Source organism: Diuraphis noxia, unplaced genomic scaffold (assembly GCF_037042655.1).
Source record: "Diuraphis noxia isolate RWA-SAM2 unplaced genomic scaffold, SU_Dnox_SAM2 contig0001, whole genome shotgun sequence".
Classification (NCBI taxonomy): Eukaryota; Metazoa; Arthropoda; class Insecta; order Hemiptera; family Aphididae; genus Diuraphis; species Diuraphis noxia.
The window spans coordinates 82,990,181-83,113,472 of NW_028301711.1; the positions used below are offsets into that span (position 1 = coordinate 82,990,181).

The 123,292-nt window shown below is 29.5% G+C and overlaps 3 protein-coding genes and 4 pseudogenes across 3 annotated transcripts; 5 read left to right on the forward strand and 2 right to left on the reverse strand.

Annotated features, from left to right (window-relative positions):
* Positions 1-4,641: 4,641 nt before the first annotated feature.
* Positions 4,642-5,667, reverse strand: LOC149062105 (uncharacterized; annotated as a pseudogene).
* Positions 5,668-10,873: 5,206 nt separating this feature from the next.
* LOC149062106 (uncharacterized) lies at positions 10,874-11,674 on the forward strand (annotated as a pseudogene).
* A 21,188-nt stretch (positions 11,675-32,862) lies between these two features.
* Positions 32,863-39,213, reverse strand: LOC149062107 (zinc finger MYM-type protein 1-like). The gene is made up of 5 exons (XM_089215210.1): positions 38,776-39,213; positions 38,487-38,703; positions 35,855-35,929; positions 33,472-35,731; positions 32,863-33,184 (listed from the first exon to the last, which is right to left on the reverse strand). The coding sequence occupies exons 1-5, from the start codon at positions 39,211-39,213 to the stop codon at positions 33,067-33,069; spliced, it is 3,108 nt and encodes a 1,035-aa protein (XP_089071336.1). The 3' UTR covers positions 32,863-33,066.
* A 30,400-nt stretch (positions 39,214-69,613) lies between these two features.
* On the forward strand, positions 69,614-73,549 carry LOC149062108 (uncharacterized; annotated as a pseudogene).
* Positions 73,550-74,290: 741 nt separating this feature from the next.
* On the forward strand, positions 74,291-77,262 carry LOC149062109 (uncharacterized). The gene is made up of 3 exons (XM_089215211.1): positions 74,291-74,640; positions 76,265-77,208; positions 77,255-77,262. The coding sequence occupies exons 1-3, from the start codon at positions 74,291-74,293 to the stop codon at positions 77,260-77,262; spliced, it is 1,302 nt and encodes a 433-aa protein (XP_089071337.1).
* A 185-nt stretch (positions 77,263-77,447) lies between these two features.
* Positions 77,448-78,386, forward strand: LOC149062110 (uncharacterized). The gene has a single exon (XM_089215212.1). It carries the CDS (start codon positions 77,448-77,450, stop codon positions 78,384-78,386), a length of 939 nt encoding a protein of 312 aa, XP_089071338.1.
* A 36,478-nt stretch (positions 78,387-114,864) lies between these two features.
* Positions 114,865-116,757, forward strand: LOC149062111 (uncharacterized; annotated as a pseudogene).
* Positions 116,758-123,292: the final 6,535 nt, after the last annotated feature.

Below are 123,292 nucleotides of genomic sequence, written 5' to 3' on the forward strand. Positions count from 1 at the left end.
TTTTAAACGTCCAAATTGTTTGAAAACTCATTAATTTAAAAAGTAATACTTAACTTTTTATAAAAATATTAAGATTTTATCAAATACTCGTTCAAAAATGATCTTAAAATATGTTAAAAAGCACGAGTTATTGAATATCAAAATTCAATATAATGTATAATAACTGAAAATGTTTACATTGACAACTGATAATGTCTGTAATCTGTATACAGCTTATAAGCTATCCTAAAAAAATATTTAGCATTTGAAACAAAATCGTAACATAATAATTACTCTGTATAGGAATTCTAAGAAGGTATCTTTATGTTTTTAATACAGATAATATAATAATAACAAAAATAATAACTATCTAATACATAAAATGATATATTAATCTTTTTTTAATTTTTAATAATAACACAGTTTTAATACAAATCGTTTCGATTAAATACATAGTAGACTAGTTAATGAATTCAAAATAGAAATCAACAGAATATAATAATAAATTACACAAGTACAGTTTCTAAATAACACGTATTTTTCGACAAGCTTAACATAATGTCGAAACAGTATTTTCACCGCCATCTACCGCGGAAAAGAGGCAATTCTGATCGTCGCTGACAACTGTGTAATATACGTTAAAATTAGAGTTTTTAAACACAACGTATGTGCATTTAATATTTCGATGAGCTTTTTCGACTGGCACGTTTAAATCTCTAAATATTCATCATACAATCCCTGAAATTTCATTATATAAAAATGTTTATATTTATATGAAAAGAACGTCTTATTTTAAAAGGGGTTTAAAATAGGCAATTTTAATAACATTATAACTGCAAGTACCTTAAAATATAAAAACCAACAATATAACGTGTCACTACTATTGTTGGTTTTTATGTACCTAATTAAACGCATTAATAGATACATATCGATGTACATCATCAGCTTAGTGCTACTTAATACTTATTGACGAAAACTACATATTTATGTTTAATTATATGCTACATCGATATTATACAAAATATTGACATGAATATTATTAAATTAAATGGTAAAATGTTTAATGTTTTGAATACAAGAAAAAAATCCATTATTAGTTGGTCACATTCACATAATTCAGCTATAAAATAAAATTTGGATTCTGAGGGGAATCTGTATTTGTTTATTCATTTGAATTACATATATCAGATCATAAACCTGAGAGCGTTTTTTCTATTGAACTATTAAAATAATTTTATTCTGTGAAAAATATTTTTTCTTAATCTTACTTCTGAAATGGGTTATTGTTTGATGAGCTATTAAAAACATCATCCTTAAAAATATTTTCTTGAAATTTTCAAAAAGGTAGTTGTTTTTTTTTTATTTATGATATTTGTTATTAAGGGGATTGAAAGTAGACCGTTTTTAAGGGGTTGAGTAGCCTATGTTAATATGTTATATTCATTGGAAATTGCTGTGTGAATTGTTGAACGAATGATTCATAAACCTATTAGAGTGGTGAGTACAGTGGATCTGATTGGCCCATATTTGTATGGCGGTAAATTAAAAACTATAAAATCAAATAATATTGTATTCATGTGTATTATTATTATGTATTTTGTGAATTTGTGATTTATTTATTATACATATATATTATATTTATATTTAATATTTATGTTACCAATAATATATTATAATATTATAACACACTTTAAAAAATGTCAAAAAATGCAATAAAATATGCACTTAAAATGCAAAAATTACAGAATAAAATGCACTTAAAAAGGTTTTTAATTTAATTTTTATATTTATATCGACATTATAAGATATTATACATTAGTACATTACATTTTACATGTATAAAAATGTGTATTAAAAAAAAAAAAATTAAAATATTGATTTTGATTTGAATTTCACATGAAACATTTTTTTAAATTGTGTAATACTTACAAAGCTATGTTTCACAATCACCAGAAAAAAAATGCACTTTCCTACAAATTCACAGCCCTAATAATAATATTTAGATATTAAAAAAGCTTAAGAGGTGATTATTATAAAAAAAAATGTGGTACTCATTTTCCTTTGTACTCTTATATCCACCTATTTAGATTCCTTTTTCTAGTTCTGTTTAGTTTTATAATACATTATTATTCACTATTCTTTATTCAGTAATCTTGTATCTTAACATTTAATAAGCGTTTAATTTTTTTTTCTAGTTGTAGCCAGATATATTTATTACATGTTGTTAACCATATTTAATAAATTGTATATTATATTATTAAGAAGCAAATGTAAACACATAATATTTATTCATTATGATTAGTAATTTCAAAATTCAAAAGTATTTACATTTAATGAAAGCCAAATAGGTAATTATTACTATCAGAAATTTAATTAAAATTATACTATAAATAAAATAACCATTGATAACCATTAACCATGATTTTCAATTTAATATGCATGTTTACCTTAATAAAAAGCATGGCTAAATACATAGTATTAATAATTATTAATACTAAGTATTTAGCCATGGTAAAAAGTAGGTAAGATGTTTCAATATATTTTATTTATTAATTATATAATATAAGCAAAAAATAAAACTTAAAAGATTAACTATTGTGAGATTAATGTTGCTTTGCTAAATTTATATTTTGATTGATACAATATTCAATTGAATGAGGTGCCTTTTTTTTATCCATTGGTATGTTGTCAATATATAATGGTAATTTTCTTTTATTATAGCCATGCTCATGTACTCTGCTTTCTTTTGTTGATCTTCCTGCTGTCTGTACCTTTCGTCCTCCGAGGTATACTTTTCTTTTGGAAATTGTTGTAGGTTGTACTCCAATTACCTTGGATTCTTGTAGATTTTTTCTTGGTTTAATCCGTGGAATTCCAACACCATTGTATATTTTCCAAAAGTACGTAGTGCGCTTATAAGACCAGAGTCAGTTTTTATATTATTAAATTAAGTAATGAATTTGGTTATAGGCTCTTGGAACAATTATCTATCCAATAGTTAATTTATTTTCTAAAAAATTAAATATTAGTTTCAAATTATCTACAACCCAAACTAGGTACAGATTCATCAAATGGTTGTGATGTTGTATTTTATTTTTCGTAATTTGATTCAGTACATTGTTCTGTAACATTTTCTTCATATGCAGTAGGTTCTTCAGTAGGTTCTTGTTCTATTACTTTGTTTGTCTTCTAATTAGATAAATCATCACACCACGTTTTTTCATCTATATGTTTTCCAGTTGCGATAAAATATAATTTATTTTTCATTAAATTATCATGTATAGGAAAAAATTGTTCAGATGTTAAATTAAATTTTTTTACAACAGCATATTGATGTTTACCAATTATACAAGTACAATTTCCAATTTTATAATCCACATAATATTCTTTACAGTTTGAGTCAACTTTATATTCTTGATTATTAATTTTAGTAATAACTAACTTTTTTATTTTATTTTCATCGATGAAAGACTTCATTTTTGTGTATCCTTCAAATCTATTATTAACTATATCAATTAATTTTCATTCATAAAAGCTATCAAATATAACGATATTCTCTTTAATATAATATAAATCGATAAACTTTATCGGATAAGCCCGATAAGCGTATTCTTATTTCACAATTATGTGTTTTTACCTTAGTTTCGTGAGTTCCTTCGGTTTATTCACGAGTGTCATACGCGTTGTTTGCATCAAGTGTATTTTATATTAAAATTTTATATTTTTATGTAGTTTTTTTGATATAAAATTAAGTAAAATGAAAAGATTTTTAGAAAGCGAAAGCGCAAATACTAAAAAACAGAAAACACAGGTGAATCGCAAATATGACGATACTTACTTACAATTTGGATTCGTTGTAAAATTTGGTTCTGAAAATTCTACTCCGTTACCTCAATGTGTAATTTGTCAAGAAACACTTTCAAATAAAAGCATGAAGCCATCGCTACTTAAGCGCCACCAATCGAAGCATGCAGAAACAGAAAATAAACCCATTGAATTTTTTCAGGTAAAATTAACTGCATTCTGAAAGGAATCGAAATGCATGTCTAGTTTTACAAACTTTAATGAAAATATCGTTAAAACATCTTATTTAGCGAGTTTAATTATTGCTAAAGATGGAAAACCACACACAATTGGGGAAACACTAGTGTTGCCAGCAGCAAAAGAAATCGTGCGATGTGTTCTTGGAGACAAGGCTGCAGTGGCGCCGAACCCTATATACAGGTGGGGCGAACGCCCCACCTTTAAAAGTGGGTGGGTGGGTCGTATGTTCCAGGTGGTTAGGGTGGTCGTGGGTGTGGATGAGAGATGTTGTGATACATAAAACGCTTTCACTACCTATAGTAAGTTATAAGTATAAAGTTAGAAAAAGTTTATGACCTTTTACGTTGCGAAAGAGTAAGTAGTGGGGCCATCTGGGTGCAGGGGTAGGTCGTGGGTATTAATTTTTGTACTTTGCCCCACCTATAAAAATTGAGTTCGGCGCCACTGCAAGGCTGCAAAAGAGATTGAAAAAGTGTCACTTTCAAACGATACTGTCAAAAGAAGAATTGATGACATGTCGTCAAATATAAAAACAATTGTTTGTATTATATTATATTGCTACATAAATACACCTTTATATTTTAGTTAGAGCTTCTTTGTCGGTATACCGGACCTTTATTATCTATCAAATCTTGGGTTAATGATTTCAGGCAGTAACGATTCCATGTAAAATCATGATAAATTAAATAAATTTAATTTATCATGTGTAAAATGATGTGACAAATGGTTCAATTTTTGATGTCTGAAATTTGACATATTTGGATATCTTGTCTACTATAAAACCTAAAATAAATACGTTTAAAATCGAACGTATAAATAATAATATTTTTGATTCTACGAAAACAATTGTCATTATACTATTACCTTTTGGAATACACACAACAAAATAACAGTAGTTCCTTTCTGTAATGTCGAGTCGTGCTTGAACTTGATAATAATAATTATCAGTTTTTTTTAAGTAAATTTTCACCATCGGATATTATGTACTTTATTTTTTTTTTTTTATGTACTGACTCTTCTGGAGATCTGGAGTAGGTATATTCTTTTATGCTCGGAGGACACTTTATCTCCAAGATACAGTCTTTACCTATTGACCCGTCAGGACTTGTTGCGAGAAAGGGTTTATTCTTATGAATAAACAATCCTGCTGGTTCGATTATCTTCTTTATGGTTTTTTGGAACACATTTCGGGCTATTGATTCGTTTTCAATACCATACCTTAGTAAAACATTTTATAAAGATTACTATATACCTAAACAATTACTATTGTAAAATAAATAAAATATAAATAGACCACAAACCTAGTTGAAGAACTTCCTTGGAAAATATCATATAAAATATATTTTATGGTATTCGATCGCGAAGTGGTGTTTCTTTACAAACTTTTCCAAAATTAGATGCCGTAAGTAGTTTTCTTTAAAATTTTTTTCAATCGTCATTCTCTTTTCGTCATACGGTATTACTTTCTATTTTTATTATTTCATCAACGGATAATTCAATATTTTTTAAAAATGCAATTTTTTTGGCATCATATTCTTCAGGTGACATATCAATTAAACCTATTCCAATGTCTACAGCTCCATAATCTTCATCTGGTCCAGTAATATTTTGTTTTTTCTCAAATTTTCTATTATTAAATAACATAACAGTAGATTTTTAAAATCGTATTTTAGACGTACTGGCGTACCTACTGTTAATTAAAGTGTGTTATGTTATTCCTATGGGGTATTATATTTATTATTACACTCTATATTATTAGGTATATAGGTACATAGTTGGTTAAATTAAATAATTTATACCTGGATTTATCAAAATTTAAACGTCGACCAACTCTGCTATGCTAGTTTTTATCAATCTTGCATATACATTTTTTAGTGTATATTCCAGGACTTACATTTGTAATTTTTTTATTAAAACTATTTAAATATTTTGGACCAAAATTAAATTATGAAACTGTAGCATTAGTGCATTACATCTTGCACTGTATGATCCTAAAATACAAATTAATTTCATATGATATTATTTAGATATGTATAAATATCTTTTACTCAAAATTTAAACTTTTCCCCCGTAAAGAAAAATTAACCCTTTTTCCACCAACAAATGTGGCTACTACGCTATCAAACCCTTCAACAGCATTATTGTTAAGATTGTAAATTAAGCTTTGAGCATGATGGGCAACAATATTTTTGGCTCCTGATATATCTGCCATAAGCCACAAGATTCCATTTGAGGAACTAAATCAATTTCGTTGTCTTTTTGACCAGTGCAATAATAAATAAATAAAAATAACTGTAATAATCATAAAATAATAAGTGATAATGTTGGTTATAAAATAATTTACCTTGAGTATTCAGAATGGCTATCAAATACATGAAACTGACTATTTAAAATATCTTTTTTTAGAAGAATCACTTTTTCACTATGCAACAAAGGCATTTCTTTTCTATGCAATATTGCCTTTGTAACAACGCATCTAAAATATTAATTAATACCTAACTGTTAGGTTCTAACATATTAATTTTCTCAAAATGAAATATAATAACAAAACAATATACAATTAATTTTTTTTATTATTACTTATGTATAATTATACATATTCTCAATATACCTTAATTTAAGCCTTCTATCTTATAATGTTTTCCTTAAACCCTGGGACTATAGTTCCAGAAGAACTTTTACGACGAGCTGACATGTCAACAATTCTATTGCAATAGTTTCTTAAAATATGGTTCATAAATTCTATTTTTTTACATCTATGTCGTAATCAGCGTAAGGTTTAGAAAGTGTTAACTTCTTCATTACACTTGAATCTCCATCTCCAATTATTTTATTATATATTAAATCATGCATAGTCACACTTTGACAGAATCCCTCGACAATTATATCGGATTCCATGGCAGTAGAAGTCCCATTTCAATTTTTAAAACACTGATGAGAATGATGAGATGGTGATTCATTTTCACTATTTTCATTTTTTTTGGCAAACTGAACAGTGTTTACTACGTTCACCCATAAAAAGAACTTTTTTGGTCCTATACCCAATGATAGGCGCCTAAATAATAAATTAAGCATCAACGTAAAAAGTGTCTAGTAAAAACAAAATAAATAACTATAGATGACCTAAATATATTTTTAGAAAATCTGACAGAATACTCATTACACCAGGCAAAGGGTTATAGCCACTTTTATAAGATCTCTTTGACCATGCGCCATTAGCTATCACTGTAATCAATGGAATTCCTTTTTCATTGACATTATTTTCCATTACAGCTAACGCAGCTTCTTTGCCAGCATCAATCATCGCATCAAAAGCCAAATCTTGTGTGTGCTTTTTTACGTCATTGTAATATTTTTGATAACTTGAATTGGACATATTCGGCATATTTAAAACTGATGTAAAAGTGTCCAATTGGGAAAATCCTTGTCCAGTATTTACAACTGCTGTAACCACTGCTGTATTTATGCACACCTACGAAGAATTATTACATTCAGTTGTTATGACTTCTAATTTGTTGCACATCGTACACTTAAAAATAAATTCGGAATAAAAACCATTTTTTTTTTCATTTACCAAAGTAAGATCTTTAAACGAGCAGCCAAAAAGTTGATTTTCTGAATCGAATCAAATAAATGATTTATATCAACAATACGTCTACTGCCACAAATGAACCTAGTGAAAAGAAATTAGAAAATTATATTATATGATATGCTAAAATTGTAGATATTTATAACTAAGGTTTGAAAATATGGTATAAGGTAGTCCATATATTTTTTTTAAATATCTGTAAACACAATTCGTCAAAAACCAAGACTATTGGCAAAATATTTAGCAGTCCAAAATTGAATACAAGGTAGTTCATAAGTTATGCTTACAATGATTATAAAAAAAATCGAGCGTAAGTCAATTAAAAGAATGTTGAGCATAAATCTACAATATTTTTGTATTACAGTTTAATTCAAGTATTTCGACAAGTCTTTAAAATCACGAAGATTTGAAAATTATTTTGTGTTAGGAATTCATAAAAATGTTCAATTTGAAAAATTGAAATTGAAATTTAAATGTTTAATAATTGTTCAGCTATTATAATATAATTATGTTTCCATTTCAAAAATATTACCTGTTATCGTCGTGTTCATCATAATATGTCGCGGGCTGAGAATGAAAAGGTTCTATTTCCACTTTTTACAAAAATAGTTCTTTTGCTTACATTTATTTAATTTTCATTTGTGCATATTTTGATTCAAAAACGATGTTTCTACATACAATACTTAGGTGAGATACAGAAAATGAAAAGGTTCTATGTCATGAAAAATTACATAATCATAATTATAGTTGTAGTTCGATAGAATTTCTTTATTCTGACAAGTTATATAAGTATGATAAGGTTCTATCGGCATCACGATTATAAAGAACAGGTTGCCGACGCCCGTCGGTAATATGATTTCTACACGACTGTCCGGTCACAACTAGTTAGTAGTTACGGTTCTCGTAGTTGTAATAACATCCACTAGGTCGGCGCTGCTAGTCAAACGGGCTATCTCATAATTAGAGCCGTTATTCTGGCTTCAAGAATTAGCTCGATGGCTTCATCCATTGTATATGATCTAAGGTCCAAGGACTGACAAGTTGTTACCTACTGATATGAATTTACGGCAATTTCATGATTTCATCCATCGGCCATATTATTGATAATATTTTATCATTGCTGATTTTTACCGCCTTAATTTAAATTTAAGATAAATTATTTTTCATTAAATTTAACCGGATATATTCCTCAGTGGATAATCCCACAGATAAGAATATATAGTCTGTTCTATTATATTTGAGTGTTGTGTCAATCATATTTAACCAGATATTATATTCCTCAGTGGATAGTCTCACAGATAACTGCCAAGTCATCGTTTATTATTCTATTTTCAAGACATTATAGACATATAGTTTGTTGGATGTTCTATCCTATTTTTTTTCCTGTTGAGTATTGATAACTGACTGACCAATAAGACGTTTTTAACTTTTTCAATTATTTTGTTTTTTGTAATCATTAAATATTAATTATAATATTATTAAGTACCTTAAATTCAATTGTTTAAATAATTTATTATGGACAAATTTATTATTTAAGTAGGAAAAAGTAGTGCTAAGCCATAAAATATTATTGATCAAGAAGTAAGTTATTTTTTTATGTTAATTATTATGTTCTCTATTTCTTAATTCTCAATCTGCTTAAGGTTATAACTCGATCTTTTTATTAAATAATAGCCTATTTCAGCTAGTATTTTATATAATTAATTATTAATTATTTTTAAGGATAATGAAAATGTTTATAAATGTAAACCCAAAGCTAGTTCTCTGTCTACACAAAGTCCTCCAGTAAGTATTTGACACTAATGATACACATTTTAATATATTTTAGGCATTTCACCTAGTTTCTAGTTCACTCATACTACAGAATTTGTAATTTATTTAATTATTGCGTTCCTATTTTTAGTAAAATTATATCGATAATAATTAATAGGTACATGACTTTTGTTCTGGATTGGATTCTGAAAGACGTTGCCGTACACCAGAATATAAACGGATCAAACGAGGTGACAGTAAACCGCTGAAGCACAGAAGACAGGTGTACAGTAAATCCTGGGAACAAAACCCAACATTTAGTAAATGGTTAAGACCTGATGAAAAATCTAATATTAGTGCTAAATGTATAATTTGTAACACAACTTTGGCTACAGAAACGGCATATTTAAACAGTCATCTAAACAGCAAAATACATATGAGTATGTCAAAAACTGTATCGACAACTCCTTCTCTAAATTATTCTTTTAAACCAAGAAATATTCCTTTACAAGAAAAAGTTAAATCAGCTGAAATAAAACTTACCACTTTTGTGGCTGAGCATAATATTTCTTTTAATACAATGGACCACTTAACTGACTTAATTAAGAGTCTTGATCCAAGGTCTGAAGTTTTTGCAAAATTTAAACATGCACAGAACTAAAACCACTGCAGTTATGAAACATGTGATTGGCAAGTCTCATAAAGAATATCTGGTTGATTGTCTAAAACACACAAAATTTAGTAGTTTAACTGATGAGTCAACGGATATAAGCTGTGTGAAACAAGCATGTATTGTGGTTAGGTACTTTAATCGAGACATGGGCAGGATTGTAAGTCATTTTTTTAAGTTGCCTAATGTATTTGAACTTTGAACCCAAAGATTATAAAAAGGCTCAAGAAGGAGCAACAGGCAAAAATGTATATGATTGTTTGTTTAAATGATTCGCTGATAATAGTATACCATTTTAAAATGTCATAGGTTTTGGGTCGGATGGGTGTAATTCTATGATGGGTGTCCATAATTCTGTTGCTAGTAGAATGATTGAAAGCTGTCCAGGTATTAGTATCTGCCAGATCTGGACTTGTATATGGCATTCTTTGCACCTTTGTGCAAGTGAAGCTTGCAAAATCCTTCCCAAACGCTGTGAAGATTTAGAACGTAGTGTTTATTCTTTTTTTTCAATGAGTTCTAAAAGAAGTGCTCAGTTTATGCAATTTCAGGAATTTTGTTCCACTCCAGTACATAAACTTGTACATCCAAGTGAGACTAGGTGGTTGTCTTTGCAATTAGTTGCATCAAGACTAATTGAACAATGGAATCCATTGTTTTTATATTTCCAAGATAAACATTCAACTGAACGTCTCACAATAGCAGAAACTATTTACAGTGCACTAACAGATCCTCTCATAAAACTAATATTTTTATTTTTAGATTGGATCTTGCCCAAATTTACCTCTCTTAATTTGTTTTTCCAAAGTTCTGTGGTTATAACTCAGTTACATGATAAAATGGTTTCCACTTACAAAGATTTATTGTTAAATTTCATGAAACAAAATTATGTAAACAAAACGCCTTTACATTTAATTAATCCTGAAAATGTTGAACAATATATACCAAATACACAAATATACCTTGGTATAAAAGTATTGAAGGAAATTGAAAAACCTAGTGTTAATAGTAATAATGTTAAAGGACTTTTATTTGAGGGCACAACAATTATTAAAAATAGCATGTTTACAAATTAAATAAAAGTATGATTTTAGTAATCCCTTAATGTCAAAAATAAAGTTAGTCGATCCTAAAGTTGCTATATCAAAAACAAGAGAAAATAACAGTACTATTTTTCCTCTTTTAAAACTATTACCTCGAATAACCGAATCAAATGATGAATTATTACAAAATATTGACGATGAATGGAGATTATTGAATAACTTTAATATTCCGACTGATGTTCTTAATCATTTAGAAGAACCAGATGTCTTTTGGTTTAAGCTGTCCAACTTGCAGATAGGTAATCAAGAGTATCCATTATTTCATTTATCCAATTTTGCTCTTTGGGCATTATCTCTCCCACACTCAAATGCTGTTTGTGAGCGAATCTTTAGTAAAGTAAATTTAATTAAAGTTAAAACAAGGAACCGATTAAATACTGATACAATTCAAGGATGATGTTGGCCTCACAAGAAATAAAAAAAGAAAATGATACATGTATTGGTTTTAAGCACTCAAAAAAAAATGATAGATTCTATGACTACAAGTAACCTGTAGACAAAAATAGTAATTACGAGTTTTGTTTTGAAGGAGTATAAAATATGTATTTTGATTAAGTATTTAATGATATTATTGTTTGAGTTTATATTTAAAAACTATTTACTGTGTTATTGATTTCAATTTCCGCCAATTTATACTTATTACTTTGTTTAATGTTTTGTTAAGACGTTTATGTGATAAAGTGACATTCTTACTTAATACTCCAATTATTTAGTTATTAGTAATGAAGTATGTTAGAAAAAAGTTCTATGTTCTTTAGTTTGAAGAATGAAAAGGTTCTATACAGAGTCACAGAGAATTTTTTTCTTATTATGCACTTTTTTTTCCAATTTTTTTGTTTTTGTAAAATCTGAGGATGTCCAATACTTAATACTCATAATATATCGAACAATATTTGAAATTATTTATTTATTAAAATTATGGTTATATTCATAAGATAACATGAAAAAAAGATATTGGTAACCAAGGTTAATACCTAATCGCGCTATTGAACAATTGGATATTTTGACATAGAACCTTTTCATTCTCAGCCCGCGATGTCTCATTACTATGATTTGATGTGTTTATACTCTATAAATATTATATATATACGTAAAAATGCCACTGAGATTTAAAGTTATTATAATATCGCATTATTAAACAACTTTTTACCTGATTAGCAGGGCTGTGAATTTAATGCATTTGCATATTTTTTTTTGCTATACTTCATAAAATAATGGATTCGGCCAAAATTTGTTTTGACTTATTTGTAGGTCATATACTAAATTTAATTTTGCGTATTTTTGCACATTTCATGGGTTAGGGCATATAAATGCATGTTTCAATAATTTTTTTGTTTAAAATCTTTTTTTCGTAATATTACATTTTTTCGGTCAATCGGCCTCATATGACGATGGCAGCGTGCCATTTGGCAGGTGATACATTAAAAGTGTTGTATACAAAAATGGTTCATGTAACTTGTACTTCATATTCTTGATTGCATAGAACTGCCAAACAAATCCTCATTCAATTTTCAAAAGTCGATAAACTGGTCGCATATGTCAAAAGAATATTTAAAAAATAAGCGCATTATCGTGTTCAAAAATTTCATACTGATGCACCACATGGTATACATTACCTCCCGAACTTATTTTAACACGTAACACGTTGGGGCACGTGGATTTCTGCCGCAATATATTATAGCGAAAACTTCGAAACTGTAAAACAAATTGTCGAATGTTTTGATGAAAATTATGCACTTTCTATCAAAAATATTCTAAAGCTAACCAAATGAAAGTAAATTTGGCTTACATACATTTAAATTTCTCATGTCTTCCTATAGCTATAACGCGTTTACAAAAACAAGGTATTCTCTTATCTGAAGCTGTTGAAATTGTACAAGATATTTCGACAAAGTTTAGTCAATTAACAGGTATACGACGAAGACCAAGACTAGTCAAGATCAATAACTCATATACTCATACCAAGAAGTAACAGTACTAATATTTAAACTAAAGTTAATAAAAAAATTATACTTAATGAAAAAATAAAAATAAAAGTTAAATTTTTGTAGTTGTTTTTGCATATTTTAAGAATTTTTAGAGCATATTTTTATGCATATTTTGTAAGATTTTAGTGCATATATGCATAATATGCAGAATTATATATTGAATTATTATTGTGAATTAAATACATAAAAAATACTTAACATTCTTAAAAAGTCAAAAATATTAGCTCTATTTAAACATGGAAAGCCTTGTACGGAGGCATAAAGTTATCGACCAGTATCACTGCTTAGTGTATCATACAAGTTATTAGAGAGATTAATATTAAACTGAATAAAATCAACCCTGGATAAGCACATACCAATAGAACAAGCAGGTTTCAAAAATAACTGTGGGTGTGTGGAATAGGTCTTAGCCCTCACTACCATGATCTAAACAGGATCTCAGAGAAAAGTGAAGACGAATGTTACATTTATTGATTTATCTGCTGTGTACGATATTGTGTGGAGAGAAGGGCTAATGCAGAAGTTTAAAAACATATTACCTTGCAAGAAAATGGATAAATTATAAAACAACATGCTAGTCAAACGCATGTTTCAAGTGTTTATGGATGGAAAGAAAAATAGGTGGCGCTCGGTGAATAACGGACTACCACAGGTATCAGTACTAGCCCTTCTGCTATTCAACTTATACATGCATGGTTTACTGATAACCACTGGCCAAAATTTCAGTTTGCAGACGACATTGCCATAGTACATACGTGTAAAGATATGAAAGGAGGTGAAAATACCTTAACAAATGACTTAAGCATCTTGGAAAGATACTTTCACAAATGGAAATTAAGACCAAATCCAGACTAGACAGAAGTATGAGGATTTTAAATTAATGATAAAGAAGCAAAAAGGAACTTAATGTCAAGTTGAAGGGAGTAAAAGTAAACCATAACTTTGCAACAAAATATTTGGGAGTAACATTGGATCGATTGTTGACATTTAGGAACCATATTGAGAGGCTACAGAAAAAATTAAAAACGAGAGTGAACCTAGTGTAGAAACTAGCTTGAACTAGATAGGGTACAGATTCTACTACTCTGAGAATAGCAACATTCGTGTTAGTGTATTCTAGAGCGGAGTATGGAGCTCCAGTTTGGTCGAATTGCGCACACTCAGGAAAATTGAACACGCTTTTTAATAGTGCAATGCGGTTTACGCATTAATCGAAAATTAACGTCGATATCATGGTTCCTAGTTCATTTAAATATGGCACCACTAGAAATCAGAAAGAATGAAACATTAGTGAAACTATTTATTAAGATCGATGCTTACAAACACTCAATCCTCAACGAATATTTATAAAATGTGCCTAATATAAGACCAAGTCAAGAAAACCACCATGAGTCAAGGTCCGAGAACTAATCCAGTCGCAGTTCTGCAGTGCTAAAAAATGGCTGGGCAATACGATATTACATAAAAATTTAATAAAGGACCCCACAAGGGTTCGAACCTCCATAGCGAGAATGGGCAATTCTTAACCGATTAAGATCTGATCTGTGTCCAGTGTGATGTGGACATATGGTGTTAAGGTGGAAATTAAAGAACAGTCCAGAATGTGATTGTGAAAATGACAGATGAAATGTTACTATGTTATTGTTGCCGTACGAATAAAAAAAAATATATATAAATAAAAACAAATGATAACTATAGATTATTATTTAGCCAATATAATTTTGTTCATACAAAGTCAAATTGACACTCATATGTACTCTTGGATATATTGAACTATTGAAATACAACACCGATAAAAAAAAATTAATATTTATGCATTTCAATTTAATACATAAAGCCACAAAAGCACACATTAAATTTGTTACCAAAAAATTTGTATAAGTATAAAGATCCTAAAATTTCTACTACCCATAAAATTATTAAGATACTATTTATAATATTTTTAAATTCAAACAAATATCACAAATCCGCAACATTCCATCCATTCATTCATTCAAATTATTTTTATTGCTAATTTCATAATTTTTTGACCCAGATCTTAATCCTTCACATGGCGTTCAAGGTATCAAACATATTATTCATAATTAGAGAGAAATTAATTGTGACATCACTATTTTCTAACCAAAGAACTTTATACTTCTGATAAAATCTTAGTCCATCAGCCATAGACTTACTGAATATCTTGATACAAAAATAAAATGTTTAGATATGGTATAAATATAAATGTCTAAAAAGTTTGTAGATTATTGTAAAGTATTACTTACGTGGCTATATGGACACGCATCTTTAAACAAGAATTCAATAATTTCATATTTTCATATGATTGTCTGAAATGTTTGGACACACTCTGAGTTGGCTATCACATATATTTTTGTCGTGTTCGTGCATTAAAACATAGTTTTTCCATTTCACCAAATCTTCAGTTGAATTTACCTATTATAAAAAGTATGCTATTATGAAAATGTTTAACTATAGTTTTAATTATTTAAAATTACCAATAATTTTTTGTAAATGTATAGATGATTGCATACATTTTTAATCAGAAGTGGAGAATCTGAAAATACGAACAATTTCTTAACACTGTCAACGAAGTGTTCTACAGGGCTTTGGCATCCATTCAGATTCCCACGAATTCCTAACTCGTTCTACACTTTTCTATTTGTTTGTGCACTATCAGACACTAACCCATGAACTTTTGCTCCAGCATTTTCCAGCTCCTGCTTTTATAATTAACTGAGTTAATGTTAAACCTGTTACTGGATCTTTTGACGCAAACACAAAAATTCGCTGAGAGTAAGCCAAAGGTTAAAACATGAGTCATTCTCATTACGCCATGACTCACTCAAGTAATTTTTCCTTTGGTAAATGTTCACTCCCAATCAGTCCGGAATATGTTAGAATCTTGGTGTTAACAGTAATACTCTGGCATAAGGATATTTCATCAAAATTTAGTAAATCGTGTTTTTGATATTCTTCTTTTCCTTCTAGGTGTTTTGCAAATAGTTGTAAAAATTGTTCGTCAGTACCACAAGATGTTTTAATTAATTGGATATCATTTCTAATGAACCTGATATGGAGCATCATACACCACATTATCCAATCCTCAGTATATCTATTTCCATTAGAACTCTGTTTTTGTACTGCAGTAAATATTTCTTTTATTAACAACAAGTGATTTGGAGGAGAGTTGTTTTTAATTCCTTAAACTCAATGAGTATTTTAGATAATTTGTTTTGAATTTTTTTTTTACTCTGTATTAAGTTAATTGCGTTTATGAAGTGCTATTAATTTTAAATTTGTGCTAGGAGTAACTTGGATATGTATTTGTTTAAACTTTGGTGATCAAGATTTTTTTTTTTTATCAAATTTAATATTTTTTTGCAAAATATACAATTTCTTGTTTTTTATTTTTGTTTATTGCTTTAAGATCAATTGGATTTGATACTATCTTATCTAAAATTAATAATCAATTTAAGTGTCTGAAACTATACGATGCATCTTTGTAAGTTGTCTTTATTAAGGGGATTCCACACTATCGCTTTTTAGAGTAAAATAGACCTATATGCTTTCCAACGTACTAACTATAATTGTAATCCTATAATAAATTTGAAAACATATTTGAATTTGTTATGAAGTCTATTTTGAATCCTTCGAAACAGAATATTAAAAAAAAGTGTTTTTCAACTATTTATGCTCATTTAAATTTTTAAGAATACAAGATTTTTTTCTAAATTTCAAGTGAGGTTTTTTCTTTTTAAGAATAACAAATCAAAAACGTGGCTCAAAGGATCCAAAGATGATTGACAACAAAATAAAATTTGTTTTCAAAATTATTATTGGTGTAAGACTCAAGTCGGTATGTTGGAATACGTTTAGGTCTATGATTTACAATATTTCACCATGAAAAAGATTTGTTGTTAGCCTAATGTGACATGACGACATGTGTATGTGAGTGCGCAACGTCTGTCTAGCTCACCGTCAGATAATCGTGACGTCGCTAACGAATTATCGGAAATCTAAATATAATATGCTCATGTAAAAATAATATTACCGATAATGATCGAAGATAATTATTTCCGTCGTCGCCGACACGTGTACATGGCGCTCGCGCATTAAGGCTCAAATATAATGATTACTTTATGTTATAATAATATATGGGTCTGCCGTCAAGTCAATTATCAGATCTTTATTCTTTAGTGCACCCTATTTTTTAGTAGCATTTAGTTGTGCAGTTATATAGTTACAGTTGCACTTAGTTATTGTAAGTTCGGAAATTTACAAAAATTTTTAAAAATGGGAAAATTTAAAAATAAGTGTTTATGAAACGCAAAAAAATGAAAGGCAATATACTTAATTTCCAAAAGAAAATAGCGGAGATATCAAACGACGACTTAGTTGATTTGTAAGTTAATTTGTATTGATTTATTTATTTTAAGTTCTGAGTGAAGCAAATGTATGTGTTTATGTCCTAAAAATCCTGTAATACTTTTCCAAAAGTAAATTTAAAAAACGTAGTAAAGTGCGTAACGTGTATTAAATTTGAATTCCAATCATAGATATCATTGTTTACGAAAAACGATTCTGAACGGAGTTGACTTGACAGCCTAGGATATATTTTCCAGTGGTGAAAAAGGTGGTTTATGTTTTAATGGTCTGAATACACAAAATTTTATGTTCTTTTATAATTAATGTAAGCCAACTTATAGAAAATTTTGTATTAAATTTTCAACTCTAAGCTACTTTTACAAAAAATTTTATGAATTACACCTACAAAATAATTTGTACAGACATTAATGTCGTTTAGAGTAATACCTTTTATTAAGTTTAAAATCTTATTCTTACTTGTTTCGGATGGCGTTACGTTATTAGCATCATCAAACCCATTGGTTTCGCTCATCATGGTTGTCAAAAGTGCAATAAGTATTTCTCTAAATTGGTTGATGTCATTTGATGTAATTTATAATCGTATTCCTCTAATATAAAATTGTTTCAACTGTTTATTTTTAATACCCGACAAATGCTTATTTCGGCAAAATATTTTAATCAAATGTGCTATGTCAATACGGACATAGCATTGAGGCAATTTTTCTGGATGCCCCGTTATAATTTTGTAACACTTTTCTGTATAACATCGTAAAGTTAAACCACAACAAAATGCTCTTGTTATAGCTCCTAAAAGAGCTGTAGAATAATCACAAACTGTTTCGTCGGGAATTTTGATACCTGATTTCAACCATCGAGCAAGCCAATTATGTATGGAAAGTGTATCCTGTCTCTCAGAAATCATTTGGCTAACAGGAATCTGACCATAACCTGTATTTACAACTGCTTCATATAAAAATATATGACTAGAAGTTAAGTTTAAAGATGAACGTTTAAATCTTTTTATTAATCCACCAGTTGCATCGATTGATAGCCTACAATAAGATTTGGTAAGGTCTTTATAAATTGTCAGTTGATGTGTACTCCAATAATGAACCAGGACCGGATCGATGCCTATTGAATTAATAGAACCAGAAAATTGGGAATTATTCTTAAATTCAACCAATGATTTAATTGGACATTTTTCAGTGATACCCAAACTTTTATCTTTGATTTGTTGTTTTGTTTTCCGTAAAACTTCATTATTGTACAAATTAGGAGGAGAAATTTGCCCAAATTGCATACCATTTACGTTGTTTCACCTCCAGTTACATGCTAAATCGGTTGATAGTTGTTTACCCACTGTCTCTCGTTTGGCCCCTTTAAGAGGCCTTTTAGTAACGTGTTGTAACTCTTGGCCTCGAGTATCATTTGTTAAAATATTAATTAATAGCGGTTGCCCTGGTGGAGGTTGCTTATCAACTGATCCAAAAACTTGCAACCTTTATCTTTACATGTAGCATAGAATTTGATGAAGTATTTACTTCGTGTTGTGTCAGAGCTCACTACAGACCGTTTGTATATAAAATTGCAAGGAAGCTTATATTTTTCCAAAAACGCGTCATTTACTATATCCGTCCATGTATTTTGTTTCAACATGTTATATACTCGAAATCTGTCTTTTCTTTTATAGGGAACGGTTATTGGTTCAAATTCGAGATACTTTTTATACGGAATAGACAAATTAAATTGTGTTTTCTTATTTTCGTTCTCATCTTTTTCACTATTAGTTTCATCTTCTGAACTTTTATCTGAACTTTTTTCAGAACTGTTTTCAAAAGAAATGTTGTTTGTTGAAAAAATATTCAATGACTTTTTGAGTTTTGATTGATAATCATGACGATCTTGGAATACAGAAATATACAATGTTTTGGGAATGATTTTGTTGCCTAGTTGTTCACAAATAGTAGTCCACACATGATCTGTATAAAGCTTCAAAATTCCATCTTCAAAAAGGTTCAATTTATTATTTTCTAAAATGTTATATATATGATTATGGTCTAATACTGGCTTTCGACCTCTATTATTATTAACCTAAAAACAATAATTATATTTAAAATCAATGTTTCAGTAATATAATAAAATATATTATTTCTATGTTTGATTTCAAATGTTTTTTTTATAAATTTATTACTAATAATCTCAGATAATATATATGAAATTTCTAACATTTTCAATAAATTCGTTACTAATGTAGAAGCTGATATTGCTAATAGTAGCAGGTAGGTATTAATATGAATAACTTTAAACTAGGAGAATGGAACTCCACAATAACTGTTATATAACTAACTCCATTTTTGTAAGCCAATTGAAACTGATAAAATAAGTTGCCTTCTCAGTGAATGTAAAGAACACTCCTTCTTTATAAAGAATCGTCGACTAACCAGTTATTAAAAAAATAGCTAACAATATATCACTACCGTTATCTATTATATTCAATAAGTGTTTATTTGTGTGAGAATTCCCAACGATTTACAAGAAATTAATTGATATATCAATACTCCAATCCTAAAAAACTCCATCATTATAATATTAAAGTGTAAAAACTATATATACCATACACCTTAACCGACCTTTACCAAGATAGTACACATTTTATTTTGATAAAAGTAGAAAAACGTATAAGGAATTTTATATACAATTTGCAAATATAATTCTTGTTGGATAGGTAATAAATCTATACAGTTTAATTTTGATAAGTCCTCTTTTTTACACTTTAAAATAAATAATAACCATTATATGTATAGAATTCAATAAATTAAAACTACATAAATACATTATAACTCTTGTACACTTGATACTAATCATTGTTGTTGCTCTGTGATTAAAAAGACAAACTCAGTCAAATATTTAGGTTTGTATCTTGATATCTACGACCGTTTAATGTGCAATATACATATCAAAAACAAATATATAACTTCTTAACTATACATAAATTCTTCTATATTTTTAAGACTCTAAAAAATGTTTTGAATGATAAACTTTTTTAGTTACAATATACAATCCATAGTCTCATATGGCATTGCCATCTGGGGTTCTACTTATAGAACACATACCTACTATTCAATTAGAGACATAATATTAAATTCATTTTTAAAGTAGGATTAAATATAATTGCCACTGGTCTTGAAATATATGTATAGGTAATTTTTAAATTGAGATTTATTGGATAATTTGTTTTCATAAAAATAACAATGTTCCTTAATTTTAAGTATAGACTTTACAATTTTATCACATTTATAGGAGTAAAATATTTAAATACATATATTTTCATATACTTACATTACATATTTTATTTAAATTCTGACAATTTTCTTTAAATAATTTTTCTATTTAAAATATTATCAGAGATATTCATCTACACTGTGGAAAAGAAATCATAAAAAATATTAGGAATAATAATTGTACTATCAATTATCTAAGTTCCCTCATTGTTAACGAATGTACTGTATTTTTAGAATTGATTAAAGCTTGGCTCTAATAAGTTAGTTTTGATTCATATTAACTTTTTAACTTAACTAGTTGAATGAAATGTGTAAAATAATCTTATCTGACTCGTTAAAAATAGGAAATAGTTTTTTTTTTCATTTACCTATTGAATTTTTCAATTTCTTATTTTGTTAAACTTTCTATAATATTCTAAAAACTGATATTCCAAGAAATTAAGGTTATTACCTACCTTTTTGATGAAATTATCAGTTTACAGCTTCTCAATTTCATTGTTCATTCATCAGTAATGATTCAAGTTACCTACCTAGCTACTTAATAGATAATTTATTTATTTATATAATACATTACCTACTTCTACCGAAGTAGAACATTTGGTAAATTTCAATATTTCATATACTAACTTTTATTCTAACTTTGTTACTTTTTATATTAAAGTAACTTAACTTAAACTAGTTAAAAAAAAGTGGCTATAACTTCCTCAGCTTTGATATTATTACCATCGGGTAATAGCTACTATAAGTAGGTACTTACTACAAAGGATCGCCTACATTTAAGTTAATAAACACAATTGGACTAAAATAATCTGGGATTGAAGAAAGAAAAATATATGAAAGAATATTAAAATGGTTGGTAAAATTATTTAGCGAACAAATTATCTGTGAATGAAGCAGAAGTATTTGATGGTCACGTTGGTCATTATTTTATGTAATGCATGAATAAAACCCAAAACCAGCAAACATATTTACATAGGTAATTAATAGCTTTTAGATTAGGAATTGCTTTTTAAGATATTAATATTGAAATCACCACAAATAATATGATTCTTAAAATCAGAAATCTGTGTCAAATAATTATTGAAAGAAGATAAAAAAGAATCAATATTATAAGTAGTAGATTGTATCTATAACAAAAAGTTAAAATATTGTATATAGTACATTAGTACTATTAATATGATAAAATACTTCAATGTAATTAACATAAGATATGAAGTTAGTGCAAGCATGTTTATCTTGATACCTATTTTTAACGAAAAGAGTACCTACACTAACTTGCTTATTATTTACAGTTTACACCAATAGAATTAAAGGGTTTATAACTTTGGTTTCCCAAACAATTGACTTCTATACTTGTTAAGACTTACATTACATAAAATGAGAAGGTCTAAATAATAATAAATAATAGGTATAAATAATTTATATACATTTATGGAAAATGTTCTGTTAACCGTCTCAGTTCTAGTTTCAACAGTAATGGTTAATTTGGTTTCTACTGAAGTGTATAATTATGTTTCAATGCTATTATCATATTCGTGTTATTGAAATTTGATTCAATTCAACCTACCATAGAACATTGGTACATTAACACCACAATATAAATTGTTTAACAAATTAAATAGGTAATTGTTGGCTCGCGTTTAGCCTTCTATAATTTTAATAGGGAAGACTGTCACGGCTCAGGAGATAGGCAATTTAATATGGCCTATTGATGCTGTTGAGTTACTTAAATGTTATTACTAATAAAAAACTTGGGTTGATTAACTAAGAAATTGTATTGTACAACATAATGATAAATATAGATTTATAACATAATATAAAAAATGTATCGCCTATGTGGCAGAAAAATACAAATAATAATATACACAATATGCCTATGCGGTTAATGCAAAATATATGCCAACTGGCAGAATACTTATAACAATACAATGCAGCCTATATGGCTAAATAATACAAATAATAAATATACAGTATGCTAAATACAACTATAAAGAATAATAATACTAATAATAATATAATTAACCTTTTAAGGCCCGTCGGCCATTATAATAAATATACAAACTCACTGGTGATAGGTCAAGTAGCTGATTTCATCCACGTGACCGTGCCGGGGACGTACAATAATAAATATAAGGTAATACAACCCGCACACGTGCGACTACTTGATCTTATCACAACGCAGACAACTTAGAACCAAACATACACATGACGCCTGCAGTAGCATAAAATGTGACAACGGGAAAAATTGAGAAGATGCCAATAACAAATACGAATGAGCGAATACAACCTATAACGAGGAAATAATTAAATACGAGAAACTAAATTGTCTTTTGAACGATACTCACTAGAGATATGATGATGGGTAAAAGAAAAACGCGGTTCATAGCAGGAACAAGACAAGAAGACGACCATTTGACACCTTAGACTTTATATAATACGACAAATACGAGAACGGAGAACATGACAATGCAAAATCAGAAAAGGAAAAGAACGACAAAAAACGGCGATTTATACGAATGAGACTTAAAATACGAAGAATGCCAGTGTCGCCAACACTGGGAACACAACAATATTAGGTGACAAAACCATTGAATAATAGAATTTATCAGGGGCTGGTACAGATTTCCCGATTTTGATAACAGCAGATATCATAAAAATCAAAATTCGAGAGATCAGTTTAGCCAACATTGGAAAAATAAAATTCCCGCATAAGATATTGCTTTTTTTTACCCGACCAATTTCGCCAACATAAAAATACTAAAATCCTTTTTATTCGCCTTTAAAATATCTAAAAACCTAACTACCGCTTATCAATTATAACTAATGGTTATCAATATACTAACTACAAATTACAAAATAAATGGTATAATAAGGCACAGTAGCGCAACCAGAAATATCCCTTGGGGGGGGGGGGGTCCAAAATTTTATTACAACAGATATAAACATAAATAATTGTGTTAATAATAAATGTATTTTTTATTTGTGTTACCATATTAATAATAAAATGTATATACTTATAAAAAAAAATATAATGAAAATATATCAAATAAAATTATAAAATAAAGTCTAAACGACGCTTTAAATTCGATAAACGCTGTATTACTTCTTCGGACTTGACGTCAATATCATAGTGAATATTGAGAGCAGCTAGTCCATTCAATCTCGATTCGGACGTAGAGTTTCTTAAGTAAGTTTTAATGCGTTTGAGTGTAGAAAATGATCTTTCAGCTTCGCAAGATGTGACAGGAAGTGTGACCAGTATTTGCAAAAGCTTAAAAACATTTGGAAATAAATCTGAATTGCAACTATTCAATATGTTGATGGCATTTTTTGTTTTAATGTTACTATCATCTAGATAACGATTCCATAGTAAAATTTCTGACTTCACAAGATCAAAACTATTAATGTCATTACTGTAAAATTCAACAAGTTCTTTAAGTCTTTCTTCATTGAATGTTGAACTGTTCATTAACATTTGGAATCCACTAATAATGTTTTTATGATTTATAAAACGATCATTCAGTTGTTGAATGTACGAATCAAGAAAAGGAATAAATAAAGCTATTTTGAAATATTCTTCAGGATCATTTGTTGAAATATTTATGCGGTGTTTTTGGCGCTTAGCTAATCGAGGAATTTCAATTTTAATTTCAAAATCATTTAATCTTTCATTAAGATCATTATATAGTTTGTTAAATTCAAGACTAACATTTTCTCTTATGGACATTAATTGTTTTTTCACTAAACTTATATGTTCAATAGCGTCAACTAAATCAATATTTGTGGTTTGTAAATACTTACATAGCGAATGAGTATACTGAAAAATATAATTAAGAATAGTCAGGGCTACATTAAATTCCGATGCTTGTAGTGCTAATAGAAGTTGATTTGCTTTACTTGATGTATCACTGTCATTCCACATAATTATTTCTTCTAAACAATTTAAAATTGCAGTGAAAAATTCATAAAATGTTTCAATTGAGTTGTAACGCTCAATCCACCTAGTTGGACATAATCTTTTTAGTTTTTGTTTTTGAGATGAAGATTCGTTTTGTTTTAGTTTGTCTAAATGTGTTGAAAAAAACTGTTGTCTCTTCGGTGTGTTAAAAAAAATTATAACATGTTTCTATTGTGTTCATAGTATTCCGTATTCCTTGAATATTACATGCACTTGAGACTGAAAGATTAAGATTATGGGCACTACAGTGCACATACAATGCACTTGGATGATCATTTCTGATTAAAGCTGCAACTCCATTAAATCTCCCACTCATACTTGCCGCCCCATCATAACCTTGACCTTGTAGATTGTTTACATCGGCATTCAATTTTTTTAATTCAGTAATTATATGATTCGCTAAACTTTTACCACTCACATCATGTACTGGAATAAATTTTAAAAAATCTTCACGAATATTTTTGTTTTTCTTATCATAATAACGAGCACATAGAGCAAACTGTTCAGTACCCGATATATCAGCTGTTTCGTCCGCTATTATTGAAAAAAAATTACTTTCATTAATTCTATTTACAATTTTTGATGAAATAATTTCATAACAAATGCTAACAATTTCATTTTGTATTTTCCAACTTATGTATTGTGCATTTCTACCACAATTTTCTCTTGCTAATATAAAACTTTCATCCCCGGATGTAGCAGTTGCCTTAAGGAAAAATCTCAATAACGCCCTAAAATTACCTTCATTTATAATTGGATCTTCAAGTTTAAGGACTCCAGAGTCACGGTGACCTCTAAGTGCAATGCCTTGTCGGCCACATAGAAGTACCGAATCAATTACTGGAATAATAATTTTTCGATTGTTTTCTTTTTGAGTTTTTTCAGCTTTATTTAATTGATGATAAACTGAATCGGATTTTCCTATAACAATTGCAGAAACTGATTGACAATCGATAACACTATTTTGATGATAATTCGTTTTTTCATGATTATTAAACCGTTCTACAGCATGCTTCCATTTATTAAAAGCCTCTGTGCAAAGCTGACCAAGCGGCTGATTACCCTTACCACCTTTTGATTGAGAAAAAAGCACACAATATTTACAGTAAGCGCCATCTTTTACTTTACTATAAGCAAGCCAATTCCATTTTTCTAGCCAGCTATATTGAAATTTTAAGAGTTTCTTGCCATGCTCAGTAGAAGGAAATGAAAAAGTCTTACCTGGAATCCAGATGTTTTCTAGGTATTTAATTTTTTCAGCATCATTCAATTTTTTACCAACATATATGTTAATATCGAAAATACTATGGTCAACTACACTCACTGTTTCTGTATCAGAAGTTTGAACATCATCAGAAGTAAGTTTAGAATTTGATTCTGATGAATCTAATACTTTAAAATATGTATTTATACGTTTCATAATGAAAGTATAAAGTACAAAATACGAATAGAACAGAAATATACAATTTTATATTAACTGGACAACCGTTTACGACCGTTTGGTTAAGATAAAAAAAAAGCAAATTGTTGTTTGATAATACGGTACGTTAGTAGGAGTAGCTTAAAAGTTATTGCGATAAGCGATTATCATTTACGTATGTCGTATAAAGTAAACACGTTTAAGTTAATGTCTATGACAGTATGACCACAATTAAAATAATTGGTAGCACTATTTCAATTTTCAATTCTCACCACGGACTACGTCGTCCTCTCCTACAACTTACTTACTACGATCCATTGATATCACGGACTAAGATAACAATATGTCTCACTGATAAGGTTTGTTATCAAAATTATTTAGTTGGCTAACAAAATTTATTATACTTACAATATATTATTATATTCCCAAATTTATTTAAAAATGTTCCATTTTATAAATACTCAAGGGGGGGGGGGTCTGGACCCGGGGACCCCCCCTTTGGTTGCGCCACTGATAAGGCATATTAAATATTATAATTGCTTTAATTGTCTAAGTATATAAAATTTGTTAGATTTGAATGTATACAAGGCATTGTATGCATTGATTATTATCACATGCTACATCACTTTCTTTAGCAGATGGTACTTTAAGGGATTTAATATCTGAAAAATATAGAGTTCTAATGGTCCAAGTGCTGAAGCCTGTAAGAATTTAATAATATTTAAAAAATAACTTAATTACATTACCAAAGTAAATTATGTTTTTAAAAATTAAAATAAATTATATACCTTTCTAATAAATATGGGTAATTACTAATAAGTAATTAGTTTTGTTTGGCATATTCAAATTTGCATACACAATTTATTTCATGTAGCTCAGTAAGTTTAAATACATTCTCTAATATTAAAGCTGCACTTCAATCAAAATATTATAATACTATATTAGTAATAGGTATAAGATATTGTAGTACAATAGTAACCCTTAGTACGATTTTAAAAGCCAAATTGCTTGTAATAAAATGAATCTAAATCTTAATATAGAGATTAAAATAATTTAGATCAATGAATTAAAATTAAGTTGAAATTTATAATGATTAAAGCCTAACTTCACAGATTGAAAGCTAACTAAACATGGTTTTATTTTATTGAAGACTAAATTTCTCGGTATGAATTTTTGGAAAAATCACTATTGGTATTAAACTGATATTTTTATTTTTTATTTAATCACTGCGGGAATTCGGATTTGTGCTAACTTTTATAGGTTGGCAAGAGCCTTTTTTTTTTGTTCTTATCAGGTTCACTGTTATCAGTTGTTATCAAAATCGAGAAAACTGTACCCGTCCCGAATTTATCACACATACACTGGGTGGTCAGCACACGACACCAGACACCATCGTCGACCGCGCTGCAGCGATGTGTGATAAGAACACATATAATAATATAAACAATCAAATTATAGAATTGCCATTTCGGCGCTAACAGTAATTAAGAAACATATAATAAATTAGGTATTTAATTACAATTAGTTTATTTGACTATATTTATAGTTATTGATAATCTAAAATAATTATTAATATTTTAACTTTGTTTAAAATAGGTAACTTACTTTGTTAGTCATAATGTTATTAAAATATGTAAGAACAATGAACTTATCACTGGATGCAATTAAAACAAAATTGAACAAAATAAAACAAATGCTTGGTTTAACAGTATTGATCAATGGGTACCTAAATGACACGATAACGGTAAGATAAATGAAATGATTATTTTAAAAACAAAACATTCTGTAGGACACATAAAAGTAATGTGAACAATGATTACTTTTTAATAAATACTCATATGGTGTAAATTCGAGAATCTAAAATTAAATGTATAGACGATACACGTGCATTTTACATTTTTACTAAATACAGCGCTACAGCAGTGTTGTGGACAAATATCAAACTTGTAACACAATAATATTATAATTATGCATTAATTTCAAATGTCTATTATCAAGATAGAAAAATACCTAATGTCTTATATTATTTCTGTGTCCTGTCTCGATAGTTTCATGATCAATACCTACTGTAGTTTCTTATTACAAAAAAATTACCTTGATGTGTATATTGTATAATACCAGGATAAAATTATTTTTTTTTTGTTATTTAAAGAATGGTCAATATTCTGCATGTATTAATAGTATATTATAAATGAATGAATGTACTTAATGTACTTAAATGTGGGTTTTAATCAGTGAAATCACTAAAAGCACTTCAGAAAAAAAATATTAATTCAAATCAAAATCGAATTAATAAAAAAATTATATATATATATAAAAATAAATAGAATAAAAATATAAATTTAATAAAAATACATATTTGGTAAAAAAAATGTTATGTGTACAAAAAATCTTGATTGAAATAAAAAGCAGGCGAATAAAAAATATAAATATAATAAAAAAATAGTAGAAAAAAATATAAATTTGATAAAAAATACATTTATTTGATAAAAAATAACTTTTATTTGAATCAAAAATTTTAATTGAAATAAAAGGAAGTTAAAAAAAATATATAAATTTTATAAAAAATATAAACTTTATAAAAAATACATTTATTTGATAAAAATAACTTTTATTTGAATAAAAAAATCTTAATTTAAATAAAAAGAAGTTAAAAAAAATATATAAATTTTATAAAAAATATTAATAGAATAAAAAATATAAATTTAATAAAAAATACATTTATTTGATAAAAAATAACTTATTTGAATAAAAAAATCTTAATTGAAATAAAAAGCATTGTTTAAGAAGTATACAAATATGTACCTACTAAAAATTATATGGTACCTATATATATACAGCGTGATTGATTAATCATAAAACACTCATTATTTCAAAAAGTATTGACTTTTTTCAAAATATTTTTTTACATGGTTTCAAGTTGTTCAAAAACCAACGTTTTTATTAAAAAATTATATTTTTAAATATTTTTTATCCTTATAGATTTTTAAGTTTTTTACTTTTTTGAATGACAACATAGAGTTTTAATTTCATATTCCAAAGCAGAATATTTTTCTAAGTATTTTTATACATAGAAATCGAATTTGGGGCTAGTAGTTTATGAGTTTTTTTTTTTATTTATAAAGTTTGCCTGACAATTGGTCATCTAAACTTAAGGCTAAAAGAATATAATATTTTTGATAATATAGAAATTATACAACGTTTGATAAACTTAGAACTAATTATATTATTATATACAGAATAGGTATAATAGGTACAATTAAGATTTATTAAGAATTAATAAATGATAGAATAAACAAAACAATAGACAAATTAGCGTAGAAGGTCATGTGGATGTCCACGCTTGAGACGGAATACAGTAGGAGGTACACTTAGGTTGTAGTATTTCGCGCTGCTGGCAGACTGTAAGTGGTTGAAGAAGTTGATTGTTAATTTCTTTATATAATCAGTTATAGATGGTAGCTGGAAGTCCGTGTGCAGTGCAGCATTACGTATAAACCATGGGGCGTTGGATATTGTCCTAAGGACTTTAGATTGAAATATTTGTATTTTGTGTATGTCTTAGCACAATTCCCCCTCACAGGGGCTGCGTATAAAAGTAGTGGTCGTAATATTTGTTTGTATAGCAAAATAGAACATTTCCAGCTTAAAGATGATTGTCGGTTTATCAATGGATAAAGTATCTTTAGTCTCTGGTAGCCTTGTTGTAGTTTAGAGGTGATGTGTGGATTCCAAGTTAATTTCCTGTCTAATATTACGCCGAGGTATTTGATACTAGGTGACCAAGGATTGCTATTGCCGTACAATTTTAAATTGCCGGGAGTTTTGGGACGACGATTAGTGAAAAGGACTGCTGTGCTTTTTTGAGGGTTCAGTTTTATTTTCCATTTATCTCCCCATTTTTGGATGTCATTCAGGTGGTCTTGGATGTTTTTCGTCACTGTTTCAGCGTCTGTATAACTTGAATATATTGCGCTGTCGTCGGCATAAAGTGCTATTTCAGTATTAATTGATGTAGGAAAGTCCGAAACATATAGGTTAAAAAGTAACGGAGAAATTTTTGAACCTTGAGGTACACCTGCATTTATTAATTTTATTATTGAAGTAGTGTCGTTTATTTTGACTTTAAATCAGCGAGCAGTGAGGTAGGATTTAATTAGATTGTAAATAGCATTTGGGGTGTTTAACGTTTTTAGTTTATATAAAAGTCTGTCATGCCAGACCCGATCAAAAGCTTGGGCTACATCTAAAAAGGCTGCATCTGTATGTTGTTTTTTTTTGTAACCATCGCTTATATGTTCTGTTAGACGTAGAAGTTGTTGGGTAGTTGAGTGATTTGATTTGAATCCAAATTGGAACTGCGGAATAGCATTTATTGCATTTAAATAAATGGTGAGCCTGGAGTGTATAATTTTTTCAAATATTTTTTAAACTGATGATAGTAAACTAATAGGTCTATAGTTACGCGGGTCAGAGTTATCTTTACCTGGTTTTTTGATCATGATGATTGTGGCCAGTTTCCATTCCTTAGGAAAATAACCAATTTTTATTAGGGAATTGAATAATATGGATAAATATGTTATTGCTTTCCTAGGAATATTTTTTAGAATAGCATTAGTGATTAAATCGTGAACGGGTGATTTTCTTTTTGGTAATTTTTTGATTATGTCTAGGATTTCGTTTGGACACGAGTAAGGTAAGATATTTTGTGGGAAAATATTGGGCTCACATATTTTTTGTTTGACTAGATTGTAGAGTTTACAAGTGCAGGGTTGTTTAATGTGAAAATATTTTCAAGAGTGTGGGCAAACAGTTCACATTTTTCCGAGTCAGTATTTAGGTAAGTACCACTCGCTTTTAAAGGGGGGATTTCATTTGAGTTTGGTTTAATTAATCTTTTGGTCGCCATCCATAGGTTTGAGTCTGTTGGGTGTATAGCAGATAAGTATTTTTGATAACTGTTAATTCTATGTTCCTCTAGTTTGCTTTTAACCTCTTTCGTTAAGTAATTTAATTTTTTTCGATCAAGTGGTTGTCTGTACAATTGCCAGAGTCTTCTGGTTTGGTGTTTTGATTTGATTAATTTTAAAATATTGAGGGGAAGTTGGTTAGGACTATAATTTATTACCGTATTTTTTTTGCTGAGCATTCTTCGGCCGCTTGACATATGATTTCACGTAAATGTGTAAGTGTCTGCACTGTTAGTATTTAAAATATTTTTAGGGATAATTAGATTTGTTGTGATGTGTTGCTTGAATTTTTGCCAATCTGCTTTACCGGTGATGAGTTTGCAGTTAGGAGTTGAGAACGATAAGGACGCATCTAATATAATTTTTACAGGTAAATGGTCAGAGTCTAGTTCGAAAAGTGGTTCTTGGTGAATGGAAAAACGGATTGATTTTAGTATAATTACATCTAAAATATCAGGATTTCTACTTTGATCATATGGATAGTATGTGGGTGTGTCTGGAGCTGACAATATCGCAGGATTGCTTGCGAGGTATTTATAAAGTTTACGTCCATTTGCGTTTATGGATTTACAATTCCAAGTTGTGTGCTTACAATTTAGGTCACCTACTAAAATAATTTTTTGATAGCTATTTAATATTTTTTCAAAGTCGTTTATATATATTTGAAATAGTGTTATGAGTTATAAGTATTTAAAGTTTAGACAAGCGGAGTAGAGGACAAACATTTTGCGGGGTAACCCCGTACCACTCCACTCTCCCAATCTAAACATTAAATATTTATAACTCATAAACTACTAGCCCCAAATTCAATTTTTATATATCAAAATACTTAGAAAAATATTCTGCTTTGAAAGATGAAATTAAAACTCTAGGTTATCATTCAAAAAAGTAAAAAAAAACTTAAAAAAATATAAGGATAAAAAATATTAAAAATAACATATTTTTAAAAATAAAAACGTTGTTTTTTTAACATGAAACTTTGTAAAAAAATATTTTCAAAAACATTTATACTTTTTTAGATAATGAGTGTACCCACTTAAAAGAATCACCTTGTATATATACAGGGTGATTTTTTTATCTTGAACCACTCATAATGCTAAATATTGGCACAGGTCCGATGATGGTAGGACAAATTGGGGGTACTTGAAGTTGGCATAAACATATTAGTTGTTTTTAATTAATTAAGAAAAATATCTCACAAATAATTCTAAAATCATGAATATACTCGTAATAAATACTATTAGAATAAAAATCTCAATCAGAAAGTAAATTTAATATTAATAATTATATTTACTAATAAATATTGATAATCCTTTGTGATTTATGATTAATTAATCAATTTATGATTTTTATTAATCGTACTTGTTAATCATTAGCACGATTTGGTGGGGCTGCGTGAATTTGGCCCCACCAACTTATAAATTTTATTCTGACCTAACCACTTGGTTGCAAATTTTTTCGCGAAGGTTGCCTAAAGTTGCAGATTAGTTGCTAAATTATTAAAAAGGTTCGAGGTCGATAGGATGATGTGGTGGGGCTGCGTGAATTTGGCCCCACCAATTTTGGTTTTCTGATTAAGACGAAAATAAGAGGTTGCAAATTTTTTTATCTCGGTTGCCTAAAGTTGCAAATTAGTTGCAAAATATTGGTATAACTTTGGTGTAATTATCATAACATGGTGGGGCCAAATTCACGCACGTCACAATGACTTATGTTTCTATTTTTCAGGCACGTAGCCAGGAATTTTTCTATGAGGGGGCCAATATTTGTTGGCCCCTTTATGTTTTTTTACCCCCTACCACTCCTTTCCTTATCACATAATATCTATAAAAATATATACTACATTTTAACAGTATAATGTCTGTATTGGTTGTTAAAGTTTTATATTATATTTATATTAGGTAGGTACATTTTATTATATACATTTTATTATATACATTTTATTATTTATACTAGAATAAGTCTTCGGTTTTTATGGTTCACAGCAAATCTTCTGGTAAATTCATCTAAATCTAATGATTTAGATAAATGTTTTTCTATAGACAATAGTGCCAAATTATTCAACCTACAACAAAAAATAATAAACAAAACTATTATCTCATAGGTATCTAATTTTAATTAAGTAATTGAGATGCTTATAATTTACAAAAACAAAAAATTTCCAGTTTGATTGTTTTTCAATGGGATATTTTTTGAATTTATGAATGAAATATTTTATTTTTATTTTGTTAGATAATTGTATTATACATAATAGCATTTTTAAAGATATGTAATAATACATATTTTGTAGAAGTGTATAATTGTTTGAGTTTACTAGTCATATTATTTTACATATTTAAATACTGCACTAACCTTTCATTTGTCATAAGAGATCTCATATAGTTTTTGAGCCTTCTTAAACAAGAAAATGTTCTCTCACATGCAGCACTTGAAACTGGAATAGTTATGATAATTTGTACAATTTTATGAGTTTCAATAAAAGCCAACTTGTATTTTTCTAACAGCTCCAATAATTTCATCATAGTTTTAATTTCTGTATTATTTTGTAATTCATATCTTTTTATAGTGTTTGGTAATATCTTTAATTCTGACTTTAGTACATCAGTATTGGCCCCATAATGTTTGGCTAAAGGCTGAATGTGCGAAAAACTTAAAAATTTTTCATTACCAGGATGTAAGTATGAGACAGCACTTAAAATATCTTTATTATTGGAAAATCGATTTTTAATTTCCAACAAAATGTAGTCAATTACTGTATAATAAAGATTGACTTTTAAATCTATTTTGGATGTATACAATTCTACTTCTAATGAGTTTTGTTGTGTAAATATAAATTGTTCAAAGTGTTTTGGTATTTTTTTTATTCTTTTTACATTTGTATCTTGTGAAGGTATGGGTATGTTATTTTTACCACATATAGAAATGGTTTCAGCATATATGTTACTAAAAGTTGTATCTGTATCTTTTAACCGCATATCTTGAAGGGTTGATTCTAAAGATGATATTAAAATCAATGCATTAGCTAGTTCAGCACTTACATTTTGTAAATAATCGCTTATTCCTTTAAACATATGTAGGATATAACAGAACATTACTAAATTTAAAATAAATTTAAAATCAATTTGATGAAGTAAACCTATAGCTTCTACAGCACGGTCTCCTCTTTCATATGCTAATTTGTTTAATAGTACAAGTAATGGACTAATTGCTTTTTTCATTGTTAAGCATGCAAATACTTGGGCTGTCCATCGAGTTAAGCAAATACGCTTAAGTTCAACTTTTGAAGTTAATTTCATGGCATTTTGAATATCAACAAATTGAGCATGAATAGAAGAACCAGAAATAAATACATACAGACTTTCAATTAAATCAAAAAACATTTTAACTCCAGATACATTTTTACAGATATCTGCAATAACCAAATTCAGACGATGATTGTAACAATGCACATATAAAGCCTGTGGCACTTCTTTGCGAAATAATGCTTGCACACCATTAAATTTACCACTCATTACATTGGCACCATCGTACGTTTGTCCCACACACTTGTTTATGTCAACATTACTGATATCAAGTATTTCTTTAATATATGTAAATAAAGATGTAGCACATAAAGAACCAGCAGCACGGAAACCCATAAATCTCTCATAGACAATACCATCCAGGTAATATCTTAATACTACAGACAACTGCTCAGTTTTACTAATATCCTTTGTTTCGTCAACCATAATTGCAAAGTATTCACATTTCTGCAATTCGTTACTGATTTTATCCCGTACCATTTGACCAAAAACTGTAAGTATTTCATTCTGCATGCTAGGACTGGTATACTTTGAATTACTTGGAAGTGATTGCCTTTTTAGCTTAAAATCATCATTGAAATATTCGAGCAACTGTACAAGCTCCAGAAAATTACCACGATTGACACTGTTTTCACTTTCGTCATCCCCTCTTTGAGCAATACCTTGAACTGCAGTGAATAACAACGCTTTTCCAATATACTGAATGTATTTACGATTTTCTTTTACTAACTTTAAATGATTTTCATTAATTAAAGTTGATACAGATATATTTTTTCTTTTCATACTTGTGTATTCAACAAACATAACTTGACATTTTTTGTGTTCACTACTTGATTCATGTCGTTTAAACCCTGAACTTTTGTCTAAAGCTTTTTTCCATTGTTTAAATCCAATTGTAATAAACACAGTGTGTAAGTCATAATGCTTAGAAAAAAAACGACATGGAAAACAAAATACTCCATCGTCCATTATACTGTACTCGATCCAATTAAACATTTTGTACCATGTATCTGAGAAATGTCTCATTCTGTTAGAAAACATTGTTTTTGGATAAAATAATAATTTGGGTTGTTTTGGTCCATCATCCAAATGTTGAGCAAGATCTTTTGGACCTGGTATTGTTTTTGATATTTCAAGTGTACAAGAGGAAGAATCTATAGAAGAATTTATATCAACACTATCAACAATTGTAGCACAACTCACATGTTCATCACTACTGTTGCTATCATTGCTACTTGAGTCTTGTAGTTGTTCTTCTTCATAATTACAAGTCACAATGTCACCAACGCTATTGTTGAAATCTTCAACATCTAAAAGTAATAAGTATTAATAAATAAATGTATAAATATTAAATATGTATGTAGATAATATGAAACTATGTAAGTATTATTATAAAGTATAAGTATGCGCAACAGTGCAACTGTAACATTAACCTTTATTTATCTCTTTTATCTCTGTAGAAGTAGATGCTTCACATAATAACTTCTTGCTAATATCATCTTCATTAACTAAAACATGATTATTGCCTATTGGACTTAACATATTATTTATTAAAATTATTTTTTGTTAAGTTATCTAAATTATCCAAGTCTTATATGGTTACATTACATATAATCAGGGTTTGGAACATTCATTCAAAAAATGAATGCATTCACATTCATATTCATAGAGCTTAAAATTGAATGTATTCGCATTCAACATTCAATTTTTCAAAAAGAATGCATTCTTAACCGCATTCATGTAAAAAAAAAATGTTTTATTTTATATGAATAAAACATAATTTATTAATTTATTTTTTTGTTTAACAAAATAACAAGGCGTTTTATATATTTCATGAACAATAACAATAAACGAGGTAGGAGGTATAGCAAATTGAAATAACACACATTTTAAACATTAACTGCAATTTAACAATATTATATATAAATAAATAAATAAATAAGATATTAAAAATAATAATAATTATAATTATAATTTAGAACCATATATATTAACATGTTATATAAATGGCTAATGACTATTGAAATGATGAATGAGAAACATCTTTTGTTTCACAATAAATATTAAATAATATAATAAAGTAGGTATAGAAATACTTGTCTTTAGTCCACATTAACTATACTGTATATATAAATGTATATGTATCATAGTAACATTAACATCAAACATGAATAAAATTTTTTTTTAAATTTTTTGGTATTAAAAATATAATATTTTTTCCATGTGATTAGAAAAAGAATGCATAGTTACATTCAATTTCCATTCATATTCGTTTGTAAAATAAATGCATTCACAATCATAATTCATAATGTAAAAATTGAATGCATTCTTTTCAAACCCTGCATATAATAATAATAATAATAATAACAATATAATAAATAGGCAGGTACAAATTAGTATTAATTATCAACTATGTTATGATCAACAAATAAGTAAATCAAAATTTCATGAATAAAATAAAATAAAATAAAAACAATTATTTATGAAAATAATGTATCCACCGAATGGTAACAGGTAAATACAATACTAAATAGTAAATACCATAAGTCCAGAAATATTTAGTACTACCTACCTAAATTATACTTTGTAAAAATAGTGTAAATGTTGAGATTAATAAGAGTGTGCAAAGAGTATAATGCACATAAACACTATAAAATAATAATCATCTTAATGATTAAAAATTAAAATACTACAAATTCAACAATATAATAGAATGAAATGTCTTAAAAATTTAAAAAAACTACGGATTAATAATATGTAGGACGTAGGTACCTATTAATGATAGAATATACAGCTTTAAGAAAATTAGTCTAATAATTAGTAAATATAAAATGTAGGTAAATAAGACTTGGGTAGATAAAATGTACCTGAATTGTGTATAATATTATCGTACATACCTTTCTCAGTTTTTAAGTTTTTTGGATTATTAAAATAACTTATTATACTTCTCTTCATTGTAATACTACTACAACTACTTGTGACTTGGCCTCTGCCTGATTATGAATAATGAATCAATACAAATCGATACACTGTGTATATTATATTGATGAGGTATGTTTATTTGTTATTGACGTCATTGTAGACTGTAGTAAATGGTGATCACTATCACAATGTTACTGGAATAGTGGAATATAAACTATTGTACCTAGTCGTGTTGTCTGTGGTCGACGGTCGTGTTTATCAAATGCACGTTCGAGACCCGTATTTGGAATTTCTAGTTTTCAATCTATTCTTAGACGTGTAATTCACTCTAATCTTATGATTATCACTCTTATCTCAAATTGTCGAGTGACGAATTTTACGGACTAACGCATATACGCCATGTCGCCATATACTAAGAATTAAGATACTTTAGTCCGTGGCGAGTATAATAACGACTAATAAAATAAAATCTTGGAATTTAATTTATGTACCTACCTAATACGATTGTTTGATTCGGCCATTCGGAATAATCAAATGCCATTATATTTGAAAATAAAATTGAGGGGGCCAGTTCGGGGCCACTGACTTTTCTTAGGGGGCCAGGCCCCCTAAGGCCCCCCCCTTGGTGACGTGCCTGCTATTTTTCCATACATTATACCATAACATACACTCCTAAACCAAATTATCAATTGCATACAAATTATTTATTTCTACTATCATGTTTTTAAATTCATCAAGCTGCGTTATTTTTCATATTACAGTAGTCACTCGATAATTCGAAATTCAGGGGACCGAGTTAAAAATTCGATTTATAGAGGTTTTCGATTTACCGAGTGTTCGAATAATCGAGGGAAAAAAATAATTCGAATTAAAGAGAGTTGGAAAATTGTATATACATATATGTATTGTACATATATATTACGTTAATTTTGACATTTGCTTATTTAGCTTATTATAAATATTATTATGTATATTTTAAAATTATTAATTGATATTTATTTATTACACATACATATTATTATATTTTAAATTTATTTTTAATATTATTATATTTTACATACATATTACATATTAAAGAAATCTGTTATTTTTTCTGTGAAAAATTGTTGGTCGCAATCTTGTCCATATCGTTGTCTAACTTACTGATAGCACTGAAAATTGTATCGCATATTTTTTCGTCCATTTCAGATTGTTCAAAAAATTTTCGTAATCCTGACATAAAAATTTTTGCTTCTTTTAACGATATGACAGGAACCTCCGCCTCCTCTTCCTCGTCATCATTGTCAGAATTGTGCTGATTGGCTGAAGTAGATTGAATAATTTCTTCGTCAGTAAAAGTACCAGAAGTTGCGACATTATCCTAAAAGTGAACAAATTCATCAAATGATACGGAAACTTCTAGTCTGTTCCATGTGCTAAGCAGAACTTCAACCTCCTCACATTGAACAGGAATACCTTCACCAATTTTCAGTCCATCCTTATTAAAATCACAAGTTCTGAAGCAATTCGCGATGGTTTGTGCACTAACATTTTCCCATGCTTTGTGTACCATTTCCATAGCAGTGAGTATAGAAATTTTACATGGAACATCACCCATGCACGCCAACACTTCTCGAACAATTTCCTTCCGATACATCATTTTAAAATTTTTTATTATTCCTTGGTCTTGTGGTTGGAGATTTAATGTAGTGTTGGGAGGTAAAAAATGAATTTTTATATTTTCAAGATGAGGAATATTATTGTGTGCGGTACAGTTGTCAACGAACATCAAAATTTTTCGATTTGCTTTTTTCATATCTACATCGATACATAACAACCACTCTGTAAACAATACACCTGTCATCCACGTCTTTTTATTTGACCGGTACATTAGTGGGAAAGATTTTACGTTTTTGAAACAGCGTGGGTTAGCAAATTTTCCGATCATTAACGGCAAGTTTCTGGGATCCATCTATGTTCGCGGCCAAAATCACTGTTATCCATTCTTTACTATTTTTACCACTATGACATTTTTCGTTTTTAAATGTCAAAGTGCGATCTTGTAAACATTTGTAAAAAAGTCCGGTCTCATCGGCATTAAAAATATCCCTAGCATCATAATCAACCAATAGATTGATTAACTCATTTTTCCAATCTTGTGAAATGCACGGGTCAACACTTGCACTCTCTCCACATACTTTTTTGAAAGTTAAATCATGACGTTTTTTAAATTTTTCCAACCAACCCTCACTAGCTTGAAAATTTGCGATACCTAAGTTGGCAGCAAACAACTTAGATTTTTCTTTTAAAATAGGTCCTGATAATGGAATATTATTTTGCCTACATTGAGTAAACCAAGCCATAAGACATTCTTCCAGATCGGGGTACTCACATTTTTTCTGTCTGATCCGCGATGAATAAGGTGTGAATGTTGTAAGATGGTCCTTTTGTTTTAGTATTGTTGAAAGCGTAGAAGCTGGGATGCCAAAACGTAGAGCAACATCTTTTTTTTTTCACCTGCTTCAACTGCTGCAATCACTTTTTTTCGGTACTATGTCAAGTGTTCGAAAGTCAAGTGTTATAAATTTAAGTCTCATAAGAGTCATGTGTTATAAAACGGATTTCTCATAAAAATCATGTGTTATAATATAATATTTTTAGAGCGGCCAATGACCTATATTGTCGAGGCCTTGTTCTTTATAATTATAATAAAAAAATATATATTATTAGAGTACCTAAATGTAGTAGCTAAATGTTATCTTTATTTGTTATCGGGGCGGCGTGGTGATGCACAATTATATCGTGCAAGATGCAGTTAAGAATATAGTTTGTCATTAGTAACTCAGTCTACGAAAACGAATAGTCACTCAGACTACAAAAAGTTATTTTTTAAAGTTTTTGTATAATTTAATGAAAATGGAATTAAGTTTGACCGTCACTCCATCCATTCATGAGAAGCGTGATACATTGGATATTAATGGCTATTTATATATATTCAATAGACAATATCAACGAAAAATTGACGATAATCTTGTATTTTATTGGATTTGTCGATGAGGAGCACGGATACAGACTATCATAAAAAATAATATTCATATAATTGATCCAAAAGGTAAGCCTTTTTCAACTAATTATCATTCTCATTGGCCAGACCCACAATATTTACAAATAAAAAAAGTTAAACAAGGCGTCAAACGAAAAGCCGATGAAACAAATGATTCATATATCTGCTTCAAATATCTATCAAGAATCTATAATGTCAGCGTCTGTCGCAACTTCTTCACTAATTTCTAAAAACTCAGTTAGATGTTTAATTAAACGACGGAGAATGGGTAAGGAGTGTAAAGAGCCAAAATCATTTTCCGAAAACCTTCAACATACATTAGACAATAAATTGTTTTTAATTAAGTCATTTTATCGTAAGAATGATTATGTCATGATATTTACTACAATAGAAAATTGTTTGATTTTAAAAAATGCGTCATTTTGGGTAATGGACGGCACATTTAAATCTTGTCCTGCATTATTTAATCAATTATTTGTTATTCATGGATCAGTTGAAAGAGGAAATAACAGAACGGTTGTTCCATTAGTTTATGCGTTAATGACTTCAAGAGATGAAGATTTATATATTCAGTTGTTCAAAAATATTAATAACTTTGCAGCTGAAAATGAAATAAATTTTGAAAAAAATTCAAATTTGGAAATAATTACTGATTTTGAGTTAGCATCAATAAATGCAATAAATGAAGTGTTTAATTTTGCAACACATTCAGCATGTTTTTTTCATTTTACACAATCAATTTACCAAAAAATTCAAAATGTTGGTCTTAGCAATAAGTACCTAAATTACGATAATTTTAATCTTCTTGCTCGTCAAATACCAGCTTTGGCATTTCTTCCTGTTAATATGGTACGTGATGCTTGGTGTAATTTAAAAATGCAATTTAGCAATTACGAAAATTAACAGCAACTTGTATCATATTTTGACGAGAACTATATTAATGGTAAAATTCGAATGCGATATCGCAATAATAGAACACCGAAAAGTAATGAACCAATTTTCCCTCCTGAAATGTGGTCTGTCTCATCAAGGACATTAACCGGAACTCCAAGAACTTCAAACTCTGCAGAAGGATGGCATAATAAAATTCACCGTCTTCTTACAACTCACCCTGGTAAATTTTATTATTAATTATTTTTAATTATATTGTGTAACATAATTAAAATTTATTTTATTTAAGGTCTATACAGATTTATCCGAGGAATACAAAAAGAGCAGAAAGAAACAGAAGTAACCGTAGAACGCTTAATAACAAACTCAACTTCCATTTCCAAAAATACAAACGACCAAAATATCCGACTACAAAATATATGTAAACGATTAGAGCAGAACCCTGGGTATGATATAAAAGAATTTCTTAAAGCAATTGCTTCAGATTTAAAATTTTAAACATTTTTACAATTATTCCTTTTTTTAAATTGTTTAACATTAACATTTTAATTCACACATAATATATAGTAATTCAATTTTTTATATCTACTGTAATTTTTATAATACATAACTTTTATGACATATGATTTTTATGAGAAATATATTTTATAACATTTGATTTTTATGACACTTAATATTATAATATCTGACCTTATAACACATGAATTTCTAACACTAGACCTAGATTCCTTTTTTTCTTGTCGGCTATCGACAAACACTTGTATTTTACGGGACCCATATTGCGACTGACTACGTTTTATTCAATTTCAATAACGGTTTACCCATAGCAGAGGTTTATTTTGGTATAGATTAGGTAGGTAAGATACGATAACATTAAACTACGATAATATTTGACCATCGTCGTTATTAGTTTCATTACGAGTACGTTAAATAGATTTTACATAATCTTTATAATCTTTAATCGTGTTTAAAGAAATTCGAATTATAGATTCGTGTAAAAAAAGTTCGAATTGTAGAGTGTGACTCACCGACAAACATAATCGAGGGGACCGGAATACATGTATTTTTTTTCTAATTATAGAGGTTTCTCAGGGGACTTAGCGTTTAGTTCGATTTATGGAGTTTTTCGAATTATCGAGGTTCGAATTATCGAGTGACTACTGTATTAGGATGTAAATTGAATAAGGAATGAGCAGCACTGTTTCCATTAGAAAATCTTAGCTTTAATTGCATTATTAAGGAATCTACATATGGCTGGTATAAGGAAACTCTAAAATAATCTTCAGGAATATTTATTGGATGATTTGAACGATGCTTTTGGTTAGAAACAATACGAGGAATTTTAATTTCTTCTCCAAGCTCATTTGCAACATTTTGAGCCTTTTTAAAAATCACATGAAAATAATTATCCGCATCCAGGTTGTTAAAAACTTCAATAATTTCACTGATATATTTTCTAGCATGAGATAAATCTAACTGTACTGCTTGTAATGCATTTGTTATAGGTTCTAATTGAGCAGAAAATGTTGCCATTATGAATAAACACACTATAAAATTTGATTTAGTTGCTGCATTATGTAACTGAAATGCTTGACGTTTTGTTTGTGAATCAACGCCTGTTTCCATAGATATTATTTCTAATTGTTCAACTAAGTATCCCAATAAAATGTTCACTAAAAATTCTTATAGTTTTATATTTTTCTGACCATCTAGTCTCACAAAATAAAGAAATTTTTTCTATTCTTTTTCTTCTTTTAGGACAACCTAAAAAATTTAATAATTTACCTGATACTTCCAGCACAGTTTTGAACATGCTGAAGTTTATTCAAATCATTTATTACTAAATTTAGTCTATGTGATGAACAGTGTACAAATACAGCTTTAGGAAATTCATTTTTAATAATTGCTTGGACACCATTATGAATACCTGACATAGCAGTACAACCATCGTATCCTTGTCCTACTAAATTGTTTAAATTAAGACCAGAGTTTCTCAAAAAATGTATTATAGATTTTGCTACAATTTTAGCATGCATATCTGTTAAAGCAACAAAACCTAAAAATTCTTCTTTGACTACATGGTTTTCTGATTCAAATGAGATGTATCTTATGCCTATAGATAACTGTTCTGTACCAGAAATATCAGCAGTCTCATCAGCGAGAATAGAAAAAAATGATTGCGATTTCACTAAATAATTTGTTATTTTGCTTAAGATTATTTTTCCTGTAATATTAATTATTTCATTTTGAACTCTAGCTGAAATATATTTTGAATTTCCGGGGCTTGATTCTAAATGACTTTGTAAAATTTTATCACCAGCTTCTATTCTAAAGTTAATTAAAGAATTGAAATTTCCTTCATTTGATGTTTTTTCACGTAAAGAAATTTCTTGAGTGTCACAAAATAGTATACTTGAAATAATTGGAAACATTTTTTTCTTCTATTATTATCAATTAGTAACTTATGAGAAGAGTTAATTTTATCAAAAACAGTAGTAGTACTAGTAGCTTTATTAGAAATAACCTTAATGAAATTAACAGCATTTTCTGTGCATTGTAAGTGTGTCTTAGAAACTTTGTGTTCACATGCTTTTTTGTGAAAATCTTTATACTTATTACATGTATTTTCTACAAACTGAATTTGTTTATAAGAATTACCATGACCACTAGATGAATGAAATAGAACACAGACAGGGGCGTGCCGAGGAGGTGGTTTTGGGGGTTCAGACCACCCTCAAATTGACTGGCTTATTTTTTTCAACTTCATGATATTTACAAAATAAAAAATAAAATTAACATAATATTATGGGGAAATCCGATAATATAATAATTAATATAAAAATAATACAATATTTGACGATATTTTATATTCGTGGTACAACGGCAGGTTCTTATCGCTGTTTTTGGGGTTTTACGATAATTTGAATGAAATCAGTTTTCACGTTGCCGTATGGGTCTTATCGATGACATAATAATAATTTTATTACAACGAAAGCAAATCATAAATATTTGTAATCTTTCACATCATTTCTGTAACTGACAATACCGACACAGTATTTTCAATTTAATTTGGTCGTTTGCTTGGTTTAGCTCTACTTTCAATTCACAACGACATACCAGTAAATCCAGATGAAGTTGTATCAAAGTTTGCATCAGTATCAAGAAGAATGGACTTTATTTTATAGATAACAAATTTATTAATTTTTATTTTATTTTTGACTAAACAAATTTACATGAAATATTAAATTTTTTTTTATTAATACAGTATATAGTTACATTTATTTGAATTATATTGTTCTAAGTATTGAAGTTTAACTTTAAAACTTTAAGGTTAAACTAAACCATCCCTAAAAAGAAATCCTGGGCACGTCCCTGAACACAGAATACACAAAATGGACCTTTCATTTTTTGAGAATAAGATAACCATGGGAATATGTACTTAACCATTCATGCCGAAAACAACGAGCAACTGTCGTACTATCTTCCTTGAAACTGTACTTAATTTCTGGTGTCCAGATATTGGTTAATAGTTCATGTTTTGTTTTTTCATCAATAACTATTGTACACGGTAGATTAACAAAGTTCCCAATATCTAGTCTACTTAAACTATCATTACCTAAATTACTAGAATTCAATACATTTGAATTAAATGACATTAATGAAGACGATGTCGTCGGTTTCGATGGTAATTCTGTAACTGGTTGTTTCTCAGAAAAACTATTAAAAATATTATTACTTGATTTATCACTTGGTTCACCATCTTCATTATTAATCTTGCAGGTTTGATTTTGTTCTTCATCTTGTTTAGAATTATTATTAATCTTTTTTTTAATATTAAAAATACTAAACATTATCAATTATCAAACTACACACTAAGACACTAGGACTGGTATACTCATAAAAAGATTAGCTGAGTAGATGTTTATACGCTGAGTGACACAGTATTTATGATGGGTATATCGTATATGTATAGTAAGTTTTCACGCTAAAACTGAGCCGCGACGCCGGCGCCCGACGGTCAACTCCATTTGTCGAAATAATATTATATTATTATCAGAAATAGCACCACTGCATTGTTCGACATCGCCGTCGCCGTCACCGTCGTCGTCATTCGGGAACAATTATTAATACCCACTAAAAATAGCTACGCAAAATCCAAATATACCAACATTGATTAATGATTATAAATACTATAACTTATAGTCTATAAGTATTTTAATATTTATAATCAATGATACCAATGGACAGTGAAATCACGAGATCCTACTAAATAGTAAATATTCACATATAAAAGTCGAAACAGTGCATCGAAAACCGATGACTTAATAGTTAATACACCCATATAAATCCACATGACATTTATCGACTATGTGGCACTCAACGTTTAAAATTTTTTTTTTAATTTAAAAAATATTTATTTTATACTACATAATGGTTATGATAATTGACCCATGAAAAATCCAAGGGGATGCCTCTACTTACCCTCCCCCCCCTGCGAACGCCCTTGTGATTCCACTCACCTCCCTAAATTACGCTCATAAATTAAGCCAATGACAAGAATAATGTAAATGTTAACGAAATCATAAATACATAAGTGGTAGTTGTGTCACTCAGTATTCATTTCAGAAAATTGATTTTTATCACGAAACCATCAGAAATCAATAATTTACCTAATTAAACACAAAAAGAACAATAAATTGATTTCATCAGAAAAAGTTCAAAAACGATACTTTTTAGTGATTTATCACACATCAGTAAATAGATTTGAATCAATAAATATCAAAAAATGATACAAACAACAATTTAACATGGAATCATCAGTTTTTTTAAAATATAATTTGTTATAATTCAAAATTAATTACCCTGTTAAAAAAAAATATAATTATAACGAATAATGTAACGTATAAATACTATAAATACATTAGAAAATATGAAAGTATCTGAGCTTAAGCTAGCAAAAGAGGCTAAGATTAAGGGATAAAGTACTAAGTACCTTTAAAACATTGATTAAATACAAATAGATAGCTCATTTCAATGTAGATTTTGGAAACCGTAATTTTAGTGTTATTATAATTTCATAGATCTAATAAATGAAAGTATTACATAATCAAACTATTTTTTATATTTTTTTTCAAAATCTAAAAAATGTATGGTTTTAGTTATTCATTTTTAAAAAAAATGCCAAGATAAAATTTGATTATTCGCATATTTTAAGTGTAAAACTTTTTTATTAAAACACATTTTAGATTCTGAGTGGAGCTATTTTATAATAATTATGTGTGTTTTTTTCTGTCTGTCATATTTAAGGTGGTTTTATTTAGGGTGCCGTAAAATGCTACAATTTTTAATTTTAAAGGTAGTGTTTGGTAGCAAAGTAGATGTAGTTGGTACTTTTATAAGTAAATAATGTTAAGTAATGTTAAGTACTCATTAATGTTACCTGGAAAACAAAAAAAAAAAAAAAAAATGTGAGGATAAAATGCAATTTTAACGAAAAATCAGTGTTTAAAGTAGCCGATTTTGTGAGCTCTTGATTCAATTTAAATCATATGAAAATAAGGATTCTCTTCCAACAAAATTAATGTTACCAACAGACGAATTTGTTAACTTTGTTAAATCATCATAAATTTATAAAAAAAAATTTATGTTTAAATATTTTAAAAGATATTGAAATAAATTTGTATCCTTTTTTAAATATTGAAAATAGTTGCCAAAGTCATTTATCATACATCACTGTTCGTTTATTACATTGTCGTTTGTTAAGAGATTTTAATTATACCTATGTCAAAAAATATGAAAACAAAAAAAAAATAATGATAAATTATCTATATTACAGAATGTTTAAATATGTTATTATGTTATATGTTATACTTTGAAAAATATTTTAAATGATTTTATTGTACTTTTAAACAGAATTGTATATCTCGATAAAATTTATTTTGTTAGGTATTTATTTTGGGTATAACACAATTGAGAACGTTTTTACCTGTTAACTTTTATGCAACGTTGCCACATTAATTAAAAATATAAAATACAAATAAAATATACAGTATATATAATAGATATCACTATGTTTCTTTGAGTTTTTGGTTACAGAATAACCTTACGTTGAATTAAATTTGATAAATAAAAATAAACACACACATCATTGTAAAATCAATACATTTATCACTTATTTGTCAGCTTAAGGCATTTTTTAAGATTCAAATTTAAAAAATTAATATTTATTTACAACATATTTATATTTTTATTTGTCAATTTAATATTTAAAATTTAAAAAAATTTAAAATCAAAAGCAAACATACCGAAAGTCTTTTATTAATCGCAAAAATTTTCGTTCATTTAATAAATAAATTTAAGGTGAATTTTGTCAAGAAATGCCCCCCCCCAAAAAAAAAAAATACAAAAAAATCAGTTTTAATCAGCAACATTTCAAAACACCAAAAAAAATATGCCTTAGGATCAAAATCTCAGCTCTAAAAGTTATTACTTAAAAGTAAAAGTTAAGATAAATGACAACGTCGCTCGAAAAATTGTTCTCAATCGTTTGATTTTAAGGTACAAAATATGGTTTCTTTGATCTGTCGACAATGGTTCTCAATCATGTTGCCAAAAAGGTAAAACGTTATTACTTTACCATTAATCCAAGGACCATTGGGTACTAATTTAAATAAAACTTTTCACCAACTGCAAGAGGTGTTAATTTTTTTATTATAATAATTAGATATTTTATCTGTTTTTATTTTTATTTTATTTTGGTAATCACTTAATTCAGTTAATTTAGGTTTTAAGTTATCTATGGAAACAGGTAAATTTGTTCGAATTGATTTTGACATTAACAGTTAAGATGGAGAACATAAATTTCCTTTAGGAGAATTTCGATTATGCATTAGAACTTTATATATATATCGGTTTTACTTTCTTTACATTTTTTTAGTAATTTCTTTATTGACTGTATTGATCTTTCTGCTAATCTATTAAATTGAGCATAATTTGGACTTGAAGTGATATGTTCTATATCCCATTCAGACATAAAGTGTTTAAGTTATAATGAACTAAATGGTGGACCATTATCAGACACTATTGAAAATGATATTCCAAATCTAGCAAACATTGATTTTAAATTTTGAATAACAGAAGTACTTGTAAATCCTGATGTTAAATGTGCAATTTCTATAAATTTAGAATAATAGTCTACTACCAACCAATATTTTATTATCAAAGTGAAATATATCAGTTCCTAATTTAAACCAAGGTATTTGAGGTATATCATGAGGTATTAAAGGTTCTTTAGAATTATTATTTCTATATTTCATGCACACCTCACAATTTTCAACAATATTTCTTAAATCAAAATTTATGTTAGACCAAAATATTAAATTTTTAATTGAATTTTTACTTCTTTCAATCCCCATATGACCTTCATGAACTATTTTTAACATTTCTGGTCTTAAATTTTTAGGTATAAGCAAACTTTTATTTTTAAATAATAAGTTATTTATTACACATAAATCTTCTTTAAAAGACCAATAGGATTTAATAATTTCCTCAATCAAATTCTTATTTTCTGGCCACCCACTTAATATAACTTCTCTAACCATTTCTCTACCATTTTACATCACAAATCATTTTGTGTTTCTTTTTTAATCAGATCTAATTTATTTTTTGAAATTGCTATATTTGAAATTAAATTCTGAACATTTAAGATTATATTATCTTCAGTTATTTGAAGTGCTGCTAAACACTTGATTATTCTTATCTGAAGATGTCGACTGACGATACGAGTCATACGACCCTTGATGACGAACTCGACTATTGAACTTTTCTTTTGACTGGACTGCTAGTACTACTTTGACTGTTTCATTGCTCCCATGACATCCAGTTGATTAATCTTTTGTTGTGACAACGTCATAGACGTAGAAACTTTCAATGCTTTTTCCAATGTAAGATCATCTTCTTTTAATAGACATTGTTTAATTTAAATATTATTTATATTTAGACCACAGATTAACATATCTTTTATTAGACTTTCTCGTAGACTCAAATTCACATGACATACTTTTATTTGTTAAATCTGTTACAAATTCATTAATACTTTCATCGGGTAATTGGTAGCGTGGAAAAAATTTATGACGTCCCACAGTGACGTTTTTACGTGAAATAAAATATTCATTAAATCTGAATATTAGATTGTCAAATGTCAACTCTTTAATGTTAACATTAAATGAATTATAGATTTTTAAAGCAGCTTTACCAATTAAATGTAAAAATATTGATATTTTACGTATTTCTGGCTGACTATCATAGCCACTCGCAATAATCAAATGTTGAACTCTTGCAGCCAATCGGACCAATTTTGACATAAATTTCCATCTAAGGATATAAAGATAGTTGAGTTATATTACCAATAAGACCTGACATCGTAAATGTGTTCGTAGAAATTTGAGCATCAGTGCACGTGGTTTGTTGTGGCTCGTTTATTGACTCATCATGTTGTGATCCAGATTTATCTGCTTGATCCTTCTTTTTTCCACCCATAATGAATCAACACCTGATACCATGTTGTATTTTAAATATGATCGACAAATAATTGTTTAGACATCTATTAGATTTATTTTACATAATAATAATTATTATACAACAAACATAATTAACATTTCACAAGACTATGCGAACTGGCGAGACGTGAGAGAGAGAGAGTAACTACTAACTGACGTACATACAGAGTAACGGATAATCAATATGATAACAAGAATAGTGTTACCTTAACATAACATCGTACAACACCGTTTATTTTATGTGCCAATTATAAGGAATGATCATTATAAGTCTATAATTACTATAAAAATATTATTTTAAAATCAGCTGAATAATATGTTGGATGATTTATTATTTGGTATTTTTTATGATTTTTATTTATTTTTTATTATTTATCATTCATTTTTGTTTTGAGTAGCTACAATTTAACATGTAGCTATGTCAGCTATGATTTTTAAATATATTGATAAAATAAGTATATATGTATATTTTGTATAAATCAATGTTAAATATAAGATTGTTTCACCTTTTTTAATTTTGTGTTTTAGTATTCTTCCACTAATTCCTATAAATACGACCAAACTTATTTTCATCAATAATAAATATGTATGAGCTTGAATGCTTGATGATCCAAGACTGATTTTTTTTACAATCAACATAATAATTTAGTTACTTTTAATTGATAGTTATCATAATGAAAGTAGTAAAGAATTATTGCTTATTAACTATAATATATATTTTGTATTAAAATATAGTTACTAAGTTCAATTACTTAGTTCTAAATATAATTGACTATTCACAAGTTACAAAAACTTTATGAGCCATTCAGTATTGTTGAGATGTGTATTTAGTAGAGTGTGTAACCGTTCTCTTATAACAGATAAGAACTAAGAAAAAAACTTGCACAAATCATGTATACCAACACTGAAACATAAATTCCCTAACTGAATTTTAATAAAATGTATTCTATGAATAAGGGAACATTAATACCATGAAAACAGTTATAAATTAAAGAAAAAAGCATAGTTATTAGAAATAAAAAATTATTTATTAAATTTGGTATTGCTGCGAACTATCATGGTTGCATTCAACTGCTCAGGAGACAATGATGTTCTTAAATCGGATAGTATACATTTCAATACCGAAAAACTCCTCTCAACACTGACCTGTAAAAATTTTAACATCAGCAACAAGAAAACTTAATATATAATTAATTTATTATGTTTACAAAACAATATGTACTTGGGTAGCAGGTACAGCATGTACAATACAAGCTAGCTTGTAAAGTTCAGATTGGTTTATTTTTTCTGTTTCCCAATAACTCATAATTTTTGAAACATATGGCTCACGTTTAACATTTTTATAATTATTTAAAAGTGTTTTTATCTTTGTTATACTATCAGTATCACTATGTATAGTTGATACAGATGATTGTGAAGACAAGGACAACTAAAATTCATCTTCTTCATTAACAACATCAGTAATTTCTGATGTCACAGCAATATTGTTCGCTAAAACAAATTAATATTACATCACATTTGAGGCATTAAGTAGCAAAAATATTATTCTTTATTGTTAATACAATGAACATTAAATGATTTTTACCCCGATCTGAGTTATTTTGATTAATATCTTCTAAATCATCAACCGATTTACTAAGCTGGAGTAAAGCATTCCAAGTTAATACTAAGTGGTTTATCTCAGTGTTCATCTCAAATTCACTCAATAAGCATTGACACCTTGGATCAAGGAATATTGCTAAAATAAAAAATAAAACGTGAGCTGTACAGTATCTAGAAAAAAATAATCGGGTAAAATGTATACAAATAGTTTAATTTATCATAGGATAATTGATTGTTGTTCAATAAACTTTAATATAAATAATATTTTTTTCATGTCAAAGTATATCACAATACCTATTAATTATAACGTTATTTTTAATACCTATTAGATAGCTTTCATATAGAATCTATATTATAATATTATCTATATTATAGATAATACTACTGCTCAAACCCTCGAACAATAGGTACAATAAAAGGGTAAAGTAAAAAGGTAAAAGCCACAGCAATTAAAAAACAAAAAAATAAAAATAAGACTTTAGTTATTGATAGTGATGATGATGAAGATGCTTTTTGTACAATTTGTTCTGAATTATATTCTGACAGTAAGAGTGGAGAGCCGTGGATCCAATGCGTGAGGTGTAAATTATGGTCTCATGAAGCTTGTACTCCACAGAACTATACAGCTTACTATATTTGTGATAACTGTGAGGCTAATAATTAGGTTGGTTATAATAATGGTGATATTTTTTTAATGGTTTTATTTTATGGCACTGACTGATATGTATTTATTTTGTTTCTAATTTTGTTATTAATATACAATTTACATGATTTATTAATTGTTAAAAAGGTTATTAGTAAACTGTTATATTTTATATAATGTATAATTTGGTTTTTTTAAATTAAAATAAAGCTATGTGTTCATAATTTATGAAAATGTTATTAATTTGTTAAAAAGGTTAAAAGTATACTGTTATTTATATAGTGTATGATTTTGTTTTTATGTTTATAATTACCTATGTCCTATATGCATTTTTTTATTTTATTTGTTAAAAATATTTAAATAATTTAACCAAGTTTGTATATTGTAAAAAACTTCATAATTTATCTACTCATTTTGATGTGATATAATATTAATATTTATTACAATTTATATGAATTTTATTAATTTTAAAAAGGTAAAGGCATACTATTTAATTTTATAAGCATTGTTCATAATTTGTTTTTTTAACCTATTTTTATCTGCTAGAGGGCGCCACCGGTGCAACTCAGTTTTTGTCTCTAAATTTCTAACTCACAGGAGTTAGGTCTATAATGTATGCTATAAACCCGCTCCCCGACATTCTCTATCATTTAAAAAAAATTTGAGCCAAATCGGCCCAGCCGTTCTCAACTGATGCAATTTCGAATTTTTTGTCTCCATTTTTATACATATATATATAGATTAAATACTTTTGATGATGAAAGTTCTACAATAGAATCGCCAATCGGACGTTTTTGTTTAGGAATATCTTCATCTTTCCTATCTTGCAAGACCTTATATTCTTTACTATGGTTGCTTCTTATGTGAGTTTCGAGATTATTGCTATGTCGACCTTTTAGTATAGGTCACCGACACCCTTCAATTTTACACACTGATTCATTTTTTAGAATATTATAATTAAAGTACAACTGACCAACAGGATTGGTTAACTTTCTTCCCATTTTAATAAATCACAAAAAAAAAAAACTAAACAATGTTAAGAGCAAATACCACGAGAGACGATACTATAACATAACCACAGACTACAGAGGTTTCAATGCATGCGAAGTAATAACTAAAATGATCACAACTGCCAACTAGATAATAGCATGATAGAAATGATATTATGTTATTATTTTACTTCATTAGTACATAAATAGTATCCCAATAACAATTAAATTTGTACAACAATATTATTCTAATATATTTCTTTCAACAGTGTGGTTGGTGGTGGGTGGAGGGCCGGAGGGAACACATTTTTCTGTTGATAGCATTTAAAAATACCCAGACGATTGCGTTTTAGTCTATAGTTATTATTATATAGATTAATGATATTATTGGACCGGACCAATCTTATTCTAAGAAATTCAGTCAGAACACGTTATTAACATATTTTATCGTGTGCAGTATTATAGGTACTATTATTATTTATTAATTAATTTTTAGCCCGCATAACCAAACATTTTCCTACAACACATCTCATCTGACAATTAATTGTAATACGTCATTTCATATCCACATTTATTTTCGAACACTATAGGTGAATAATGAGAATATTAACTCATTAAATATTACATTAAACGATAAGTAGTCGAAATTCGAAATAATGCTTCGAACTCATCTTCAGTATCTAGTAGAGGTTTTAATTTCTGTTTTTGATATCGGTATTTATTTTTCTGATTTCAATTTCGGTTTTGATTACCGGTATTGATTTTTTTCGATTTTGTTTCCTGATTTGAAAATTGGTATTTATTTTTTCCGTTTTTGTTCAAGTTTTTAATAGCTGCAAAATATGCACTTATTCTGTATGAATGTTTATAAGCTTTATAAAATAATGTCTTATAATTAGTTATTGCTAGGGTAGAGGACTTGTAGCACTAAAAAATCACCAAATATGCACTTCAATATATAAAATATGCATTAAAAATAAGCACTTTAAAAATAATATGCATTTTAAAATGAATTTTTTTTTTTAAAAATTTTTTTAATGAATAATATATTTTATTTACATTTTAAGTACAACTTACAATAGTTACAAAACGTTTTTATTTATTTGTGTTTATTTTATGGGTTTTGAAATACTTAAAATTAATGTTTCAACTTATAAAAAATAATCTACAAAACATTTTAGTTTCAAATATTTAAGGTTAACACACATTTTTACCTTGAAAGTTGATTTGACAATTACATTTTTTTTCATATTTTCAAACTGAAAACTTTTTCTAAAAATATTATGATCAAAATTTAAAATAACTTTAAATTCAATGTTATTTTGGTTGTTTAAATTAAAACATCTACAAATAAAATATTGATAAAATGATAAATTATTCAAAATATGCATCTAAAAAAATAAAATGGAAGAAATATACCCTAAAACTAAAAAAAACTGAAAATATGCATTTATATACAAAATAAAATTTCAATACTAGCTTTGTCAAAGCATGACACTTATTTGTTTCGTACTCTGCTATTTTTGTGATTGTGTAAAAAAAATATGCAAATGTTACAAGTCCTCTGCCCTAGTTTTACATACCTATTTCTAATTCTAATATAAAATAGTTAATGTCATGTATAGTCTTTTGTATTATAAGTCTTATGAAGAAATTACCTATAAATTTACAGCTCAAACATGACTCATTGATGAAAAAAGTAAATGAAGCAAGGAAAAGACATGAGGTATCTAAAACAACAGAGATTCAAACAAAACTGTTTAGTGGTCCAACTAAAAAATGGTCTAAAGAAAAGGTAATTTTACAATTTTTTTTAAATATAAAATTAAATATTAATCACTAAAATGTTCAAATCACTATAGCCCCCATTCTTATGCAGGTACCCATTATCATGGACCTACTATCTTTAGTACACAAAGTTAAATATGTAACTCTAAAACAACTTGTATTAATCTTGATTTTGGTACATTAACATTTTCAGAAAAGTTATACACTAAATAGTTTACAGTAGAAAGAGGGTTCTCATTTGAAAAATAGAAATTTATATCTTCATGGTACTATTAAAGTAGTACTTACAACAAATCTCACAAAATTTGAAAATATGGTCTTAAAGTACCTACCAAGAGTATCAACCTACCTATAATTAAAATTTCAAAAATCATAATTTGAATAATTACATTATTGAAAAAGATAAAGAGAGTTATTGTACTTATTGAATCACATTCTATATAATATTTTATTGTAATCTAAAATATAAAAAAGTAATCTTAATGTTTTATACACTATATAGATTGGTGATTTGGTGTTCAACTACATTATTCAAGAAATGAGACCATTAATTACGTGCGAGAAACCAGCGTTTAAACAGTTAATCATAGGCCTTACTGGTTTAACATCTACAGATTTTGCTTTACTCCCAGACCGAAATTATACATCAAAGAAACTCAACTCAAGCTATACAAATTATATTTCCATGTTGACTTCATTGCTCAATAAACAACAATATATTTGTACTACTGCAGATATATGGAGTACTAATAATAAAAGCTACCTTGGCATGACATGTCACTTCATAGAAGAAATTTCTTATATCCACCATTCCTATGTTTTGGGATGTAAACGAATCAAAGGTGGGTATAATTATTTAAACATTGGTGAGGCTATCAATGAAATAACTCAAACGTATCAAATAAGTACTTCAAAAATAACGCATACCATAACTGACAACGCAAGTAATTTTGGTAAAGCGTTTAGGACATTTTCTACCACATTGGGTGAAAAATCAAATAATTACAATATTGGTAGTTTATCCAGTGATTCAGATTCTAATACAATTGGTGGAAATTCAGATAGTGAAGATGACGAATGTTCCAAAATTCAGCATGTTGATGTATATCCTTAAATCCTTTGCTTTCTAAAGAATCAAATGAACATTCTGAAGATATAAGTATTTGTCTACCTGATCATATGAAATGTAGTGCTCATACCCTAAATTTGATTGCTACAACAGACACAACAAAAATAAGTGATAGATCTTATCTACAAATTTCAAAAGCGACATTTGAAAAACTATTTAAGTTTTGGAATCTAATCAGTAGAAGTACTGCAGCTGCAGATACAGTAAGTGATAAGTGTAATTGTAAATTTCCTGTACCGGTTATTACAAGATGGAACTCTTTGTATGATGCAGCAAAAAAAAAATATTATTTTACAAAGAAAAGTTGGTTCCAGTCTTTGAAGAACTTAAATTAAATAAATTAAAAACAACTGAGTGGCTATTTCTAAAAGAGTATTGTGAAGTTATGGAGCCATTAGAATCTACACTGGTAATCTACAAGGAGAAAAAAGAAGTTATCTAGGATACGTGGCTCCAACAATTTTATCTATAAGACTTTTATTATTAAACTCAACAAATATAAGAGTTTATTGTAAGCCATTAAGTCTATGCATAATTCAAAATATTGAAAAACGTTTTGATTAGGTATTTATTTAACTTAAGCAGTTCCAAGAGTAAAGCATTTATTTTAGCATCAATAAGCCACCCAAAATTTAAAATGAACTGGGTACCAGTAAGATAAAAAAATATGTGCAGAAATATATTTGTCAGTGAATGCAATACAAGTGCTGTTACTAATTCAAGTTCAGATTCTGGTTCATCTAGCGAAGAAAATGGCGAGAGTGATGATGACAAATTTTACAACAATTTACTAGAAAACAACTTTCCAGAAAATGTAATTGATGTAAATGAATCTTGATGCTTCACTGAAAGAAGAAACACAAATTTAGCTGGAATTCAAAGTTCATCATATCTTAACTCAAAAAAAAAAAAGATTTGACTATGTTAGATTCTTTTAATATTGTTAAAAATGTATTTTTGTATTTTTAAAATACAACACAACGTTGCCATCATCTGCTCCAGTAGAAAGACTATTCAGTGGAGCTATACAAGTCTTAACACCATGTCGAAATCGTCTCAAAGAAACTACTTTTGAAAAGCTGCTCTGCTGTAGATGCTCTGTTGCAAAATAATATTATATTTAGTTAACTACATAATAATATGTAATAAAATATATTTGTTTTTTTATTTTAATAAAGGTATATGTATTTTTTTTTTAATACCTAATGGTATATTTTTTTTCGCTGTTTTTTTTTTAATAAAGATTTAATCATAACAATTATCCTCAATAATATTTAAACTATATAAATAAGTGGTACCTATAATTTGTTTCAATAAATTAGAATAAAAAACTAAGGTAACAATACATAATTTATTAGCTACAAAAACATTTTCAGGTTACAAAAACCTAACCTATTAATTATAAGTTATTTTATGTTCACATAGGTAAAGAAGTAAGCACATTTGCAATTTAAAAATACTAAAAAAAATTATTTTATCTATAATATTATCTAGATAAAGGTTAGATTATCTTTACCTTATCTAGATAAATGTAAAATATATTTATCTTTATCTGTATATAGATATTTTTTTATAAAATTATCTGTATCTTATCTAGATGAAATTTTCGTTATCTATTCTCAACACTGATCATATCGTTAATTATTGAAGTTTTTATGGACCCCATAACCCTTAAATCCTCTGCACTGTAAGATTATATCTAATATAAATTAAGTTAAATTAATTATTGAGTATCGCGATACATTATAACTTGTAGGTACATCTCATTTTTATTATTGCAAAATATAAAATAAGAAAGTTAAAACTGGTTTAGAATTGTATTGACATTTATAGAATAAAAAACTAAAAAAACGGAAAATTTCAAATTACTATAATTAATAACTTTAAAATGTTTGAATTTTTTTGAAAATGTTTTCATATATAGAAAATGCCAGTATAAACATATAACCCAGGTATTAGTATACATTTATAAAATCGTATACTTTATTCTAAGAACTTCAAGTGCATCTTGGTTTATTTTTCCAGATAGAACATATTTAAATCCAAATTTATATATTAAGTATTGAGTAATCTGTCATTTCAATACAAGAGTTCAGTGTTACACGTAAACTTTCAGAAGTACTCTTCGTTAAGAATTGATTATCAATGACATCAACTCCAACCCAAGCTTCTCAATAATCCAGTAATGACAGTATAATGGTTTTTAGCATTAGCCCGAGTTAGTTAATAGTAAAGTTATCGTTAATAGCTTTACACTGTAAAGCTACATGACCTGCAACATCATAATCGCCAATGCTTTCGTGTAAGAAACCGATACGTGATAATTAGGGCTCGAATGTTTATGCACTTAAAACTACTCTAATATAAATAAATAAAATTATAAAATATGTATTTTTAGCCAATAAAAACACAAAAATATGTAAAGTAAAAATAGTATTATTTGATTCTGTAAAACATGAATTAAACTTGTACCTAGGTTAGCATTAAATTGAATAAATAGGAAAAAATATGCAATTTCATAAACATCCAAGCCCTAGTGATAATATTGCCTAAAAAACTACGGAAATGATGACTAATATATCTATGAATAATATATAATATGCATATTAATAATAAGATGTATATAATTTAAAAACTGTTGTAGGGCTGTAACATTTTATAACTATTTAATATTTATATTTCACTGTGAAGTCTGGGTGGATTTAAATTTTAGTTTAAATGTGCTAATTTTATTGTTTAACCTGTACAATTCAAAAATAAATAACAAACATTTAAAAATGAGAAATAAAAAAAATTAGCGACTGTATTTTTTACTTAAAACTTTTAAATATTACAAATATTATCTATTATATAAATGTGAAAATGAAAACTTTTGAGGCCCATATTCTCGAAAACTACTGTACCGATTGTTATGATTTTTTTAAATTGAAGAGCACTTCCATTGCGGAGAAGGTTTATGGAATTTGATCGATTGTAATAGACAAAGGAGTTATCAATTACTATAAATAATGGCCTGTACGTAGACTTGGCAACATGACAAGCATTCTGGGTTTCAACAATCACTACAATGCGATCCTGACCATCCAACGTGTCCGACGGCCGATGGTTATGCTTATGATGCTCGGGTTTCCCCTACCCGTACAGCAACAAAAAAAAACAAAAAAAACGACGACGCCACCGCCAACAACAGGCGTTGTGCGCGGTGAATGCATTCGGCGACTACCAAGGACGGACCGAGACCGACAGACATTTTAAGTGAAGCCGCGTAAAAGTCTGAACGCTGCTCAATGTTTGTGCATCGATGTATCGTCAAATATTCAAGATGCCTGCATTTAAATAATAAACAGTACTATAAAAAATTATAATAATAAGTAGTAGTAGTATTTAATTTTAATTTAATTTAATTGCTTTAACTTTAAAATTTTTTTGTTCCTTTTAATTCTAAGATTGTATAATATTGTATATTATATTTCCATCATTTTTGACTCATTCTGATTCAATTCCAGTAATATTTGCTGATTTTTTTGTCGTTATTTATTTAGATAAATATATTTAGATATATTCTGACCTGCGTAGCCATTTATCACAATGAAAAAGACCTAACCTAACCTTTTTTTTTTTTTCCGGGTTTGAATCGTGAACAGTGAGGGAAGTAGGTTTCCCCATTGCTGCCTCCCTGTCCACATCGTTTATTGGACAACAACAATAAACATTACAATACACAATAAACATTAAAATAGTCATCATTGCGACATCTTAGTATTATTAACAAATGTTTGGGGGCCTCTAACCACCCTAGGTTTGGCTGTCAGCCTACAATGTTTCCCTTAACTAAGTTTTAGTCTTCTGCCGCTCATGGCACTCCTTGCCTCCTTCTTTCCAATTCCTCCTTGCGGCCCATAATGTACTCCACCATATCCGAGAACGCCGATGCCATCTTGGAAGCAGCCTCTTGAACTCTACGCCGTTGAACTGGGTCCATGGGCAGTTCTTCGATTGTCGGCCTGCAAAATATATCCGCTACGTCCTCGGGACTGGGTTTCCTCCGGAGAAGTTGCGACAACTCTCGTCTGTCTTCGTCCCAAAAAGGACACACGAAAATGGTATGCTCTGAATCATCAATTTCTGCCGGACAATGACAGCATGCTGGACTTTGCGCCCTCTTCCTGGACCAAAGGTACTTCTGAAAACAACCGTGGTTCGTGAGCGCCTGAGCCATGTGAAAGCTCACCTGGCTCGGCCCCCGATACCACCATCTCTCCAGCTCCGGAATCAACCGTTTGGTCCACGCGGCCTTATTCACGTTGCCACTGACGGATTATTTCTTTAATTTCCTCTTCCTTTGACAGGACGTTTCCAGACTTCCTGGATTCAGCAACCCTTTGTCTCGAGCTCGCCAGAATGAAGACTGGAGGCATTTTGACCAGCACCAACGACGCCATGGCCGACACCGTCCTGTAGCTCCTTATTACTCTGAGTGCGGGACCTAACCTAACCTAACCTTTTTTTTTTTTTTTCTATTTGAACCGCAACTGGGCAGGAATTGTCGTTCGACATTGCTTCCGCCCAGGTACATCGTTTATTGAAAAAAAAACGCAAACTACAAGATGAACTTGGTTGCCTACAGGGACAATACCCCTGTGTGCAGCCTCACAAACGATATCGACATACAGCAATAATTGGCTGGCTACAAGGACGGAGCCCCTGCGTGCAGCCTCACAACAAAATCAACTACAGTATGGAAGAAGACAAAAAAAGAAAACATATATTATATAACAGACTTGCGAATGCAGCCCGGATATGGTCTCGAATGTCTTCATGGGCCGACCGGAGTCCGTCGCCCTGGAGACTCGTACCTGTCCGTGTTAGCGAGCTGAACTTATTCCGCCGCCCTGGAGACACGTTCGTCCATTGGTTCACTGCGCACCGCCAGGTGCCTGCTGCCTTGCTCGTTCCTCACGTTCCCTGGTTGACATGATCCTCCCGATCAGTGACGAAATAATCTGCCAGTCCGAATTGGACCTCAACATGATGCTTGTTAGGTTCCCTGGCAGGAGCTGGTCAACGTCCAGATAGACACAGGCTTCGACCCGCCATCGATGGAAAGCGTCGCATTCGAACACTGCGTGTTACGCACCGTCCGGAGCCGCTCCGCACAGCACACAACTATCACTTTCGATTTTCCCAAACCGATGCAAATACTCACCAAAGCAACCATGCCCGGTCAGCACTTGGCTGAGGTGATAAGACACTTCACCGTGTGACCTGCTCAACTACGGTGCTAGTTCCCTAATCAGCCTGTGCGTCCACCTGCCTTTCGCCGAATTGTCCCATGCCGTTTGCCACCTTCTCACCAGCTGGTCCCTGGCTATGCTCTTCAAGATGCCGCCATATATATCGTGAATAACGAAAATAAATTTAAAAAAACCTAATAGCAATGAAACTAAGGCCAATAGTATAGTATAATTTACACTTAATAAGCAAAAATTATAATAAAATGTAATACTTTGTATAGGTACTTACGTTTCTGCGGACGTTGTTATTCCTCAATGCGAAAATGTGAATTGGAAAATAATTGTTTACGAAACGGTTTACAACGACAATAACAAGAGTTACAACGCAGGTAACCCATGCGGGTAACGAAATCAACAAAAACGACAGTGTGGCTAATTATTTTATATATATTTAATATTAATAATTAATCATAGGATTAAAACATACATATATGATTTTTTAAATATGGGGCCCACCACAGATCGACTTTTGACGACCGGTTCTCAAACAAATTAATACACGCTGGTACACGGTATTCAAACACTCCCGCCTTCAATAGATTATCGACGTCGACGTCGAATTGCCTACCTAGGTGACTAAGTTGAACTTAAATCGATTTTCACTTGACATGACTGACTTGCTAGACGTTAAAATTCGGCTTTACGGTTTGCGTTTCGACTATCATAACAGGAAAAGACTGGACCGAATATGGATTCTCGGTGTTGTCCTGTGTAGAGACACGAGAGACCATGGAACTCGAATTTCGAATGTTCCCGCCATGCAGGGAACGATACCTCCACGCCTTATCAGAAATCGTTATCACCTGCTACGACTTTTGAGTCGTTTGAAATCGTTTATCGACACGGCTTTCAGATTTACGCTTTGCGTTTGGACTTAGACAAAAAGACAAGACTGGACCGTATATGGATTATCGATGTTGTCCTGTCTAGGGACACGAGAGGTTTGTAGACCATGAAACTGAAATTTCGAATATTGCCGCCTTGGGAAGGATACTCCACGGCTTATCATAAATCGTTATCACCTGGTACGACTTTTGAGTATTGACCAGCAAGTACAGCAATGATTTTAACAATTCCAACGACTCTGTCTCCGCCTTCGGTATGCACTCATCAAGCACTGCGGGGGGCCTGGGGGTCTAAAAAATCCTTTATCATTAATCCACATATCGCGACGTCAATCGTATTACCTACTCATATCGTCTAGCAGTATGGTAGGACGTAGTGCGACGTTACAGGCGCTACGTACATAATTCTAACGATATACTCTCCGAAATCGGTATTCACTTGACGTGACTGACTTGCTAGACATTTAAATACGGCTTTCGGCTTTACGCTTTTCGTTTCGACATTCATAACAGCACAAGACTGGACCGTATCGACTGTTGAACTGGGATTTCAAATTTGCCGCTTTCGAAACGATACCTCCACGCCTCATCATAAATCGTTATCACCTTTTACGACTTTTGAGTATTGACCAGCGAGTACAGTAAAAATTTTAATAATTCCGACGACTCTGTCTCCACCATCGATACCCACTTTTCACCGACCAAGGGGGTCTGGGGGTATATTACTATGGCATGTGTACAGGATTTTATAGTGTACTCATTTGGTGAGGAATGACAATAACAATTATTCTTAATTTATTCTCTGCCAAAACGCATCAGACATTGCAATGTATTCGCATTCGTCTGTCGGTTTCATTTCGTTTTTATTGGTACTTTTTAACATTTATCCTTTGATTTGTATTTTGACGGTGTGGCTGATTAATTGACTAATTATGGTATTGAGATATTGTATATGATACAGCATTAAACCTTACAGTTTTGAACGTTTCATGCGGGGCCCACTAAAAGGTCTACTTTTGATTACCAACTCCCTAACGAATCGATAGATGCTCGAACACGGTTTTCAAATACTGTCGCTTTCGATGGATTACCACCTCACCGGTGGGCCTCATCAAAAACCCTTTATCATTAATCCACATATCGCGACGTCAATCGTATTACCTACTCATATCGTCTAGCAGTATGGTAGGACGTAGTGCGACGTTACAGGCGCTATGTACATAATTCTAACGATATACTCTCCGAAATCGGTATTCACTTGACGTGACCGACTTGCTAGACATTTAAATACGGCTTTCGGCTTTACGCTTTACGCTTAACCTACGCTTATTTTTTCGAATTTTTACTCGATTTTTCTGCTTTTACGCCCTTTTCCGTCGCCTTTTTTTACGTTTAATTTAAGTGCGTTTCTTTTAAAATCGGTTTTCGCTCCGAACGCTTCGCCTTTCCGTTCCGTTTCCGACGCGACCGACTTTCGTTTTTATCGTTTTTTTTTCGATCTTTTTCGTCTTTAAGACCGCCGACTGCTCTTTTTTCGCGTAGTATACTTATTTTCGAACCCGTAGACGTGCGGTTCTCGCACTGATTCGGTCCGTACGCTTCGAAATCGCGTTTGATGTACCTATTGTACTGATAATAATAAATATTATACTGTTTTTGTTTGATTCAATAAATATTGTTTTAAATACGTTTAATTCTGTCTTTTGTCTGTTCGAAATCCTTATTTTAAGCTCATGACGACGGTGTTTGAGTGTTCCTACTTTTTATAAATTACAAAAACGGCTAGGTACTCGGTTAGTAGCCAAATATTTAACACAGCACATAAAAGGTGCGACTACATGTGATATAATAATATGTATTATTGTTTGTGTGATTATTTACACTTTTGTTCGTCGACGGCTCAAAGAACGTAATCATATGATGCTACGTATAAGGTGTTTAATATTAATTGCTGTCGATAGGTGAGATAGGCGTAATGAGTAGTCTACGACGGTGGTTAATTATTTAATCGAGTACACAAATTGTACAACAACGTAATGTACTGTAGGTACACTACGGTTAATCGACAACGGTAGTATCGGTGTATATGTAATCTCTTTAGGGTTTTTATGTTTAAATTGATTAAATAACTACTCGGTTATACCATGAAAAGAATATTTTGGTGGTAATGTTAATAATTTAGTTCATTGACGGTGTTATAAAAGTGAGTATGTACTGCTACGGATGCATTATTAAATATCATTTCTTATAGGCAATGTAGTTTTTATTCATTTGTGGTAATTAAATAGTTACTAAATTACACCAGTAGTAGAATATTTTTTGGTAATAATATGGACAGTTTTATTTATTAACGGCTGTATGAATGTCATTCATGGTACGGATAAAACATTAAATATTATTGTTGATAAATAATTTAGGTTCTATGAGTAGTCTATATTTTTGCACATTTGTGATAATCAAATACCTACCCAAATTTACCAGAAAAAGCATATTTACACTTTAGTAGGTACATCAAAGGTTTTATGAATATTATAATATGTATTGTGATACAGTATTACAATTGATAGGTCATGTAGATTACTAGATTCTATAGTAAATTTTGATATACCTAACTATAAGGTAATAAAAATTAAAATAGCTGTTCGGTTCTTGGTAGCCAAGATTTTTTTCATTATATATATTTTAAACTCATGATGACGGTGCATCTAACGGAAAGGTTTATCGACAAAAATTCAAATCACCCAACAGATATTATGGTTTTTAAACGTTCGAGGTAATCAAATATCTCTTTTGTTCATTGAAGGTATTAAATATTGCTATTGATAGGTAATTTGTGTATAATCAGTAGTATTCTATGACGGTGGTAAATTATTTACTCAAGCACACAAATTGTGCACTAAATTAATGTACTGTAAGTAATATTTATTTATATAATAATAAACTTGCATACGTTATCCTTATTTATTAAACTAAGCACACAATTTATGTCACCTTTATTAGTTAGAATTATAATAAATTAATAATCAAATTAAATGACATACACAACTATTTATATTTTTATTAAAATAACTTTGCTCTGAACTTATTATAATATATTAACCATAACGGTATGATTTTATATCGAATAATTAATATTGCCTTACGTTTAATGAGTAACAACCAATTGTAAAGGTAATTATATTAATATTAATGCTAAACTAATATATTTATGTACCTAAATCATAATTATTTAACTAAATGAATAAACTTTATTTTATGTAATAATTTATTTTATTTGTAAAATATGTAATATGTGAAATAATATGGCCTTAAACCCAACAAGAAAATATTTATTTATACTCAATGATTATTTAAAGTGTATTACAATATTTTATACCTAAACAACGGTAAATTACAGTGATCCACATGATCTTTATAATTATTTCTGTCAATTATATGCATTAATAATGGTCTGATCATATATTCAAACAGTGCATACAGAACCATAAATGAGTATAATATGTACACAATCTTCGATGGAACAATAGTATAAACACGTCGAATGCATCCAAATATACGATTTAAGGTTTTCTGACACACAATCCATATGAATTATTCGTTGAAACAGTGTTTAATGCTGCATTTGGTGCTGAATTGAAACAGCTTAAATACTAGAATTTTCGAGTATGAAATCATCTGAGTGGGTGTTCCAGTAGGTTAGGCGTTAGAGATTAGGGTATAGGGTTCGACACCGATAGCGGTGAATAAAGAATTTGCGCCGTGACTGTACATTTAATTTGTACAGATTAATTCACGTTTAATTATTTGTTTTTTTTTACAATTTTTTTTCCACGTAATTTTTCAAAGTTCTAATATAGTTATGTTTTCGTCACCCTAATTATCACTATTTATGATATATATAATATAAATACATAAACGATTGCATAAAGACCAAAGGTCACTAAAGAGGTGGACAAACGGTTATACATATAATATATAGATAGATACATAGAAATATCGAAAAATACGACGACTGATATCAAAGCAAACGGTATTTTCCAAAATTCCGTCCATCGACATAATTATTAATAAATATATGTGTGTATATAGTAGGCTTGAAATGCTTGATTATTATTAAAAGTTTATCGCAAATTAGTGTAGTGGAGAGGGGAACTTGAGCTCCGCCGAACCGTACCGTGGTATCCATCGTCAGGCTACGGCCAACGTTCGTACGATACGTCGATACCTACGTTTTTATGCGCAAAAGCACGGAGGACTTTTTGCACTCTATTAATTTTCTAGACTCCGAACAAGTGCTCTCTTTCTTCCGTATTTTTAGTGTATTCGTAAGGCGAGATTTTGATACCGGTGAGTACAATTTCGATAGAAATAATAACGTTGGAATCACGCTTGATCGTGCAATTGTCTGTTGTACGTTGTTTACATTACGTGTACACGAGGCAACGCGTGTCTTGCACCCTTATACACTTGATTTACAGCTCTATCTAATGATATTTCAAACATGTCTTCTTCCATATTTGCTTTGTATATATTAACATACCGTTTCAGTGGCGTAGCCAGGATTTTTCAATGGGGGGGGGTTTACGGTTTAGGTATATATAAAACAAATTATTTCAAATTGTATTGTACTTCAAATTTCAATTAAAGCATTTATTTATTAATGTCAAACAAAATTTTAATCACATTACAATATTTACATCAACCGTATTCTTCTTGTTTTAGTCGCTAATTTATTTAGGACATCATCAGGGTCTATTATTATATCATTATGTATATTCATCATTGCTAAACCATTCAACCTATTTTCACATGTGGTGTTTCGTAAATATGTTTTCAATCTTTTTAATGTGGAAAAAGATAATAACCATAAATAATATCTTTAATCGTGGTCATAACCACAGTGTTTTTGAAAACTCGTGCAGATAATATTAAAAATATAATATTATTATTATTATCAAATATCAATCAGGTTTCTGTCGTTTCTGGACGAGTTCTCTGAATATTCAGAAACGTTTTATGTCATATATTTTCATAGATAGTAGGTACTAGAATTAATGAAATATATAATAATTTATTAGATGTTGAAAGTCAATGGGGGGGGGGGGGGGGTTTAAACACCCAAACCCCCCCCCCCCGGCTACGCCACTGTACCGTTTTACTTATTCACACTCGGACGGCCTGTATGGTCAACGTTGGCCCGTTAGCCGTTGCGCGTCGGCCGTCCGTATCCCTTAACATTGTGAATCTAATAATCTATTCTGATTTGTTTCGCGGCATTATCGTGTCACGAGTTCGGTAGGTCCCCGATGTCTTTTTTCGTATTTTCATATTTTTTTCCCACATAAGGAATCCATGTAAAAAATATAATATTTATCGTATATATCAATTCTAAAATTAACACAACCGCCCGAGACGCATATTTCAACGTTGATAACGTACTGATACCATCAGAATATTCGATTACGATCATTGACACAGTTTGATTTTCATAATTATTATTATAATTTGCTATTAAATATTAATCAGTACATATTCACGAATTACTTATACCTTTTCAAGATGTTTTCATTAAACATCAATAATATTTCTATAATGTTATACGATTATTATACGACGCTTTCCAGGCTATTCACTATGGTGAAACGATGTGTGATCTGTGGAAACGTATAGTTTCAATTGACGCATATGCCATGTACATCTTATTATAAGCAGTGATGTAGTCCTAAAAATTTTTATGGGTACACGCCTGAAACATTGTAAAATAAAACGTGGGGGGCGTAGCCCCCCACACCCCCCTAATTAGTACTCGTTCATGTTTTCTACTAGTGATTATAACATATTTGGTAAACAAAACCACAATTTTCATTTATAAATAGCATATTAAGCCATCGACCAACATAAAATTATGGTAGACAAAATACTCAGGGTAGATAGCATATTGAACAAGTATCCACTATTTTATCTATTTATCAGTTGTCTATAATATAATATACAATAATACCTACTACAGAATGATTGATAATTAAACTCATGATCCATAAATAATGTTTAAAAATAAAATACTTGATAAAATTAAAAATTGTATAATTTAACACAAAATATAAATTATTAACATATTATGAAATATTTTAAATACATTTTAAATAGTTAAAGTAATTGCCATAGTTTATATTTTGGATCTTCAGTTGCAGTGCTGGTATTAACTTTTCTTGATTTGTTGTCATCAGCATCTCTATGGGAGGTTAACCAACTTTCGACATAATCTCTAGGATTCCATCTTTGTAAAGGTGGACCATTAATATTTATGAACATTGAATTAGAAATGTTGTTTATTAACAATCTTGAACGAAGATCTGTACATATATTGTTCATAACACTAAATCCACGTTCGCACTCAGCTGTTGAGCATGGTAATGTCTTGATTAAAATATTTATGTCATTGAGTTCTTCAATTAAAGTTATATCATTATTATCATTGTCATCAATATAGATTCGCATTCCTTTTAATGTCTTTACTTTATTAATACAAAATCTGTCACAAATACGTTGTATTTCTTTTTCACCAAAGCGTATCTCAACTTCAGAAGACCATAATATTTTATCAAATATTTGAAAGTCTTCAAGTATTATTTTTTCTTCACCTTCATTTGGTATAAGTCTCATATTTAAATTATTTACTACACTTGTTATAAACTGGTTCTTATTTATACAAGTTATCTTTTCGTTGTTAGATAAAACAACAGTTTTAAATATCATTTTTTCTTTTGCTTTAACAGCTTCTGAAAAATAATTACCATTCATAGTTTTCAATGACTCAATAACTCGTATTGTTCTTCTTATTAGTACATCAGCCTGCAATAGAGACATATCTTGTTTTTGTAAGTCAAGTGATAGTTGTGATATCTCAAATAAAACATCACACATTAAGGCTAAATCTAACAAGAATTGTATACTGTTTAATATTATCTTTGTTAATAAAGTGGTAACAGTTATAAAATAACATAACTTACCATAATAATACTAATGTGAAAAAGTACTAGGGACAAAACGTTTATATAGAATTGTAATGAATACTTGGAACAATAACTGATAACTGGACAAAACAACAATATTGTAAACGTTACCAAATGGTTTAAAAATAGATTTGTGTACAAAAGACCCTGTACAACACGATTTAAGATAGTACTAGTGTACTACCATAGCCGTGGTACAAGTAAACCATGGACTTTTATGATCTTTTCTTAGTCCGTGAAATAAACAAATTACGCTTATCTTTTTTTACTTATTAAATATCAAAATTTAATAAATATATATATTATTTGATGGGTAACGTTAATTCATCTTATTTATGTTCCGTGTACCCGCGTACTACGATTTTCGTTAAAGGTACACGCATAATTATAAAATTAGGAGGTGGGTACACGCCGTGTACCCCCGTGTACCCTCCACTACACCACTGATTATAAGGCATTCACCTTTAGATTTCCGATGAATGACGTACGTCGTCTTCAGTGGGTGGAATTCGTGAGGAACCACGGTTTTCAAGTGACTCTTAGCTCCAAGCTATGTCCTCGGCATTTCGTCCCCGGTCAAGATTTCAATGTAAATGTTGCACACGCCCGCCGCCGTCTGAGTCCAACAGCAGTGCCGTCCATAGTGAGCATAAAAACGTAGTAGAAGAATACTTTTTTAACCAACAGTTCCACAACATCCATTTCATGTTTACATTCAAAACAATAGGCCCCTGTATTAATAATCCGTGTTAAGTATAATATGGTTATTAAGGTAGACGTTTTTCACTTTAAAGTTCCATTGGTCGATATCTGGTCATTAATTATTATTTTCAAAAATGAAATTATTCACACATCTGTTAGGCTTATTTGTGTGTTATTGTCATTCACAAAACTGTACACACCTCAATGTCGATATGTACTGTTGTGTATTATGGTTCCTAATTTTTAGAAATACTTTAAACTCATGATTGTTGTTGTATAAACAATTTGATTTCAATTACACATTACATAACTACACAGGACTACACAACATATAATATAATAATACACATAGTTGTACTGGTACATCTGCATGCACCTTAATACACAATAAGTAAACTTATAAGTCACTTTGGTATATATAAATATATTTATTTATTTTGGTTCACTACTGCAGTTTGGATTGCACTTCACATCTCATTATGATCCTATTAAACATTTGTCAAACACACATACCTAACTCTTACGGTTAGACTTATCATACAATTGATAATTCAATAAATTCACTAGATGAATATGCATAGTCAATGTTTTGACTTTATCCTTCTGTAAACATTTTTGGGATGTAACTTAGTACATATTTTTATTTGCGTGTATTACAGTTTTTTTATTTTTTGGTTTTGTCTGGTTCACTAATGATTAAGATGCCTAAAGTTTATAAATACAATGAACTCATACTGCATTTTAAATAACATATTAAATAAATACACAGGATCAATTACATTTGGTATATTAACTACAAACTGTGAGGTTTTTATTTATTAGGTACAATTCAAATAACAGTTGATAACCTTATGCATTTTGGTTTTACTACAATAGAGTGTACATTAACATATTGCACACCTTTATTACTTAAATTCACTTTAGTTTTTTTTCCATCAAACATCTCATGTGAAATTATACAACATAATTGTACGGGTACATCTGCATGCACCTTAATACACAATAAGTTAACTTATAAGTCACTTCAGTATATATATATATATATATATATTATTTTTTTTGGATCACTACTAAATTCACTTGATGAATATGTATACTCAATATTTTGACTTTATCCTTCTGTTAACATTTTTGGGATGCAACTCAGTACATGTTTTTATTTGTGTATATTAAATTTTTTTTATTTATTTAATTTAATTTTTTGTTTTGTCTGGTTCACTAATTCACTAATGACTAACATGCTTAAAGTTTATAAATACAATGTACTCACACTGCATTTTAAATATACACTAAACTAAACATTACATCAATACATATCATACACATGACATACTGTTATGCTGGGAATATCAGTTTCTCCATAATCCTTATATTTAACTTACATTTATCTTATTCAGACAATAAAAAATTCACTTAATGTACTTAACCAGCACATGTATTAAACACTGTTGCCGTACAATCCACTTATAGCATTTAGGATTTATGTAATACCAGTTATGGTGTTGCTTAATAAACCATACAACAATATAAATAAAGTTCACCTATGACAGAGCATTATAATTTTAATGCAAATGTGTAATTTACATTCAAAATGTTTGTTTCAATTTATCTAATACAAGTTTATCGTTATCATATGTCATTAATGCATAGAACTATTCTTTTATGATTTTTTTTCCTGCATCTTTTGGTACCTACAGTAACTAAAAACTGCACAAATCTTATATTTGTATAATTACATTGCATTCTACTTTTAATTTACATTACACATAGTTACTAAATAACTATGTACAGTGCAAGGCTAATAAACATACACAATAACTGAAATCCATTATTATTGTTTATTTTATACTTAGGTGGTTAGGTGATTTGTTGTAAATAAATAAATAGTAATAATAATAATTAAGTAACTATAGGGGTATCATCAATGAGGGTGGCACCTTTCATCAAAATAATGATCCTGTCAATGTACTTTACACTATATTGTATATTACTGGTAAAAGTAAAGATAAAAAATTTATACTTTGGCATATAAATTGAGCGCCCATTGTTATGTAGATGGTTGGACCTCACCGGGAACGAGAAGACCGTGCAGATAATGTTCACGCTGGTGAGCAAGTTGTCGAAGTCTGGATGGATGATGTTCAGTTGGACGACAACATTGAGGTGGTTGAAATCATGCCGGACGACAACGACGTTGAGTTAGTTGAGGTACTATTGGACGACAATAACGTCGAGATCGTGGAAGTCGTGAACCAAGACGATCCAGTGGATGTGATACAAGACGACGATGATTTTGTCGGTATTTTCGACATTTCACCGTTATACGTCATCGAAGAGGTGAGTAAATACATTTCGTATAAATAACGTTGCTAACACAAATAGAATTGTGTCATGTTAATCGCAGGTGGAAGACAGGGCGGCACGCGCGCCGCTTATACACCGCCCGGCCGGCGTCCAGTACCCGCTACCAGAAACTTACTACATTGGCGCATTGGATGCAATCTGTAGACACTGTAGGGCCCGCCACTTTCAGTGCGAAAGTACCACCGCGGGGCACTTTTCGACGTGTTGCAATAACGGCCAGATGACCGTTTCAGGGCCAAGAGCATTGACTATTGCACCACTTTTGTTACAGAGGTTGTTGGTTGAAGACTCTGCGGAAGGCAAACATTACCGACAGCATATCCGACGGTACAATAATACTTTGGCATTTGCTGCGTTCTCCAGTGATCTAAACGCAAGACGCTTGCCAGGTCGGGGACCGAATATTTTCACCGTTCACGGGCAGTCTTATTGGAGGATTGCTAATGACTTGCTTGGAAACGAACCTGTGCAGCTCAGATACTGTCAGTTGTACTTCATCGAATCTGGGGAGGCTAACCGTATTCGAGCGGAACAGCAGCAACTACAGCCCGTTTCACACCGTCTGTTGCCAAGTGTGCTGGAGGACTTGGACGGCCTGTTACGGGACATAAATCCATTCGCACAGGCTTTCGAATAATATATTAAAAATTAGTTTATTAAGCAAACACACAATTTATGCTCATAACGTTCGAATTAGATATTGATGTAAACCGTAAATATTTCCAAGCAGTGTACACATTATATTTTTGAAAAACTGTCATTAATCAGACCATTTTATTTGTTTGTTCAAGTTCATCATGTTTTTGAATATATTCAACTAAATGCAATGTAAACTAAACAATTGATATTATACATTCTTTATTTGTTCCACTCTCATAATTTTAATTAATTTTTATTACTCTTATTATTTGACATAAGTGTGAGCGTCAAATAAATTTTTTCATCATTGTTACAAAGCACTCTGACATTGACATTCTTGAAAAACACAAACAATACAGTAACAGATACCTCACAACATAACTGTACATGTATTAAATAACCAAGAATAAAAATCAAACATATAACAGCCGTATTTTGTTGCAGGACTATGCGAGAAGTGTGGGAAAGAGAAAATGCTCCAGGCAGAGATCCTCAGTTGCAACCAAGGAGAGTTACAATGCATTTTGTCGCCGACGGAAATGTGGACAGAAGGCGATACAACCCACCGCCTCAAACGGTCAACGAAGTGGCAGCAGTGTTTGTCGGTGACGATGGTCAGCCGCCGATGAACGTGGATCTGGTCATCTTCGACCGGAATCCAATTAACCCGCCACACCGCCGTCTACAGACCATACCTGCCGGCTAACAGGAAGGCGTCCGCCGAAACCGAGTTCGCACCCGGAACAGTACCAGGGAGTATACTTGCTTTCGTCTGGGCATTCGGTATCATAATAACAATGACACGATTAACGATAACATGAGTTTATTGCATAGTGGTGGATATCTGTTGAAACAGTATATGTGTGATCAGTACGTTCGGATGGAAGCGAACAACTTAGAGTACATCAAAAGGCATCAGGCTAATCTTTTCGCCGACTCCTATCAGGGTCTTGTGGATCACATAAACCAACAGCTCGAAGTCGGCGCACCCGTGGCCGTCGGGCGTAGGATGATTTTGCCATCGTCGTTCACGGGAGGTCCCCGTTACATGAAACAAAGCTATCATGACGCGATGGCCGTCGTGCGTAAGTACGGAAAGCCTAATCTCTTCATTACGTTTACGTGTAATCCTAGCTGGCCTGAGATCACGCAGAACTTGGGGAGATGGACCGCGGCTAACGACAGACCTGACCTGGTGGCTAGAGTGTTCCATGCGAAACTCAAGCAAATGATGAAGGACATAACGGAGAACAAGGTATTTGGTAATGTTGATGCATATGTGTATACTGTCGAGTTTCAGAAACGCGGACTGCCGCACGCCTACATGCTGATCATTCTGAGTGAGGATAGCAAGTTGCTGACCGCCGAGGACGTTGACAACGTCGTTTTCGCCTTCTTGCCGGACCCGGTGAATGAGAGGCGCCTATTCGAGTGTGTGACAAAGCACATGATCCACGGACCGTGCGGAACACTGAATCCCAACAGCCCGTGCATGGTGGACAACAGTTGTTCAAAGGGCTATCCCAAGGCATACAGCGATGAGACTGTGTACATTTCTGACGGTGGTTATCCAAAGTACCGCCGTCCAAACGACGGACCTGTGGTCAGGGTTAGAACTCAGGAGGTCGGCAACGAATTTGTCGTACCGTACAATCCGTACCTGCTCGCAAAGTACAACGCACACATAAACGTAGAAGTATGCTCTACTGTGAAGAGTGTTCAGTATTTATACAAATACATATTCAAGGGGCACGACGCAGCCACCTTGGAGCTTTGGAATGGAAATGAGATCGAAAGGTTTGTATTTAAATTAAATTTTTGATAAAATTCTTTAAGTTAACAATAATGTATTCAATGTAAACTCTAAACGCCATATATGTGTATGTGTAGACATCAGTCATTCACTTTATACACACCAACAACTAAAAAAACCATTATATACTTTCAACTATTGCATTTGAAAAAAAAGTTTTGATGTTTGCCACTATATATTACTATACTATATGTATATATGATATAGCAATGTACACATAATTGGCCTCTGCCTGCCAAGTGCGTTGCAAAATCATAAACTTCAACCATTGTCAATTATATTGTGTTTAAATAGATGTTCACTTATCGTATGATTTCTATTATTTTAAATTTTAGGCATTGGTCATCAGCTCAGATAGTGTATTAACCTGACCAAACAAACGTGAAATACGATCATAATAACACTTATTACACTTCTCAAGCTACTTCTCAATTCAATCTGGTGTATTTTTTAAACAGATCTGAATTCGTATCATGTAGTGACATAATTCAGTTATTTCAGATGACAACCATTTCTCAGCACTAAAAACATTTACACTACATTTCACTAACAACAGTGTAACATTATGCTCAGATATTTATTATTATACACATTTATTTTAAGTTGCTCAATATTAATAGCATTCATTAATTCAAGAACCAAATCTATAAGATTACAGCATCCATTTAACCTTACACAAAAACTATGGACTTTGAAATTCCATTTCAACACAACAGTGTATATATCACATTCCACAGCTTTCGGGTAGGTTAACTATAACCACTCTTGATTGCATATATATATATATATATATACAATACAATGTAATTATTTACATGTATCTCATAGTTCTGTATTACTTTTTTTAATTTTATTTTTGTTCAACATTATTAACATTACACGGTTTCCTGTGGGTGATGTGTAACCAGGTAACGTTTATTCTAATTCCTTTTCTTATGTTTTTGTGATCGATTGGCTTCTAAATGAACAAATATTGTTGTTACATTAAACCAATTTAAAAAAAAAAAACCTAAGCACATACATGTTAACTACCCTCACAAAACTCTATTCTTAGGTATTTCATTGATAAGTTTTGTTTACAATAATATTTTCATTGGAAATAATATACTATACAGTATACAATTTGTAGAATAAATGAAAAATGTATATAATACAATAATAATAATAATAATTATTTAATATAAAAATTAATATATCTGATTTACTTACATATTTTTAACATCACACAGAACACATTTGCATTACACTGATGTTAACCATAACTTTATTATACTCATTTTTATTTGTACTACACTTGACAAAATTACATTGATAACGTTTTACAAAACGTTTAAATACACATGACAAACATAATTATAATGTAATACAATAAACTCCATCGCTATAATACTACTTAACGCTGTTGCCTGTTATGGCACAAAATTGTTAAAGTAATAATAATATACTATAACAGTATTACAAACGTACAAACAACAATAATAGACTTTTTTGTGCACCTATAACTTTGTTTGGTATTAATTTAGACTGAGTTAATTGTTCACATATCGTTCTTAATGAATGTCACGTCGTTAAACTGCGTTATTAAATGTGTTATATTGTTGTTTTCAGTTTCATAAATTCGAGATACGTCAGCCCGCCTGAAGCTGGCTGGAGGTTGTTCGCGTATGAACTACACAAAATCAGTCACACGATCGTTAGACTTCCGGTGCACTTAGAAAACTACCACAACGTTTACTTTGCGCCCGGACAGCAATTAGAGCGGGTGCAGAACGCCGCACTAGCTCGGACAAAACTCACGGCGTTCTTCGCGCTCAACGAGGCCGACGTCGAGGCCAGACAGTACCTGTACCACGAAATACCGGTACATTACACTTGGGACGCACAACGCAGACGATGGAACCGACGTCGTAACCGTTTGACTCACGAGACGTTGGCTCGGATGTACGTCGTCAATCCACTGGACAGAGACCGTTTTCATCTGCGACTGCTACTTCTGCACAAAAGAGGTCCGCAGTCGTTCCGAGACATGAAGACGGTAAACGGTGTCGTGCACAACACATACGCGGCCGCAGCCGTCGCGATAGGATTGTTGGAAGACGACACGGCGTGGCTGGCATGCATGACAGAATCGTCGACGTTGGATACACCGCGTCAACTGCGTTGTCTCTACGTCACGGTACTATTGTTTTGCCATTCCACGAACCCCGCGGACATGTACCGGCGATTCGAAGTACACATGATGGAAGACTTCAACCGGCGTTTCCAAGACGTCGAACGCGCTAGGGCGGCGTGCCTCAGCGCAATCGCAGACCTACTTCGTTCACGCGGTAAATCGCTCGACGATTACGGTCTACCGCGCCCGGACGTCGATCTACTGGAACCGGAACATGATGATCCAATGTCCGGTGCAATAGACGCGGCCGTGGGCTGGGCACAACAATTAGAACACCTGAACGACGATCAGCGAAGGGTGTACGATCGCGTTATGGCCGCCGTCGACGACAACCGGAACGTCCAAAAAACGTTCTACGTCGACGGACCCGGGGGCACGGGTAAAACGACGCTTTACGGGTGCCTAATATCGTCGCTTCGCAACAGAAATCTAACGGTGTTGTGCGTGGCATACACCGGGATCGCCGCGTCCCTCATGGACGGCGGCATGACGGTGCACTCGACTTTCGGATTGCCACTAGGAACGCTGACCGAACAGTCTACTTCGAGCATCACCATGCAGTCTTTGCGCGCACAAAGGATACGGGAAGCGGCGCTAATCGTCTGGGACGAAGCGCCCATGTCCCCGGGCATACAACTCACGGTGGTCGACCGCTTGCTCAAGGACATCATGGGATCGGCACTGCCTTTCGGCGGTAAACCGATACTGTTTGCCGGCGACTTCAGGCAGATATTGCCCGTTGTCCGTCGGGGAGACAGGAGCACAATAGTAATGTCATCACTCAAACGCAACTCCCTCTGGAGGGAGTTTGAAAAGTTCCGACTGACGCGTAACATGCGCGCCGACAACGACGCCGACTTCGCGGCGTGGCTGCTTCAGCTCGGCGACGGTAAGCTGTCGACGGTCGACGGTATTCCGGACACGGTCGACATACTACCACGCATGGTATGTCCGGTCGCGGATCTGGTCGATTTCGTGTACCCGCAGTCAATGTCGTTGGCCAACATCGACGAGTTTACTCGGAAAATCATTCTGTGTCCACGAAACGAGGAATGCCACCAAATCAATTCCACAGTGTTGCGACGCGTCACGGGCGCCCAAAGGACGTACTACGCGATAGACACAGTGGTGGTCGACGATCCCGACGAGGCGGCAAACTATCCGACCGAGTTTCTCAACTCGCTGCAATCAAACGGGCTGCCCCCGTACGCGTTGACGCTAAAGGTCGGTTCTGTCGTCATGTTGCTGAGAAACATTGACCCGAAGAGGCGACTGTGTAACGTGACGAGGTTGGTGATCACCGAACTTCGTCGACACAACTTCAAGGCTAGGATGTTGTCCGGCGCCGACGGCGCGCAGGACGACATCGTGCTACCTGCAGTTTCGTTGACTTCCGGCGAGGAAGACGATTTGCCTTTTCAGATGAAGCGAATTCAGTTCCCGGTACGGTTGTCGTTTGCAACAAGTCTCAGGGTCAAACGTTTGACCGAGTCGGATTGCTTCTGCCGTCGCCCGTGTTCACACACGGACAGCTGTACGTTGCGTTTTCAAGAGTGAGGAATGCGCAATCCGTCAGAGTCGGTATGTACGGCGATGAACATGGTCGATTTGTCACCAAGAACATTGTGTACAGGGAAGTTTTGTAATACGATTACAAGTAAGTCATGTGTTTATACAATATTCACCTCCCTGGGTCTATGTGACCCCTGGGTCTATGTGACCCCCTGGATCTATGTGATCCTACAGGTTTATGTAGCCTGTGTGGAGAGAAAGTTTGACAACCTCCACGTGGTCTCTCTGGATGCGATTACACTTAAAGGTATATTCGTAACTAATGTCAAACGCTTTATATCACTGTTAAACAACTATAATATCATAACATTTTTATTTTGTAAAATACAATATTTCTGTAAGAATAACTTTTCAACAAAATTTTGCGATAGTAAAAGTACAACAATTCATATAATATGATATTTGTAACAATTTGTTACTTAATACTCCTCTTAACAGCTGTAAATGTATAAAAGGATTTTTTTTTTAATTAGGAAAAAAACATATTTTTTTTATCACACACCACTATAATGTCTACTATGTCTATCTGTATGATAAATTTTGAAGACAACTGAACATGTAACATTGTATTTATTAAGAAGATTTGTAAGTTGTAATAAATTGATAACGTTGTAATCTTATGCTATGATGTTTGAAATCCAATTTGTATTATACACTCACAGTGAATTACTGTTAATTTATTAATTCATATTTTATGTTTGTTAAAAAAAAAGAAAAATTACCATTTCAATGTAATAGTTTAATTAAAAGAATTTATGTTGATTCATTAATTTGATTACTACACACAATGTTTGATTAAACATTAAAATGTAGTATGAATAACTCACTATTTAATATTTAACATATTATTTGACTTAAACTGTATTCATAACTTTCTACATATCATATAATATACCACAAACTTAATATGTTGTTTGTGTTATTTTTACATGCATATAACATAAACTCGACATTATTTTTTAATGAATAACTTTATAATACAATTTAATATGAAAAAATTTCATGAATTACCTACTACCGCCAGTACAAACTAATTACCTGTTGCTTTATTTACATTAGATCACTAAGACACTAAGATACGTAATAATTATATTAATCGGATTATATTTGTTTTAATGCAATGATGATACCCTATGCCATGATTTGTAACCTTTAATTATAATAGTTTTAAGTTTCCACCTGTGTACACAACCTTTTTTCCTAATGAAAAAGAGAGTGAACATACAGTTTTCTACCCTTCATTTTTCAACTGTTGAGTGACTTCATAACTTTTTAAGAACAAACGCTTGATCACAAAGATCAAAACCCCGATATACATTTGCGTACCTTGCGTACATTGCCTTTCGATTTAATACACACCACACATTATAGATATTATCTTATGGATATATATCTGTTCACAAAGAGTAAAAACTAACAAAAACAACAACAAAAAACCAAATAATTTCAAAAAAAAATTTATTGTTGAGCTGAAAACAAATAAAATTAATTTAATATTACAAATCATTGTATTTAACTAATATTGTTCAACTGAAAACTTACTGGATGTTTCCATGCTCTGAAATTTATAAAATTTATTGAATTAGCATTAGTTACTAAATTAGTATTAGATACTTACATCACCCTTCACCACCACCGCCGCTATTCCATTTGTCACTGAAGACACGGCGGGATCTTCGGTGACAGATGGCGGTTCTGTTGATGGATGCGGCGGTGGTGTTGATGGTGGTGCGGGAGGGGACGGCACAGACTGCCGTCGAGGAGTCGGTGGTGCTGTAAAAATGATTAATATTAAATACAACTGCAGGTCGTGGTAGAATATCACACATACTCACCAAAACAATTCCGCACTATGTGCCCCCTCCTCTTACACCTGAAACATCCTGAAACACAAATAAACAATGTACAATTTCATTAATAGCATACTTGATCGAAATTTGTATTTGGTACGAGTCTACTCACTGAGGTTTTTTTTTTTTGCTCCTTGCTGCAGGCGGCGGCCAGGGTTTGAAGGGTATACAGGTGCATTGTACATCTGTACACCCTTCCCAAAAAACTTTAAATTATTAACAACTTTCATTCTAAAACAGAAAAAAAAAACTTTAATGAATAATTTTCGCAGTTAATTATTCTACTTCTGTGACGTGTAGGATTGCATTACAACATTTAAGAACCTATACAGCATTTCAACAAATCGCTTACTACACACTGACTCTGGTTATCACAGAAACGTTTTCATCTACAGATCTACAAAATTTTTATAAAATTACACATCATTATGAATTAACGAAAAATAAACTGAACACGTGGCCTGTTACAACGACAAACTATACACATTACATATGCGGTGACTTCCACAAAAAAAATTATTTTTCCATAGAAACTATTCTGCGTATAGGTACACGTTAGTACGTTACGTGTTTCGAGTTAAGAGGCTGTGGCCCATAAGAATCGTTTTTTTTTTTTTTTTTTTTTTTTTTTTTTTTATTAAATTTAAAGTAAAATTACAGTGAACAACAGTTTTAACGGTATAAACCTAACCTTTTGACTATACAGAGTGGTTTTTAATTATTGATTTTGGTTACCTTCCAGTCCCTAAAATATCCAAATTTTCGTACTACACAATACACACGTAGTCCCAAATCAGTCAAATTTAAATTATACATAGTACCTATCAACCTATCAATTAATATTAATATGTATTTACAATAAATAATTTTATTTAAATAAAGTAGAATTTCTATTTAACAAATTTAAAGGTTCTTTAAACAAATTTGTGAAATAGAATTTTTGTTGAAAAATTTTTTTTTTATATAACGCACATCATTTTAAGTGTACAAAATGCATGAAAATAATAATACATAATATCAGAAATAAATAAAAATAAATTTAAATTACCCATATGGGGTATGTGAATTATAGTTTTTTTTTTATTCTTTGTGGCCAAAGAACTTTCTGATATCCTGTATTAATATTATTATTTTAAAATTGTATAGAATATATTGTTATATAAAGGTTTAATGTGAATAACACACTTTTAAATTTCGTACTGCACGCTGAATTTTTCGTACTACACACAATTTTAGGGACTGTGATACCTACAATAATTTAAAAAACACGATTCATTAAGAATTTACAAAAACAAAACAACCAGGAACACGTGTTTTTTTGTGATTGTAACCACATATATAGAGTATTAGCGATTTCAATAACAATTTACATTTCTGCAGAAATAATTCTACATACCAGTGCATGTTACGTAAAGGGATACCGTTCTACACGTAGCAAAAGGATTTCTGCTTTACGATAATTTACGAAGATGATTTAAAATTTTGATTTCGATTATCGCACGAACATTTTAACTTTTCAAAATTTTATGAAATTATAAATCAATATAAATTATTATAAATAAAAAACATAAAACTGAACACGTGGCCTGCAATGACCACTGCACAGTGCATAGTGCAATGACTAAAAAAAAAAAAAATTTCTCATACATTACCTTACAGCAGTGTTACGTGTTTGAGTTAACTTAAAGGAATACCTACAAAAATTCACATTGATTCAAACGCACATGTGCCGAAAAAGGCCTTTCAACTTTACGATATTCTACTAAATGGTTATCGAATATTTTCTGGGATATAATATCATATTAAATATTAAAATTATTTTAAAGTATTTAAAAAAGAAAATAAATTTAAAAACACGTGAGACAAATCTAATATATATAAAAGTACCTTACACAAATATTTAATATCAACAAAGGTCTACTTACTCGATTACCGCTAGATTGTTAAATGAAATTAGTCTTACCGTCTCCCGATCACATAGCCTGTTGCCAAAAAAGTATTTTCCATCACTCTTCTAAATTGGTTACATACAATAACGGACGTATCGATAACTGCGCGATTAAACGAAAGGTGCGTATGACAGAGATCAATAGTGGATACGGGAGATAGACAGAGACCGTGTCGTAAAACGCGCCTTGGATAACAATATATTTATGTATAGAAAAACATTAAACACCGTTCGATCAAATATCATTCTTTATATAACTTAACATTATACCATAAAACTTTACTATCTACACGACTACACGCATAACATGATTTTTGAATGTCTATGAAATCCGCCTTATACTAAAATACCTATTCAGTATTCCCTAAATATTAATTCCACTTATCGTCGTGTCTGCATACTAGAATTGATGTAGCACATTGTCCAACTTGAGTAGCTTACTTGAAAATTAATCGATGTTCATCTGTGTTGACTGACTTGCTAGACACTTCAAAATGAATTTAAAAATATTACTTTTTTTTTACCATACGAAAAAGCACCGGACATGAGACATGGAACCGTATTATTCAATTGCCGACTTCCGTGGGCAATGTGACATATCTAGACTCTCAAACTCGAAATTCAAACTTCCCGCCTTCGAAACGCGATCACCAACACTTAGCCATACCATACTTGAATTGATATAGCACATTGTCCAACTTGAGTGGCTTACTTGAAAATTTATCGATGTTCATCTGTGTTGACTGAATTGCTAGGCACTTCAAAATTACTTTTTTTTTAACATACGAAAAAGCACCGGACATGTGACGTGAGGCCGTATTATTCAATTGCCGACTTCCGTGGGCAATGTGAGAAATCTAGATCACTCAAACTCGAAATTCAAACTTCCCGCCTTCGGAACGTGATCACCAACACCGAGTCTTTCAAAACTCCTTATCACATAGACAATTTTTGTTTTTCAACCAACAATTCATTTTTTTTGTTAAAAAATAAACTACGACATTATCGTTTCCACCCAACACCAACCACTCACAGCGAGTCTCACGGACCCCCGAGTTTCAGGACAGCGAGTTTCCGATGGCAGCTAGTTTTGAATAAAAGAATAAAAGAATCACCCTGTAAATGCAGCTGAAATTGTGTTGTTAATATATGAATTCATTACTATAGTAACCATATGTAAACAGATATTTATATTTATTATAAGTCAAAAATTACGTAAACTTCATTTTATAATTTACCTAGTTCTTACTGTGATTAAAATATTATGTCCTCATTATTTGCAAAGCAATTAATTAAAAGCAATTTATTTAAAACAGTCGGACGATCCAGAATATGATGTACAAAATTTACGAAATTAAGCCATGCAAATTTAATACAATCTCCTAAAGTAAGTTAAGTAATCAAAAAATATGTATAATATTTTTGCCTTCAAACTGTTATCCTTCAATTTTGTTTTTAGAAATTACATCGTTGCAGTTGTTATTTTGAATATTTAAAACATAAAAATTCTATAATGGCCGTGGAAAAATTTGAAGAAGTTAAGCTTTGGCGATGGGCCAATTCGCAAAGGTGGATATTAATTCGCTCGTGCTACTTACTCAATCATTTTAATAACAATCGATCTCTTATTAATATTTAACAGATTCCAAAAATAGTTTTCCTGAGGCCCTCAAAACGTTTTTTTCATATTTTTTGTACTATGTCTTATTGACATTATTTTATTCATTGGGATTAAATCTTAACAATTTAATACAAGGCACCTCGTAATTTGATATAATATAAAAAAACTATTTATCCTTAAATTACGATAAATGTAAAATTATAACCTTTTCACGTACTAAAAGTCCTGTTTCCCATAATTATCTTATTGATAAACATCCTCTTAAAAGATGTTCTTCTATTACAGATTTAGGTATTTTTTTTAATGTGATCTGTCGTTCAAAATAAATCATAAAGATATCATAAATAAAGCGTATAAAATGTTGGGTTTTATTACTAGGAATACTAAAGACTTTAGAAATCCTATTTGTTTAAAAAATTTGTATACTTCTTTAGTTAGATCAAACCTAGAATTTGGCTCTTTAATTTGGTCTAATAACTTTTCAACTTATTCAAATGAGCTTAATAATATACAGTATAAATTTCTGAAAAGAGTTGCCTTTATTACGCATTGTACGATTTCCAGAGACTCTGGAGATTTCCAGAGACTGGTTCAAGACGCTATAGGTATTGATCCTCTCAACATTAGACGTGATCTGATAGATATAATGTTTGTTTATGATATTTTAAATAATAATGTAAACTGCCCAGCTATTTTAAGTTTAATTGGATTTAGAATACCTAATAGATATACGCGAAATTCTGATTTGTTCCATATACCTAATTTTAAAACAAATAGTGGAAAAAATTCTTTTTTCTCAAGAGCTATTTTTAATGCCTATAGAATCTCCACAGTCTTGGATTTTTTTTTATTGTCTCGTCAAGTATTTAAATCTAAAACTTTGTTATTTTTAAAACATAGTGCCTAATTATTATTTCTTTGTTTTGTTTTATATACTTAATGCTATCTTTGTATTTCTTATCGTATTGTAAAATTGTATTTTGTATTATCACATGTCTATCAGTTTTCATATTGTGTCAATTCTTATATTGTATTGTTTTTCTTTCTTTATAAAGGGCTTTGGCCCGTTGATTTTTATATAAATAAATAAATAAATAAATAAATAATAGCAGTTGGAAAATATTAAAGATACATAGGCACTTTTTTTTATAACCGTTTTAATCAAAAATATTATTCATAATTTATGTTTTAGGATCCATTTTGGCGGAAATAACACGTTTGAAAATTCAAATTTTAATTTTAAATCCGGCGACCGAGCTCAGTGAGTTGATATAATAGCAATTAAAAATATTAATAATACATAATAAAAAATCAGTTGGTCAAAAATTTGTTGATTATCTTGGTCCTATATATTACAATTCTATGCCTTTCTCTATAAAGAAGAATGTTAATATTAATTACAAATATTATAACTCTTTCCGGCATGGTGGTTAGTACAGTTGACCACTTAATTTTTCTGCTTATTGCATGGTGGTTAGTGTAGCTAACCACCTAGAAATAATTTTTTCTTATTTTCCCAATTAGTGGTTGATGTTGCTGACCACCATAGCTGGTTAGTTCATATACCAACAGATGGCATGGGATATATCAATATTTATTAATATTGAATATATTTTAGTTATTTTGAATTTTCTAAAAATAGATTAGTCGAATTTAATTTGTGTTGGTTTTCCCAGAATATTCATTATCGTACTATCTGTATTTAATATTATCTTAATTTGCCATTCTTAGAAGCCCGTCTATCAGTCTAATCGACCTAATATTGCTTTACATTTTGTGTAACATCGTCATTTTTGGTGGTCGCCTGCAATAACCACCACGCAGTTAGTGTCTGCATTTATATAATTTCATTATACACTTTCTAAATTACATTTTTCTTTTATTTATTCATTTTTATTAAAACATTTTCTTTATTTCACTCTTCCGGACTCTGGTAAGTTATTTTACATTTTAGTTTATTATAATTTGTAAATTGCGTGGAGTGTATAGGAACACATATTATTATTTTTTTTAGAAATGTATCGACATACTAGAAGTTTGAGTAAAAGGGAAATTGAAAAATGTTTGATAGTTGAAGATATACCTTCAGGGTCAGATTTAGAGACTTCTGATGAAGATCACGATGATTTAGATAAAGACCCAGATTTTAATTTGCATTCCGACAATGATGAACACAATTCTGACGAAAATGAAATTGATTTCGCTCCTTCTACTTCTTCAAACTTAAATTTCTCTTCACTAATGAAAAGACGTAAATTAAATACAAATGTTGACGAAATAGATCAATTTAGCAATGATACATCAACTATTTCAACTTATTCACAAATACATGTTCCAAATAAATCTGTACTTATACGTCCAATAAACTCTATAGATGAACCAACTTGGTCTACAGAAAATAATTTTATTTTACCAGATATAATGTTTGATGATTCTCAATCAGGTGTTTGTAATGAAATAAAAGAAATGGTTGATATCACTCCTTTGAAAATATTTTTAAAACTTTTTCCGGAAGATTTATTTGAATTAATTGTTTTTCAAACAAACTTATATGCTACTCAGCAAAATAAACCATATAAACCTACTTCTGTTGAAGAAATAAAAATATTTTTCGGAATAAATATGGTTATGGCTATGAAAAAATTACCAAGTTATCGTGATTATTGGTCATCGTCTTCCGATTTGCATGACCATTTTGTTGCTCCTCTAATGCAAATGAATAGATTTGGATGGCTTTTAGGCCATTTACATTTAAATGATAACAGCGTACAACCAAAAAAAGGTGATATCAATTATGACAAATTATTTAAAATTCGACCATTATTGTCTAGATTGTGTCAGACATTTTCTGAGTGTTATTCACCACATAAAAATGTTACTGTAGATGAATTTATGGTTAAATTTAAAGGTAGATCTACGATCAAACAATATATGAGAGATAAACCAATCAAGAGGGGTTTCAAAATTTGGATGCTCTGCGATAGTTCATCGTATAATTTAAAATTTCAAGTTTATACCGGAAAATCTGATGTAATAGGTGCTGAAAAAGGTCTTGGCGCAAGAGTTGTCATGGATATGGTGGAAAATTTACCTGACAAAAATCATACTGTCTTTATGGATAATTTTTTTACAAGTTATAATTTATTTAAAATTTTAAAAGACAATTTAATATATGCCGTTGGAACTGTAAATGCTTTGAGAAAAAATCTACCGAAACTAAAAGATGATAAATTAATTTTACGAGGTCAATATGATTGGAAAATATCCAACACTGGTATTGTGATGTATAAGTGGAAAGATAATAAGTGTGTTCATCTTTTATCATCTTTACACAGTCCTAACGATACTGGAAATGTAAATAGAAAATCTAAAGATGGAACTCAAAAGCTTGTCTCTTGTCCAAAAGTGTTGATAGATTACAATAAAAATATGAACTTCGTGGATAATTTTGATCGTTTGAACAGTGACTATAAACTTGACAGAAAAAGTATGAAATGGTATTTACGATTAATTTTTCATTTTTTTGAATCTGCAGTAACTAACGCATTTATCATACATAAAGAAATTGAAAATATAACAAAATTAAGCAACAAAGATTTTCATAGAAGTATTTATAATGATTTATTGGCTAACAAAATAATAAGCATTGAAAATAAATCTTTACCGTCAACACCAAAAGCTCGACCTTCAGTAATATCATCAAAAAAACCAATTGTTCTGGAAAATGTACGTTATGAATCTTCTGCACACCAACCAATCAGAACAACATCAAGAAGATGTGCGAACTGTAGTACAAAAAAAAAACCGATTCGTTCAATTTGGACATGTTCTGTTTGCAAAGTAAATCTATGTATGAGAAAAGATTCAAATTGTTTTCAAGATTTTCATAAAACAAAAAAATAAGATTGCAAAATATATAAATGTATTTCCAAATTTTATTTTTAGAAGGTAAAAATATATTTATATTTTTAAAGGTTTTAATTTTCTTTTAGGTATTTTTAATTTGTTATTATTTAAAAAAAGACAAACGATATTTTTATAATTATATAGTTTGAATATTATAATTTGATAATTAAAGTTGATTTACTGATTTTATTTTATATGCAGTAATTGAAAAAGCATTCAATAAAACTTTATTGTACTGGAAAAATAAGTTATTATATGCATGGTGGTTAGCATAGCAAACCACCTTAAAATTGTTAATTTCAAGGTTAAAAATTAAATAAAAAATGTTTTATTGCTATATTTATTTGTTTGGTAAGCATATATTATATTAAATGTTGAGAAGAAAAAAAAATTAAAAAAAAAAAAATTGCCGTGCATCTAAGGTACCATTTTCATTTTCCGCCCTGTGCTGGAAAGATATAACGCTAAAAAATTAATTAATGATTGGCTACTTGTATTTTTAAATGTAACTTAGGTTAACCTTATTGTATTATATTTTATTTATTTCTTTTTGTATTGTATAATTACGCAATAATAGTGTTTTAGTTTTTAAGCATAATATATATAAATTTATAACTCTCAAATATACAATTAATGTAAAACTGTATATTATATGAATTAAAACAAAATTTGAATAATAATGACTTTTTTTTATAACCGTTTTAATCAAAAATAATATTTATAAATCTGGTTCTAGGATCCATTTTGGCACGAATAATAAATTTAAAAATTCATCTTTAAAATTTGAATCCGGAGACCGATCTTCAACACAAAAAAATAATACGCAAAAGAAAGTATGTATCTTTAATAACTTATGTCAATTTAATCAACTTTTTAAGGCAGCCGTTTGGAAGTTTGAAAATTCTGATATATTTTACCTTAAAATAAATCATAATCTCATTAATTTGTATGTGTCGCATTTTGTCAATCTATAAAATATAATTATTTCAAATCAATAAATCATTAAAAAGTAACTTACAGTTTGTACCTATTGCATGACAAATTTCAGGGAGAGTGCCAGCTATGCGACCAACAACTTTTCAGTTCAGCCGGCGAGTGTGAATTAATTATGCTCGTCGATCATATTTATTAAATAATGAATTTGTTCTAGAATATTCGATAGACTTCCTACTATGTCACACGATATCTACGGATATCCTCATATAAGTAAAAATACCACATAGATAATTATAATAATAAAATGTTTGTTTGTTTGACCTACATATTATTTCTACATAAATTTATTTTAAATATTATTACTATAATGTATATTATTCGTAATATAACATATAATCTACGCAAAAATATATAAATATATTTGTCAAAAACATATATATTTGTATTAGTATATTGGGTCTTGAAAATAATATAAAATGATTTTTTGAACAATCGTATTCTATAACACGATCCCATGGATGATAATCTATGTATTATCAATTTTTTTAAATACAAACTCAATTTTCGAATGTTTGCATTTCGTTAATGTAATTAACCCGAATTATTGTCTTTATTCTATAAACGAAAAATTAAAGACGTGCTGGTTTATAAAACAACTAATAACGATTTCGAATTATTGCCACTTTCCTATAAAACGGAAAAGATAAAGGCGTGCTGGAGTGTTACTCAATATATCTGCTCTATAAACGAGTATCTGTATATGTTAAGGAGTAAACGTTATTAAGAATATTTTACTTGCGGAATGTGGGCATTCAAAAATATTATGTATTAAATGCATTAGTTATTTTATAAGATTATGTTTTCAAGTTTCCCATCTCTTGAAATTAATTAATTATTACACATATATTACTATTATACACATGTTCAATTGCAGATATTAGATTCTTTAAAATAAATTATTGGATTGTTCTAAAAATAATTTTATGATCGTTAAAATTAAGTCAACATTATTAAATTAAATCACAATAATTTTTCAAATGTAATCAAATGCGGAATATGACATTTGTCAATATCCTATAATTGTTATCCAAATTAAGATTTTGAACATCTTTTTTTGATAATTTAGAGAGTCTATCGGGTAGGGCTAGCTTAAATTCATTATCTACAATAACAGTTAATTTTTCACCATATTTAGTTTTGATAAATTCGAGGGAAGATGTGTGGTATTTTTTTCTGATTTAACTCGCTAAATTTTACAAATTTTAGACTATTAATATAACGAATACTCTCGTTTTTAATTAAGTGTTTTTGAGAATATTTTCAACGAATATATAAATTAATTCAGAATAATAATTATATAATGACATTGAGCGGCACATGGACATTTAAATTCGTCTTGAATTCTTAAATATTATAATACATACATTTTACTAATTGTGTAAAAAGTTTATTTTTCAGCTATTCCAAACTTGAGCAGAATCCGGCATCCATGAACAGATAACATCTGCAATACAACTCTATAGATTTATTATGAATATGTTATATTATTTGGGCTAAACATACTCAAGATTATTTGTCTTAAAATATTTTATTTTTTAAATTTTGCGATAGTACCTATATCTTAAGGAATGCTAATCAAATACTAAGTTACCAAATTTAAATCAAGTTTTAATAATGCGACATTATTAGAATTATAAAATTTTAAAATGATAATATTTAAATTATAAGAGATATTTCAAGCTTCATAGCATCAAAAACTTCACCACAATGTCTTATGGAATCGTCTTCAATTTGTCTATCTAAAACAGCTAGATGAGCATTAATATTTTTTATTTTCGTCATATAATATTCTTTTTTGAAATCTGGTAAATCTGTAATTTTATTATAAATATAATCTTCCAAAGGCTTGTAGGTTGAATTTGAATATTGTACGGGATTTTGAAAATAAAATAACTTTTTTGAAAAATCGTATAGTATAGTTCGATCCCAGGGATGATAATCTTTATATAATTTAAGAATATCTTTATTTTTGAAATCCATATCTATTTCATTTTCTATAATATTTTCCAATTACAAACTCAATTTATTTTTTATTTTTTTATTTTTAAATTATAATCCAAAATTGCATATTCTCTTGATTGTTTATATTCATTTTAATCATTTAAAATAATATTCACAATTTCTCCGTTCTTAACAATGATGTTTTTACCCGGAATAATTTTTAAATTCAAATCGTCTGAAAACTGTTTACTTTTTTGATGGGATATTATATAATTTTCCAACATTAAGGATGTAATATTATTTCTTTTTTTATCTTTCAACGATGAATGTGTACATTTAGGTTGGATTTGTTGTTTTATATATTTTAAAAACTCATCAACACCTGATTCCTTAATAGAATCTTTATACATTTCCATTTCATTTTGACTTAGTTCACCGTATATTAATTTCTCTATAAATCTATATAAATCTATGTCTCTTAATCTGTTAATTTTTTCCAAACATTTTAAAAATTCTATATTTTTTATTTTTAAACATTCCATCTTTTCATTTTATTAATTTTATAAATTCTCTAAACTCAAATAGTTATATTTAATAAAATAAAATAAAATATAGAATATTAATTTAAACATTATACTTTTCGCTATCTAATTCATTTATTAATTCTAAAAATGCTTTCTCTGAATAATCCAATAATATTATTTTATTTGATCGAAAAGTTATAATATCAGAACAATTTCTTTTAACAAAATCCTTAAGTCTATTAACTAAATCTATGGGATTAGGATTTTCTTTGAATCTATAATTATATCAAATTCTGTCTTATATAAATTCTTTCTAGTTTTTGTATATTTTTCCTGTCCTCTTACAAACATGTATTCGTTTGAAGAATTTTTATTTTTAAATAAAATATAGTAGTGTTTTAGTTCTTTATCATTTGGATCAACATTTCGATCAGGTAAGGTTTTGACCAGTTTGTTGTTTATGTCATCCAATCTAATATTTGTTTCTTCATGATTTTTTTCCAATTACTCTAGTTTTTTGATAACAATTTGCATATCGTTACGTAATGAATTATTTTCGGATTTAATATTTTGGATTATTTGTTTTCTAATATTTGGTATCAATACATCCTGTACGAAGTCCTGAAATGGTTCTGCATTCGGTTTGTTTGATCGCATTACAAGCCTATATAAACCCGCTTCTGAAATAAATATTTCTTTGTCTTTATTTGTTTTTTTAGTAGGAAATGAGGGATGGGTGGGTCCAATACAGCCAGCCCTTTCTTTCTTATATTTATCAGGAATATTATTTCTTATAAAATCTTTTAATGTATTTTTATTGTCACTATAACCTAAAATATTCAATAAATCTTTAGCTTCAAACCAAGGCTTATCTACAGTTCCTATTACTTCTATATCATTATTATCATATGAAAATATAGCATTAAAATCACTTAGAAAACCTTCAACCAAACTACTTCTCAAAGGAACATCTATTTCGTTTTGTAAATTATTAATTATTGAACTCATTACAGATTCATTGATATATAAAATAAATAAAAAACAAATCAATTTCTTTATTTAGTATCTAGCAATTTGGAATATAACACCTAATAATGTAATATATTTTAAGGAACATGTTAATGAATAATATTATTTATCACTAATATATTTTACAAGCAATGTTCAAGTTTTCCAACAATCCTGATTTTGGAGATGTTAAGGTCAACTGGCAACATTTATAGCATTTTTTTCTACAACTCAAACAATTTCCAACAACTCAACCTATAAAAACTATGGCATTAGTTCAACAACTCAACAGGAATCGACATCTCTATGGAACATTTAAAAACTGTATAACTAAAATTGTGTATAAGTAATGTTTTAAAATTGTATAACTTTTAAAATCCTTAAGCAAAATTGTGTATAAGTAATGTTTTAGAAATTGTATAACTTTTAAAACCCTTAAGCAAAATTGTGTGTAAGTAATGTTTTAAAAATTGTATAACTTTTAAAGTCCTTAAGCATAATTGTGTATAATAATATTGTTTAAGGTAGTCGAAACTAGAATGTTGAAAGTATGGCTCGACTTTTTTCTTACCTATCAGAAATCTATGGCATTAGTTCAACAGCTCAACAGAAATATTTAAAAAATTGTATAACTCTTAAATCCTAAAGCAAAATTGTATGAAAATAATATTATATATGGTAGTCGAGACTGGGGTAGGGAATATGTTAGATTTATTTTGCATTTGTATTTCATTTCTATTTTTGACGCTCAACTTATTCGGGTGAGAATGATAGTTTTATTTTGCATTTGTATTTCAATTTATTTTTTTCGATTTCATTTCGTTATTTCATTTCTGATGTTATTCTGAACTTATATCAATTATTTAATTTATGATATTTTACTGAAGGAATATTAGTTATGATATTTCTGATGTTATTAACATATTACTAAATTTTTGGGTGGAATATTGCAATTCAATTTTTAATTATTAATTTCATAAGTTTTGTGAAAAATATTTTTGGGGAAATATTGCATTTCAATTTTTAATGATTAATAAGTAGTATTATGAAACACTTGATATTTTGCAGAAACAAAATCTCTATGGAATATTTTAAAAACTGTATAACTTTTAAAATCCTAAGGCAAAATTGTGTATAAAAAATATTGTTTAGGGTAGTTGAAACTAGGTAGTTGAAAGTATGGCTCGACTTTTTTCGTATTACAAGGTATAACAATGACAAGTTTCAAAACTATGATGATCCTCCTATATGTGGACATTTATGTTTAGAATTTATTGACAATTATAAAAAATGTATTTAAATATAATATATTAAGATATTTTTAATAGAAATATTTCTATTAAAAAAATGATGATTATTAAAATGTTACACATACTTAAAATAATTGTATTTCACGTTCTTTGATTTGATTTTCTAACAGTTTAAAAAATGCACAATCGTTATATTTTCCATTTCTATTATTTATATCACATTTCAATTTTAATTATTAATATCATAAGTTTTGCGAAAAATATTTTAATAATTATTGCATTTCAATTGTCTGATCTTTTTGCACATTGTTTTCTTTTTAGTTCATTCCTATTTTTTGACGCTCACCTTATTCGGGTGAGCGTTATGGGCATTTATGATATTTTTATGTAATTGAATGATAGTTTTATTTTGCATTTGTGTTTCAATTTATTTATTTTCAAAATTGTTCGATTTCATTTCGTTATTTCATTTCTGATGTTATTCTGAACTTATATCAATTATTTAATTTATGATATTTTATTGAAGGAATATTAGTTATGATATTTCTGATGTTATTAACATATTACTAAATTTTTTTGGGGAATATTGCAATTCAATTTTCAATTATTAATATCATAAGGCCTATGAAAAATATTTTGCGATTGTATATTGCATTTCAATTGTCTGATCTTTTTGCACATTGTTTTCTTTGTGATCTTTTACTGATAAAATAAAAGTGCGCCAGGAATGGTACATCTATACTACTTATAAGTAATGAATTATATTACATCATAAATGTATAATAATATACATAAAAATATTATTTTTTTAAATATATTATAAAAAGCTACATAATTTAGACTTCGAATAGAAAAAATATACATTATTATATAATTATATAGGTAATTATAAATATTTAATAATTTATTTTAAAAACATAATTTAGACTTTGAATTTATTCATTTATGTATAATAATTTGAATTTGCTTTATAATAATGTTTTGAAAAAACATCGTATTCGTTCTTCACCAAAATGCCATAATTATACCATAAATTCCTGTTGCTACTGATATCGTCAGAGCAGTTCTTCTTATCATTATATCATATTGATCCCAGATATTCTAAACATTAATATTTTATAAATTATTAAATACCAACTACATATTATTAACTATTAATAACCTGTGATAATTTAAATATAATTCATTCTGTTTTTGAAAAACTTGACAACGACGAAGCATAATAAAAATTGAATTTAATTTGAAAATATTCGGAAACACATAATAATACTAATACAGTGAAATTATAAAGGTACAAACTGTAAGTTACTTTTTAATGATTTATTGATTTGAAATAATTATATTTTATAGATTGACAAAATGCGACACATACAAATAGTTATGGTGTAGCAAGTACACCAGACGTTCAAAGCGGCAAGAAAGGCGTTGAAGATAGCGATTCGACGAAGCAAAGAGGCGAGCTGGAGAAGCCTATGCGACCAGGTAGAGACTGACCCATGGGGTTTACCATACAAGTTGGTGACAAAAAAACTGGTTGGTAGAAGGCCGATCCCAGGGCTCAGTGTACCAGGAAAGGTGGACTCCATCGTCGACGGACTCTTCCCCAAAGACGATATAAGTGAATGGCCACCATGGGAGGAACAACACGTTTTTCCCGAAGTCACGACTGACGAGGTTAGGGAATTGAGCCAGACGATTCCCCTCGGAAAAGCCCCTGGCCCGGACGGGGTGCCAGACATGGTGATCAAGGCACTAGCTGCTAGGAAACCGGAGATGTTGAGGGATGTGTTTAATTGTTGTCTGACAGAAGGCGTTTTCCCACCCAAATGGAAAGTGGCGAAATTGGTTTTACTAAGAAAAGGGGACAAGCCACTGGAAAACCCGTCTTCCTACAGGCCTATATGCTCAACACCGTGGGAAAATTGTTTGAGAGAATCATAAAAAGGCGAATGGAGAAACACCTCGAAGGGAATGATGATCTGAACGAGCGGCAATTCGGCTTCAGGAAGGGTCGATCCACGTTGGACGCCGTCGGAAAGGTTATGAGTGTTGTCGAAGGTAAATCTATATACTACACTATTAAATTTAAAATATTTCAGTGAAAAACATTCTTTAAATAAACTTATAATGAACCAGTTAGGAAGAAAGGATGGATTAGAATGGACGAAGGTTAGAGCTATGATCCGATATATATTTAGAAACACAAAAATAGAAGTATTAATCTGTTCAAAATTAGAATATACTGAGGAAGAAAAATTAACTATATTTAAGCAATTTCATGACTCTATTTTGGGAGGACATGCAGGAGTAGGAAAAACCATTAAAAAAATACGACGGCAATTTAATTGGCCAGGACTCAAGGTTGATGTTAAAAATTATATTAAAAAATGTGAATCTTGCCAGAAAAATAAAGTAACAAATAGAAAAATTAAGCAGCCTATGATGATAACTTCCACAAGTTCAAAACCTTTTGAAAAAATATTTTTAGACATAGTAGGACCTTTAGTCACAACAGCATCAGGGAATAATTATATTTTAACTATGCAGGATGATTTAACAAAATATTCTTTAGGTGTACCATTACCTAATCATACAGCAAATACAGTTGCTGAAGCTTTCGTAATAAATTTCGTTTGTATTCATGGAATACCAGAAACTATACTAACAGATCAAGGAACTGATTTTCTTAGCAAAACAGTTACAGAAGTATGTAAATTATTAAAAATTAATAAAATAAAAACTTGCCCGTATCACCCACAGACCAATGGAAGTTTAGAAAGATCGCACAGAACTTTAGCAGAATGTTTAAGACATTATGTAGATAAAGATTTAAATACATGGGATCCGTTAATACCTTATGCTTTATTCGTATATAATTCAACAGAACATACATATACAGGTTATCAACCATATACATTACTATATTATGGAAAATAATTAAATATTTCAGTGAATTTGAAAAATAACCCAGAATTATAAAATAAAATTAACTGAGTTGGTAAAAAAAAAAATAATATTAAGAATATAGAATATAATTATAAGAATATATTATAAGTAACATAATGAAGTAAGATAAAGATAAGTATTACAAGAGTATAAGAGTAGTATAATAGGTGATCAAATATTAATATGAAATAAGTTTTAATGTAATTTAATATGATTAAGTGATTAAGGACATAGATACCATTAAAAGTGTATGGATACAATGAGTTGGAGAATTAGTATATTTTAAATTGTGGGGACATGTATAGATGACCTATAGTAAACATTATACATGTTACCATAAAGATTTATATTTAATTGTGAATGTCATGTTAAGGGATTGTATTTAATAATAATTATTACAATTATTTGTTGACGTTATTTATGTAGGTTATTCTGTTTGACAATCATTCAAGGACAACCACCATATAATAATGAAGAATTTAAAAACGAAACCAGTATATTCTACGAAAATCAAGGCGAAATGAGAATTATAGGGGCACATTGGGAATTAGTCACCTATGTACCTTTAGTTAATTATGATGATAGATATAATCAGTTAAGGAATGAAATTTTGAATATGACAAATCATTGCACAGATAGGTTAAGAGAATTTGAAATATGTTCAAGATTTGATAATATCTTAAAGACCACGTTTTTGGAAATAGCATCACAAAGGGAACAAATGTATGAATCAATTGGGAGAATTGTTAATGATAATACGGATAAGGATTCGGTAGCTACTATTAGGAGACGTCGAGGATTAATAAATATAGTAGGTACTGCAATGAAAACATTATTTGGTGTATGTGATGATGACTGTACCAAAGAGACCAATGAGATAGTAGAAAAAATTGAGACTAGTAATGTGAATATGTTGCATATATTAAAGAATCAAACCACAGTAGTAAAGTCAGCTGTGCAGGGAATAGGAAGTGCATCAAATGAAATTAACAAATTATATATAGAATTGGGTGAGAAACAAAGAACTTTATATGATAAATTAAATGAATTAGCAAATCATACCCATACGATAGAAACACTTGTATTGAGCAATCGCATACATAGTATTTTTACTGCATTGCTTACACAATTTTCATATGAAACAACAACAATAAGTGCAATCATTACAGCCGCAAGAACGGGTGTTCTGCATCCAAGTTTAGTTACCCCTAGGGAATTAGTAAAACAATTAACGCAAATTAAATTAAAATTAAAAACCAAGGATTAATAAAATTAAGACAAGATTGTAGAGCCTATGTTACTGATATAGTATTAAATCCTTCAAGGGAGATAAAATCTAAATATTATATAAATTTTATACCAACATTGGGAATAGGAAGTTTAAAATTAAAAATACCGAAACTTAATTCAATAGAAATACCAAAATATAAACATAAGACAGATTTATTAAGGTTAGATAGTGTTCATGAATTAGCTCATTCTCTTGATGACATAGAACTTATGGTAGATAACGAACTAGAACGCCAAAGAGGTAATCTAAATGAAGATCATCATTATTTAATATATATAATAATAGGGTTATTATTGTTTTCATTAATTCTTATATTGATGTTGTATGTATTGTATCGGTGTAATATGAGTGTAAATAAGGCTTATACTAGAGAAATAAGGAAATCGGTAAAACCACATGAAAAATTTAGTTATGAGGTACAAGAGTTAAAGGGTAATAGTACATTTTATGATAACAATGTCAGGAAGCCAACTACTAGACAACTTAATTTACATGTCCACGATTTACAAGGACCTATAGTGCAAAGTAAATCGTGTGGAGAAGGTGAAGTAAAAATTGAAAAAGAACAAATAACTGATACTCCTGATAGGTTATCTATTACTAATAGTTTTCCATCAATATTAACTAAATAAATAAAAAAAAAAATGAATTACAACAATTTGTTAATACTAGAATTAAGATTAGAATTGGTTGTTTAATGATATATATGTATAAATTTGTAGAAAGAATACACATAAGTTCGTAATAATGGATTTCGAGTTTTCCATGATACATCGAACAAGTATGGTTTTAATATCAGGTGCAATTTCAAACAGTTTAGACCGATATAAGATAAGGATAAGCTTGAAGGTAGACCATTGTATTTACCAGTGAATGAAGAAGTTAGACCAATGAAAAATTCGGAAATACAAGTAGCACAAAAGGAGATCCGTAGGATTTTTAAGTGTAAAACTGAACTAAGGGATGCTTGCTTGGACCAATTGAATAAAAGTCTGAGAGCAGATGTAAACAGTCTAAATGCAGATTATATAAAAAATTATATTTTAAGGGATAATAAAACAAATATATTAGTTGTGTGGAACGGTAGTTCAGATAAGGTTATTTTAAAGAAATTAGGTATCATCGAATTCCTATATTTTAATCAACAATTTGTAATACAGATAGTGAAATCACTGATTTCAAATTAGATACTAAGCAGATATTATTCGAGGTGGATGTAGAAACTTTCGATAAGAAGGGAAGATTACTAAACCTAGAAGAAACTCATGGATTAATATGTTCAAAGAACCATAAATTAACTTATGCTCATGACCCTCGTACAGACGTAATCTTAACTAAATGTATATTTGATTTCATGGTTAGAAAATATAAATATGAAAACCTCATAAGTCACTTTTTGTAAAAAAAAAAAAATTATAATAGTATAAATAAATAAGAATAAACAGATAACATTTAAATAAAATAGTAGGAATCAGTAAATAAATCATAATGGATAGGAACAATCAATTATTGCAGGAACTAAATATAAATTTAGCTATACTAACACACATTAATCCAAACCAAGGAGAATGGTATAATTTTACAACTTGTTTTGATTATCATATAATAACTGCAAATGAATCTATATTAGTACCGTATGAAGATAAAGAAATTTTGGAAATAATAAATTCTATAAAACGATTTTTAGTAGATATGATGCCTATAGAATCTCCACAGTCTTGGATTTTTTTTTATTGTCTCGTCAAGTATTTAAATCTAAAACTTTGTTATTTTTAAAACATAGTGCCTAATTATTATTTCTTTGTTTTGTTTTATATACTTAATGCTATCTTTGTATTTCTTATCGTATTGTAAAATTGTATTTTGTATTATCACATGTCTATCAGTTTTCATATTGTGTCAATTCTTATATTGTATTGTTTTTCTTTCTTTATAAAGGGCTTTGGCCCGTTGATTTTTATATAAATAAATAAATAAATAAATAAATAATAGCAGTTGGAAAATATTAAAGATACATAGGCACTTTTTTTTATAACCGTTTTAATCAAAAATATTATTCATAATTTATGTTTTAGGATCCATTTTGGCGGAAATAACACGTTTGAAAATTCAAATTTTAATTTTAAATCCGGCGACCGAGCTCAGTGAGTTGATATAATAGCAATTAAAAATATTAATAATACATAATAAAAAATCAGTTGGTCAAAAATTTGTTGATTATCTTGGTCCTATATATTACAATTCTATGCCTTTCTCTATAAAGAAGAATGTTAATATTAATTACAAATATTATAACTCTTTCCGGCATGGTGGTTAGTACAGTTGACCACTTAATTTTTCTGCTTATTGCATGGTGGTTAGTGTAGCTAACCACCTAGAAATAATTTTTTCTTATTTTCCCAATTAGTGGTTGATGTTGCTGACCACCATAGCTGGTTAGTTCATATACCAACAGATGGCATGGGATATATCAATATTTATTAATATTGAATATATTTTAGTTATTTTGAATTTTCTAAAAATAGATTAGTCGAATTTAATTTGTGTTGGTTTTCCCAGAATATTCATTATCGTACTATCTGTATTTAATATTATCTTAATTTGCCATTCTTAGAAGCCCGTCTATCAGTCTAATCGACCTAATATTGCTTTACATTTTGTGTAACATCGTCATTTTTGGTGGTCGCCTGCAATAACCACCACGCAGTTAGTGTCTGCATTTATACCGTGTGTTCAATTTTAAAGGTAACAGGAAATATTTCGATCGTGTGACCTTGAATTTGATTCGGGGTTTTTATACTGCATATAGGACTTATAAATACATATTTTTTTAATAAATTCAAATTTTTAATTTTTTTTTATCAGCGCATGCGCAGTAAAATAAAAATTTCTTAAATAGCAACCACTACTTTGGAGACCGGATTTCGATTTCTTTATTTTTTCTGAACAACTTTGATCTTTACAGTTTGTTGATATCTTCAAAATTGCCATTTTTATGACGGGCGGAAGTTTTAAAATAGTTAATTCGTAAATATCGCATTTTTCAACGGTCTATCTTAATTTATAGGTATTTATAGGTATTATTATAACAGTTTATTTTTATTAAAACTACTAAATGATCTACTACTATTATCTTAATTTGTTTTTAATAGTATTAAGATAGACCGTTGAAAAATGCGATATTTACGAATTACTATTTTAAAACTTCCGACCGTCATAAAAATGGCAATTTTGAAGATATCAACAAACTGTAAAGATCAAAGTTGTTCAGAAAAAATAAAGAAATCGAAATCCGGTCTCCAAAGTAGTGGTTGCTATTTAAGAAATTTTTATTTTACTGCGCATGCGCTGATAAAAAAAAATTAAAAATTTGAATTTATTAAAAAAATATGTATTTATAAGTCCTATATGCAGTATAAAAACCCCGAATCAAATTCAAGGTCACACGATCGAAATATTTCCTGTTACCTTTAAAATTGAACACACGGTATAATTTCATTATACACTTTCTAAATTACATTTTTCTTTTATTTATTCATTTTTATTAAAACATTTTCTTTATTTCACTCTTCCGGACTCTGGTAAGTTATTTTACATTTTAGTTTATTATAATTTGTAAATTGCGTGGAGTGTATAGGAACACATATTATTATTTTTTTTAGAAATGTATCGACATACTAGAAGTTTGAGTAAAAGGGAAATTGAAAAATGTTTGATAGTTGAAGATATACCTTCAGGGTCAGATTTAGAGACTTCTGATGAAGATCACGATGATTTAGATAAAGACCCAGATTTTAATTTGCATTCCGACAATGATGAACACAATTCTGACGAAAATGAAATTGATTTCGCTCCTTCTACTTCTTCAAACTTAAATTTCTCTTCACTAATGAAAAGACGTAAATTAAATACAAATGTTGACGAAATAGATCAATTTAGCAATGATACATCAACTATTTCAACTTATTCACAAATACATGTTCCAAATAAATCTGTACTTATACGTCCAATAAACTCTATAGATGAACCAACTTGGTCTACAGAAAATAATTTTATTTTACCAGATATAATGTTTGATGATTCTCAATCAGGTGTTTGTAATGAAATAAAAGAAATGGTTGATATCACTCCTTTGAAAATATTTTTAAAACTTTTTCCGGAAGATTTATTTGAATTAATTGTTTTTCAAACAAACTTATATGCTACTCAGCAAAATAAACCATATAAACCTACTTCTGTTGAAGAAATAAAAATATTTTTCGGAATAAATATGGTTATGGCTATGAAAAAATTACCAAGTTATCGTGATTATTGGTCATCGTCTTCCGATTTGCATGACCATTTTGTTGCTCCTCTAATGCAAATGAATAGATTTGGATGGCTTTTAGGCCATTTACATTTAAATGATAACAGCGTACAACCAAAAAAAGGTGATATCAATTATGACAAATTATTTAAAATTCGACCATTATTGTCTAGATTGTGTCAGACATTTTCTGAGTGTTATTCACCACATAAAAATGTTACTGTAGATGAATTTATGGTTAAATTTAAAGGTAGATCTACGATCAAACAATATATGAGAGATAAACCAATCAAGAGGGGTTTCAAAATTTGGATGCTCTGCGATAGTTCATCGTATAATTTAAAATTTCAAGTTTATACCGGAAAATCTGATGTAATAGGTGCTGAAAAAGGTCTTGGCGCAAGAGTTGTCATGGATATGGTGGAAAATTTACCTGACAAAAATCATACTGTCTTTATGGATAATTTTTTTACAAGTTATAATTTATTTAAAATTTTAAAAGACAATTTAATATATGCCGTTGGAACTGTAAATGCTTTGAGAAAAAATCTACCGAAACTAAAAGATGATAAATTAATTTTACGAGGTCAATATGATTGGAAAATATCCAACACTGGTATTGTGATGTATAAGTGGAAAGATAATAAGTGTGTTCATCTTTTATCATCTTTACACAGTCCTAACGATACTGGAAATGTAAATAGAAAATCTAAAGATGGAACTCAAAAGCTTGTCTCTTGTCCAAAAGTGTTGATAGATTACAATAAAAATATGAACTTCGTGGATAATTTTGATCGTTTGAACAGTGACTATAAACTTGACAGAAAAAGTATGAAATGGTATTTACGATTAATTTTTCATTTTTTTGAATCTGCAGTAACTAACGCATTTATCATACATAAAGAAATTGAAAATATAACAAAATTAAGCAACAAAGATTTTCATAGAAGTATTTATAATGATTTATTGGCTAACAAAATAATAAGCATTGAAAATAAATCTTTACCGTCAACACCAAAAGCTCGACCTTCAGTAATATCATCAAAAAAACCAATTGTTCTGGAAAATGTACGTTATGAATCTTCTGCACACCAACCAATCAGAACAACATCAAGAAGATGTGCGAACTGTAGTACAAAAAAAAAACCGATTCGTTCAATTTGGACATGTTCTGTTTGCAAAGTAAATCTATGTATGAGAAAAGATTCAAATTGTTTTCAAGATTTTCATAAAACAAAAAAATAAGATTGCAAAATATATAAATGTATTTCCAAATTTTATTTTTAGAAGGTAAAAATATATTTATATTTTTAAAGGTTTTAATTTTCTTTTAGGTATTTTTAATTTGTTATTATTTAAAAAAAGACAAACGATATTTTTATAATTATATAGTTTGAATATTATAATTTGATAATTAAAGTTGATTTACTGATTTTATTTTATATGCAGTAATTGAAAAAGCATTCAATAAAACTTTATTGTACTGGAAAAATAAGTTATTATATGCATGGTGGTTAGCATAGCAAACCACCTTAAAATTGTTAATTTCAAGGTTAAAAATTAAATAAAAAATGTTTTATTGCTATATTTATTTGTTTGGTAAGCATATATTATATTAAATGTTGAGAAGAAAAAAAAATTAAAAAAAAAAAAATTGCCGTGCATCTAAGGTACCATTTTCATTTTCCGCCCTGTGCTGGAAAGATATAACGCTAAAAAATTAATTAATGATTGGCTACTTGTATTTTTAAATGTAACTTAGGTTAACCTTATTGTATTATATTTTATTTATTTCTTTTTGTATTGTATAATTACGCAATAATAGTGTTTTAGTTTTTAAGCATAATATATATAAATTTATAACTCTCAAATATACAATTAATGTAAAACTGTATATTATATGAATTAAAACAAAATTTGAATAATAATGACTTTTTTTTATAACCGTTTTAATCAAAAATAATATTTATAAATCTGGTTCTAGGATCCATTTTGGCACGAATAATAAATTTAAAAATTCATCTTTAAAATTTGAATCCGGAGACCGATCTTCAACACAAAAAAATAATACGCAAAAGAAAGTATGTATCTTTAATAACTTATGTCAATTTAATCAACTTTTTAAGGCAGCCGTTTGGAAGTTTGAAAATTCTGATATATTTTACCTTAAAATAAATCATAATCTCATTAATTTGTATGTGTCGCATTTTGTCAATCTATAAAATATAATTATTTCAAATCAATAAATCATTAAAAAGTAACTTACAGTTTGTACCTATTGCATGACAAATTTCAGGGAGAGTGCCAGCTATGCGACCAACAACTTTTCAGTTCAGCCGGCGAGTGTGAATTAATTATGCTCGTCGATCATATTTATTAAATAATGAATTTGTTCTAGAATATTCGATAGACTTCCTACTATGTCACACGATATCTACGGATATCCTCATATAAGTAAAAATACCACATAGATAATTATAATAATAAAATGTTTGTTTGTTTGACCTACATATTATTTCTACATAAATTTATTTTAAATATTATTACTATAATGTATATTATTCGTAATATAACATATAATCTACGCAAAAATATATAAATATATTTGTCAAAAACATATATATTTGTATTAGTATATTGGGTCTTGAAAATAATATAAAATGATTTTTTGAACAATCGTATTCTATAACACGATCCCATGGATGATAATCTATGTATTATCAATTTTTTTAAATACAAACTCAATTTTCGAATGTTTGCATTTCGTTAATGTAATTAACCCGAATTATTGTCTTTATTCTATAAACGAAAAATTAAAGACGTGCTGGTTTATAAAACAACTAATAACGATTTCGAATTATTGCCACTTTCCTATAAAACGGAAAAGATAAAGGCGTGCTGGAGTGTTACTCAATATATCTGCTCTATAAACGAGTATCTGTATATGTTAAGGAGTAAACGTTATTAAGAATATTTTACTTGCGGAATGTGGGCATTCAAAAATATTATGTATTAAATGCATTAGTTATTTTATAAGATTATGTTTTCAAGTTTCCCATCTCTTGAAATTAATTAATTATTACACATATATTACTATTATACACATGTTCAATTGCAGATATTAGATTCTTTAAAATAAATTATTGGATTGTTCTAAAAATAATTTTATGATCGTTAAAATTAAGTCAACATTATTAAATTAAATCACAATAATTTTTCAAATGTAATCAAATGCGGAATATGACATTTGTCAATATCCTATAATTGTTATCCAAATTAAGATTTTGAACATCTTTTTTTGATAATTTAGAGAGTCTATCGGGTAGGGCTAGCTTAAATTCATTATCTACAATAACAGTTAATTTTTCACCATATTTAGTTTTGATAAATTCGAGGGAAGATGTGTGGTATTTTTTTCTGATTTAACTTGCTAAATTTTACAAATTTTAGACTATTAATATAACGAATACTCTCGTTTTTAATTAAGTGTTTTTGAGAATATTTTCAACGAATATATAAATTAATTCAGAATAATAATTATATAATGACATTGAGCGGCACATGGACATTTAAATTCGTCTTGAATTCTTAAATATTATAATACATACATTTTACTAATTGTGTAAAAAGTTTATTTTTCAGCTATTCCAAACTTGAGCAGAATCCGGCATCCATGAACAGATAACATCTGCAATACAACTCTATAGATTTATTATGAATATGTTATATTATTTGGGCTAAACATACTCAAGATTATTTGTCTTAAAATATTTTATTTTTTAAATTTTGCGATAGTACCTATATCTTAAGGAATGCTAATCAAATACTAAGTTACCAAATTTAAATCAAGTTTTAATAATGCGACATTATTAGAATTATAAAATTTTAAAATGATAATATTTAAATTATAAGAGATATTTCAAGCTTCATAGCATCAAAAACTTCACCACAATGTCTTATGGAATCGTCTTCAATTTGTCTATCTAAAACAGCTAGATGAGCATTAATATTTTTTATTTTCGTCATATAATATTCTTTTTTGAAATCTGGTAAATCTGTAATTTTATTATAAATATAATCTTCCAAAGGCTTGTAGGTTGAATTTGAATATTGTACGGGATTTTGAAAATAAAATAACTTTTTTGAAAAATCGTATAGTATAGTTCGATCCCAGGGATGATAATCTTTATATAATTTAAGAATATCTTTATTTTTGAAATCCATATCTATTTCATTTTCTATAATATTTTCCAATTACAAACTCAATTTATTTTTTATTTTTTTATTTTTAAATTATAATCCAAAATTGCATATTCTCTTGATTGTTTATATTCATTTTAATCATTTAAAATAATATTCACAATTTCTCCGTTCTTAACAATGATGTTTTTACCCGGAATAATTTTTAAATTCAAATCGTCTGAAAACTGTTTACTTTTTTGATGGGATATTATATAATTTTCCAACATTAAGGATGTAATATTATTTCTTTTTTTATCTTTCAACGATGAATGTGTACATTTAGGTTGGATTTGTTGTTTTATATATTTTAAAAACTCATCAACACCTGATTCCTTAATAGAATCTTTATACATTTCCATTTCATTTTGACTTAGTTCACCGTATATTAATTTCTCTATAAATCTATATAAATCTATGTCTCTTAATCTGTTAATTTTTTCCAAACATTTTAAAAATTCTATATTTTTTATTTTTAAACATTCCATCTTTTCATTTTATTAATTTTATAAATTCTCTAAACTCAAATAGTTATATTTAATAAAATAAAATAAAATATAGAATATTAATTTAAACATTATACTTTTCGCTATCTAATTCATTTATTAATTCTAAAAATGCTTTCTCTGAATAATCCAATAATATTATTTTATTTGATCGAAAAGTTATAATATCAGAACAATTTCTTTTAACAAAATCCTTAAGTCTATTAACTAAATCTATGGGATTAGGATTTTCTTTGAATCTATAATTATATCAAATTCTGTCTTATATAAATTCTTTCTAGTTTTTGTATATTTTTCCTGTCCTCTTACAAACATGTATTCGTTTGAAGAATTTTTATTTTTAAATAAAATATAGTAGTGTTTTAGTTCTTTATCATTTGGATCAACATTTCGATCAGGTAAGGTTTTGACCAGTTTGTTGTTTATGTCATCCAATCTAATATTTGTTTCTTCATGATTTTTTTCCAATTACTCTAGTTTTTTGATAACAATTTGCATATCGTTACGTAATGAATTATTTTCGGATTTAATATTTTGGATTATTTGTTTTCTAATATTTGGTATCAATACATCCTGTACGAAGTCCTGAAATGGTTCTGCATTCGGTTTGTTTGATCGCATTACAAGCCTATATAAACCCGCTTCTGAAATAAATATTTCTTTGTCTTTATTTGTTTTTTTAGTAGGAAATGAGGGATGGGTGGGTCCAATACAGCCAGCCCTTTCTTTCTTATATTTATCAGGAATATTATTTCTTATAAAATCTTTTAATGTATTTTTATTGTCACTATAACCTAAAATATTCAATAAATCTTTAGCTTCAAACCAAGGCTTATCTACAGTTCCTATTACTTCTATATCATTATTATCATATGAAAATATAGCATTAAAATCACTTAGAAAACCTTCAACCAAACTACTTCTCAAAGGAACATCTATTTCGTTTTGTAAATTATTAATTATTGAACTCATTACAGATTCATTGATATATAAAATAAATAAAAAACAAATCAATTTCTTTATTTAGTATCTAGCAATTTGGAATATAACACCTAATAATGTAATATATTTTAAGGAACATGTTAATGAATAATATTATTTATCACTAATATATTTTACAAGCAATGTTCAAGTTTTCCAACAATCCTGATTTTGGAGATGTTAAGGTCAACTGGCAACATTTATAGCATTTTTTTCTACAACTCAAACAATTTCCAACAACTCAACCTATAAAAACTATGGCATTAGTTCAACAACTCAACAGGAATCGACATCTCTATGGAACATTTAAAAACTGTATAACTAAAATTGTGTATAAGTAATGTTTTAAAATTGTATAACTTTTAAAATCCTTAAGCAAAATTGTGTATAAGTAATGTTTTAGAAATTGTATAACTTTTAAAACCCTTAAGCAAAATTGTGTGTAAGTAATGTTTTAAAAATTGTATAACTTTTAAAGTCCTTAAGCATAATTGTGTATAATAATATTGTTTAAGGTAGTCGAAACTAGAATGTTGAAAGTATGGCTCGACTTTTTTCTTACCTATCAGAAATCTATGGCATTAGTTCAACAGCTCAACAGAAATATTTAAAAAATTGTATAACTCTTAAATCCTAAAGCAAAATTGTATGAAAATAATATTATATATGGTAGTCGAGACTGGGGTAGGGAATATGTTAGATTTATTTTGCATTTGTATTTCATTTCTATTTTTGACGCTCAACTTATTCGGGTGAGAATGATAGTTTTATTTTGCATTTGTATTTCAATTTATTTTTTTCGATTTCATTTCGTTATTTCATTTCTGATGTTATTCTGAACTTATATCAATTATTTAATTTATGATATTTTACTGAAGGAATATTAGTTATGATATTTCTGATGTTATTAACATATTACTAAATTTTTGGGTGGAATATTGCAATTCAATTTTTAATTATTAATTTCATAAGTTTTGTGAAAAATATTTTTGGGGAAATATTGCATTTCAATTTTTAATGATTAATAAGTAGTATTATGAAACACTTGATATTTTGCAGAAACAAAATCTCTATGGAATATTTTAAAAACTGTATAACTTTTAAAATCCTAAGGCAAAATTGTGTATAAAAAATATTGTTTAGGGTAGTTGAAACTAGGTAGTTGAAAGTATGGCTCGACTTTTTTCGTATTACAAGGTATAACAATGACAAGTTTCAAAACTATGATGATCCTCCTATATGTGGACATTTATGTTTAGAATTTATTGACAATTATAAAAAATGTATTTAAATATGATATATTAAGATATTTTTAATAGAAATATTTCTATTAAAAAAATGATGATTATTAAAATGTTACACATACTTAAAATAATTGTATTTCACGTTCTTTGATTTGATTTTCTAACAGTTTAAAAAATGCACAATCGTTATATTTTCCATTTCTATTATTTATATCACATTTCAATTTTAATTATTAATATCATAAGTTTTGCGAAAAATATTTTAATAATTATTGCATTTCAATTGTCTGATCTTTTTGCACATTGTTTTCTTTTTAGTTCATTCCTATTTTTTGACGCTCACCTTATTCGGGTGAGCGTTATGGGCATTTATGATATTTTTATGTAATTGAATGATAGTTTTATTTTGCATTTGTGTTTCAATTTATTTATTTTCAAAATTGTTCGATTTCATTTCGTTATTTCATTTCTGATGTTATTCTGAACTTATATAAATTATTTAATTTATGATATTTTATTGAAGGAATATTAGTTATGATATTTCTGATGTTATTAACATATTACTAAATTTTTTTGGGGAATATTGCAATTCAATTTTCAATTATTAATATCATAAGGCCTATGAAAAATATTTTGCGATTGTATATTGCATTTCAATTGTCTGATCTTTTTGCACATTGTTTTCTTTGTGATCTTTTACTGATAAAATAAAAGTGCGCCAGGAATGGTACATCTATACTACTTATAAGTAATGAATTATATTACATCATAAATGTATAATAATATACATAAAAATATTATTTTTTTAAATATATTATAAAAAGCTACATAATTTAGACTTCGAATAGAAAAAATATACATTATTATATAATTATATAGGTAATTATAAATATTTAATAATTTATTTTAAAAACATAATTTAGACTTTGAATTTATTCATTTATGTATAATAATTTGAATTTGCTTTATAATAATGTTTTGAAAAAACATCGTATTCGTTCTTCACCAAAATGCCATAATTATACCATAAATTCCTGTTGCTACTGATATCGTCAGAGCAGTTCTTCTTATCATTATATCATATTGATCCCAGATATTCTAAACATTAATATTTTATAAATTATTAAATACCAACTACATATTATTAACTATTAATAACCTGTGATAATTTAAATATAATTCATTCTGTTTTTGAAAAACTTGACAACGACGAAGCATAATAAAAATTGAATTTAATTTGAAAATATTCGGAAACACATAATAATACTAATACAGTGAAATTATAAAGGTACAAACTGTAAGTTACTTTTTAATGATTTATTGATTTGAAATAATTATATTTTATAGATTGACAAAATGCGACACATACAAATAGTTATGGTGTAGCAAGTACACCAGACGTTCAAAGCGGCAAGAAAGGCGTTGAAGATAGCGATTCGACGAAGCAAAGAGGCGAGCTGGAGAAGCCTATGCGACCAGGTAGAGACTGACCCATGGGGTTTACCATACAAGTTGGTGACAAAAAAACTGGTTGGTAGAAGGCCGATCCCAGGGCTCAGTGTACCAGGAAAGGTGGACTCCATCGTCGACGGACTCTTCCCCAAAGACGATATAAGTGAATGGCCACCATGGGAGGAACAACACGTTTTTCCCGAAGTCACGACTGACGAGGTTAGGGAATTGAGCCAGACGATTCCCCTCGGAAAAGCCCCTGGCCCGGACGGGGTGCCAGACATGGTGATCAAGGCACTAGCTGCTAGGAAACCGGAGATGTTGAGGGATGTGTTTAATTGTTGTCTGACAGAAGGCGTTTTCCCACCCAAATGGAAAGTGGCGAAATTGGTTTTACTAAGAAAAGGGGACAAGCCACTGGAAAACCCGTCTTCCTACAGGCCTATATGCTCAACACCGTGGGAAAATTGTTTGAGAGAATCATAAAAAGGCGAATGGAGAAACACCTCGAAGGGAATGATGATCTGAACGAGCGGCAATTCGGCTTCAGGAAGGGTCGATCCACGTTGGACGCCGTCGGAAAGGTTATGAGTGTTGTCGAAGCAGCCAGATCTGGGCCATTGCGCAAAAGAGAGGTCTGCGTGGTCGTGGCTCTGGATGTGGCGAATGCATTTAACACCGCAAAATGGAAGAAGATCTAGGAGTCGATGCATGACAAACGCATGCCTCGCTCCCTCATATCCGCGATCCAGAGCTACCTCAAAGACAGAATGATCGAGTACGAGGGTGGAACACGAATCACTACCTGCGGCGTTCCACAAGGATCCGTGCTCGGACCACTCCTGTGGAACTTAATGTACGATGACCTACTCCGAGTGGACACCGGAGGGAACGTGAAAGGCAAGTCTTCGACAACTATGGTCGCCTTCGCGGATGATGTTGCGGTGGTGGCGACGGGACTCACCTCAGGCGTTCTAGAACAGGTGACAAATGAAGCGCTGGAGAAGGTGGCGGAATGGATGGAAAGAGCAGGCCTCACCCTTTCAGTGGCTAAGACGGAAGCGGTCATGCTGACCACCAAGAGGGGCTACGACAGGCCAAACCTAGTACTACGAGGAGAACGAGTGGAAATAAAGGACCAGATCAAATACCTAGGTCTGGAACTTCACAGAGTGTTAGGGTTTAAAGCACACTTGCAGGTGGCAGCGAGGAAGGCGCAGACTACGGCCCTAGCGTTATCAAGATTAATGCCTAACCTAGGCGGCGCTGGACCAAAGAAGAGGAGGTTACTTGCCACGGTGGTCGAGAGTAAACTCCTGTATGGGTCACCTATATGGGCGAGCGCTCTCAAGCACCAGAGGAACGTCGACATAATCTTGAGGCCCCAGAGAGTTCTGGCACTTCGAGCTGCAAAGTCATACAGGACAGTCTCTACGGCAGCAGCAATGGTCATAGCGAGTATATATCCGGCACATCTATTGGCGTCGGAGAGACAAGAACGGTACATTCGCAGAGGAGAGAAGGACAAAGCAGCGGTGGGCAAAGAAGTACGTGAGACCACAATGAGGAAATGGCAGAAGGAATGGGATACGACTGAAAAAGGCAGATGGACCAGGAGGCTAATTGCAGACCTAAAAGCCTGGACGGAACGGAAACATAGGACCGTAGATTTCCACATGTCACAATTCCTGTCAGGACATGGATGCATCAGGTTCTACCTAAAAAGGTTCAGGAAAATCGACGAACAGTCTTGTCTCGATTGTGGGGAACCTGTCGACGATGCGGAACACGTGTTGTTCCGGTGTGGCAGGTGGTGGAGAGAGCGGCGAGCACTGGAAGTGGTGCATAACAACGATCTACAACCGGAGACGCTGGTTAGTTGCATGTTGCAAAATAGAACGAAGTGGGACGCGGTGAAGGAATTCACGAGAAACATCCAATCGGCGAGAGAAACTGAAGAACGAGAAAGACAAGCTGAAGAGCGAATAATTGTTAGTTAAGCTAATTTTTATTGTGCGCTGAAAGCGGAAGTTAGAGGGATAGAGCCCTCTTAGCATTGTAACGAGCTGTGACTTTATCTATATTTACTTATGAGTCCCTGGTAGTAATATCATAATAATAATGCTGGAGAGCAGCGGCGTAGTGCTAATAATAGTAATAATACATATGACACTATATATCTCACTACTCATATAAATATTCTTTTAAGTAGATCACGCAGGAATTGTGTGTTTTATGGAGATCGTGTTACAATGTTTTATATAAGGAACATCCGGTTAAGTGTCGCGTGTAGCCACAAGCCACAGTCACACGCACCATATATGACCATGAGAGTTACGTAACATAGATATGACCACTGGAGTAGGGACTAGGGATTTCTCTAGAAGAGGAGCTCGTAGACCGTACGATAGTCAGACGAACTTACCAACAACTAGCGACTGGAAGCTGAACACACTAGAAGTCACATCTCGTTATTACCATTAAATAAATTAATTGAACTTAGTCAATTTTTTCAATATTATTAATTATTGGACTTGTAATAAATAAAATATTATTCAAAAAAACATCAAGTGTTGATTATTCCATTCAACTTCTTGACAATCCTAGAAGGGCTCGTTACAATTTCGCGCTGTGGACAGGGTTGTTTCAAGAGGAAAAAAGAAGAATACTTAGAATATTTTTGAAATTATTTTCGAAAATTTTTCTTCTTTCTACTTCTAACGGAGGTAATTCATATCCGATCACTGTGAGAAGACAGGCCATCTTCCCACGACTCCGTGAAAACGAAAACCCAGCAGTAGCAGTCAAGGAAAATCAAGGAATAAGGATGGCATCATCATCATCATCCGTCAATTCAGCCGCTTTGGTGTGAGTATTAGAATAAAGTTGTGAAAATTAGTTTGTTCGTCTCCTATGGTATTATTGACCATAGTATAGTTTAATTAAGGAATAAGATTGGGGAATAAATAATAATATTAGTTAAAAATATAATAACAGAAAAACAATTATAATAATAATTTATTAAATTAAAAATTTTTTTTTAAACGTTTTATTGAAATAAAATAAAATTCTAAATTACGCAAATTTAATTTAAATTTCTACGCTAAATTTTTTTTTAAGTATACTTTTAATACTTTAAATAATTTAAATATTTTAATAATTAAATTAAATTTAACATAATATAAGGAATTAAATAAATAATAAAATAATAAAGAAAAGTCAAATTAAAATAAATATAGTAATTAAATTAAATTAAATATTTAAAACAAGTTTAAATATAACGAAATAATTAATGAAATAATTTTAAAACTAATAAAATATAGTTCAACAAATTGTAAAATTTATAAATATAAGAAATTATAAAGAATATAAAGAATAATATAAATAATATAAAGAATTTTAATTCGTTTGCGTATTTATTTTTATTTAAAAAAAAATAATAAATTTTTATAGTGTACACTGTACACTAAAACATGAAAAAAAAATAAAAATTATTTTTATTTATTTCCCTAGTTAACAATTGTTGTAACATCGAATTGAGAATTTATAATTGAGAGAATTTAATAATAAAGAATATTGTGAAATTGAGAATTATTGTGAAGAATTTATATTTCTTAAAGGCAGAGAAGTCCTTATATTTTATTTTGAGTAAAAGAGAATTATTATTGAGAATTTATTGAGAATTAATTAATTATTGTAGGCCGTGAAGTAAGTCCTTGTATTTTGTGAATTTATTTGAAGACAGTTGAAGTCTGTATTTTTAAAGGCCGTGAAGTAAGTCCTTATACTTTGTGAATTTATTTGAAGACAGTTGAAGTCTGTATTTTTGATTTTTATAGGCCGAGTAGTAAGTCTTAATATTTTGTGAATTTATATATTGAAGTTATATAGGCTGTGAAGTAAGTCCTGATATTTGAGAATTTTTTTTTAGACAATTGAAGTCTGTGTTTGAATTTATTATTGTAGGCCGTGAAGTAAGTCCTGTTATTTTGTGATTTTTTTTTGAAGATAAATGAAGTATATTGTGAATTGTTTAATTGGAATTAATTTTATAAGGCCGGAATAAGTCCTTTTTGTAGAAATTTTGTGTATTATAGAGATTTAAATGAATTAAAGAGAATAATAATAATAAGGCCGTAATAAGTCCTTAAGTAAAAAAAATTTATAATTGTGAGAGATAATAAAAAAAAAAAATTAATTATATATAAAATAAATAATAACGAATATTGTTATGTGTAGGAATTTATGAGTTTAATAATTTTGAGTTGAATAAAAATTATATATAATTAAATATTATTTAATATAATTAGTAAAAATAAATAAATAGGAAATAGAATTAATAATTAATTTGAAGCGAATAAATAATAAATTATAATTGATAGTAAGTTGAAAAATTCGAGTAATTAAATTATTTACGTATTAGAAGTATTAATTGAATGTGATAAGAAAGATTAATGAATAAAGAAAATAATACATTAGAAGTTAAGGAAACAGATAGTAAAAATGTATTAACGGAAGAATTACAGGAAATTAAGGAACTTGTAAAAACTGAACCCACTAACGTTACAATTGATAATAAAAACGTAGTAGATATTAAAGATAATAAAAATAACGATAAAGTAAAAATAGTTGAAAGTGAAATATTAATTGATTTAAGTACAGAAGAAGGTTATCAATATTCAGTAGATTTAGATAGGGAAAAATATTTGAAGTCATTAAGGGAAAAAGATTTATTAAATACAAGTATAAGACCAATTTTAGTTAACGAGATAGAGTTACGACAAATAGGAACACGTACCAAGAAAGGGTTAATACATACTCAATTAGAACCAACTAAACGTAATACAAGGAAGGTTAATAAAATGGCTACAGTTACTAAAGTTTCTTTAGACAAGGTTACAGGTATGATACCCACATGTACAGGTGAGCGCGATGTACATCAATTTATAAGAGCTTGCGATTTAGCATGTTCAATGGTAGACAAGGAGGAATTATCGATACTTACTAAATTTATAAATACGAAATTATTTGATAAAGCATTAGAAGTGTGTAGATATAGGGACGTATCAGAGTGGGAAGGAATAAAATTAATTTTGTTAGACGCTTTTGAACCACAGAGAACAGCATCATCTTTACAGGTAGCGTTAAATTCGGTAAGAATGAGAAATAATGAGGACGTTAGTTCTTATGCACATAGGGTAGAACAATTATATTTTAATTTATGTGTAGTTAGTACAAAAGACAAAACGCCTGAGCAATCTACCGTAATAACTGACCAATTAAAGGAACAAACATTAGTAGTATTTTTAAAAGGTCTAATTCCAAGTTTAAGAACGATAGTAAAATCACGTAATCCTCCTACACTTGAATCTGCTATGCAGTTAGCTAAAGAGGAAGAATCCTAACTTACATCCGATTATGACGCGTATCAGTATTATGGGAACAATAACGCGCGAAATGGAAGTGATAATGGTGGAAATAATAGGCGAAATAACAATAATTTTGAAACAGTTAATAATAGGTACGGACATAATAATAACAGACATTTTAACACTAATAATTATCCGCGACAATCTTATAATCAAAGACCGAACAACAATTTTATTAGACCACAATTTAATCAAAACCAAAATTTTAATAGACTAAACAATAATCAGAATCGAAATAATTTTAATAATAATAATAGATTCCCACCACGTAATAATAACTATAATCGCAATAATAATAATTATCCAAATAATAACGTATTGAGTAATATAAAGTGGTACCAATGCGGAGTAAACCTTTACGCACGGGATTGTATGCAAGCGCGAGGTATAAATAATACGCGTAATCCGAATGCACATAATAATTTTACGCGACCAGCAATAAATCATAATACTGGAGTTGTAAAATGTACATATTGTAATATAGTAGGTCATGATATATCGAGATGTTATAAGAAACTAAATTCGGAACAAACTAATAATTTTTCGGGAAACTTAAATCGATCGAACGAGGCAAGTGGCGCTCGCCCGATAAATTTAATAGCCGCTGTCGAGGAACAAGATGCTTATACTTTGTAACTGTTATAAATGATAATCATGTGTCATGCCAAAGTGTTAATATAAAGAAGGAATTTATAGATTTACTTTTAGATACTGGAAGTGATGTTAATTTAATAAAATTTAGTACTTTGATACAAGATACACTAGTACATGAAAATAAAAAAATATATTTAAAAGGAATTAATGACAAAATTGTACCAACAGTAGGTTTAGTAAAAATAATTTTAAGATTTGATGATATTAATATAGAAACTGAGTTTCAAGTAGTTTATGATTCGTTTCCAATACCTAAGGATGGTATTTTAGGACAAAAATTTTTAATAGAAAATAAGGCAATTATAGATATAGCTAAAAATTCGTTAGTTATAGATAATGATAGTAATGATAGTTTAATTAATGAAATAAATAAAAATGAAATGAAATTTGTATTAAAACCACGAACGGAAACCGTTGTGGCAGTGCCTATCGCAGACCCAGCTATGGAAAATAAAAATATTATAATACACAAACAGGAACTGATAAAAGATGTATATTGTGCGAATATAATAGGGACCGTGGAAACAGGAAGGGTCATGGTTAGTTTATTAAATGTGTCCGAACTTTCACAAGAAATAGATACGAATATTATGAATAAAATATTGTATGAAACCGCAAACAATTATAACGTACATTACCCCGGCCCCCCCCATTTTTTATTTTGCAATTTTTTTTGCACAAATAATTAGTACTCAATTCCTGCTAATTCCTGACCACATTTTTACAATTCCTGCTCCACCGGTTTTCCCGGAAAATAGGATTTTATACGGGTGGGGCTGGGATAACGTTACTCCGGCCCCACCCACCCTTAAAATTTAACTTTTTGCAATTTTTTTTGCACAAATAATTAGTACTCAATTCCTGCTAATTCCTGACCACATTTTTACAATTCCTGCTCCACCGGTTTTCCCGGAAAATAGGATTTTATACGGGTGGGGCTGGGATAACGTTACTCCGGCCCCACCCACCCTTAAAATTTAACTTTTTGCAATTTTTTTTGCACAAATAATTAGTACTCAATTCCTGCTAATTCCTGACCACATTTTTACAATTCCTGCTCCACCGGTTTTCCCGGAAAATAGGATTTTGCTTGAATATTTTATATAGGTTTTTAATTTTTGTTGATATTCAAAAAAAGTTAAAAAAAAATGTGTATTAACTTTTAACTTAACTGAATTAACCAACAATTTTATTAACTTTTAACTTTTAACTTTTTCTTATTGATGCATATTAACTTAACTTAACTGAGTTAAAAAAAATCATTAACTTGCCCAGCCTTGCTGTTTATATAATAAAAAATAAATAAATAAATAGCGGTTAGCACCAGAAATTGTAATAAACGCTGTTTTACAATTTAAAGAAAGAATTGTACAAATTGGCGAAAACGGTGAAAAAAGTAAGTAAATTATTGAGAATATTATATTACATTAAAAAACAATATAATATAAGTACTTAATCTATTTTAATGACGTAGCAATTGATTTATAAACCAGAATATTTTAAAATTAACATTGCTTACTAAAGGTTTCATTTCTATTGTGCTAAGAACAACAGTTGTTGTTAGTTTTTACTACTAAAATTAAATTATTCGAATTTAAATTCGTCTTTATCAGGGATAGACAACTCCTTGCTATTATAGGGTCAATTTTCGTAAGTGGAAATTTAACGAGCCAGAGAATGTATAGAAAGCAAAAAAAAGGTTCAATAAAATGTAAAATTGGCATTTTTTTAGAATATTTAGCATAGTTATAGTACGTAACGAAATATACGATTAAACTGATAACCATTATTAGCTATGTTAACTATGCCCATTTAAATATGTAATCAATTATAATTATATTTATAACATAAATATAATAATAATAAAATAAAATACAGAAAAATCCTATTTTTTTTATAAAGTAATTTGATATTATTCATATTATATTGATTAAAATATTAAATTGTATTTAATCAATGCATATTATAATGATGTCGAAGATAATGGGTGTTAGCTGACAGCGTATATAATCGTATCTCACATTAAGTGACAGTGGTTTATTAAAATATATTTTAAATAATAACCACTTATAGGTATATGAATTGAAATAATAAAATAAGTATATACAAATTTTAACATCGGTAACATTACTGACTTAGATTATATTCTAAATCCATAATGTGGATTTATTTTTTAGAAATAGTGTTTGCTAGTAATAACCAGGTTAGTTAAACATAATATATTGTAGATATAGTTTATTGCAAGGCTGGGCATTAACGAGTTAATAAGTTAAGTTAAGTTACTTTTAACTAAGTTAATTAACGAGTTACTTTTTTTTTAGAAGTTACTTCTAACTTAACGAGTTACATTTTTTCCCAAGTTATTCAGTAACTAACGAGTTAATTAATTTTATTGGCACGGTAAGTTAATTTTTTTCCTAAACCACAGATTTAAAATAAATTCAATTTTGTACAAATTAATTTTATAAAAAAAAAAAATCTGAAATTTAAAATATATTAATTAATAATTATTAGACAATAATTTATAAAAATAATTATCATAATATGACATATTGCATATTCACAGAAAATATTAAGTATAGTTGTGGATCATTTACGTTAAGAAATACATAACAATTATTTTATTATTTTATTGGATTTCAATGATTTCATCATTGATTAAAGTATAATATACAAATATAAGTACCTACCTACAGTAAATAACTGTATTACATACATTTATTGAATTATTATGTTATTTGTTAGCTTAAAAAAAGGTAGGCAGGTATAATTATTAATTTTATACTAAAAAAAGCGGGTAAGTTAAGTGAGTATCGCTCTGCTGTACATTAGGTACATTAGGGGGTGGGGTGGACCTCGGACTAGGGTATAGGTTAAATTTGAATGCAATGATAGATATCATTGTATACGAAAAACGATTCTGAACAGAGATGATTTGTCTGTCAAGGATATATTATATTTAAATATTGTCATATATTCTATTTTTATACAAATTCAAACATTTAAGTAAAAGTCTCAAGCTCCTACGTTTGGTAATTTTTTAAAAAATACAAAAATCGAAAATTATTTAGTAGTTACACGTGTATTTTTGATTTCAAATTAACACTCGTAAAATTTTTTAAATTTAATAATCCTCAAACTTTTTTATAATTATTCTAAGCTTAACTTATGGACAGCATAGTATTAAATTTTCAATTCTTAGCTTTTGATAGTAAAATATTTATAAATTTTTAACTACCAAATAGTGAAAAATATTCATGATTTTGATGAATTTTTGTCAATATTTGAACTTCAAATGCTAATAAAAAAAAATTGTGCCTATGTATTTTTATAATTTTTGAATGAGAGTTAGAACAAGTTTTGTGGACCCTTCAATTAAATTTTCAAGTAATTTTTCCCAGCTAAATTTTTTTTATCAACATTTATAAAAAAAAAATAAAAAAAAATTGAAAATTTCAATTTTCTATAAATAGCTCAAAAAAAGTCAAAATGTTTTGAAAATCAAATCACGTAAAGAAAATGGCGATCTAAATAACTGGTAAAATTTTCAAGTATTTACGACTTATACTATTTGAATAACAACAAATATCAAAAATCGTTTGAGGCTAAATCGTTATTTAACGTGGTTTTGCCCAGCCTTGGTTTATTGTGTATAATATGCTGCAGAATGAGAATACTGAGTAGTGAGTACCGTAATATCCATACAATTTTAATAAGGAATACATAAAAATATGACGATAATATTATTAATATTTATGTATTTTTAGAAAATGATATTAGTAGCAGTGGTAGTAGCGACCAGTCTGAAATGCCATCAAAAAAATTTAATTTAAATAAAGTCATAACTGTGTTAATCTTATATTATTTCAGATGTGATGATATATTACTATTTAATAATAGATTGTGGTCAATATAAAAATTGTGAACATACAGATAGGTATGTCAATATGTCATTCATAATAATATGTAATAAATATATTTGCCAATGTTTAAATTTCAACAAAAATTAAAAACCTATATAAAATATTCAAGCAAAATCCTATTGTCCGGGAAAACCGGTGGAGCAGGAATTGTAAAAATGTGGTCAGGAATTAGCAGGAATTGAGTACTAATTATTTGTGCAAAAAAAATTGCAAAAAGTTAAATTTTAAGGGTGGGTGGGGCCGGAGTAACGTTATCCCAGCCCCACCCGTATAAAATTCTATTTTCCGGGAAAACCGGTGGAGCAAGAATTGTAAAAATGTGGTCAGGAATTAGCAGGAATTGAGTACTAATTATTTGTGCAAAAAAAATTGCAAAAAGTTAAATTTTAAGGGTGGGTGGGGCCGGAGTAACGTTATCCCAGCCCCACCCGTATAAAATCCTATTTTCCGGGAAAACCGGTGGAGCAGGAATTGTAAAAATGTGGTCAGGAATTAGCAGGAATTGAGTACTAATTATTTGTGCAAAAAAAATTGCAAAAAGTTAAATTTTAAGGGTGGGTGGGGCCGGAGTAACGTTATCCCAGCCCCACCCGTATAAAATCCTATTTTCCGGGAAAACCGGTGGAGCAGGAATTGTAAAAATGTGGTCAGGAATTAGCAGGAATTGAGTACTAATTATTTGTGCAAAAAAAATTGCAAAATAAAAAATGGGGGGGGGGCCGGGGTAATGTACGTACAATTATAACATACACGCGATAAAAACCGAAATTAATAACGATAATCGTGTAAATAAAATTTTAAATCTAATACGAAGCGATCATATGAGTGATGAGGAAAGGCAAACGATATTTAAAATATGTGAACGATACGCAGAAATATTCTATTTAGAAGGAGATCGATTAACTTTTACAGATGCAGCCAAGCATGTTATTAATTTAAATATTAACCAACAACCAATTTATCAAAGACCTTATAGGTTACCTTACTCACAACAGACAGAAATAAGAAATCAATTAGATAAAATGGAGCAAGACGATATTATAGAACCTTCTAGTTCACCGTGGAACGCACCACTCTTGTTAGTAAAGAAAAAGGCAGACGCCAGTGGGAAAGAAAAGTTTCGTATTGTAATAGACTTTAGAGCTCTGAATCAGGTCACTTTAAATGAATTTCATCCTTTACCGAACATTACGGAAATATTAGATCATTTAGGACAATGTCAATTATTCAGTGTCATTGACCTTGCTTCTGAATTTTATCAAATTCCTTTATCTAAAGCTTCACGTGAATTAACAGCCTTTTCAGCTAATAACGCCCATTATCAGTTTAAACGAATGGCAATGGGAATGAAAACTAGCCCTGCTACGTTTCAAAGGTTAATGGATAACGTATTGTCTGGAATAATTGGAATAAAATGTTTAGTATATCTTGACGACATAATAATATATGGGAAAAATTTAATAGATCATAATAAAAAATTAATCGATGTGTTCGAACGATTACGATTGCACAATTTGAAAATACAACCCGATAAGTGTGAATTTGTAAAGCGAGAATGTTTATATTTAGGTCATGTTATATCGGAAACAGGAATAAGACCGGACCCTAAGAAAATTCAAGCTGTTTTAGACTTTCCTGAACCTAAGAATGTTAAACAAATTAAATCTTTCCTAGGATTATCAGGATATTATAGGAAATTTATTGAGAATTATAGTAGAATTGCTATACTAACACACATTAATCCAAACCAAGGAGAATGGTATAATTTTACAACTTGTTTTGATTATCATATAATAACTGCAAATGAATCTATATTAGTACCGTATGAAGATAAAGAAATTTTGGAAATAATAAATTCTATAAAACGATTTTTAGTAGATATGATGATAAATAGAAATTTAAATAATCCTATATGTATGGAATTAGCCAGATTTATAGAAAGGGTGCCAACGGCCACTGATGTGTTATTCTATGAAAGATAAAATAATAAATCATTTTAGACAAATAATTATGAATGGTCAATAATATTAAGAGAAAAAAATTTATAATTTACTAATCAATTTATTATTGTAATTAAAGGAAAATATTATATGTATTAACTAACAAAACTATTAATCAACTATTATTGTATAAAAAAAAAAAAATATATATACCATTGTAATAATATATATGATATTATATAATTATTATACTAACAAAATATTTATTGTAATTAATCAACAAAATTATATATATATAAAAATATGTTATATGTATAAACATATGTAATCTGTAATTTTATAATATTATCAACAATAATTGTAAACTTTGTAAACTGGATAGTTTGATATCTAGTCATATTATTGAAATTGTAACAATGCATTTTAAGCTTTTTGTAGTTCTATGATGTTATAGCCCTACAAAAACCTTTTTTTTAGCGGTGAGGTGTAACGAGCTGTGACTTTATCTATATTTACTTATGAGTCCCTGGTAGTAATATCATAATAATAATGCTGAAGAGCAGCGGCGTAGTGCTAATAATAGTAATAATAGTAAATACAGCATTGTAGAGCGAAGCTCAGTCCTAAAAGTAATTATTTGTTATAAAGAAATAAACGATACGGATGCAGGGGGAAGGACGGCCCGACACGGGTGAAGTGCCCCCCTGTAGCGCCGTGATTTCACACACACACAAAAAAAAAAGGTTAGGTTAGGTTAGGTTAGGTTCCTCCCCACGGGATCCGCCTTGTCGTGGCGGGGAGGCTTGCGGGCTCTTAATTGAGTCTTACTAAGCAATCCCGGTCTAAATCAGACCAAAACACAGAGCCTGACCTTAATTGGTCGGGCAGGTCTGGTCCACCTGCAAGCGCTTGCAAACGGACATAGGTGAAGGTAAC

Bases quoted from the DNA above. Each gene is read 5' to 3' on its own strand.
- LOC149062109 (XM_089215211.1), top strand. From the start codon at position 74,291: ATGATCCACGGACCGTGCGGAACACTGAATCCCAACAGCCCGTGCATG. The intron at 74,641-76,264 runs GTTTGTATTTAA...TGTTGTTTTCAG, and splicing joins AATGGAAATGAGATCGAAAG to TTTCATAAATTCGAGATACG.
- LOC149062107 (XM_089215210.1), bottom strand. From the start codon at position 39,213: ATGTACCGGTCAAATAAAAAGACGTGGATGACAGGTGTATTGTTTACA. The intron at 35,930-38,486 runs GTAAGTTAGACA...ATCATGTTTTAG, and splicing joins TACAATTTTCAGTGCTATCA to TTAATGAAGATGATATTAGC. The intron at 33,185-33,471 runs GTTAGTGCAGTA...TTTTTGTTGTAG, and splicing joins TCTCTTATGACAAATGAAAG to GTTGAATAATTTGGCACTAT.
- LOC149062110 (XM_089215212.1), top strand. From the start codon at position 77,448: ATGTCCCCGGGCATACAACTCACGGTGGTCGACCGCTTGCTCAAGGAC.